This window comes from Calonectris borealis, chromosome 1, assembly GCF_964195595.1.
Source record: "Calonectris borealis chromosome 1, bCalBor7.hap1.2, whole genome shotgun sequence".
Taxonomy (NCBI): domain Eukaryota; kingdom Metazoa; phylum Chordata; class Aves; order Procellariiformes; family Procellariidae; genus Calonectris; species Calonectris borealis.
This window is the reverse complement of record NC_134312.1, coordinates 96624446-96746341: the sequence shown is the minus strand read 5'-3', so window position 1 is coordinate 96746341 and position 121896 is coordinate 96624446. Positions and strand designations below refer to the sequence as shown.

Below are 121896 nucleotides of genomic sequence, written 5' to 3'. Positions count from 1 at the left end.
AGATGTTCCCTGACAAAATTTATCTTAAAAAAAAATGCAACAAGTTTCCATTTATTCATTCTTTGTCTGTCTCTATGGGCTGGTACCAACATGGATAAAACTCATGTTAGTATCTCATAATGTTCAAGTAATAATCAATATAGAATTTACTTATTTGTGTATGTGTTTCAAACCATGACAGAATGAAAACTTTCTGTCCAGGAAAAGGTCTGCCTAAACCGTCTGTAGTGCTGGGTTGATGTTGGCAAGTCATGGCTAAGATACAGGTGCGGATCGCTTGTTTTACTGGCAAGCAGCCTGGTGAGCATTTACCACCAGCGAAGGCTCTGAGCAGCTGCCAGCCCCAGCAGCGCAGTAGCTGTAGGTGCGGTAAAGCCCTAGAATGGAGGCCGTTCTGTAGCGCTTGGAACCAGTACAAAATGTCCCTGATGTTTTGTTGTGTTGGCCCTAAGTACTTTTTTTTTTTTTTTTTTTTTCAGAAGGCCTCACCTTCTGGCCATACCATTATCACGTTTCTGTGCGAGTGTTTTAACAGCGGCTCATACCCGCTGCAGCACAGCTATGGTTTGGTATTACCGCTTCTGGGGACTTAGAGTTGTTTGGGAAGCCCATGGGGTATTTTTGCATGATGCTGCCTTTGCAGCATGCAATTCTGTTGGCTTGTTCCAAGCTCAGCGGCAGTTTCCTGTACGGCCATGAACAGACACCACAAACTGTCTTAATTTCCCAACCTTAAAACAAGAGGATCGGCTCTCCCCCACTCCTCCTTGTTGTGCTTTTAAACCATTTGTGAACAGGGATTTTTTTTTTTCTTCCCCTGTGTAGTAAACTGAAGCTGAACTCCGGAGCGGTGTACAAAATCAGATCTGAACAGGCCCCCCAGGATTCACTGCTAGGGTGTTTTTTTAGCCAGGACACAAGCAGCGACCTGCACGGGCTTTTCTCTGCGTGAGCGCTTGTGCTCTCTAGGTCCGGACCCTCCGGTCCGCAAGAAGGCCCGAACACCCACACCGAGCCCCCCGGGACTTCTCGTCCCCGCCAGGCTCTGCGGAGGCATACTTGCAGGGTTAGAGCCAGCAGCCGCGCCAGCTCCGGGCAAGGGCCCTCCCTCGTGGTCATACCTGTTCCTGTAAACTGAGATTTCAGACAAGCGAGTGAAGACATACTTCAGTTTTATTGTTGTTTAGGCATGGATAGAAACATTAATTCTTTTGCACTCTTGGTTCTTGAAACGCGCCTATAGTGCACTCGGAGCAGTGAAAAACCCAGCTCCTAGGACTGACGATTTAAAGTGCATAGGAGATCTAGCAGAATCCCAAAAGGCGAGGAGTTGGTTTTATTCCTTTTTCGTAGCTGTGGAAGTTGAAGGACTTTTTTTCTTCTCCTCTCCCCTGCGTTCCCCAGACAGTGGTACGAAAACTTTCAGCCCGTCCCTATGCTTTCCCTTCTGATCTTTGGAGGCTTATTCTCTGCATTTAAGAACTATCTATCTATCTATCTGTAGTGTTATAAACAAAGACAGGTGATGCCTGCACACTCCTTCATAGGACTCTGACGCAACTTTTCCTGTTTAGAGTCACGCCCACTGCGGGTTTTTTTAAAAAACTGTGTCGCTTGGCAGTGTTCTCGCACCAAAAGAAAAAGATATATTTGTATATAAAGTAACTTTTTTGTGTGTTCACGTTTTATTTTGGAAAAACAGGTGTTTAAAAATTTTAGAATTTTTTTAACAAAATTCTAAAAAGAAAAAAATCACAATATTTACAGAGATAACAGAATGGCTTAGCCACGCAAAACAAATTACTTTGGTTTTTCCCCCATTTTACTTTGGTTTAAATATTAACCAAGATTATAATTTTTTTCTTTTTGCCAAATAAAACAGTAACAAATCAAAGTTTAGAGGCATGTAACAGGATTTCCCTCTAATATTTTATACAGCATAGAGTTTATAGGACATCTGATGTATTTAATCCATGCCAATGCACTACAGGAAGCTTTTATTAAGACATCAGTCACTACTGCCCAGACATTTAACATTTTACAAATTTACAAGTAACAGTGTTTTCTTCCCTCTAAATAATGCAAAAGTGGCAAAATACATTTCCTCACGTCCATCTTTCTCTTTTTATTTATTTATTTATTTTTGCCTACCAGTCTATAAAAACTTACTTTTTCCCTGGATCTTTGTAAATGGAAACCTGATGTTCTGCTTACTCTACTGTTCCTCTCCATCAAAGCTGCCTGTTACTTTCTTCCAGAAACTAACCTTCCGCGTAAGATGAAACTTCTCTCCCTTGACTAGACCTTTCTATTGGCCATTTACCCTAAAATGTTTTCTTATCAGTACCATTCTAAAAGTTCCCTCAAGCATAAAACATGTTTATAAAGTTACAAACTTGAATGTAACTAAAGATACATAGACGTTTCATTGTTACAATTATATGTACTGTTTGATAAATTAGGTACCAGTTAAAACCACTAAAATTATCTCAAGGTGCATTCAATATCTGTAGCATAGTTAACAAAAACACACAAAAAATATATATATATTCTATTTTTGTGGGGAAAAAAATGCAGCTTTGATATGACCACTTTTTAAAAAAAGTTTCCAATTCGCACCGGTATCTTTTTGAAATGAAGAAAAGGTACAGTACTTTAAGGCAGCGGAAAACATAAAGGAATCAAAATTAATCCAGAATTCCAGTTCCTTATCCTAATTCTAACACGAAAGATGACTGATAACGTATCAATAAAATGTGTGTCTTGCTCTAGAAGAAAAGGATTATTAGCCACTGTCTGTACGTAGGCTAGGAATTTTTCATTGTGTTCCTTGCTCGATTCCCAGCCTTCTCCGTGGAAACTCTTTATTCCCTTTGCAGCTGTCTAGCTTTGCATGGTTTTTTAAATGTTCACTTTTATTAACAATTTAGTTTATTCTTGTCACAGCTGTCACCCTTCCTCTTTACCGTCATTTCAAAGAATGAAAAAGGAGCTTGACATTTTCCTTTAAGACAATCTTACACTCTAGGTACTTGCTACAAAGCAGAGGCTTCACTGATAACAATCAGAATTAGACATGTACCTGCTCAAAGGGTGTCATAAAAACAATTGAAATAAAACCATTACACTATACATCAGATTAACAGCAACTCCCAGAACAAAGCCTTACAGTGTATAAAAATAGCTACGTAAAAAATTTACATAAAGGCAAACAAAAAGAAATCTTCAGTGCAGACATTTACAAAAAAATATTTCAAACAGAACACAACATGGTGACCTATTATCATGGCTGTTGCCAAAATTAGTTTGTGGGGCTTTTTTCAGCTTGAGATAATTGTGTCTAAAATCCTTTGAAAACTTGGTAGTATGATCTGTTTAATACTTGAACCATGAATAGCTGTCACTTCTCTGTATATGTTTAAATACAATCCACGTTCATGCTTCAATTGGTCTATATGTATTCTCTGAAAATATGAAAGATAAAGCCAGTTAAACATTTTCAAATATGTCAACCAAAATAACTACTCAGTATCTAACCTTCAAACAAACAGCTACGTGAATAGTACTTTCTTCTGCCATTCAATGATGAGAACACTTTCTTTCATGATAAGAATAGCTGTTGCAATATTGTTCCCGGTAAATCCAGTTAAGTTTATCTGGTAAGTAATGGATTTACGGATAAGCTTTTCTTTATGTAGATCTACTGATCTGAAGAAATAAAATAACTGGAGTAAAAGATTGCACTGAAGGCACACGATGTTATATGAACTCCTATATTCAATAAATACCCTCAGCTAACTTCAGCTCCATCTAATCACTTCAATACTGCAATGTTGCGAAGGTACCAGGTCCAGAAAAAAAATACAAAGCAAGCCCTAACCAAGACGACTACAGAGTTTTCCCATAGAATTGCAGTAGAAATGCTGGGTATTTACACTGCAACTTTTTCAAGATCCAAATTTATCTTCCATTTTTAAATCATTCATAGGGCATAATTTTGGTATTCCCAATTCCCTCTTTCAAACTAGTAAAACAGTGATAGTGCTAGCAAAGTGCATACAGCAAGACTCCATCTCTTTATATACTATATAATCATTCTACCTAGTGAATTCTGAATATTTAGTGCAAAAATAGTGCCTTGTACTTTAAAATTTCAGACAATACTAACATATTGAAATTATTAATAAGGAGAGCTTATTAAAAATAAGCTTTAAATAAGAAACTTTTAAAATCATATAATCATTAAGGTTGGAAAAGACCTCTAAGACCATCGAGTCCGACCGTCAACCCAACACCACCATGCCCACTACACCATGTCCCTAAGCGCCTCATCTACACGTCTTTTAAATACTTCCAGGGATGGAGACTCAACCACTTCCCTGGGCAGCCTGTTCCAAGGCCTGACCACTCTTTCAGTGAAGAAATTTCTCCTAATGTCCAATCTAAACCTCCCTTGGCGCAACTTGAGGCCATTTCCTCTCGTCCTATCACTAGTTACTTGGGAGAAGAGACCAGCACCCACCTCGCTACAACCTTCTTCCAGCTCAGGGGGCTGAGTACCCTGAGGATAACTGCTCTGACTGTTAAAGACTGAGGCAAAGAAGGTGTTGAGTACCTCAGCCTTATCCTCATCCTTGGTGGCAACGTTCCCCCCCGCATCCAATAGAGGATGGAGATTCTCCTTGGCTCTCCTTTTGTCATTAATATACTTGTAAAAGCATTTTTTGTTGTCTCTCACGACAGTGGCCAAGTTGAGTTCTAGCCGGGCTTTTGCCTTTCTAATTTTCTCTCTGCACAACCTAACGAGATCCCTGTACTCTTCTTGAGTTGCCTGCCCCTTCTTCTACAAGCGATAAACTCCCCCTTTTTTCCTGAGTCCCAGCCAGAGCTGGGACTGAGCTGGACAATCTAAACATGAAATGCGGTAATTTCACTCACAACGCACCACCACTGAACACTTACTTCTCTCATTTTTAAGAACAGTAGATGACTAACTCAAGAAACCTCAATACTGTTAGCTGGTTTCCACACTGTTGTGCTACCACAGTGTTAATTTAAAATGGCCTTAGTTGGTCAGAAAAATGGTCTAAAACCCTCCTTTGGGTATTAAGGGGAGAGATGCAGCAGTGGCACATATATATGCAGCAGTGGTGTATATATATGTGAACACCGGGTGGTGCTGTTGGTGCTTTGGAATGCTCCTGTTGTTCCTAACAGAACTTCTGCATTTACCTAATTATTTGTATACAGTTTATTTCATATAGATCCCAGTTGGGGAAGCTTTCATACCTGTTGCATTGTTACTAACTTAATATACAATGTCTCTTTCCAGGACAAAACCGCTAACAGTATCAGTATGTGAAATCTTGAGTAAAAGAATGATTTTGTTCTAAGGAAAGTTTCATGCCTCTTGCAGTGATGATGAATAAAGCTGACTAAAGACTTAGAAACTGTTGCTTCCAGTAAGGGAAGAAGGTTCCTGTGAACATTTCAAGTCATAACGCAAAACCTTCTAAACTATACTTAAACATACTCGTCATATACATACATACACACACATACACACACACCCCACACCCCCCAGCGATATATTATACAAATTTGTATTTTCATTTCCCCAAGTTGTGGATTAAAATAAAGCCAAGTACGAAGTTATGTCTAAATGTCAGGCTGCTTTAATATGTGCGTATGCAGGTATGAATTCTTAACTGGCTGGGGGCTTGAGTCTGTCTGTCCTAATACTACACCACTCAAAATCACTCCACTGCCTAACCTCTGAAAGGTGAGCAACAGACTCCAAGCTACCACTGTGATCGGTAGACACAGATCCCTGGAGAGAAATGGAGAACAAAGAATGTTAAACGCTGCAATATGAAACACTTACCTGGAACGATGACTGACACATTTTGTCTCTTAAGTTTCAGATTTATGATTGTTTTCTTCTAGTTTTTTGTTTTCTTCTATATTTCCAAGATCTTTGTCTACATGTTTTGATGCTGTCCTATAATGAAAAATTAAGGTCATTTTTACGTGTCTACAACACTTTGTTCCACCCTCACGTTCATGACCCTGTCTCCTCCCCTCTCAGTAATACATAAAATTCTTATAGTTCTGGTCTGAGCAGAGCAATAGGCTTGCATATGTCTGTAAATAGACCAACAGCACCAGTTCCCCCACTGGAGTTAGTACCGCAGGAAGTATTGCAGTAGGGTTGTGTACATGTGTTTTACTTTTTGAGGAATTCAGAATTATTCAGAGCTAGCAGACATTTAGTAAGGTTAAATCAGTTGTGCAGATCCATGTTTCTTGACAAATTAATTGTGTAGCGTGTTTCAATAAACAAGAGTTTGCTTTAAGGCGTACTAAAACATTACAAGTGTGGCTAAGATATCTTGATCAACATAGCAATCTTTTGTGTACTTGTAGTAATTGACTTTCAGAGCCCGTGCCAAACGGAAGCTCTTTAACTGTAAAGAAATTAATGAAAATTCCGGCAACACTGAAAAAACCCACTCTGGCTTCCAGATCTGTGCTGGCTATGACTGACAAGCTTTGGGTAAAGAAGAGATTGTGTACATGTTGGGGGGGGGGGGGGGGGGAAAGAGGTATGCCTCATTTAAAACAGCAGGGCTTCCTTAAGGCAAGTAGTGGAGATGAATTAATGAGTTAAGTGCTTAGTTTAGCTTAGCACAGTAAAACCACTAAGCCATTCATTTAATGTGTGAGAAGCCTCACTGTCTGCCAAGGTGAGAGATTCCTGCAGTGCTGCGATAACATTTTGAAGGCCGCAATTTTTAAAATGTAAATGGGCAAATGTGTTTGAGTGGGACAAAGTGAATCCCTTGTGTCAAAGCAGATACTGTATACATATTTCCTCTGTGGATAATTTGTTTCCCCTACAGAAAAGTAACGTCTGTTGTGACAGATTCATGCATATGCTCACCCTTGCTTCAGGGTAAAGACCCGTAGTGATACTGACTTGCAAAATACAATGAAGACACAGGTTAGCAAGATAGTGTGACATGTCACGCTGACACCATGCAGGTATGTACCTCCCAAAACCGCTGATCTGAATATTTGCTAGTGGAGTGTTTCTGTGCACATCCTCCATCTGAGCAAAGGCCGCTAGCAGTGGCTCAGCACTATGCGTGCCCTGAGTTGACGTAGCCTTGAACAGTACTGCTAAGAGAGTACAGTCTAGTCCTCGTCTCAAAAGAGCTTCTGGTGGGGTGCAAGCACACCTAACCCTCCGTGCCTCTGGGAGCCCTGCTGAAATGCTGCTCTCTGGGCTGGGGAGCAGCGTGTGCGGTGGAGTGCCGGGGGGCTTGGAATTCTGGGCCCAAAATCCCACCGATTACACTGAATGGGACCATTCTAAAATCTTTTGGGTTTTAGAGTAGGTTATTTCCTGAGTACCTCTAAGTTTTAATGCTTCAACGCTGTATCTACCTTTTACTATTGGGTTGAGAGTGCCTCTGTTATGTCCGTGTGGCTGACAGCAAGGTGTCTGTGCTGAAAACCCACTTACTGCAAAGGTCCAAACTTGTGCTTATTGCAGGCAAATTTAATTTTTAAAATGCTGAGATTATATCACAGAGTAACTTGTTCTACAGGGGTAAATTTCTATTGTGCAGTTAACTTTCTTCTGATATTCAAAACCTGAAACACGTGATGTGCACAGCAGGACAGGATGTAGGATGCAACGAAGAAGAAAATTCAATGCTTTGGTAGAGATTGACCTTCTATGATCTTAATAACCTTTCACAAACCTCTTTAAGCCTAGTAAAAAAGAAACAAACCCTCAAACAAACACATCCCTTAAAAATTAAAAAACTTCTTTTTTTTCCAATTAAAAAAATGTTTGTTTTGGGTCGAGCACAGGATTTGGCTTGTCATGTGGCTAATAAGCCTTTTCCATAAATAAGTCTTACAAAATTGGAGACAGTAGGGAAAGAGATGAAAAGTTGAAAGAATCTGGACTCGGGCAACTACCTGAGCTGAAATGAGTTGGAGGCGAGAAAGCAGTATCACGCACATCCACCCTCGTGTAACCGCTTATGTCTGCTCTTGGAGACAAGAGAGTGGACTGGCTAGACTATCGGCATGGCTCAGTGTGGGCCTTTTTTTTTTTGGCTTCTTATCAAGAGTTTTACAGTGCCCAAAGCAGACTGGATTTCACAGGACCTGACACTTAACAGCAGAGAGAACTGTAACTAGCATTACTGGTCCTTGATGAGGTTAGAATTGTTCAGTGACTAAAGCTGGGAGGTTCTGCAATGCGATCAGGTTTTGATTTTTGAAGTGTTCTATTTTAGTTCTGCATTCAATGAAACGGTTGCCCTCACGAAATGTCACCTCTATTTTCCTAAAGCCAGAATGGGTGAAAATGGGAGATTTAAAAGGCAGGCAATCCAGAACTCTTTTGGAGGACGGTATATTCCACTTGCTTGAAATGAAAGCAGCAGCAGTTTTTCATGTCTGACAATCAGATGGATTTAGATTCTCAGTGCCCGAGACTGAAATACAGCAGTTTAATTCTGGTGCTTCGGTGATCTTGCTGACTTTTTTTTTTTTTTTTTTTTGTTCCCCAAATACTGATACCTAGCAGATTCACCACCTCAGCACAAGCAATACTGCTGCCTTTTTTACTGCTATCTAAATAGCGTTATTAAGAGACAGAAGAGTAACGTTGCACTGAGTTGCAGCAGTGTGATCCACTGGCAGTGCCCTGCCAACAGCAGAGGAACAGGCGACCCTGGCATGGCACAATCCTCAGGGCTTGACAGACGTGGCCGGGGTTTGTAACAGAGAAATGGCTCAAAACATGGTTTCCGTCACTTCCTGAGGTGACTTGAGGCACAGGACAAATGGTCCTTTGCCAGCTGAACATTCCACAACAGTTGTTCCTTACTATTTTTGTGCATTAACTACTGTCAGCTTGCTCCAGCAACTCAAGAGCGACTTCCTGATGCTGTCTGAGCAGCTGGGCCATGCGGTCCGGATGGATGGAAATATTCCAGAGGATTTGCTGAAAAGGGCAAGACAGCCCACTTGCCCAGGCCGTCTCACACACTTTCACATTGTCTACAGCTCCACAAACAAAGCCCACACCTTAGCATGCTCTAGCCATATTGTTCTGAAGAATGAGAAGTGGGTTGTATGAATACGAGTTTACTTATGTCTCTCAACGTTTCTTTTTTAAATTCATTTGTAAAACACGGATCATTCTGAGCTCTTGCTAAAATTATGACTCATATTTTACATTTATCTATGCTTGCTCTTCAGGAAAATAATTATCCTCAGGGAATCCTAATCAAAGTCTCTCTGTAAGTAGTACCAAAGTGAGGTTTTTCGTTTTCTTCAGAGGGTATGTGTGTGCTGAGGGGCCGTTAGTTTCATGGATTTTGTTCAGATACTGTTCATAGCATTGTTTTTAATATAAAGACCATTTTCCGTCTCAATTGTTTTGCCTGCTGTAGAGTAAATATAGACTGCATATAGAGTCATATAGACTGCATTTGAGTCACACAGATGGCTCAAAAATTGTTGTTGGATTTTAATTCCTGATTTCTTTTAATCTCACAAGTCTAGGCCTCACCCTCAATACTGCTTAAGGAAGAAAATCTGCAGTGCTCTTTGTCCTTGTTACCCAAGCTTGCGATAATGACAGGTAAGAGAATACTCGTAGGTGTAGTTCTGGGTGCTGAAGCAAGAGCCACGAATTTCATTAAAGCTTGCATTACTTTTGAAAGGCATGTTAGACACTCAACTGCACTGTTGCAAAAGATTTTCTAGGAACTAACGGTCTTATACATCCAAATCTGGATTATTTGCAACCTCTTTCTATTTACCCCAATCTTGACTTCCACTAATTATTTTCAAACATCCATCAGTAGGAAAAAAGGCAGAGATATTAGAAAAATATTCCAGTCATCAAGAAATGAGTGACCACTTTTTAATTTGTGCTACTTTTATGGACGTTTTGTGACATGAACTGACACTTTCAGAGATGTTTGTAACTTTGTTTTTTCTCTGGAAGGAAATTGCACGAAAAACAATAAAAATCCTGAGTCTTGTTCAAAACATACAGCAAGTTTCCTATGTATTTGGCTAGCCACATTTGGATTCATATGCTAGTTTCCTATAAAGTATCAGAAAAGCAGAATTGTTATGCTTCAAGTGTTCAGTTTCAGAGACACTAGTAACATTCTTGATTACTCTGACCTAAGAAGAATTTCAAGAGTTCGGTGTGCTCTGAGTATGAACAATCCTCAGACTGCTACTGTGCTTCCGTTTGCCCAGCTGAATTTTCCCTCACTGCATTTTATACCACTTTAACCTTCATCTAGCCTCATGTGAACTGAGATTTGTGCACCTCCAAACCCAAGGAGCAAAAATGGGACAAAGGTCCAACCCACACCCAAAACTTCCATGCCTAGACAACAGGGATACAGGGTGCTGGGTGCATTATTTTCTTTTTAAACCTTTAATTTGTGCTGTACTCTCGGGTGTTTCTAAAACGGTGAAAATTCCATATATGAAGGATTTACTGAAGATGGGTGTCCTAGAATCACTTGACTGAGATCTGACACAAAAATTTTAGAAAGATTCTGAAGTGCTAAGTTACATTCTGTTTGGTGCAAATTAGTTTAAAATATCCTTTTTGGAAAAAGGAAAAATCTGTAGAAAACAAGTCTTTGGCCTTCTGCTCAGATGAAGGAGAAACATAGCATGCTGGGGTAGGTAGCCTCAACTCTTTATTCAAGAGGGGGCTAGTTGCAGGATGTGGAATACAGATGAGTCCCTGATTTATGGGATAATATTCATAGTGAAAAGAATATGTGGCAATAATCAGCTTTTGCATCAAGTGGAGCTGAGGCAGTGAGTAACTATATAAGTGATTTATTGTGAATATATTCCAAGGCTACAAGTATAATTCCTACTTAGTGTGGATGACAAGACAATAGAAGATTATACAAACCACAACACCAATAATGAAAAAAAGTAATGTTTTTCTTGCCTCGGCAGACTTGGAAAGTTCTGTGCTGCTGCCTTCTCAGACTTTCCTTTGGCGTCACTTTGGGGATAGAGATTAGGTGAGTTACTGTTCAAGGGTGGGTTCAAAAAATAACTACTAACACTGTTGGCCTGTATGGAGATGGAGGGGTTGTGATTAGACACACATTGTGTCTAAAGGTGGAAGGTGCTTTTTGCAAGGTCTACTTTGATTTCTAGGCTATAATTCCTGCTGAAACCTTTGTCAGAATAGGCACTGACACTCTGCTTGCTCTTGCAAATATGGCGTGCAGAAAGCAGGGAGGATAACAACAGATCAACTTAAATATATGCTGAGAACAGGAGATTGTCAGTGATGATGCATCAATTAAGGGTTTCAGAGGCCAGCAACCATGTATCAAATATGAAGACTATTATTTAACGATAAAGGGATTTTCATTTTGTTCCCAGTGAACCTGTCTAATCAATTCTAGCTCTGATTTTTACTCGAAGCTTGTAGAAGAGAAGTTGAGCATGAGGAAAAGTAGTATTGTCCATTTAGAATACGCTGTATCCTATCTTCGAAGCTGAAAAAGTTATCTTAAGTCATAAACTCACCTCAGCAAAGGACATGCTATATTCTAAGATTCTTGTTAGCTCTCCCCACATACATAATGGTACAAGAAAAGATGCATCACCTTCTCTGCCCTCCTTATACCCAAAACACCTCTTCCAAAAAAAAACAAACCAGTGAATCAGAGTTTCATGATTCCACATTCTCACATTCAAAAGGAAACACAAAAGAAAATGATCTAGACATTATTAAGCTAGGAGCAAAGTGTGGGAGGAGGAGCTCAATGTTATTAGTACTTTTTCATTTCTACCAAAAGAAGCATAAGCTTTGCAAAAAATATTTTTTTTTCCTGTATAATATCTGAATGTGGTTCTGTGCTTGGGTAATTTATAGCAATTCTTTATTTGAAAAACTTCCAAAACCTGCTCAGTTATGGCTGGAGTAAAATCCTTGTGTATTATCCAAAAAAGAGTATTTGCAAGCAGATGGAGAATTCCTTCTTGTATTTTCACATCAATGAAAACACATTTATTCATAGTAAAATCCCACTGGTGTATTTTAGATCTCATTTGATCTAACTTTAATGAAAGGTCACAGAAGGAACAACTGAACTTTAAGATTGCTTCTATACCTGTACCCATTTGTGCATGTTATGCATAACTACCTTAATCTTTCCTGTTAAGAAGCAGCTGTAAGGAACCCTGCAGAGAGCAAGCCTGCCCTCAGTTTTCCCTGGAGACAAATGCGTGGGGATAAGACCAAATGGCATAGAGTCATGGCTATCTTTAAAAGGATGGAGAAACATGGTTACTTTTTGAGATCGTCCAGTTTATTTTCTAAAGTGAGCCTGTGTCGTAATAAAGAAACTTGAAAGCAAGCAGGACTCACTGGCAAATCCTGTTCTATGCCTAGGATGGCTAAAATGTATTGATTTGGACAACAGCTTCTAGTTTTTCAGCAACACAAGGTCTATCTTTACCAATTTTACTGCAGAAATCTCGAAGTATATATGAACAAATGAATTAAGGATCTCTCTTCTCCCTGAGATGGTTTAGACTTATTCTGTAATTTATTCCATTTTTAAAACAAACGAGCTACCCAACTTCTAAACGAAGACAGTTTCTAGTACCAGTAAAGCCACACAGAGGTAACATCCCACAATTAAGTAGCAGGTACTATATTTAAATGCAAGAATCAGCACAGACTTGGCTGTCAGGAAACAGAACCTCATTACAGGTGATGATCTGTGAAAAGTCTTGGAGTCCCACCTCCAGGAGATGTGTCTGTGAAGCACTAGCACAAGCTGATTGGACCTACCAGGTTTTCCCTTCTCTATTAAATGCACCTACTGTAACAACTTTTCCCCACTCAGACTACTGGAATGCTGCAGGAAGGAAAACAGATAAACACACATTTCCGCGTATGATTTTTTTTTTCAATTTAGTATCAAGTTTTCCGTAAATTCTTACTTTGATTTCTTCACATAGAGCCAGTAGACAACACCTGCAACGAGAGCAGCCAGCAGAAGACCGACTACAATCCCCACTATTAGCTTTGCCTGGTCATTAACCTTTTCGCTATTGTCATCTGAAGCAAAGAACAGAAGTTAATGAGGTGACCTATGATAAAGTAAAGCATTACACTATTTCTAAAGAATTTTCATCAGAAACAAGAAAAGGGGTCAGAACGTAAAAATTAAAAAAAAGTAGGCATTGTTCTTAAAAATACATTTAAAGCTTCAAGAAAGTCACATTCTTAGTCAATCATGGCACTAGTTATTTCAAATCAGGTCCAGCTTTGAAGGACTGTGGAAATTGTTCAGTGACACTACATAGGTCTTGAACTGAGACAATCAACAAAAAGGGTTATGGAGATAGAAAACCATACATACCATTTCTATCCTCTGGCTCATCGTATTCTGGAATACTTACTGAAACGAAAAAATGTTAAAATTAAATTAAAGACAAAATGTGTTACACCTGAACATCACCTTTAATTGCCTATTTACAGCAATGACAGAAACACTGAAACTTAATTCAGTGTTTGCCAAACAATAAGGTAATTAATCTTATCTTTAAGCAGAAGTCTTTCCTTTGTAACTATAATATCTCCAGTTGAAGAATCTTATTCAAAGCCTGTAATATTAATCTCAGAAATATTTCTGACTATTTCTGTGCTACCCTTCCACAAACTGTAGCTTCTCACCACCTTTCATCATTGAAAAGTGACATTTGATTAAAGCCCAGTATGGCTGATTTCTGTTCTGAATCAAGTCATACCAGAAATACTAAACTGGAATTTGGGGACTGAAAGATTATGTTAATTTAGTAATAAATAAAGACTTTCATCTTTGTAAATAATGTATTATTTTGCAATATTTTTGTACTCTTATGTTGTAATATTATTTTGTAATATTTTTTAAAAAAATAAATAATATTTTACATACATGAGATAGCTAGCCAAGAAAGTCAGGAAGACTAAGGGACTTCATCCAGAAAGCTATCAATAAATTTTACGTACTACTGATCCAGACTGGATGTAATATTGCTTGACTTAAGACAAAAAGGTTAAATGTCTTAGGATCAACATTACTATGCAGACCTACTCTTCATACGAGTGTGAAATGTGGGTACTTTATGTGAAACAACAACTTTAAGGAAAGGGTCTTCGGAAGACACTCACTAGCAGAGACGTTCAGGGAGGTCACAGTCCTTTCTAGCTGATTTTCTGCAATGCAAGTTAAAGTCACATTTTCCTCGGGAGCAATTACAATTTTACTGGAAAATTTTCCATTAACATATTTGGTCTCCTCTGTCTGAAAAGGTAAAAAATGAAGATTAGTATCCTTGAAAAACGCAAAGAACAATACATGCGTTACCTGTATTACACACTGAAAACATTCAGAGAGAAATAACTTTCAACTAACATTTCAGATTTCCAATAGAAATAATGCATTATTTTATTAAATGGTAATGTGAATATTTGCAAGAAAACACTTTGGCCAAAATATCCAGTTATATCTACATTTTGTATAGTGTACAAAGTGTAAGAGCACTGGTAAAGAGGCATTTTTGAGAAATTTCACCACATCCTGTATTTGCTTTTGTTTCTTTCAACAATCATAGAATCATTAAGGTTGGAAAAGACCTTTAAGATCATCGAGTCCAACCGTCAACCCAACACCACCATGCCCACTACACCATGTCCCTAAGGGCCTCATCTATACATCTTTTAAATACTTCCAGGGATGGTGACTCAACCACTTCCCTGGGCAGCCTGTTCCAAGGCCTGACCACTCTTTCAGTAAAGAAATTTCTCCTGATGTCCAATCTAAACCTCCCTTGGCGCAACTTGAGGCCATTTCCTCTCGTCCTATCGCTTGTTACTTGGGAGAAGAGACCAACACCACCTCCCTGCAACCTCCTTTCAGGTAGTTGTAGAGCCCGATGAGGTCTCCCCTCAGCCTCCTCTTCTCCAGACTAAACAACCCCAGTTCCCTCAGCCGCTCCTCATAAGCCTTGTGCTCCAGGCCCTTCACCAGCTTCGTTGCCCTCCTCTGGACACACTCCAGCACCTCCATGTCCTTCTTGTAGTGAGGGGCCCAAAACGGAACACAGTATTCGAGGTGCGGCCTCTCCAGTGCCGAGTACAGGGGCACGATCACCTCCCTGCTCCTGCTGGCCACACTATTTCTGACACAGGCCAGGATGCCTTTGGCCTTCTTGGCCACCTGGGCACACTGCCGGCTCATGTTCAGCCGGCTGTCAACCAGCACCCCCAGGTCCTTTTCCTCTGGGCAGCTTTCCAGCCACTCTTCCCCAAGCCTGTAGCATTGCATGGGGTTGTTGTGACCCAAGTGCAGGACCCGGCACTTGGCCTTGTTGAACCTCATACAGTTGGCCTCGGCCCATCGATCCAGCCTGTCCAGGTCCCTCTGCAGAGCCTTCCTAACCCCCAGCAGATCAACACTCCCGCCCAACTTGGGGTGGGACAAAATTTCCAAGTGACAAAATTCTTAAAGAAAACCCAAAACCAAACTTCTAAGTTCTCATTTCTTTCCATCTTGTCGTTTTTCATTTATGTCTTTATAAGGAAAATAATCACTGTAAGTTTTCCACTTCCTGGCATCCCAAGTTGTTTCCACAGTAAGCATTATTTTGCAAACTATTTAGTAGTACCTGCAGTATCTGTACTGTAATTTGTCCATTTACTTCAAGTAAATGGACAAATTTTGACAGCTATACATAATTTCTGTAGGATTAAAGCAAAACCTAATGGAGTAATGAAATCTACAGGAGCACTGTGCATTGTACTTCCAGTCTCTGACTGCTTGTATAGATGTCTCATTTATTTTCCCTGCCAAGGCAAAATGTGGCAATGCTTTGCATGTGATTTGGTAATCAATATGAAAATACTTCAGTTTGTTTATTTTCCAGGTATTCTTCCTGCTGCGTATGGGTACTCCTTACTTCTCCCCCAGGATGACTGCATTATGGTTCTGTTTCCAGTGACAAACAACAAGTACAACCATACAAAAACAACTATAAAAATTAGGATAAAAACTGCAAAGCCCATAAGGAACTATATTGACTGTATTTTCTGACCTGTACTTGCCACATTTCATTACATTTCACCCAGTTAATGCCTACATCAAGTACCCATTTGCTTTCTAAAGTAAGTTCTATAGTTCCATCATTATTTGTAAATTCTTTACGCAATGGCAAAATCACCACACTACCCAGATAAAATGACTAAGTACCCTCACTTAAAAATACATATTTCATTCGTAACCTTTTCTTTTTCCTTCCAGCTTTGCAGCCAGTGGATCTTCTGTGCCTTCACCTGCCCTATTCAAAAGACCTTTATCATCAGAAATCATCCATGTAAGGTACCATGTAGCTACAGCTACCACTTAACTTTCTCTTAGATAAATGAAATAGCCTTAGTTTCTTCAATCTCACTGCCTGGAAAATGTTCCTTGATTTTAAATTGCATCTCCTATGCACTATCTTTTGGTGCATAAAGTAATAAGAAAGATACTTGCTTTATTTATGATGCTTCCACTACCAGTAACTGTCCATTGCACTGCTGGTTTGGGGAAACCTTCCACATGGCAGACAATTGTTTTAGACATTTTATTTGTGTTGGTTTTCTTTGTCATTCTGATTTGAGGTTTTCCTACAAGAACAATATTACAGTTAACCATTTTGTTTGAAAAGGACAATTAATAATCATAGCTATCTGCTCCCTTACCTTCCACAATAAGTTTAAGTGTCTTTCTTTTCTTTAACCCTTCTACCTCCTGCAGAGTAGTTTCGCAGATGTAGTTTCCAGCATCTTGATACTGAAGACTTGAAAATGATGGACTTGTTTGCATTCTGGTATTGTCCTGATAAAGGAAGGAGTTAATCTCTGAATTCTAACTCAGAATACATTAACCTCTAAATTACAAATGTGACTACTATCAACAGAATTTTTCACATGCTTTGGTAGGTTAGAGCCTCATTCTTGAAGTGTTCCCCCATTAATAACTACATTTGAATAGCTGACAGCAACATAACAGCATGAAAAGTAGAAACTGCTGGAGGTTTATAAAAGCCACCTCCCTTCTTCTTGAACAACTTTGCTTTCAAATCAAGGTAATAGATGTGATCAATTGTTAGTTATGAGCTTTCCTAGTGGGTTAGACAAAAACACAAGTGGTACAAACTGTTTGAGACACAGACAACTCTCCTTTAGGAACCATGAGATCAACATATGCTACTAAACAACCATCAGGTATCATTATTTTTAGTTTCCAGCAGTATAGGTTTAATTTAAACCCACCATCTCTGACAGCTACCTTTTTCACCAGCCACTGAACACCAGCTGCTAACATTCAGTCTCTCAACCTGCCTTGCCCTTTTATTATGTTTACTGGAACCAAGACCAAGCTTGCCTCTGAGAAAATGATTAATGAATCCAAATTCCTCCAAACGGGCTTTCCTTCTTAGAGGGATCTGATTCTCAAAGGGCCTTGTATAGACCACTTCAAAAAAGTTACATTTGTTTTGCAGTAGGCATTACTCCTCTCCATTTGAAAACTGAGCCGATAATTACAGTAACTGATTTTCAGTCATCAACTTGGGTCAGTAGTTCTCATTTTAGCAGTATGTATAAGACTCATTTTAACAATATTCTTTAAAAAGCCCAATGAATGAATGAACGACTTCCTTCCAAAACACTGAAGTAGCAGCAGTAATATGAAGAGGTGAACGCTCAGACGAAGCATGAAATAGATGAATTACTGACCTTTATCCAAAACACAGTTGCATTTCTACTAGAAGAAATCGTGCATGACACAGGCAGGGCCTCTCCAATCTGTTTTGTGACTTCTCCACTAGGAGTAAGCTGCAAATCCAAATCTGGGATAGAAAGAACATTTGACAAAAGTTCATCTCAGAACGCCTGGCCCATTTCAAAGGCTTACCAAGGAAAGAAAATGTGACTAATTGCACTCATTAAATTCAAGATTTCAGTTCTTCAATAAAATCTAAATCAATTTTACAAGTAAGGGTGAAGAAAGAATTATTCTAAAATAGGCACTGCAGAACATTCACGTTTTTACTGTAATTACAGGCTAAAAGGAAAAGCAAAACCACACTAATCACTAGACAAATGGATACTTTTTTTTTACCTTGTACTGCTGAAAGAATGACAGAGGAGGTACAAGAAGCTGAAGGAGTACTTCACACGGCAGTATGTGCATCTTGAAAGGGGAAGCACAGACTGCTGTGAGGGTAGCTTGCTATGGGCCAGGTAGGAATGCATCTTCAGGGAAGGACTTGTGTAGGTGGGGACAGATTTACCTAAACAGTGAGTGCGCATAGGAGTGTAGAAGGATAAGGGGTAACTTTCTCAAATCTGATCAAACAAGATTTTTATCAGATCATAAATGATCTGAGACATGATACTGACTGAACGGGTGACGGGTCTGAATTATAGGGTTGGGGGGCCACATATGAGGCCCTTTGATTTATTTGTTTTCACTTGTAACTTAAAAAGCCATTTTTGTGTAACTGAGTCAAAGCTTTGCCTAACCTGTTTTGGCTCCAGAGAAATTGCAGAGTTGGTGATAGCTTCACACAAGGCGGGGTGAGAGCCAGTAACAGAAAGGTGAGGAAACACTGCTCTAGATTTTTCCTGGTGTATGGATTTGGCAGGCTAGTCATTTCTTTTTTCAAAAAAAAAAAAATATCCTACACTGAAAGAAAAGCAGAGTTTGCCAAGCGAAACCTCTATTTTGCTTCCCCTCTCACAGTGCCTTGCTTGCGAGCCAAGTTGCCTGGTTGAATGACTATTACAGATGCACACACACATACAGACAGACACAGGCTCAAATGGCAAGCCCACAACATTTCATCACAAATATAGTACTTGCTGGAAAAGGACTGCAAAACATCCTTTTGGATTTTAAGCAGAGTTTAAAAAAAGCTTAAAGCAAAATCACAGTTGGTAGGGGAAGGCAAAAATAGTGAGTTTTCCTTAACAAAACAGTGAACTTAGCTACTGACTTCATTCAGTGGTTGCCCTGGGAACACCATTATAATTAAAGGCAAAACTTCAGGGAACAACTAGGGTCCATCCTGTACTATTAGTCTGCATTATTATCTGTGTTACCAGTCTAATGCCCAGTCCGAGAGGTTGTAAGAACTGTACTTCCATCTGTGCATGAGTAAAGCAAAGATCTTACTGAAGAGATAAAATGGCATTTTGTTTCTGTATTCCTGTGGGGATTTCTCCCCCTGCCTCCCCAAACTAGTAAATGCAACCCAACTAACAAGGTACTCCAGATCTTACCATTGCTTCCACAAGGAAAAAAAACAGAAGGAAAAAAAATAAGACAAGACTCAGCCAGTGAGCATTTGTATATAGATTCTTCATGAGACGTGTTTCTTCTTGCTCTGTTACTCTTGAGCACATACTACTGAGGCAGAGGTGGTTGAAGAAAAAGGCTAAGATTTCTCCCGCCCGGCCCCCCGGGTGACTTTTCTTCAACATCTACTTAAACCTTCTGTTCTTTGAAGCAAGATAGCACCTCAAACCCAAGAGATGACCAAAGACCATACAGGAAGGATTCCTCTCACATACGCCACAGGAAGCAGAAACTCATTAAATTTTTGGCCTTCACCTCAAGCAATACTGACACTGAGCCCAGAGCAATCCTTCAACCCAGTCTTCCTCCAGGGTAGCATGCCTGCACCCCCCCGCCCCTCCCCTTTTTGTGGTATAACTGAGACCCCTCACACAGTGGTCTTGCTTGCTATAGAAGTTCAGGAAAATTTAGAGTGTGCAAGATGAACTGCATAGCTCAGAGCAGTATTTGTAAGGTGATTTATAAGGCAAGTACAGAATTAAGCTACTGTTTAACATAGGATCTCTTCTAGGAACTCTATATAGAGCAATTTGATTTGGATTAATATTCTGCCAGTCTATCTGTAGGGTCCACAAAGAATTGTGATGTAGATACTTTTACCTCTCAACTTATATGATCCATTAGTAAATAATCTCCTCTTGGTACAGAAATATAAGGAGAAAATATTTCTTGCATAGAGAACTAGAGAACACTGTCAAAATTCATTTTCCTTGCCATCGAAAGAAAAACTTTGTTGCAAGAATTTTCCATACATTTCCTATTTGGCTTTGAAATGTTCTTCATAAACAAATTTCTCATCAGGCACCATTTTCAATATATGCCAGCTCTTAATGTGGTCTCACTTGAAGTCTTGCATTGATTTCAGTGCTGTCTTTGCATGCCAAGTAGCACAGGGAAGAGGCAAAGAATGCCTGTATTCTGCCTGTTTTACCACATCATGTGAGAGAGGTAGGGAATTAACGTGGGGGAAGACTGGAGCAAACATTTCAGTTTTGAAACTCTATTGCACACATAGGACCGGCTCCCAGCATTTAAAAGAGGCTTCCAATGGAATACTGTGCTACCACTGGGAAAACTATGCACAGTGCTTGCTTGTAGTCTGAACTCCCCAAATACAGTCGCAGACAACCAGAAACTCCTCCTAGTATACTGAGAATAGATTTTTTCCATGCAACATTCAAAAGGTGATTTCCCCTGTATTTTCAGTGAGTCTGTAGCACAAGAAAAGACTATAAAAAATACCTACGGAGAAACACAAACACTAAATTTGTAAAACCTTTATTTTACTGAGACGTTTGCAAACCTATTTCCCCAGAAAACACATTTTAGCAGAAAGGAAAGCATCACTAAGAGGAAGTTCCAAAGCCCTACTCCATACCAGGTTGTACGTGCAGAAACAATTATAGCAAGAGATAAAGAAAAGGGACTGTGGGTTGCAACAGTCACCTGCTTCTTCATACCTGAGGGAAGGTACACCCGTCCTCTACTGCTAGGTGCTTTCCTTGCCTTGCACAGGGCGTGCTTCTAGAGCAGTTTAAGTGGTTGTAAACAGGTTTTGCCCCAGCCCCCTCCCTTTTCCTTCCTGGCCTCTGCCAGTTTTGCTCACCTGATCCTGGGCAAACTCACTCAAGGCACAGAGCTGGCAGAAAATTAACAACCTAGTGTAAAAAAATCAAACCTACAACAGAAATCCTGTTCTGTTGCTCCCTCTGTTGAAGGACAAATCACGCCAACCGCAAGCATTCAGTTCTGCCGGACATCAAACTGGGACCTTGCTACACAGATCCTGCACCTGCTCTGAGGGGCAAGAGCCCGGGTTGTCCAGTTTGTCCCTTATGTTCTGTGGATAAGGAAGGGACTCTTCCTCCCCCCCTCAATGTGCTTTATAAATAAAGTATTTCCCTGAACATTATGGGTAACTCAGATGCTTTAATGTCAATTTTCAGCTTTCTGTGAACCTCATAATTCACATTCGTCTTGGAAAAAAAGAGCTTGGTATTGAGCCAGAATATTTTGCTACAAAAATATTTAAGGGGTATAATGTGCTAATGTATTTTCATACCAGCAAGAAGCTTTCCCTACCTAGACACTGAAAGGAACCAGTGTAATTATGATGCTCTATAAAATCTGTTTGGGAAAAAGCACTACAGTTGAAATGTAACAAATTACTATAAATAGCTTCACAAATTTAAACTAAAATTATTACATTGCCCAGTTTTTGTTGTGGTGTGTTGTTTTTTTTTTTAAGTGAAAATAAAAAAATCTAAAGTGCTAAGAGGAAACGAAAAGTCCTGACTCAGAATGAAGGCTTTTTCAGTGCAACAGCATAGACAGGTTGTCCTGGTTTCGGCTGGGATAGAGTTAAATTTCTTCCTAGTGCTGTGTTTTGGATTTAGTATGAGAAGAATGTTGATAACACACTGATGTTTCTAGCTGTTGCTAAGTTCCCTGCTAGTCACCTTTCAGCTTCCCATATTCTGCCAGCCCAAGAGGCTGGGAGGGAGCACAGCTGGGACAGTTGGCCCAGCTGGCCAATTCCATACCATGTGACATCATGCTCAGTATATAAATAAGAGGCGTGGTCCAGGAAGTGGCGATTGCTACTTGGTTATCGGTCAGCAGGTGGTGAGCAATTGCATTGTGCATCACTCACTTTGTATATTCTATTATTATTATTATTCCTTCTTTTTCTGTTCTGTCAAACTGTCTTTATCTCAATCCACAAATTTTACTTTTTTTTTCCCCGATTCTCCCCCCATCCCACTGCAGGGGAGGGGAGTGAGCGAGCGGCTGTGTGGTGTTTGGCTGCCTGACGGGTTAAACCACAACACAGGTATATTCATTCATACGTGAAAAGGTAACCAATAAAGCAAAAGAGGAAGAAAAAGTTGGATTTGATAGGCATTAATAAGTATTATTTGGAGGAGAAAAAACATCATGAAGACATAAAAAAAATCTGAAGATCTAACACCAAAAATATATAAGTACAGTAGACTCAGAAAGCACTAAAAATTAGGGAGTTATGCTGGAAAATTAACATCAAGTAAGCAACTGAAAGATGGAGGAGACTATTACAAAGTATCTATGGATTTTATGACTTTTTCAGAGGAGTTCGCTCACAGGAAAACATGCTGCAGAAATGCTTTAGACCAGCATAAGACAAGACACCGAAGTAGCTTTAAGACAGATTGTCACACAGCTACAAAGGTCTGGGCATTCAGGAAATTACAGAACCACTCCGGGCCACTGTGCCTCACTAAGCAAAGGCTTTATTGCAGATAGAGGTGTTTAAGAAAAACAAAACAAAACGAACCCTAAGTGAAGCGAAGCAGTAGGGTACTAGGTTGTACCTATGAGTTCAGAGTAGCTGCACTAGCTGCCAACACTGGAAAGACTTCTGTCAGAAAATACATGCTTCTCTCGTGTAGTAAAGCTCTTCTGACATGCAAATAAAATAGCCGAGAAAGGAAAACTGGCTTGTTATAAATAACTTGGAGCTGAGGAAGCCATTCTTTAGAGTAACTATTTATGGAAGTACAAGTAGACATGCAATCCACTTGGAATAAAATAAAAGGGTCAGTTATACCACAGCAAACTACCAGCAAGCTACCTTTGATATTGGGCAGCTAGCGGCAGTAGTACAGAGCTCTCTTCAGATCTTACATACCCCGACTCTTGGCAAAGAGAAGGGGTGGGTAGGAAAACAGCAGATGACCTTATTAAATGCAAAATATTCATTAAATGGAATAATGTAATTATTCCACAAAAAACCAAACCAAAACAAAACCAAACCAAGTATACAAACATCAAGTTTCTTTTTACGTAGTATAACTACTCTGGAAGCCTTTAAACTTCATTATCCATCATGTCCCTCTGAACTTGTAAACTATTAAAGGTATTTATGCTACCAGGAAGGCTACAGACCATCAATGTTTGTAAGGGAAACCTAGTACCATTGGACTGGGTCTCATTTCACAGCCTGTGATAGTATAGCAAAGTTTGAGTTCCTGCTCTTGTTTGCTCACATAAAGAGATTAAAAGCAACCATTGAAAAGCAACCGTTGCTTCAATGGTTCAGCCAGTTCAATGGCTGCTTTTAAAGTGGTGCTGATAAAGTGTGAGTAAATACTGTAGTATTTATCCAGCTACAGAAACTTTACTGAGCTCTGTAGTTCTCATGGTTCTGGGAAAAGTGAAAAAACCAACTTGTCCTACGTGAATTCCTAAGTCTCTTCTCTAGACTCCTTACATGTTAACCTCATTGAGATAAGAATGAAAGGATATTAGACTAATGTGAATTTGGCTATGAAGAACGACCTTCAGTGATACCACTGTGGGCCAGTTTGTGTGTCTGAGTACATTCTAAGGCACAGCTGGAGCAGAGTAATTCTCCATATATATGTCCACATGAGTGAAACATAAAATACCAGAATTTTCACTGTATGTGACAGTGCAAGAATATCATATACTATACAAAGGTTATAAATTGAATCTGTATCTAAGCCAATGAATTGAGAAAGTTAAGGTTTTCAAACAGAAATACATAAGAAAAAGTAAAAAGAAATGACGTGACACTCCTTTAAACCAAATACATCATTCAGTTCTCCTGTAGGTTTACTTAGGTAGATTAGTCCAGTTAAGCAGAGAGACACCATCCCAGAAGGTGCAAGATTGGTTTGTATCCTAACTAGGAGCGCAAAATGCAATGACTTACAGTGCACAGTGATGGTGGTTGAGTCCATCATGCTTTTGTCAGTCAGAGAGCACTTGTATTCTCCTGTTGCATTTCGTCTCACATCTGTCATTATGTAAGTATCTGAGCTTCTTATACCTTCTGCTTCTCCCTGTGGATGGAAAACAAAACATTTATTGTATATGGGCAGGCTAAAAACATTCATTTCTGTTGAGTTTTATTGTTATTATAAGCATCCTGAAATACTCCAAAATACGTATAGACACAGCATCATTGAAGTGTAGTTGCCTACTAATAACGTTAAGGTTTATTTCCTGCATGACAGCATAGTTTTAGAAAACACCTACAATTAAAAGCTTACTCTTTAATGACTACTTATTTTAAGGGGACATTAAAATACAAAATCTGAAAGTTTAGCAGAAAGAAAATGGGAAGAAAGCAAAAGACTGAAACAGTCTACAAATAAGAGCGTTAGAGAAATCACAACAGCAAAACAAGTTGTGTTTCTAAATCTGTATTTGAAATGATATATTCAGTTTAGGAAAAATCATGAAATGAAGTGTGCTGCATTAGACATTTTTAAACAGTACAGGCAAACTTTGCTCTACCCGTATCACGGTATGAAGCCTGTAAGGGTATACACTGACTTAGATGCAATTACCTACAGAAACTGGTGTTTTGAATTAGCTAGAAGGTCTTGCTTTCTGGCTGTCCAGTTCCCCAGTTTCCACCTGATTACAACTGACTGACTTAGATCAGCTTTGAAACAAGCCCAGAATGAAACCCTAATTCGTATCTCTGAATCCAGAAAGAGATTTACCAGGGTTGCCACGACACTCCTAAGTCTTGCAAAGAAACCACCAATTCCAGCTCTCCTTGAGAGAAAGGACTAGTATTATCAGGTAGCAGGGAAACTGAAGACAAGACAAACTGGGGTGTTTAGCTCACTCACTGTGATCCTGGAGCAAGGAGAGATCTTCTCCCTGGCATATAGTGAGTTCCTAGGGTGACTCACTGAACCTAAATGGCTGTTCTGAGATAAGAGGACTTCAGTTCCTAGTTTCCCTTGCTGCTCTTCAGCAATTCAAACATGCCAGGAGTCCAAAGTAGATGAAGATTATGTTCAAAGGGTGACATGCAGTTTTAGAAATACCTGAAAGCAGGCCACTGCTTTTGGCCTCTCTCAAGATCAGCTCTGCTTACTACTGCAGCAGGAACAAAAAAAGGGATATAAAATAGGAGAGAGAGAAACAGAACTAGGAATCTCAGACTATAAAGCCACATCTGTCTGTGGATCTCACCAATACTAAGAAGATTAATGGAACCAAAGCCTTTATATTTTGCAATTTGCACCTTATACATTTGGCAGATTTGTCCTACACTTTCTCCTGTGCTGTCGCCCAGGTGTTGTGACGCCACCAAACAACTAATTAATTAAAAGACATTGCATGAAGATTCATCTGTGAAAGTCCAAAAAAAGCTGAATTAATTTCCTGTACTTTAATTGCTGGATCTTTGGCTGTTATGACAACAGGTGAGGTGATTTTATTCGAGGTGCTAAACCCCTTTTGTCAAAACTGCTTCTTATCAAAATATCTGATGTTGGGAAATGAAGCCTAACAATTTTTAGTAGCTCCAAACCCCAAAAGAACTTTGGGCGGGGTGGGGGGAAGGAGAGGTTCTTTCAAAATTTTTTGCCAACTCAGGTGAGGCATTTTCAGAGAGTCTGATGTAAGGGCCAATGTCTATCATCAGTTTTAGTCGCATGGAATTCCTTCCTTCATTTGTTATAAAATCACGTATACACTGACACATAGCAATGTCTGTAGAAAGGGATGATACAGAATATTTCACTATGCAGTGACAGCGAGACAGGACTTACTGGAATGTAAAACAGGAACTCCTGTGGAGGAGGGTTGCCATTTCCTGAGCACTTCAGAGTGATGTTATCGCCTTCTTTAATGGTACCACTACGTGACAGCACTTGAATAGTCACCTTCTCTGTTGGATCTGTGAAAATAATGTACACATTTAATAGCTTCTGCAAAAAACCAGACAGTGACATTATACCTACGATATTCATGGCCGAAGAGTATGCCATTTTATCATCAAGCAGGTATTTGCATGTGTAGATCTTTTTATAAAAGAGCTGAAGTTAATCACACTTTCTATATTTTTGCAAATGAAGTAAGTGCGAAGAAGCCATATGATACAAAATTCATTCTTCTTCACCAAAATACATGCAACTGAAACAGCAATGATTACAACCATATCGCATGCTTAAAAGAAAAAAACCCTGATCAGTATGAAGAGTTTCATGGTGTGATTTCATTATGAGGGATTAACTTGTCCTCTGTGAAGCTCGCTGTTTGGAGGACTGCAGCAATCAGAAAAACAACTGACGCTCTCAACGCCTTGCGTTAGTACTAGATAATAGCCTTCTTGCATTAAAAAGAAAGAAATATGAACCAAGCGACTCTGTTCAGCCTATTCTATATGCTGATCACTACAGGCTTTCAGAAAGATGAATTTGGTGAACATAATAGGACCCTTAACATAGTCAACAGAACTGTAAACGTAACATACTTCTGTCATGTTCAGTGAAGTTGAACTATAACTTACATTTTACTTTGGTAATTTTTTTAAGGCAAAGACTATTCTTTCTAAGCAGAAGCCTAAATATAATTTTTCAAAACCAAAGTAAAATGAACAAAATTAAAGGAAATAATATGGGCAGATAAGTCTCACTGTTTTAATTTCAATGAATAAATAAAATTCTACCAAAGATGCCAGTCTTGCATTAAGACAGTACAGTGCTCCTTATCAGACACTAAAAAATTCTACACAGCAGAGAAAGCCTTGCCTGACAGTTGATTTTTGGGTGTTTAGTGAAGTGTGTGCTCTACAGCCCTTCCGACCCTTAAGGCATTCATCATGTCTGTCTTCTGCTATGGGATTTCTCAATAACAGGAGCTGCATTCTGCTGTGGCCTCTCGATGACTGAGAGCCCTAACATGACTTCTCACTCCTCATAGGAGTGGTGGTACCGGGCTTCAACAAGCCACATCCTCCCTCCTTCAGATGCAATAGCCTCGGCTCCCTTCCACGTCCAAACAGCTTCCAGCTCAACACCTTCAGACCTGAAGTGCAACTTTGCCTGCTTAGGAAAGGGAAGTCCAGCATCTCTGCTGGTGTGGAATAGAACAGACGCGATGAAGTAGCCGGCCAGGAATCACATGCACGCCTCTTGGTGGCTGCTGGGCCAAAAAACCCAGTTTCAGGGGCTGTCTGGTGAGCTAGCCTGCTGCAGGAGCTTGTCTCTCCCTCCGTCAAGTTTATGTGAAGGTGAACAAATGTGAAAAAGTTTTCATGAAGGATGTCTAGATATACCCTGAAATTGTTCAGGCTTTTCTCAAGACTGAAAAGGGATGAATTATAATGAGAAAGACGTTAGGACTTTAATTTGGAAGTTCCCAAGTTTTCCCACACAGATGAGTTGAACTTGGTTAAAAATGGACACAATTAAACAAGAATGACACTCTTGCAAACCACCAGACTTTCCTGTAGGAATATCTTACCCTTCTATCTACTGCAATCAACCAGGAGAAAATTTTTAATTTCATTCTCTAAACTGGAAAAGAAAAATAGATCTACAGAAGTAAATAGCAAATGACTAATTAAATTGTTCTCTAAGCTGAACAGGTCACCATTCTCAGGAAGACACAACCTGATGACTGGAAGACACAGTGTTCAATGCAATGCTCAGTGCTGCTTAGCATGAGTAATGTGCTCCCCTGCTTTCACTAACAGACAGAAGTAGCCTGGTGAAGGTATATCTTGCCTCTCCGTGGCACATATCCCTGGCTTGGCCCATCTTACCTTGTGTTTTTGGAAACCTGAGACTTTGTATCTGCTTTCTGCAAGAGCAAAATTCTGGGAGCCAGCACCAAAAGGCAGTTATTTAGTAAATGAATGCTGCTATCCCAGACTCGCCACGGCCACAACTGACATAATTCTGTGTAATTTCAAGAAAAATACCAATCAGTGCTGGAAGCAGCATGAGTACAAGGTGTCTTTGAGTCTAATCTGTTATGTAAAGGAATTTATCCATAACAAGACAGACGCTTAGCAACAGGGCATGATTGGAAAGTTTTCCTGACAAACATTATCTTTTTTACACTGATTAATGCTGAGCAGAGCCCAACACAACTGGAGTCTAGATAATTTAGATATCTGAGATACTATCTAACCATCCAGCTCCAGGAGTTCTCTTGCATTACTCATGTTACTTTCGGTAGCTTGCTTGCTACAGCTGCAAACCAGAGCCCACAGGTAAGTACTGATAACTACTCCCAGCTGAGCTGAGTTATCCATTTCCAACCAGCACCCAGCTCGGCAGGAGCTAATTCACTCTTCTTCTTACACTACGTTACAGCAGCTGGCTGCTTCCAGGATGACAATTAGCTATTAAACACTTGAGAACTAGAAACTGCACTAACCCAGAGCTAAAAAAACCAGTAAAACATTTCTTAAATCCTGACTGAACAGGTCTTTAAAAAAATCTTGTGCAGGCATAGTTCTAAGCATGCTCTCCCCATTTCTTTATGATAAATGGGTAAGTCGCAAGGAATCTCACTAGATACCAGAATGAACAGCAGGTCTCCTTAATGATTTTTTTCTACTTGTTTCAGAGATGCAAAACATGATAGTTTTGACAGCCCATCTGAAAAAAAAAGGCTGAAAGAAAGACTTCCATTTCTTAGAGTTGGAGTCTGCCATTTTTTTAATCTGCATTACATTTGACTCATAAAAAAATCACATTTATTAGAAAGAAACTAATTAGGATCACTGAACCAAATTAAAAACCAAAAACAAATCAGAGATGTCATTATCATCAACTAACATCAGTCAAGAAGTCCATCTGTTGAAGCTTTGGACGTCTATTAATAGTTTCAAAAATTCATTTGGAGATGCATTTGAGCAGAGTAAGGAATTGAAGTTACAGAAAATGAAAATACTCAGAAAGGAAATTGGGTAACCCCATACTCTAAAGCCAAAGTTGATACTTGAGGCCTCTTCAGTACTGAAGGCGTACTGAAGGGTGTGCCTGCCTCCCACTGTTGGCTGATTAGCCATACAATGATACTGCCCATCTCTGGAGGAAGAACTACCTTAATTAAATTGTGTGTTACTAGACCAGGATTAAAAGAGCTAGTCTAGCAAACATTAAATCTTTAATACGGAGTGCACGTGATATCTGGTGCAGTGACTATTCTACAGTGCTGTGCAGCCTTCTTTTTCCTTCATGTTGGGTAGTTCTTAATTGCAAGTGCACGTAGTGTCACAGAAATCTGCAAGAGCCTCATCCTCAACAGGTGAAGTAGCCTAATGCATGAAAGTGGGGAAATGCGGACAGCAGAGCATCTTTTGGCAAGTAACAGCAACAAGTGCTTTCTGGTCGTTACACTTCTGTGACACTACTGTGAAATCTGCCATTCACAGTAGGAGTTATTCACGGTCATGGGGCTCCACAGATGACAGAAAAAAACCCCAGTGAAATTTGGTACCCAACTTTAAAGCAAAACCAAAAACTAAAAAAAACCCTCTTGCTTTAAAGTGAGGGGATAGGTGTCTGCAGGCTTGAGATCTCTATGTTATTTCCAAGGATAATGGTTACTGTCCCAGAGGTTTTCTCCTCCATTAGTTCTGCTGGTTGTCATTCTGGAGAAACAGCTGGTGAAAATAAGGCCTTAATTTACTCCAGCTTCTCTAGGTGAAAACAAGGAGCAACTGCTCTAAGGTTTGATTTGATTTGACCAAGGTCAAAACTGATCCCCTACTCTGCTGCTAAACAAACTTTACCTGTGAAGGAGAAGCAACTACTCATCTAGGTAGAACATACCCTGCCACTTCAAGCCTGTAGCTTTCGTTTTCAAGGCAATGGAGCACACCTGCTAGCTGGAGAAATCCAGTGCCTTATTAATTTTCTTCAGGGGGCACAGACAGTCACTCTAATCAACCACTCTAACTTCTGTTAAAGTTCTGAAAAGCCCATTTCACTGTAACTTTTTGTGGATACCACTTTCCTCTTGTCAATGCAATCTTGATATTCAATATTCTACTGTTAGAAAGAAAGAATTCTCAGGTAAATCTGAAGATAAGTAAAAATTACACAGACACTGTACTCGGACCTTCTTGCTACAAACAAACTTTGAAGAAACCGTCTCAACAGCCAAGCAGCAATGTCTCTGTAATTTTGTAAACTGTCTCTGATTTTGCTTTTTCCCCACGAGGTAGACTTTGTACAGCAATAGACGTTTTTTAATAACTTACAGTGAACATCGAAGACAACTGGTTCAGACTCTATTGTTTTCTGGCCAGATGGTCCATAATATGTCACAATACAAGAAAACTTGGCATTTGCATCTTCCTTTGTTGGCATGTACTGAAGAGATGATGTCATGGTGAAGAGTCCAGTTGATTTGTCCACAATCTTCTGCAAATTTATGACCACAACTGAAAAGGAAATACTGTTTCAGTGTCACACAGACAGGATTTGCAACCTTTTTCCTACATTTTGTTGCCTGCTCTGTATTTGTTATCAGGCTGCAAACACGCAAGCAACATGACAAATTACCCGAGAGAGAGTACAAACAGTTTTCCTTCAGTATTGCCACTGACATATACCAGGAACGTTTTATCAACAACAGACCCCTAACATACTGTACATTTAAAATCAAAACAAAACAAAAAACTAATTGCAAACTGGTCGGGTTTTTTAATATAAATATCAGCTTACTTTGTAAGCCAGAAACAAGGCCTCAAAAATGCTGGCAAAAACAATTTTTAGGATCACATTTATCACTTAATTTTGTAAGCATTCTCTATTTTCTGGAAGGTAAAATATTGTGGTCTGATCAGCCTGTCAAAATCAAAGTTGAAAGGGAGGGGGGGGAAAAAAAATGTTCTTCCTAAATATCCTGGAGAGTAAATACCTGTATAAGGAGACAGTGATCTACACGGTCTAAAACACAATATTGAACAGGTGAGAAATTGAGACAGTTAATACCTTATAAGAAGTTGGATATTAGATACAGGTTTCTACTAGCAACATAGGCTCAGAAAACTTTCCAATAGCATTAACAAAGACAACCCTCTGCCCCATGATATGGTTTTAAAACTGGAACTGAATGAGAGATATTATAAGGTGTAGCTTGGGTGTCCTTCCAGTTTCATCTTTCCATGTGAGTAGTCTTCCTCAAAGGAACAATACGTTAGACTAAAGCAGAGCAACTCTTACAAGCACAGCTCTTCACACATGCACCTCTCTGTGGACTCAGGGACATTGGCCATTATTGAAACGTACCTTCTTCCATGGGCTGCAAAACTCTCCCATTTTTGTACCACGTAACATTGCCTTCGGGATAACTATCTCGTGCGACGCACTCCCCAAGCTGCAAAACAGATAGGAATTATCCGCTGTTTTTCTCCACTATGCTTTAATATAATTCTATTTTCGCTTATGCTGCTTTGGGTAAAAATTTCTAGAAAGTTTAAAAATGCTTAAGCCCAACCATTTTTCTTAAATAGGACAAATCCCATCAGTGAGGCTTAGGTACAATTGGAAGAGGGTTTGGTGATGGGTCTAAGACCAGGATGGCCCTTGCTTGCAGAATCAGGCAGGGCTAATACAGTAGTGGCAAGCGAACGACTCTGTGCTCAGCCTGGCTATAGACCACGATCTCTCACAGGCAGGTGTGCACGTACAAACGCACGCACACGCACCCTCTCTGAGCCTCAGTCCATCACCTTTCTCCGTCTTGACCGTAAAGGGACTTCAGGCAGCCGTCAGGCACATAACTTTGAGGGAGAATGCTGCTCTTACCATTTGTAGCTTCTCTGTTTCCAAGAAGTCTGCTTGATGCAAGATTTCTGGTTGAGAGGGTTGTTCTAAAACACAAACAGGATAAAAGTACTAGTGAAGGGAGCACAAACAGCTGTTTGAAAAACAGAAAGTTACTAAAAGATACATGATCTTTGAGACTAAATAGAACAATCTGGCCTGGTATAGTCTTACCTACACTTTGCCATTAGAAGACGAAAAAGCGAGATACTTCTACCTCAATATTAGCAAATGGATTGAAAAGCAAAAAACATCACCTTAAAACGTGTCATACTTTCCATTATGAATTCCATGCATTCTGGCAATATATATTTTAGCCAGGCAGACTAGTTCAGCACCTGGGAGGAGAGAACCTGATCTGATCTATCTGATTTATATGATACACATGCTGGAGAAGGAACTAGTGGTACAGAAACTATAGCAACAGAAAAGCAGCTTTACTGTGGATATTACTGTAGCTGTCACGTTATAAAGGAACAAATTCAACTTAATCATTATTCTAATGTTTATTTTTCCTAACTGGAATTGTTATATTTAACAAATTTAGATGATAGAGATAGGTGTAATTACTTATAGGTGTAATAACTGATTCTGAGTTAGTTATGACTCTCTTAAAAAAAATAAACTTTTTCTTCAGTGCCAGTATGTCTTCTTATTTACTTTTATTATGGTAGATGGACCTCTTAGCTTGCCAAAGTGGAGGATCTATCAGTGTTCCCATCATAAAAAACTACTTTCTAGAGACTATATAACTTGTCTGTTAAAATAGTTTGGCCTGAAGCCCGGAATGCAAATTTTTATGTCCAAAAGAGACAGTTTTCCCCACAATTTTAAAAGAAGACGGGAAGAGTGAGGGGAAAAAAATAAATCAATGTTTATATAGTCGAAGAAAGCCTCTGCACCGTAGCTATACTGCTTAAATAAGACTACACATTATACACTTTTACAGACTGAAACATCCTTAACCATGGCAGCTTACAGAACCTTTTTCCCAAATCAAGCTCCTTCTGAAATAATGTATGTATGTCAGTAACCCCAGCCCAAAGTGAACTTCACACCATCTTGCCAAAATCTCAGCACACTGATGAAGTTACTAATGTGCAGGTGTATTGCTCCTGCTGTCGCAAAGATAGCGAGCCTACATGTTTCCACAATAATCCATTCGCTCTGTGTGCGTGTGCATGCATGTGTGTGCATGCGTTTGTGTGCACACAAATGCATAGATATTCTTCGCTTGGAAGACCACGCCAGGATGGAACAACAGCAGAAAAGGGAAATGAAAGGCAATAAAAGAAGCTATTCATTTGACGTTTTCAAACAACTTTGCTTGTGGCAAAAAACCAAAAAACAAACAAAACAGTCAGAGCTATACACCAAGACCATCAGAATTTCTGCAAAGGGTTAAGAAAGATTTTTTTTTTAAAAAATATATATACATGTTTATTTCTCTTTTGTTAGTTTTAAAGGAAAAAGGTTAACCTATTTTCTGTAAGAACGTGTCAAGGACAAAGCATTTTCATGTCAGTTCAAGCAAATCAGGTTTTACAAGACTATTAATAGGCCTTCTGGTTCAGATTTTCGGATCCCATAAACAGGCATAGTTGGCTGCCTGTCACAGTCACCATTTGATCAAACCACAAACCACACCACCTTCCCCCACCTCAGCTTTGCTTCCTTTCATTTCTCATTTCCCCCAGGAGCAGTTCGGGAAGACCTGCTCTGTGCTTTGGACTCCCCCCCGTCCCCCTGCAAGGCTCCTACCGAGGGAAGGGGAGGACCTCCTGCTCCGTGGCCCCTGAAGGGCTCTCCCTGCTTTGAGTGCTCTGGTGACCGAGCAGATGCTCCAGTTGAGAGGCCACCACCTGCTCTCTGAGCAGCCTCCGAAAGGAAATGCCTGCTGCCAGATCCCCACAGCCGCAGCACGTCCACCAAGGTAATTCACTATAAAAGACTTATTTGGCATTTACTAGCTCAGCATCTGAAGCGAGAAGAAATTTTAAACTTGGTAACAGCAGAGCCCACTTCGGTGGGTTTGCAACTTCAGCACACTGCTTATCTCTCGGCTTAAGAGCTTGCCAGAGTACTTTGCAACTCTATATAGGCCCTATAATAAGGGGGAAAAGAGCTCACTGCCTGCAAAAGCCAAGCATCGGTGTAGCAGGACAGCAGCTCCTGTCCGCTGGGCTGCTCTGCTTTGGAAACTGGCCATTTAATTCCAGAAAAAAGATGCTGACAGGATCCATCTGGAAAGCTGGTAGAGCTTGTTTGAGTAGTCCAGCAAGTGAGACTAGCAGGTGGTACCTGTGCAATGAGCCATTTCAGCTCGTTAGTTCTGAGTTAATCAGGTAGCACAGCTAAGGACGTGACAAGCTCCAGTGAAACCCAGCTTCAGTCACGACTTCTGGGATGCAGCTGAGTTTCAGGTACACAAGACTTTTGGTTTATGAGGGTTCACACTGCTGCAGCCTCGCTGTATACCTGTGAGCTAGAAACTCCACTGGTTAAATAAATGAAGCTTGCAGGCTACTCTTAACTCTTTCGTAATTAGAACAAGTGAGCAACCAAGCAACAACAAAAAATGAAACCCCAAAAACCAGACTCAAGGAAGTTAAGCGCAAAGAAATGTTAAGAGAACCCTAAATAAAGTTGTGAACTGAAAATGAAAAACTGCAAAGGTAATTTTTTCTTGCAGTGCTAAGTCGGCCATATTACATGCGTGGCATCCTCTATTCTTATCTTCCTTAGGAAATAGAAGCTTTCTCTATTAGTATTAATGCATACAACAAAACATACAAGCTGTGCTCCATGGCTGAGTTAGCATTGTGTTAATATTTAGTACAGAACACAGTAATTCAAGCAGTTAGCATTTCGTTTCACCATATACCACTGTCTCATCTACATATTTACTGCTGTGTGATAAGTAAACATGATAATTCTTTATCATTTCCTTGGAAGTGCTGTGTTTACTATGCATGCTCTGAGCACACTCTTCCCTGTTGTCACCAATTCGATTGTTCTTGCAGTCAAATTGAAAGTGAAACGAGGGAAAAGAATTACAGTTGACTCCTAATCTAGCTTCAAACTCATTTATGCCACTGACAAACTTCTGCCTGGACACCACTGACGACTCCCTGACACCTTCTCCCTGAGAGAAGAGCAAGGGTGCCCTTCCAAAACACGAATTCATGTTTTTCAAGCAGAAGTGTGATCCGTTTGAAACTGCCCATCCCTGCAAGCAACACGTTCCCACAACAGAGACTTACTTTGACTGTGTAAATCTGCATGTGAAGAGCAACAAAGACCACAAAAAGCCATATAAAAACATGAAGCTGAGGAAGATATCCACTGCATTTACAAACGCTAACCTTAGCCTCAGCAGACCTGCGCCCCTAAAAAGGAGTAACGGACGCCTCCGCAAGCTGAGTCAGGGCTTGAGGGATTACGTCTGCTCTGGATCAGCACCGGGAAGAGGCCAGGCTTGCCCACGCTCTTGCGCAAGCTCAGAGCAGGACTGCGCCTCAGAGCACTGGGGTTCGCACTGTGGATTCAGCCTTGCAATCGGTTTGTAGCAATATCAAACGCTAATAAACTTTGGTGTGCTCTAAAACAGAACTGCAGACCAGTCTTTCTCCTGATAGTTCAGCAGGGTACAAAATAAGCATTTGGGGCTAGCAACTCGTTTTCCAGCCTCTCGCTTGCTCACTCACAGTTCATGCCGTTGCATACTAGCTGCTCGGAGCTGGTTTAAACCTCTCCACTGATCTAATCCTGCAGACCGCACACAGTTAATGCTTCCCTCCTGCAGAAAAATTTGCTCGGAGAACAAATGGAAAATAATCAGTGCTAATTTTACATTTTTCATTTCCAAGGCCAAATGACATCACATAAGTGAGTCATTATCAAAGCCTAAAATTCTCTTTGAGCCAGCACTTATCATGAATAAACCGCAAGTGCAGGCAGTCCTGTTATATAAATGCCACCAGTAGATTACATTTTTGAAAGCTGCAGAAATTTGCTAGTCTTAGTAATTTACTCAGCCAAACTTACTTTCTTGGTTTTAATTTTTCCCTTAAACAAAAGTTTCCATAATTTACGATTCAGATGCTGATGAATGTTAACGGTAGTAACAACTAGATTTACTTACTGAAGACTTTGACTATCGTTGGCTCTTCGGAAACATCATCTTCTGTAACTAGCATACATACAAATCTCTTTTCATCACTGATTCTTGCATTCTTGATGGATAATGTATAGTTTTCTGAGAGACTCAACCTGTCTTTGTAGTCTGGTACATCATCATACTGTACATTTTTTTTTGTTGATGATCTGAAGGCAATAAATACTGGAGATCCATTTGGCATTTCCTATAATAAAAGGATAAACACCTCTATTTTGCATAAACACTCATTTAAAAGTGCCTGAAGATTTGCAATTGGTACAAGCCCATAATTTAAAAAAATCTGAAAACTACACCAGATGGCTTTTTTCCTGATTAATTTCTGCTGTATAAACAAGAAATTGTTCAAGTATAATACGAGAGGTAGTTTAAGACTGCTGTGGTACACATTGAGAATATAATCAGTAGAAATAATTTCAATCCTTTGGCTCAATCTCAGCATAGCATAGGACTTTCTCTGATGAAGGCTGGTGGTTCTGGCACCACCACCTGCCTCTGTGTGTATTAAAAAGTATTTGAAATAGAAGCATTCGTGAGCTAGGCTCAAAAGCTTCAGTTTCCCTTTTTTCATGGTTGTTTTACATATTCATATTGTTTGTCTGGGATATTCAGACTTCATTCCAAATGCAGGATTTAATCAGGCATAACTGCCTATTTTATTCTAAATTAGTTTTTAGTGTTTTTTTTTTTTTTCCTTTGTTTTTAAAGGACCCAAGAGCTTGTGGCATGGGAATATACATACAATCAAATATTGTTATTTATGCATCTCAGGCAAATCTGCAAAATACCATTTTCTAGACATCCTCCTTATACTAAGTATGCAATTGCCATCCTAAGAAGGAATACGAAGTTGACAGCTTTGCACAAACCTACCATATCAAGAATTTATTTTTATGAGAGACAAAGTTACAGGCTGAGTTCTGCAGGATTTCATTCCCCGCTCCCAAGCAGGGACAGACACTGTCTGCCTTTAAATAAAGTGAGGTAAAAGGTTGGCTCCATTACATTCAGTATTGTGCTGGGGGCTGGAGGAGGTTTTCATTCCCTTTTATCCCGTGCACCTTGCAGCACTGATGCGAGTAGTGTTTCCAGCACAATACCTCAGCTTGACTGCAGAGCCCACAAAAGCATGATGATGCTGTGACAAGAGACGAGTAGTGTCAGAGCCGGGCAGGGAGCAGGAGGCAACAGCTAATGTGAAGTTTAAATTCCCGTATAGTCTTTCTCCCCCTCCTGCTTTTAACTCTCGGATTACTCTAGACGTCTGTCACACAGGAAATAAAGCTTTGTCTTGACTCGATACACGCAAAGTTGCCTGTCAAGTGCAAACGAGCTCTTAACTCCATATGCTTACCCAGCACGTGAGCACGCACAGGTAGATGCTGAAGGGAGCAACACCTGCTCCTGCCACGGTGCAAGTCTCCCAGTGCCCCCGGGCTTCCCCCTGCTAAAAACAAGTGTCACCATGCTGGGAGCTGCCCTGGGAGAATGGGTGTCACTTTCACTTGGTTGTGTGGGCTGTGTCAACAATTTCATACAAGAGCAATTGGATGGGCTTTTCTGCACGTTAGGTTTCATGTCCCTTTCCATTTAGGAGAAGCTATAACGTCTCCATTTGCTGCTTGGTACTTGTCCGAGATGAGCAATCCAAAAGCACTGGAAAGAGATAATGCATTTCTTTTTCTCAAAATAGCCTTGCATCTTCAGATGGACTTCTTCCCAAGAGAAGTCAGCAGACTAAAAAGCACATTGCAAAATGTAGGCCCTGCATCTTCTGAATGCTTATATGAAACAATTTCACCGTCCCTTTTAGGGAAAGGTCCTCCACAGACTTCTGACTTAATTTCCCAAAACATGTTTGTGGAGCAGGAATTCTTGAGTGGATGAGGACTGCAAAAGCTGCAAACTTCCAGATCCAAGGGAAGGAGCCAGGGGGGGATTATGAAACACCCCCAGTGGCAGACCAGTCTGCTGTAAAATAGGGAGGTGGATGCCATTTAAAAAGAGAGAGAGAGAACTATGTAATTTTAAATCCACTGTCAGAGTAAACATCACCTGTTATTGCTGGTAGCATTTTGGTTTGAGCACGAGAGGAGATTTAGATGAACTTCACCACAGCAGGAAAAACAGTTGTCCTGATGTCAGTCTGAGAAGCAAAAGAGATTTGGTATCCTGGCGGTTTCTTCCACGTATGCTTCCAGGTTTCATCTGACTTTCATATGCTTATTCTCCTTTTGGCCCTGGATACCGATCGCATACAGGAGAAGCGCATCCTGCCGTGTTCCTACTGCAGGCTGAGCGAGACAACCAGGAGAGCACTGGCATTTTTGCCTCTGTTCTCCACGTGCCAGAAGTGGCAGAGTGAAACCACCAGCAACTCTGCTAAGGTCAGCTCAGCCCTCTTCTTCGCTGTGCATTAAACACACTGAAGCATGAAACAGTATTGAGTGACTGTCAGATCAACCAGAGCCGGGGACAGTGCTTTCCCGGGGATGAAGCACGCCCTGCTTCAGGCAGCCCGCTTCAAAAACATTCAAATGTACAACTATGGCTCTGTCAAGCGAGTGAGACGCCACTGGGTAACACGCCAGATCCCTAATACAGGTTGGCAGAGAACTCCCGAATAATTATTTCTCTTGAACAATGAGATTAATTCCTCAAACCTCTAATCTATGCTTGGCAGAAATTACGCAGATTGGAATCTTGCAGTCTTACAAACACAGGAATGAATGTCTTCGTATCGGAGGCAGAAATCCTATCAATTGGAGTCTTGTAGTCTCACACACAAAAAATACTCATCATCTTATACCAGCTCTAATGAATGTAAAAGTAAGCTATACTTACATATTTCCATTTTCCAAACATAAGACCATCTGGTACTTCTAGACGACAAGGCATAGTAATAGTATCTCCATATACTGCATTTACTGTGTACAATCCCAGAGCTAGAGGAAAAACAGAAAGAGAGGAAACAATTTTAAGCGTTTTCTTGAATTCCCATATGCTAGCTAATGTTTGGTTCACAGCTATCACAAAAGCAAAGCCACATCCTTTGGAAATGCGTATTTTCCAGCATGTAGGATTTATCCCCAAATCTCTGACAAAACAGGATTCCTGTCTCTAAATTTGTTTACTTAAACATTATGACATACTTAAACATTCAGACCCATGTTTTCTGCTGCAGTCAGTGGGAGCCAAGTGGATTTTCAAACAGGATTGCACCCGCTCAACTGGATGAACATGCACACTACCATCAGTTTCCACAGCTATCAAACTTAAAACTTGAAAAGGAAAATCCCTAAACCTTTATTTTCTTCATCTGAAAAACCAGCCACTTCTGCCTGGAGAGCTTATGTTGCAACGCAGCATTGTGAGAAGGCCAGCAGACAAGTGATATTCTGACTGCTGCACTACATAAAAGCTTAGAAAAGAAAGAAAGAGTGTGCTATTTAAGTGCTGGGTTCCCTTAAAACTGGGAAACAAACTAGCCTGCACATTTAGATTTTGGAAAAATGAAGTTAAATCCTTCTATGAATTATTTAAGAATAGCTTTTTTGAAAACCTCAGCACAATGTTATCGTGCTAATGCATACAAATTTACAGAACAAAACTGACCCACTTATTTTCATTGTCCAAAACACGTGAATTGAAAAAAACCAACAGACCCTAAAGTGACGTAATGTTAAAACGCAAAGAAGTTTGAAGGGGAAGATGTTACAACTTGGTGCATTTGCTATAATGCAACTTTGCTTTGCGCCTATTTTCCGTAGTTGCCCCTGCTCTCGGTGATGCCTGCTGCTCCTTACACTGGAGGGAGGTTTTGCCTCTGGTGCTTGCCCAGTGTCACTGAGCAAGTGCACTGGCTGCCTGCTCTCACCCACACGTCTGCGGCTTCTGTCAGGTTCTTCTGCCCAGAGACTCAGGATGTCCCCCTTTGCTCTCCCTTCATTTGCAACTGGAGCTACCAAATCAAAGGCTTGCTGCCAAAGAAACCTTATCCAAGAGAGAGCAGTAGGATGCTGGTGATATAGCCAGGGCCACAGAAACACCCAGGCTTCTAGAGACATTCGTTTTTCCAGAGATTCAGCCCTTCTTGCTAGAGCTGGAAAAAGCAAACCTGTTCCCATGCACCCCCAAAAGTCCGGAGCCGCAGGCCCCTTATCTTTTCCCAAGTTCTGAGACAGCCACTGGGACGACCTGACAATTCTCTTGCTTTCTGCTCGTGTGCACTCTATAGGGAGGTTTTGTTTCTTTAAACAAAATCATGCATTTTCAAAGAGCTAAACACTGAATTCCTCGCCTACAATTTAAATTAGAAAGACTCTAGAGCATTTTTCTCAGGTGAGGACTTCAGAGCTCACTGGTAGCACCAGCTCATATTTATCGTTTGTATCACAGTGACAATGAGGCTGTGATTTGTGCTGTGAGGTACTGCACAAAGAAACAGTATTCCAAAATCCTGCCTTAAGAGACGCTTACAACCCAGACAGCATCGCATGGTAAGGCAGCGAAGCAGGCGAGCAGGCTGGAGCTCAATGGACTGAAGGAACGCAGGAGATAACAGGCACCGCTACCCGCACGTATCTTAAACTTTCTTCCCTTCACACCGCTCCTTTTCAACTAAACAACTGCTAATCTTCTTCTGATTCTGTTATATACTTAGTCACAACCACACTTTAGGTACATCATTCACACTACAAGGACTGTACGCTCTAACTTGCTGTATGGTTTACGCAGACCAGCTGTTTTCTAAATGACAATAGCAGTCGGTCCACTAGATGGTGCTGAGTAAGTGCAAGCTCTGAAAATGAAACAAAATTTTCGTTGAAGAAATCGGCTAACTTCAATTTTATGGAAATAGGACCGATGTTTTATGAAATCGAACTATAAATGGAAGTAAAATTCAAAGCTGGAACAAATTTTTCCCTTGGCCCTCTCTTGCACTCATCCTCATTCTGATCTCCAGGAGGGGGACAGCACAACTTTGGCTTTGCAAGTTTGATCCCAGTTTTCATTTCTGCTAGAGCTAGAAAAAACAGTCGTTTTTGGTTCCTCTCTCCCACGGGCACAAAATGACAAGAGACTTGCAAATATATATTCAGTTAGTAATTCCAGACAAGCGTCATTCAGTAATTTAAATTCTGTAATGGTATTTTGCATCACACAGAAAAACAGAAACTGCTCCTCCTGCTAGGAGATATTCCTTCTCATTAGGGGAAAACAAAATGACCCTGTGGGATCTGTAATGTTGTTCTCTCCTAGACACCCGCTTAACACCTGCAAGTTGCTAAAGTAACAAGTATACGCTACCAAAGACTAGACACACAGCCTCAGGTGTGCGAATGAAACTGTTCCTGGAAAGGATTTACATTTAGCCTTCGGAGCAGGTAACTGATGAATGGCCTGATAAAGAGAAAGACTGGCCTCTGATTTTAGAAGAACTTTCATCTGAAAGGCATTCCTCAAGATGGACAACGCCCCCCAAATCATGTCTTGCCGTAAATTCTGCCTAAACTAAAATCATACAGTTTTCTAGGAATTTGTTAACACCGAACCAGAAGGACATAGGTTTTACTTTAAATACAAAGAAACGGTCCTTACAAGAACACAGGAGGTCATGCTGTAAAATTTTCTCCTTCCACTTCTGTAGCAACAAATCTAGGACATTTAAGGAGTGCAAACTAGTTGAATAACTGCAAACTTTCACTGCAGAAACTGCAGTAATCTCCGCAAAACAACTTTGCAAACCTATATATTTAAGAAAAAGCACCTCAACAAATTTGGAAATTCCTCTCTCTGTTGCTACTAGATATATTTGTAAAATGGTGGGATGAAAAAGAAAATAGAAGAAAATGATTGCTTAACTACATGACAGTTTAGGGCCCTCGTACCTCATTAACTGCAGGAGAGCACAAAAGCAACTGTAGGGAATAACACCGCAAGAAGTCATCAGACATCACGCCCTGCCTTGCTGTATTTCTGATGCACCCTTCTGGAGCTCCTTAAGAGGTCAGCCAGCTCCCCTGTATGATTTTCAGTTGTTGCCTTCTAAAACTGAGCCAGCGCTGTTAATTAACAACACTAATTCAGAGGCAGGATCTCATCCCATGCATGCCGGGAGAAGCTCTACTTGAACTAGCTATGAATTACACCTACATACCAGGTTAATCCAGCTCACTTTCCTTCCATGTCTTTACATACAGGTTTGAGCAGGCTGAGGTTTAGCTCAGTTCCCCCTCTTTGATCCAGTGCTGAAGAAACTCTGAACCAGATTAAACCTTTCCACATAGGCTCGATCATGGGAAGAAAGCAGCAGCATCAGGAGGTATTACGACTCAGAAAGATCCCAGCAGGACACTGCTAAATTGAGATGGCATTTACTGTTGATGCCGTTAATTACAGTACTTTCCACACCCCCATGGCAGTGTTAACTGGCACCCTTCTTCATCCCCCCTCTCTTTCCCTGTGTATCACAGGGAAAGAACCAAACCGTACCCACATCTTTGGGTGACAAAACAAAAAAACTGACTAACTGGCTTAAAGGCAGAGGAGGTGCCTGTTGTTATTTTAGATCCTCACCAAAAGTATATGATGCAGGTCATAATTTAAACTAATTATTCTTTTTGAATGAACAGAGTCATATAAGAGGAATGGATAGAAGGTGAATATCTAAAAATCAGGATGCTGATGTTTTTCCAAGGAAACAACAAAAGCTGTAGGAAGGGTGTGGAAAGTAGCCATGTTTTCCACCTCTACCTTCCATTTGAAATACTTTGAATATTTCAATATTTTTCTTGCACAAACACCTTTTCAAGTGCTTAAGAGCAATGTTTTTGTGACAAATGTAAAAGAGACCAAGGGCTGTTCAGACCCTTTAGATGCAAGATCCACTGGAGACTATGTATCTGAAAACTATGACCAGCAGAGGTACTGCCCAAAACTCATCTTCACCGGCTTGCTCGGCTGCCTCACAGCACAACTTACTTCCAGTTACTAAGGCAATGGAAAACCAGGCAGCTGAGCCTCCCTCAATACCCTGGAGTTCACCGATTTAAATTATGTTTTACATCTACAAAAATGTCCTATATTTTCCTTTTGCACCTATTGTTTTACTGATGATGCTCCTGCCCCAATAGGTTCCGCAACGATGCTTTCTATTACATTTTCTGGACCCAAAGAGCAAGGTCTCATTACCAGAGAACAGCAGGACACGTTGGCCACTATGGTTCTTTGCTGCAATCATCATCAGCAGCAGGCAGGGGAGGTCAATTAGCAGCTTCTGGAATGGAAGTGTCCAAACCCAAGAGCTATTATGTCTATTTAGCACCTACTTCGGAAACTGTAAGTTAGGTTTGGCACTCCAAATCTTTACTTGAGGCTTTGGCCCTTCCATCTTATCTTCAGGTAGCCCAGATTAGCATGTATGTAATAGGTTGTGGGAGGCTAAAAAGCTGTGTAATGAAAAAATATTTTATTAAGTTGCTTGTTACCAGCTCTGAAGTAGCAACAGAAGGATTTTTCTTTCTGCCCTCCCCACCACTTCCTAAAGGGATTTCAGCTATATAGGCGTACACACAGGTCCTCTTGAGCATCCATTTAGGTACCAGCCAGGAAACGTCAGCATTTCACAAAAACAATAGGCCCAGGTGCCATTTTTTCAACAAGCTCGTCCTTGTGATCCAGCTCGCTCTACTGAAAACAAGCCTCTCTACATGAGTTACAACAGGCACTCTCACGCACAGCTCACACAGACGTGCTCTTGGTCATTAATCTCCTGATACAGCACAGAAAACACAAGATACACTTCAGGATGTCAAAAGACTGATTAAAGCAAGCAAAAAAAAAGGCTTGTATTATCAAAATTCATGCATATGACAGCCCCCATTTCAGTTTGGTGGCTACGATCATTCCTTGTTTCATATGCTGGGCATCAAAATAGGGAAGCGGGGCAAACACTTCCAAGAAAATTCAAACATTGATTATCTTCATCGTACAAGTATGATTAAAAACAAGAGTGTGTGCTTGTGGATATGTTAGTTGATACAGGTTATATAAACAGTATATTGTTTCTTATCTCTACCTGTTTAAATAGTGAAACAAATCCACACATGGGTGACTAGGACTTCAAAAGGACTACTAGTTACAAGAGAATGATCAATATTATCCAAGAGGGAAACTAACTGCAGATAAACATATCCAACAGTATTTAATGTAACATACACTTGTAAAACAACATAACAGAACTTGCTGAAGGGTTTCTTACACTTTATCACAGTATTCCTTCAATGAGTTTTAAACCCTGAATAATATTAAAGCGCAGGCAATTTTAACACCAAAGGAAAAAAATTCTTTATCATCTTATAAGTACTGATGCAACGGACAGCAATTACCCTTTGGAATCATCACTGCTAACTTGAGCTTTTTGAAGATGAGAAGTAACTGAATGGGAATGCACATTCGGGGTTGGTGGTTTTTTTTTTTTGGTAAGACCCAACCCAAACCATGGTTGCGACTCTGGAAGATATTGAGTTCCTTTTAAAAAGCTGGTCAAAGAAACACCTACTTAACTCCAAAGACACAAGTAGCCAAACCCACACAACCAGGAGCACGTAGGTGCTTAACATTGATTTTGGCAAGTACTCAGGTAGATTAGGGAGATGGGGCTTGGCACCCAGCAACATCAAGGCATCAGGCAGTATGTATCAGGAAACAGGCAGGGTATTTAAAGCTAAAGAGATACTGAAAACACCAGAGAGCAGGCATTAAATGCCAGCAGAATTCAGCTATCACCACCCTACAAGAATTGTGCTTGTTTAAAACGCAGAGTTTTTCCTTATGAATGAGGAAAAAATCCTGAAACACGTCAGCACTTCAGAAATCCCCTCTCCTATGAACACTAACAACTAATATGCTCCTACTCCTAATTCCATATAAAACAAGTGTTTTCCTTATCAGTACAAAGCAATGAGCTATAATTAGAAACTAGCTGAGACGACCTGTCCCATCTGACCAAGGCTGCACAGGCTCTATCACTTTATCAATAAAGAAACCCTCAGCCCCCTCCTCCACCTCTGGTCTAGAGGATGGAGGTCAATGCATGCTTCTCACTGGCGTTTTGCTCTATAGATCAGCCAGTCGTGCACTGCATGGGATGCACAGTTTTGCTACACATGCATATAGCTTGGCTTTCTACATAACCCTAAGTGTGAACTCAATGCTGGGACCTCCATGAGTTTAAGTCCAAAATCCCACGGAGCACTTTAACCACAGTCTTCAAACTCCTACAACATGACCAAATAAAACTCTGGGTGCCGAATGCCTGTTCACAAACCAGACTACCCAACGGTGTTTATTTCACTGAAGGCTATTTCTCTTCTAAGATTTCAAGACATCCAGCTGTTTCAGTATTTTGGGGGCTATTTTCCCCCACAACATAGCTTTCGCATCTGTACGCTCCCTTCCTGTAAGCTTTGCTTGTAGCTTGATTTGGAACGATTTTAGCACAAGCTTTTGAAAAGGTTGAGAGAAATTTCAATCTGCAAGGCAGAGGTCTTAGAGCATCTAAGAGCAGATGGTTTTGTAGTAGATGCTACAGTGCGTAATTTACAGGGGTTATCATTACTGTAAGCTTTACCCTAGGGAGGTTCACACTGAGCACTTCTCTGAACATTTTCTATCATCATCACTGCTAAAGGAGTACACTGGAGAACATACAGAAGAAAAGTTTCTTCAGTCTGAATGTACCAAAACACGTAGATTGCATCTAAATAACGATGACTAATAACCTTTTGTCAGCTTAGGAACTTCAAATGTTATATATAGAGCAATAATCATGACAGTAATCATAGTCATCAAAATTTTCTAGGATTTTTGATAGGTATGCAAAAGAAACTTGAACAGTCATACTCCTTTAAAATTTGAATGTCCATCATTAAATGCATTATCGTTGTCACTTAAAGTAAAAGATATTGCTTTCCAAGTCAGCAAAGCTTTCAAACTACATAAAAAAGCTGTTCCTAGCATTAACTTCTGCAAAGCTTGAGACCAAATAAGCAGTTCAAAGCTCAGTAACTGATGCAAAATGCTACCGCAAAATGAATTACTGGTGTCAGCACATCAACCTTCCTACCTTCCCATCTCAGCCTCTGTTCCAACGCCCAGCTCCAAGAAGACAAAGGAAACTGCTAAGACCAATAGCTCTGAAATGGGACCAGCAAAGCTCTGGTTTGCTTGGCAGCAGTAAGCGCATCTCTGCTCTTAATCCGGTCCCTTTTAAATCAGGAAGGCTCCAAAATCTACTAAAGAACTGGAAGGAAAACCCATGAAAGCCACCAGTGCCTTTGTACTGCATGGGCTTTGTTATAGCAAAATTTTCCTTTCAAAGGGAAAGTCCTAAGCTTCTTTCCACAAACCACCACCCCAAAACATCACCTGTGATTTCAATGGCCTTCTAATCACACTGTTTTACGGAAACCCTAGCTTTTGGCTCCGAATTGCGTAACTCTATTTCTGGATTCGGTGCTAATCCTAAACCAGTCAGATTTGTTTTGCAGGTTGATTTGCAGGTTTAAATTTTCAAGTCCTTTGAGCAAATCTTACAGGTTTTAAGAAGTTACATATTTACTGATGTTGCTGTAAGGAGGAAAAAACACAAATATTTACAAATAGGACTTAGGGAAAAAACATCTTAAAACTGCGTGAATTAGTATAAGGCTAGCAGAGACCATGTTTCCACAAGATCTGGATGGAACCACGTCAAAAGGCATGTTCAACATTGGCAAGTTGTGGTCAGCATCAGAAAACCCAGTTGTGTTTTTTATGAGCACTGTACAGTGGGAAAAAAGCTATCTTTCCTACAGTTGATGCTGCAGCTGAAAGGCCACTGTTGGTCGTTTACTTTGATGCAAATTTTTACAAAACATTGCTTAGGATAGTTCTCATAATTCAGAGGAAGAGATAAGATGGCCAACATACCTACTTATAAATACTTCTGTTCAAGATGTAGCCGTGATTAAAGGAACTACGATTAATTTTTTTTTAAAACATACTGGAAAATTTAAAATAATTTATTAAAATAGTTACAAACATATGGTGTGACTTTTTACAAATGGTCCAGCACATCTGTCAGGGAAGCGAGTTGTAGCTTACTAAAGTTTGATGATACAAACTATCTGCCAAGAGATGAGCAGCAAATGTGGGAAAACAGTTTCTGAGTCAATACTGCAATGAGTTTCAACTTTAAAGGGTATACCTAATTAGGCAAAACGGGATCAACAAAGCCTTTGTAGCTTGGTGAAACCTCTCCCTCTTTCTGAGGGAGCAGTCTCTGGCTGCTCCTGCAGCATACTTCTGTTAGGCTTCTCAGTTGCCCTTCCAAAGCACTTTTCCGTTTGCTGAAACTACTCCAATTGTTTTTTGTCTTCTTGTTATGCTAGTCAGCAATGCTGCTGTGTATCCAATAGCTTAAAGGGACTTGAAAGTTTCTATTAAGTCAAATAAAACCTGTAACTCAAAAATAATTATCTAAAATCCCCTATTATATTTTCCTATGAATCCTTTTGTCCTTTTTTAAAAAAAGTCAATAGCATACTAAAAAAAGAGCTGGCCCTCTTGCTTTTTCATAATGGGATATTGGCAGTGTGGATCAATATACCCCACAGGCTAATAGTGAAAAAAACCCACATAATTTATACATAAATGCTGAATAAAAGGCTAAAGAGCATATGTTTTTCATATCAGAACTATAAGAGATTTTGTTTTGGTACTCTAAGCAAGAGTATATTGCCCTGCCATCCTAGATTTTAAGTCAATGGCAAGTTGGCAATGCATCAAGGGAGAAGACCTTCCGAAAAACGAGGCTGAACTTTTGCCATTTCCACCCTTCCCTTTGCGCGTGCTGCTGCTTCACTGCGGCGAGAGTGAAGCTGGGAAATGGGGCTGCAATCGTGGTGGCACTGGAGTAAAGATGGCAAAGGAGGCCCAAACCTGCTGGCTCCTTCCAGGGGTGCCTGGAAGCAAACAGGCTGTTTCTCACAGGGTGAGACACTTGGGCTCCCTTCCTACCACAGCCATTAACCTCTTCCCATCAGCCTGCGCAGGATTAAACCAACAAGAAGAAGCAACCACAAGATGACAAGGAGGTGGTCACTGCATCCTACCTGGTCAACTGCTGTTTCTGGGAAGGGGCAATCACAGCAACATGTTAAGACTTCACTGTGTTCACCATTCAACAAAAAACTGCACCTGAGTCCCTGACCCAGGGTGCTCCACTCCAACTATGGAAAACATAGGAGAGAGGGGGAGGAAAAAAAAAAAAAAAAAATCTTTTCTTTCACACACATTATGGTCCACATACGCTAGTAAAGTATATGTTAGCTTTTCTATATACAACTACCCCTTTAGATAGTAAGTAAGTACATCCCTTTAGATTTTGGTCTGTGAAGATCCACCTAAGCAGATAAAGAGGACAAAGAGCAGATGGACCTTCCATATACAGTTGTTCTGGAGTTAGGCACTATCTAAGAAACGCATGCCTTTTTGATCTATGCTCCAACTCTTGCATCAAAACAGAGGAAAAATAGTTCACGTAAGCCCCTAGCTTTGGAAAAGCAGCCAGTAAGCAGCATTTTCTTCCCCCTGGCATTGGCCAGATGCAAGGAAGCACACAAAGACTACAGCATCATAGGAAAGTCTGACCCTGAATCCACCTACTCCCAACCAAATACATGGAAGGGCTCCGTGGCCACACTGGCAGAGCCAACAGAAGCATTGAAGCTACTTGGTTTTCCTCACTTGCTTTCTGCACCTTTTCTACTTTCACTTAGTGAAAATTGCGTCGTTAACATACCTAAAGCTTGGCAGTGCAGTAACAGATAGGAATTATCGATACCTCCCACTACGAAGATAAACAAAAATACTGAATTTCTTGATAAGTGAAAACTTAGTAACATTTTATATTTTACAAAAAATGTACTTCCCAAAACATGTATATATTTCTTCAAGCATGAAGAAGTCTCAAGAGAAAAATTAAGGTATCAGAAAGCAAATTAGAGGATCATTTTGCAATGTATGAGGCAATGTATTAGGAATTAGGAAAAGCAAGGTAACACAAAAAATTAAAAAAAATAATGTAGTTAAATCAATGCCACCGCAGTCCCCCTATGCAAATGAATCTCAACAGCAGACACTGTTCTAACCACTTTCCTCTTGTGAGTTGTCTGCATTCTACCTGCAGTCCTCCTTATTGGAAGGGGCGCTTCCCTTCTGCCTGTCTAGGATCCTTCCAAGTTGAAAATTAGTGCCTGATAGTTTTCAATAATGTAATTTTTTTAACCATGCTTGTTGTTCCTCTACTTCAAATAATGATTTGCTCTGTCAAGTAATCCTAAAACAAAGAAAAAGGCAGTGTACCACCACACTTCCATACTGCAGTCACACTTACCAGATCTGCTGCTTGCTGGTTTTAGCAGTGTTTATTCCCAAAGAAACCAGCTAGATTTCACCAACAGAGCAAACCATAACCTGCAACTGTAATGTGTGCAGAATATTATTTTCAGTAAATGAGCTTCATTTACTTGTGGTAAAAACCATGAGCTAATCACTTAAAAAAAAAAAGCCTTACAGAAGTCACAACTTTAAAGGGCATAGATGAAGGACAGATTTATCCTTCCGTAACGCTGAGTGGGTGGAAAAAGCTGTACACGCTTTCAACAGAAAACGTCCAGCCCTTCCAAATTAGGGAAGTAGATTGGTAAATGGAAAGCGTCAGCGTTACGTGCCATCAGGTGGCTCTGGTTGGATGGACACCCCCCCAGCTGATGATAGGCTTTTGGCTGCTCCGTCTGTTTTCCAACTGCGTTCCCGACTGATAAGGGAAAGGACGAAGCGACACAGATGAGATGAATATAGCCTCCCTGAATCATCAACAGGTCTTTGTTACCTGGAGACAAGACCTATCATTTCACTGATGGCACAATAACATAGGTGTGAGGGGGGAAAAGCTCATTGAAAGTATAATGCTATAAATCCTTATGATTTATGCTAAAATAAGTGACTGACAGCTCCTCTGAGGCTCTCTTTAGATTTAATGGGCTCCTTACAGACATGGCTTTTTAAATTTTACAAATGCCTGTAGCCAGCCCTGGTCCTGGTACTGGCAACTGTCTCCTGCTGCAGGAGGATGAGCTGAAGCAGATGTGCACTTTCACCAACAGGAGAAATCAGCATCACCTTCGTTTCTGGAAGTTTCGTTTTTGCCTGCCTTTCTTAAGAAGCATGCTGAAAATTAACAGGTGTGTCAGCAGCATAAACTGCAAACTATATATAAAAAGAAAGAGTTAACATTACACAGACACATATTCAATGGTGAAACATAGACACACGGATATGGAAATATCTAAGGCTGGTGTGACTTCAGTGCCCATCATTTCTACTTGTGGATATTACTGACGTGCGATGGTATGAAACACTGCCAAATATCAGGGTCTGTTTCCACCTCACATGTATTTACGTACGTACGTGCATATATAAGCTAGCATCTGATGTGCTATTACTTTTCTTCTTTGCATGAATTCTCCTTTGTTTTTACAAAAAAACCCCATTGCTTAAAATAATGCTGCATACATAAAACAATGCTGGAAAGGAGCACACAACTGCAGCTCAAATCTGGTGGATAGGCTCACAGCTTGCAATGATTTTCCAATAAAATATAACATTAGAACATATAGGTACTGTCCAGTTATTGAAGAAATTGCTGCAAGTCTCAGCTGCCCTCTGGAGAAAACCAAGAAGGGTTAGAAAATGCAAAGTACGGTTCCCATTCATTTTTTAAATTAATATAGGAGTTACTTTCTAGAATTCTACACTGTAGGCATTGCTTTCTGCAAATACAGTGTTGGTATAAAGTTTAAAAGCAGCAGCATACGTTGTAAGGCCTATCTGTAGTCCCAAAAAGGGTACCAAAGAGTTACTCTAAGTGTGTGCAAACAGAAGCAATACAGAAGTTCACTCTTTCAAATATTTATGCACATATTTATCTTCAAGAACAAAGAGAGAACCAGGACACAAAACATCAGCATCACTACTAGAAAACAGTTATGCTGACTAGGCTTCCCCCCCTCATCATTATACATATTGTGGTAGCTTCCTGAAAGTCCAGGACCCCATTTATAAGACAATAAAGAGGCACAATCAACCGACTGCTCAGGGACCCAGCCCAGCTCAACCTTCAGTGGAGCACTTCAGGACCCCTGTGGAGCCACTGTTACTTCCAGAGCGTAACCCCTGCTCAGCGAGCCCCCCGACGCCAGGCATGCAGCACATGTCTCTGCCACAAATAAAACCTGGTACATGGTTTGCAGGAACAGAGAAACTTTGACTACACTGGCTTTAGGGAATGCGTTCACTACATGCCAATCGTTTCGACATAGTCCTGAACAGCAGTATCAGAAACAATAGCAGCTGCACAGACTTAGATGCTTGTAATTTTAGACTTCGATGTGAATGGTTGAGTAAACAGCAATTCCTTCAGAGTAGCCCACCTCAGTTAGATGCGTGGCTTCCAGCACAGAGCGGCCACACTTACACTGTCATTGAAATTCTCTGTAAACACATATCTCGTCGTGAAAGTTGGCCGCTTTCTCTGAATACCTGTCAGAAACTCTTTGTGGAGAAGGCAATCGTGTTTTAGTTAGCAATGCATTATGCCTTGTAAACTACATTAATGCCCAACTGCACTTTTAAGTACGGTTCAACATGCTGTTTTGACCTACATATTTGGGCCATAATTACCAATTTTCTTATCTAGGCGCTGCTGCCGCCCATATCACCACTTCTCCCTGTGCAGGAACACAGAAGACAGTTATTTTGATTTGTGACAGGAGCTTTTACCTGTGCACTGCTAGTTATCCATTTTTTGACACTAACCATGTACTCAGAGCATTACCATTTTGCAATAACCACCGAAGACAAGGTGTTTGTTACATAGGCCATACGTTGGCCAAGCACACAAGCTACTGCAGTGCCAGGCTGAAGCAGATCACCTACTGAAGGGCAGAGCCTTCGTGTGCATCTTTATACCGCAGCACTGCAAAGTAAACAAGAGGTACCTTACTTCTTTCCTAAGAGCCATCTTGCATTTTCTGCAGAAGAACAGCATTTGCACAGGGCCCGGCGAGGAACTGCTTCAGCTTTTGGTAAGTTAAAAGCATCCCTGAGGCAGTCAGTCACAAGTCGTCCTGCTGTGCTGTGGCTCTCCAAGCCATCATTCCCAAGGGGGCTCCTGGAGCACCCGCTACCTACAGCCCTTCCTAACCACTCCTCTGGGTCAAGAAGAGTGCGACCGTGCTGGATACTTGGCAGAAAACACTTCTGAAAGGCCAAAACAATCTCACAGCTACTTCCAGTCATCTCTTAGTCTCCGGAGGGGTGCTAGGATGGCTCGGGGGGGGGGCGGGGCAAAGGATCTGGCCCCCAAAGTCAAACACTTGTTCATTTTGTCTTTTGTGAGGAAGCAGAATGATTTTTAATAGTCTCCAGCTTCTGTAAAAACATGCACGTTTTTAATTAGCACACGTATTTAAAAAAATGCTCCTAATTATTCTGAAGAAATCCTGAAAACTAATTATTGTTCTGGTATCCTTTTTCCTTTTCGGAGCCAGATGGTGCCCTCCCTAAAATACCAAGGCTAGAGAATTATTTATGTGAGCTTTGACGATGTCTGAACAGCTCAGGGAATGATGTATGTTTTTAATGCCCTGATACTGACAACAAGCCTTTTTACTCTAAATTAATGGGAAACAAATGCCGCACGGTGAAGATAAAAGTGACTTTGCAAAGTTTTATTCTTTAGAAGTTGCCTTTTTTAAGAGACCAGGGTCCTTGCAGAAATGTCAGTATCGGCTTGCCTGACAGAAGGGAGGGATGCCACAGCACGTGCGTGTCCTCGTGACATGTGCGTAGTATGTGTGTGCATGGCGGGAAATCAATAGTATTTGGGATAATGTATCTAATGTTAGGTTGGTCTTAATTGGGTCTCGCCAAAAAAAAACAACCCACCCCAAAACCCCACAATACAAAACCAAACAACTAACCAGAATAACCCAAGCCACCCTCCAGCAAAGTAGCTACTGCCTTTAGTTTCTCATAGGTACAAATCACCTTTTTAGGCTGATCTGCTTTGTTTAGCTTTTTTATATGCTTTTTTTTTCCTTACATGCATTTGATAGGCAAATTTGGTCTGAAAGAGAGATGTTGACAGCCTAAACCAAATCCACAGAATTAAGTGACAGCAGCAAAGGGGCTGGGTTTTAAGACCCGGTGCAGGCGCCAGGTGTAGCCCCCCCTGGAGCAGGGCTTCAGCGCACTCCCTGCTCACCAGCCCCGGTCGTTCCTTCCTGCCAGAGCAGGATGGGGACCTTCGAACAGGAACCCACAGCTTCTGTGCACGAGGGCTGTGAACCTGGACCTTCAGAAACAGTGCTCAAAAGTATCTTTTTACAAGAAGTCAGTCAGAGCCTAAAAATCTCAAACTTCCCACTTACAGATTACTGTGTTCACCAATGGATCTGCACGCAGTTTCCCATGGACGTAACCGCTATCATACTTGTTTTAAGACAGCAAAGCAAAGGTCTGCAGACACGCAACGCCTTGCCCACTGTGGGTGAAGAGGGCTGCCAGCTGCGGCAGAGCCCGGACAGGTAGGAAGAAGCCACGGACAGTTGGCACAAAGAAGCTTTGAATCGGGTGACAGACCACCAGGCTGCGGAGTTGCAACAGGGGTTCTGCAGCACCATTCACGTTATACCCTTGGCATTAACGTAAGACACCGTTTACTAAGCATCATGCTTCTGCTTTGAGGCTGAAATACCAACAAGTCCCTAACAGTAGCTTCACGCCTGAACCTGCCTTCTGTGCAGCAACAGCTGCTCCAAGAATTATTTTTCCTCTCTAGACAGTCCATATAAGTATCTGAAATAGGCTGCTGCAGCATTGAAATGAGTCCAACATAAAATTAATATCCATCATAGCTACTTAAAAAAATCCCTCAATATATTAAGTACTCTACAATCAAAACAAGGCACCTTAAATCAACCTGAATGCATCTGAGTAGGTTTTCATTATCTAGATTTATCTTAGGTACATGTCATTTCTTTCTCATTAAATTGCAATATCAGTCATTTTGTACATATAAAATATTAGAACATATTTTCTTCTCAAAATGATCAAAATGTGATAAAAGCCCACACAATACTTCCCTTGCCTTGATGTTTTCAAGAGAGCACCATATGGCTTGTCTGAATCCCTCAACAAGAGGTTTCCTGAATTCAAAACTAATTTGATTTGGCAGCTCCGTCTTTAGAAAATGTAAATTCCCATAACATATTTTAAATTATATTCTAACAAAACATTGTTTTCTTTTCATCAGTATGAGCAAGCTTTTACACATTTTTCATTTTCATCATAAAGGAAAATTCTTCGGCTTTTAGAATTGGCAGTAGTACTGTTTTTTACTGTATCTCTGCACATTATTAATAAAGTAATATTCATAGGTGCCTCCATGCCTCCCCTATATCTCACTATATTAGGCACTCCGAAGATCTGGAGTGTGTGGTAATCTCTTTCTTAAACAGCCATGCAATCTAAGTAAGAAAGAAAAGCAAAGGAGGAGAAGAGCCTTATTGAAAACACTTTTCTTCTACAGGGAAGCTGTAGCTCAAAGCTCCCGTGACTGGCAAAGGCCAGGCAGGCAGTGTTTGGCAAGATGGTTATATTGGGTTGGGTTCTCCACAGTCCTGCTACAGAAGACCATCCTTCCTAGGACTTGTCTCACAGACCAACCAAAGTAAGAAAATCAACAACCAAAGGCTTTTCTGAAGAAATCAGCTTACGGGCCCAAATGAAATGCAGTAAAATATTCTGGTTTTGTCCTGGATTTCGCACCAGGCTGAAATCACTTCTTTATTTCTCAGGATAGATACAACAGCTACAACAGAAATTGCTGTTTAATTACACTTCAGAGAACAAAGCAGTTTGTCATCTGTACTCCTAAAAAATAACTAGAACACAGTACGATACACCTTCTCTAAAGCTGTGTTAGAGGCTTTTCTTTCCACCTAAGAAAAACGAAGCTCACGTGATTGTGCTGCTCATGGGTACCCATGCAGGAAGACAACGGGTAAAGAACTTGACAATTTCCGTTAAAGTTTCACAGGGAAATAGGACATACTTCATATCCAGAAGTGTCGTGAAGCCGGGGGGGATGGGGGTGTGGGGGGGTGGGAAATAGCGACCAGCTGAGAAAAAGGCTGCAAAACAAGCTTAAATTGACAGGCTACCAGAGCATCCACCCTACGGAGAAGTTTGCAAGGCTCCCAGGAGGAGACAAGCTTCCACAGGAACCTCCACCGGCTTCGTCTCCAGAGGACAGACCGATGGGCATGAAGCCATGGAAAAAATAGCCGTTATTAGCTCTACTGCCCCTCATTTACTTAGTTACCTCTCCGCACCTCTGTTTTCAGTCGTTTCTGTGGAGAAGGGCAACCTGGCACCAGCCGCCAGGCTGCACAGACGTAGCTCTCAGGGGGGCAGGCACCCGAGAATGTCACGCCCAGTGTAATGGACAGACGGCAGGAAGATACAAGGGAGCACCAACCCCCTCCCCGGTATCTGAAGAAGTCGTCCAGCTAAAATGATCCTTAACAGACAAGGTGAGCTACGATTGTAGACGTGTTTTTCTATCCCCAGCTATTAAGGGACAAGATAGTGGTATACTGTTCTAGCAGAAGAATCACTTCATTAAAGATATTATTTGAAAAGCAGGAAAATATAAGGAAAAAAGGTCTTCCACCCCAAAAATGACATTCAGGCAACTCAGAGGGTGCAGCAGATTTGCTGTATCAAGGCACAATCCTAACTAATCTTACAGAAGCAATTCTAATTAGGCAGGAAATGAAGAACGGTTCCTTTCAGGCTGGCTGAAAGAACGGTGGATTGATTTAAATCAAATCACTGATTTTAATCATGGATTTAAATCAACCAAGCAGGACACCTTGATTTAGCTCATCAACTTTAATCTTGTACTTTTTACTTTTTTCCTAATGAAAGCACATTCATTTTGTTAAGATAATGCGGGGAATTGTAAAAAACGCACACTTTATGTTAAAATGGATTAAAATTTTTATTCTCACTCAACATTGATGACTTGTGACTATAAAGCTTGAGCTAACTAATTTTTTAACAGAGTTAAAAAGCATCACTTTTAAAAATCATTGAAATTTGGAAGCTCATATGTGAAACACATTGAAAATTATTTTAGAGATTGTAATAAATTTAGGCCTTGATAAATATAAAGGATTTCTGCTTAGTTTTCTTCTAAAACTATTTAGATAAAACACCCCAAACTTGCAACATCATAGACTTTTATCTATTTGTGTCAAAAAACATTAGAGCCCAGTAAAAGGTAATGCATTACGTTATTTAGGGAAACCTATTGATAGTATGAAACCTGATATTACCTAGCATTCTCTTTAAAAAAAGAAAAAAAGTAAAGAGCTGTCAATATACTATTGCGGCCCCTGTTAATTAAAAAAAAAAAAAAAAAAAAGAAAGAGGAAAGTGTTGGTGCTGGGATCACAACGCTGAACTATTCAGAGTACTTGGAATATGAGATAGAAATCCCAATTAGATACTACCCAGGAAAAAAAAAGCTTCATAATGTGGGGAAAAATAATCCAAAGCAAGTGTCAGCAGAAAGGAAAAGAACACGTAAGGACAGCACTCGTGCTGGAAAAGACCCAGAGGTGACAGAAGAGCAGAGCAGATTTCATGTGTAGGTACTTGTAATACAATGTGGCAGCAGTGTAGGCAACAACAAAATGTATTAATAAGAATGAAAAAAGAGACATAAAAATGATTTAAGGGATGTTTCAGGAGGGTGGGCTGCAGACACGTTATATCTGGTACGCCCAAGCCATTACCAGTGTACAGCATTACTGTTTCATTCAATATTGTTTCCCTTTCTTCCTTTACTTAGAGTCTTGCCAGAGACAAAAGTTGCCAGAAAACACTCATTTTGTACCAACACCAAAACATACTTCTCCATACAAAACTCTGCAAACCATATACGAAGTTACATGAGCTAAATACGAGACAAAAGTGCACAAATCTTGTAGCCACGTAATATCTAATTTTAATTGTACGTACAATTCTGACTGTTTTTGTTAGGGAGAAGTCCCCGGCGAAAAATATCAACTCTTAATTCTTCTGAGTCACTATTTAAGTCTTCACCAGAGTGCTAAGGCTCTGCTAAAAATGAGCAATGAAAAAATGGTGACGCTTTATTCATTAGTCCTGCCCTCAGTAGGCATTCAAAGCTGCGGACTCAGAGCTGCTTATTTCCATGTCAATGTCTTAAGTGCCTTTCCCTACTCCCCTTAGCTCTGCAAGGCTTTCACAGAAAGATGGGGATGGAGCCCATTCTGAATCATTCGGAGCCAAAGCAAACCTAAACAAAACTTACAATCCCCCACAAAAGATTAAGGATGTTTGATTTGCTCAGCAATATTCTACCTCAGCAATCTCTGAGGATAATTTTTCCCCTTTTACTGACAATGTTTCTGAATAAGAAAAGATTTACATTTGAATTTGACATGTTAAGATAACTTTGCCATACTTTTCCTTACAAACTGCAGGAACCCGAAGCACACAAGTAATAAGAACAGTCAGTCCAGAATGAACATTCAGAAGAAAAATAAACAAGCTACGGTGGGTAAATGATGAAGATTTAACAAAAACTCCAGATTATTGGCCTTCGGTGTACACGTGTCAGATAAATTAAAGTACAGCTTAAATGGCAATGCAGAATTTCTTCTGCTTTACGATTAGGAGCTTTAGCTATTTAGCTTTGTGTATTTGCTTGGGAGATAATTTTCTAAGGGCCAAGCTACATAATCTATGTGCTAGCGGGACTCTAGATAATTGAAGTTACCTACTTGCAGCTCCAAGAGGTTAATAGAAGAACACAGCTGTGAGTTGATTTGTTGCGTACTACAGCCTTGGAGGGTTGAAGACTATGCAGACATGCAACAGAAAAGCTTTGCAACATCTTGAATAGGTCCACTTTTCACATAACAGCAGCATGTAACTGCGGCAAAAGAAACACTCTCCAAAATCATGGGTATGATGCCACCAAGTTAAGAGTGAAAGTGGTGGCACTAGGGACAAAATAAGCTGTATGAACTACAAACAGTGCTAGTATATTAGTCTGTAAGTGTCTTTTCCGCACTAACTCTTCTTCCCTGCATCCCTCTCCCCCAGTAGGATTAGACAGTGCAATTTATACCATGGACCAGACATTGAACGCTGGATTTGTTTATGTCACCCTCCAAAGTTATAAACCAAGCTCATGTAATTTGGTGTGGATGATTCAACCTTGATTTCCCCTTCCAGCAGAAGGGGGAGAGAGAGGACAGAAAAGCGCTCTCAATTTCAGCACTTCACTTTCTCCACTCAGTCTTCACACCTGCATCTTTTAAAATTATAGGTTTCAACTGAAAGTAAGTACTCAATACATTCAAAAATCTTGAAAAAAACCCATACTATCTATCCTAAAAGAGCTTCCATAAATCACACTATTAGAGCAGGACAATGAAACTGGTTCAAATGCTATTTCTCAGGGCACTGAAGACACCTCATGAGATACTGTATCATCTCATCTTACATATAAATTTATCATACAAACAGGGGGGAAAAAAAAAATCAGAATGCACACCTACACCCCGTATGAACCTCAGCCTGTACAAGCTCCTCTGACAGTAGGAAAACTGCACAGTCTTACAGCTGATGAATGCATCTTTTAATTCATGTGTTTATTTTTTGAAAATCATTAAGCTTGCTAAAATTATCTACTAAAGAGAAAAAACATCAAACCTTTTGGTAACCAATAAAACCCCAAAAGATAAAGAGCACCTATTTAGTAAAATAATAGCTATTCCAGCTGGTTTTGGCATACCTAGGTGGATACACCTATGCTAGCTACTGTAGTCAGTGTAAACCGAAGACTGACTTTTCCCATTTTCCATCACAGCCAGAACTGCTATGTGTAGTCACTTATCATACGAGAAACACATGCCTAGGAATAATTACTGAAAAACACCTTACTCTGTACTTTTCACCAGATATTACTTTGCAGATTAATGCAAAGCATAAAAGCTAATGATAAACTACGGATTTAGCTGTTTTCTCTCTGGAAGGACACTTGCTATGTGCTGACACACCTGTTTCCCTGCCTCTTCCTTACTTCTTCTATTCATCTATCAAAGAAACAAACCCACTCTTGTCTTCTGGATACAGCCACTGGAGAGGAGTGAAGTGTGTATTAACAAGCAGCCTTCTGGCTCTGTCATATTCAAAGGAGCAGCATGCTAAAGATAACACTCGTACGATCTTTTCTACGTAACTTCACGTTGTAATTTTAATGAAGAACACATTTAAACAGGTATCTTCAGTCCTACGGCATTTTAATCCTAGGTAAATGATTTTTTAAACGTCTACATATTTATGCATTAAAACCTGAATCTAACAAAAAAAAGTCTTCTGAATAATTCTTTCCTCAGAATTATGGTTCATTACCTTAACTTGTGGTTTGTCTTTCATCAAACACAGAATGCATCATTTCTTATCTTCATTCTTTACAAAGGATATGCCATCTTAAACAGAGTTTACATTCTTCCGTGATAACAGTTGCTTCTAAACAAGCAGATAAAATTTATTTCCATTTATAACTTGTTTTGCTGGTTAGAAAAAAAAAATTCCATATGAAAGAAGCTGCATAGATGTGAAATTATATTAAAGCACTCACTACTTCTGGCAGGAAAAACAAAAACAAAACAAAAAGAAAATTCAAGTAGAGCTTATTAGCATTACTCTGAATATTTTAGGCCAAATACTAGATCTTTGATAGTTGATTTTTGCCTAAAGAAAAATATTTTTAATTACAAAGTTTACACATTCAGTTTTAAAACAAACGCGTGTGTAATCTATTTCAGATATTGAAGTTCTAGCTATCATCTTTCTGGAGGGATAACTTCAAAATTTATATCCGATATGAGCTGGAGCAAACATATCTGATTTTAAAATAAAGTTACATTGCAAATAATAAGTTCAACCTTTCATGGATATATGAGATACATTCCCAGATTTTGAATGATTTAAATATACATGCCATTAAGCATACTCTTCCTTCCCTGGTTACAAAATTTTATAAGCTTACCATCCTGAAAAACAAAGTGTTGCAAAGACTTGAAAATTTAAGTTTTGGCATATTTCAGTACTTATGGGCTGGAAACCTAACAGCACTTATGTGTATTCTGCAAGTTGCTTTTGCTACTGTTGAAAAACCACATTTGTGACCAGGTTGTGACTTTTCGCCTCCTTGCCACCAGTCTAGAACAAGAGAAGGGATCCAATTCAGCTGTTCTGGGGCAACCAGTCTGGCAAATGGAAAGTATGATTTATGAAGATCTTAATGCAGTTCTGCAGAACCCTACATATAACTAAACAGAGGCCTATAAAGATGTCAAATCTTTGATCTATTAGGATTCATTATTCTTTCAGCTACAAATTCCTGTAAGATATCATGGAAGGGGGAATAAAATAATATGAAAGATTCAAACCAGCAGATGAACATGGGACTCATCAAAATATTAAGAAGCTGCTGTATGCACTCTACTGAAAAAACCCACAACATTTGAGATAGAGATTTTATATTTAGGGTTTCCGGAAAGAGAAAGGGGGTTACACGTAGGGTATTGTCGTGGTTTAACCTGGCAGGCAGCCAAATACCACGCAGCGGCTCACTCACTCCCCCTCCCCCCGCCCCCCAGCAGGACGGGGAGAGAATCGGAAGGGTAAGAGTGAGAAAAACTCGTGGGTTGAGATAAAGACAGTTTAATAGGACAGAAAAAGGGAAAATAATAATGATAATGATAAAATATACAAAATGAGTGATGTACAATGGAATTGCTCACCACTCGCGCTGACCGATAACCAAGTAGCGATCGGCACTTCCTGGATCACGCCTACCCTTCATATACTGAGCATGACGTCACATGGTATGGAATACCCCATTAGCCAGCTGGGCTGGCTGTCCTGATTATGTTCCCTCCCATCTCGTGTACCTAGCTCAGTCAGTAGGCACGGGAGCTGTCCTTAGACTAGGAGGGCACTTAGCAACAACTGAAAACATCAGTGTGTTATCAACATTCTCCTCATACTAAATCCAAAACACAGCACTAGGAAGAAATTTAACCCTATCCCAGCCGAAACCAGGACAGGTATGTATGTTTATGTACAATCACACTATAAATACAACTGATTTCACTGGAAAATCACCTTTTCTATCTCACACTCACATATTAGTGAAGCTCCAAATACAAGAAAAAACAGGTTAGTGAACTCATTACAATCTCTTGAGATTTCAGCCTTCAAGTTCCCCCTCTTTAAATGCATGAAGAGAAGATGAAATGCAATAGTTGTGGCTTGGGTTCTGATGTCAGCTGCAGCTGCATAAATCGCTGAAATTTAAGAGTTATTCCAGATCCATACTAGAGCAACTGGCTCTACGTTTTTAATGTTGTTCACATACATTTTTAAAATCATAGTGGAAAATTTTTTTATGGCCACCAAAACAAAACATTAAAAGCCAATTATTTCAAATCCGTATGTCTTTGCCTCCCTCCCTGCTCAAGCCAGTAAACCCACTGCAGCATTATCTTCCATGCTGCTTCTAAATTAATTGTCTTAAACGCACCAGTCAGGGAGAAAGACTTTATGTAACCCAAATACCTTAATTTGAAGGATCTACTGCTAAGACAATTATGTTCTATACTAGAATAACAAGCAGAGTATCAGCAGAAAGCTACCACCAATCTATGAATATTACAGAAAGGAAGGTCTTTTAGCTAAAGATCTGAACAAGGAACAAGGACACTCATATTCTTGTTCTGCCACCAAAAAATAAATCATTGTGCACGCGGCACTTGGGGCAAAATGCTTTCAAACATTTTTTTGTGTGTGATTAAATAATAATACATTCTATAAAAAAAAAATCATTATTCTGTTAGTACAATAAAATGATCTAACACTTGATTACTGGTATGCAGTTCAGGTTTTCATGAAATATCTAGTTTTAAACGCTGCTAGGTTAAACACTGAGGTTGCATACTTGATAAATGATGACACACTATTCTGGCATAAAGGCAAATACTTGTATTTCACTAATGTAAAACAATTACTGATTTTCCATATCATTAGAGTTTCAGTATGAAGGGCACGATAAAACCAACTCATAACAAACCATCCATAAAGTAGTCCCAAGTTAACATGCAGAAAACAACACAACCCCAAAATTAAAAGCTTAGCAGTAGAATGGTGACACCCACGATGTGCCACAAAAATGAAGGAGAAACAAAAAAACAGAAAGAAGTCTTGTGTGTGAGAAGTAATGTTTTAATAGGGTTAGGAAAATGGTGAAGCTCCTCAAAAGGGAATCTCTTCGCTACATTTAAGCAACTAACTTTTTAATTGCTATCCATGAAGAGTTTGGTACAGCTCAGTACATCTGCCTAATGTAGTCACCTGTGTCTTAGGTCTGTCTGCTTTTGACTGCACACACTTTTGATCCTGTGCATGTCATCTGACAAAGTTTCCAGTTAGGAGAACAGCTCTTCATACAGCCCTGTAGGCTCATAGAAGAGTAGCTCAATGGTTAAGATTCAAGATCTTCCTTCACAGCTCGCCCACTATGCTTACAGTTCTTCCTACCTACAGGGGTTTTAGTTATCCAAACAACATATGGAGTTAAAAGATTACTAAGCTATATAAGGAAAATTAAAAAAACCCCAAATCCTAAGTATTTTACAATAAGAAATTTAGGTGAACCAAGACACACAACCAATTCTTATTTACAGTGAGAGTCTTTCTAAAATACGGCTGAAATTCACAAAGATAACTCTGCCTTCATATGGCTATTTGTTTACTTTTTTTGAAGTATATTCACATCTAACCCAGGTGCCCAAGTTAGAAGACGGAAGTTGGGCAGCAGTTTTCTTGTCCAACATTCTCCTCAGACGTATATAGCGCACTTAGTTATATTTATTGGTTATTGAATGTTGGCTTTACCTATAGATCATGAAGCAGGGTGGACCTGTCCTGTAACATCCTTCAAGATCAAAATGAACTCTAAAACAAGCTGGTTTTAAAACATAATGTCTATCTAAACATATACAATAAATAACTTGCTAATGTCCACATGCTTTGGGAACAAAAGAAATCTTGACCAACAAATGCATTTTTGTGCAAAGTTTTCTCCTACCTTCAGCCTTCACCGAGCAACTCACATGACACTCTGTTCAGCCCCTTTCAGATTAATGAATTACTTGTTTCACAACAAACTAAAACAGATATAAGTGATTTTGTTGACCTTTGCCAAAACAGGCCAAGAGATTCAGGTTTAAGACGGAACAACGCAGGAAGCAATGTCAGAGGCCCAGGTCTACTGAGGGACGCCAGGTTTTACCCAACCCAACCCTTTGTTATTGGATTACGGCACACGTGCTCCTTCGGCTGATTTGTATTTCCATTCTAAGGATATATACTCCAGGAGTAGCTGCCTCTGAAGTAACCACGAAACATGCTATTTAATCCAGCTTCTAATGGGCATTGCAAAATAACCTCCTGCCAATGCACGGTTAATATAAAAATTCACCAATTTCCACAGAAAAATCTGAAATTGGTCTGATAGTGACAACTCCGCGAGACTTTTCTCGCAGAGAAATGCTAATGTCAGCATTACGTATCTGGGGAATAAATAAACCGAACAAACAGAATAATAATTTTTTGAGTGATTCTTTAAGTCATTCTAGATGTATTGTAAGTTGAAATATGAATTTATAAACGGCTTCTGAGATTCTAACCTCTAGCTTTAGTCGCAATCAGTAAAAAAAAAATTTGGCGCCCAACTGTGAAAACAAAAAGCCATTTTCTGTTTTGGAAAAACAAACCAGATTTTGCTTTCAGCTCATTCTTCAGGAAATGTGAGGTGGGAAGAAGCAGCTTTAAACTGCTGCTTGTAAGTGTCACTTGGAGGCACAGCTACTTAGAAAATTAAACCCATAATACATTATATTACAAATGCAATTGCAGGTCTCCTAGGTATTAACCTCATGTTCTAAACACAATTTAATTTGACTGGGCTGCCTGTCACAAAACTACTGAAAGCAAGATTTCATAACTTTTCCACTATGGCACATTGATCAGTTCTTCTAACAACTTATTGCTATTCCACATATACATAAAATCACTGTGTGCAAATATCAGAATTACTCCTCTTTAGTTGCTTTTATATTTTGTTCAAAAATTGTGACAGCAAAAAGCAGTCAACAGACTACGCATTAAAACATACAGATAATCTACTTGATTTTATAGAGATGTCAGCATATTTTTTGATCCATTATTACAGATTTGCAATCTTTCATATTACTCAGATAAAAGAGACTACAATTTCTCTCTGCATTTCAAATGTTGGCATTATTAGGACTTCTATTATAGAGGCACAAAGCAACCTGAAGGCTCAGCCTCCACCGTACCAGGCGCTACACATCTCTGGAGGCAGACTGCCACAAACACCTTGCAAAACAAGCAAATAGCAGAGGGAAAAGATGAACAAACAGTTCTTCTTCCATCTCTCCTCCCTACACCCTCCCCGCCCTTAAAGTAGCCATGGAAAGTAGGATCCGGTGAGCAGACACCAATCTGCTTTCAAAGTGTGGAGCTGTACTGCGGGGCTGGGACTGGCACGCCAGGCACCACTGCTACCAGGCTCCTTGGTTTGCCATGAGACCTTACATCATAGAATCATAGAATCATTAAGGTTGGAAAAGACCTCTAAGATCATCGTGTCCAACCGTCAACCCAACACACCATGCCCACTACACCATGTCCCTAAGGGCCTCATCTACACGTTGTTGCAGAACAGGTCACACCTGCTTCTCACAAGCAGTCTCACCTGCAGATAGGAAGCTGGAAACCTCACTCTTTAAGATGGTCTTCCTCAAGTCAAGGCATGAAATTGTGGAAAGGGGCAGACCCGCCTATTACAAGGGGCCAGAAACTGAAATCACTTTCTCCAACAAGATTAACCCAGGAATTAAATTCTAAATATGCCGTTTCTGTGGTACCTTTGTTGGTTGGTTTGTTTTAAGTTATGAAAAGGCATCTTGAGGGAAATGGCAGGGGGTAAGAGGCAAGGACAGCTTTCTGCCTACGGACAGCACATTTCACAGATTCAAGAGATCTTAAAACCCATTACGTTCAGGGCTTGCAGGCACAAGCTCTGCCACGGCGCAGAGGCTGGCTCTGGAGGACCCCAGTCAGACAAAACGGACACTAAGAGCAATAGCCATTTCATGCTTCTCTATGTCTGGCTTACAAAAATGACACCTCCCTGTAAGGTCTCCTGTTAGCAAATTCCCATGGATGCTACCACCAAAGGCTGCTGAAAAATGCAGCGTTAGGAAGGATGCACAATCTGCATCCTTTGATGCAGGATGATCAACCATAAGCAAGTGATTCAACAGAACACGCAGTGATGTACTCTTCTGCTCTACAGGTCTGAACACTTACCACAGGTATCTACATTATTTTTAGGCCACATTCGTCTCAACTTTATGCTTTCAATCTGAAAAGTGTGCAAAAAGGGAAGCACAGTTGGTAAAGTTGTTCCTAGACAATAACTTTATTCTTTTTTAATAGAGAGGAATAAGTAAAAGTAGCAGAAACTACAGAACAGTAAGCCTTAATAAGCCACAGATATATTTTAATTAAGTTAATTATGAACAAAGAACATTTATAAATCAGACTCCTTCTAAAAAACGTTAATACAATCAGAGATATATTTCTGTACGAGCATGACAGCACAGCCATTAACATAAATTTAGAGAGTCAGTATTGCTTTTTGGGTGATCAAAGTGACATATAATGGAGAAATCTTGAAGTTGCCCCTCAATCACACTCTGAGAAGATATCCAGCTCAGCATCTCAAGGTTAAGCACAACCAATTGCACAGCTACTTATGATTATTATGTCTCCACACAACAAAACATTCCCCAAAATTCTGCTGTCATGGGTAAGTGAAATTCTGCAATCTGGTGCAAACCCATAGAATACTCTATTAATTATATTAAAATTGCATTTAATGTAATTAGAGATAGAAAAAAACCCAAACCAAAATCCATCCCAAGTTCGCAAATTCAAAGCTGCAAGTTGTCAAAATAAATAATTTTTTCTTATTATCTGAAGATATCTCAGGTTCCTAGAATGACAGAAAACAAAACCCTTCTACACATTTAGAAATTACATTTTTTGAATCAAAACTTTTGAGCAAGGATTTGTAATAAGATATTTAAAATCTAGTTTAAACTTATCTTCAGCTTGCGCCAGGAATTTAGGCCCCTCATCTTCGAAAACAAGCCAAACGGAGCCTGCTGAAGAGCACAGGCCCTTTGGTGTATGTCAGACAGACACATGCTGTAAATTAAAAGCATCTTCCTCAGCTTTTGAAAGGTGTCATCAGGCATCTCCCCATCCACCGCAGGATCCACAAGTGTTGATAGCTACAATCCCTACACTTCCCTCACTGTTCTCTTTTTTCCTGTCCAGTTGCAGAAAATTGTAGAGCGCCAAGTGTTCCTCTCTGTGTACATAAAATAAAAGTTCAGGATATAACTCAGCCTGCATTTCTCCAGCTAAAAAATTACCCTGAATTGGACTCATCTCCATCTAGAAGGAACACGTGACAGGACATTACGAGGAAAAAGACTCACACAGGACTCATTATCGACCCAATCCATGTGCTTTTTCACTAATGTCAGTCTCCCCACATAATCTCACTGCACTCTAAAAATGGAGTGTTACAAAGATAAGCTGTATAAACGCATTTTTTTTTGCTGTTAAACACACCTAAAGTCCTCCATGTCATATTAAACAGTCTTATAGTCTAAGGTCCACCACACAATTTTTAAAAGGAACAAAGTTATAAATTATTTCTTTACTCCACTTAGCTGTATTTGTTGTCACGTCTGCCAGGAGCTCCATTAACACTCCCAGTGCTCCTTTGGTTTTCCACTTGTTGCTTGCAGGCCTAAAATGCTAACGGTAATGTGCTCTGAAAAGCTAGCTCTTGCCAAGTACAGAAGCAGCACTCCCGATTCTTCTGGTGTGCATCACTTATAGCTTTGTTTTATACTGAGGTTCTTGGAAAAGGTGGGAATACAAAGAAGCATGAGCAGAAAGTTAGACAAAAATACATCTTTAGGATTAGCCAGCTCTGGGTAGATACGTACCGACCCTGCACCTGTACACCCCACCCACATCACCAGTAAAGATGCACCTCCACAGGCTTGAGCAAAGCATCCTAGAGACCCTGTATTCCAGGTGCCATTTGGTGCAAAACCCAAGCCACTGCATTGTTTTCCAGTTGGAGACAGAAAGAAGCTGCTGAGCTGTTTTATAATTATTATGAGACAGTGGAGACGGTACTTGAATACCTCTCTTGTGTTAGACTTGAGTCTGTCTAAAGCTTGCTGACATCAATCAACTTCAATGAGTGGTGGATCAGATCCATACCTGAGAATTTAAGCAATTTAATAAAGGCTTTGTCAATCTCAAAGTTTGTTCAAGAAGCAGCTGGCCATTAACTGAAGAGGACAGGTTGTTCTTTTAAACTTGTAAGGCTCTCCAGAACAAACATTTTAGGTCCTTAATCTACAGTTAGGGTTAATCTGTTTTAGCAATTTCCTAATCAGCTAAGATGCGCCGGATATTGATGAGAATGGAAGCAGAACACAGCCTTGATTAACTGAAGGGCAAATTAACTTTTCATCTGAATCCTGGGACACTAGAAAAAGAACAGTTGGGAGAAGTAGGAAAATTTGTCTCCTGAAGAGTAAGGAAAGATGTGAAACAGTAACTCTCTGAGCAGAACAAATAACTACAGGAAAGGCACTTAGAAAGAGAAGAATAACAACCAATCAAGACTGGAGGGCTCAAAGGGTGGTTCCATTAAGAAACTCCACGTCAGATTAAGACCACAGGGAAGAAAGATCTTCTGAATGTCAGTTTTGTTAAAAGGAGTATTTTAAGAAAAAAAGAAGAGACAAGAAAGAAATGTGACTTCAAGTTGTGAAAGAAGGCTTTTTCCCCCAAAACTCTGCACCTGATTGCTAAAATAGGTGCTATTTGCACTTTAAGTAGCCACCTCTACCAATTTTATCAAAGACTTTCGGTGGGAAACCAGGATCTCCATCTACTTGTTAGGAAGAATTATGCCAGTACTGTAAGAGATGCCTGGACCGCCAGCCTCCAAAACACATGGGCAACAACTGGGAGAGTAGTTCATCTGTTGAGGTTGTGATTAACTATTCTGAACTTGATGCTGGGTAGCAAGAGAAATAGACTCTGCAGCCAAAAGATGAAGTCAAGAACTTAACAATTGATTGTGAAAGAAATAGTTCTCCAGCACATATGCAGACGCAATCTATACCATCAAGTGTGTATGAAGAAATGCCCCACTTCATAACCTATAACTAGCCATAGCATCTATTATGCTAAGAAGTAACATTTCTTGTAACATGATCTGCAACAAATCAAATGAAACACATCTCCAAAATAACTGGAGATGAAACACATGGAAATGAAACACATGTCCGAAAATGTTGATTTACTATTTAAGTAATGTCATTCTAGAGTAATCTGAAATTTGCTGTTCTTGTTACTCAAGGTTCCTCTCATAAATATCACTGAAAGAAGCAGATACAAACATAGCATCGGCAAGAAAAATATCAGTAAAAAAGGTGAGGAAGTAGAAGCAACTGAATAACAAGAGGTTAGATGGCAAAAAAACTTAACTGATGAATTTTTAACTGAATTGAATGTGATTCAATACCAAACACTGGCAAAATTAACAAGTCCCATGAAAAGCCGTTTCATGCTATAAAATAAAATTCCAAAGAACACTGAAAAAACTTAAGAACCCTAATTTCTTCTGACTCCATTAAATCACTGAATACTTTGAGGATCTTAAGCTTCCTAATCTGTAAATAGACTTGTGGGTACTATAAGACATTACAAAATTCTGTATTAAGTTTTTTTAGAAAATTATCAAGACTAGCATCTTTTCTATATCTGTCGAAACTGTGGTTTAGTAAGCTGGGTTTTGTGAATGTTGTTGTCTGGGTGTTTTAGCAATCTCAAAATCCTCTTTTTTTTTTAGCATACAAATGAATTCTGATTCATGAACTTCTTGAGCTGTACAAATAAATTGTTTCTACCAGTTTCTGAAGCATACAGAAAATCTACAACAAAAATGCAGCTGAACACACTACCACTCTTGCCTTTTCTATTCATGCTGTAAAATTGCCATTTCAGCTCCTCAACAATTGCTTTAAGCTCCACCCCCACTTTTATCACTTTAAAAGGTAAGTATTATCAGGGCTAAGTGTGCATTTCAAAAATTTCACTGATTTTTTGTACGCTGATGTAAAGCTTACCAACTGATTTTTTATTAAAACAGAGAGAGTCATGAACTCATAAACTCAGGGTATTTATCGCACTGTATTTTTGCAACCCCCAACAGAACCATCTACAGCCATTTTCTTACTCTAAGAAAATTAATAGAGCAGTAATCTCAGGTATGACTAATCTGACCTAACTGTAATTACCTTCAATATGGGCTTTTATATCACTCCAGCATCACCTTTATGCTCAGATGAGAGCAAAAGGCACTTCTAGGGAACCAATAATGAATAGTCTTCCTTACAGTGAATCATGCCCTCTTTACTGCGAACAAACACTGTTTAGACAGCTGGCTCAGATGTACATGTCCCCAAGCGGTCAGATAAATTCCTGTGACTACTGTACTCAAACTATTTGTAAAAAAAAAACAACAAAAAACCCCAAACAGACAGCAGCCATTATAAAAAAGTTCTCAACAGAAGCTGACAGTCAAATATACTGTGCATACACTTGCAACTGTTCCCAGTCCTGCCTCGGACACTACCATTTACACACCCGAAGCTACCAAGAGCCCTCCCTACAGAGCAGGGCTACCCAGTGAATCCACGCTCGCCACTGCTCCAGGTCTCCTCGTGCAGCGGACCTCCTCCCTTAGCAGTGCAATCAAGTGACTTTGGGTATCCGAGGAGGTCCACATACGCAAAACAACAACACAGTATTACGGAGCCTGAAAGACCGTTCACATATTTATCAAGTTTTGGTTCACATGCTTGCAAAAAAGCATCCTCATTTCTACCACGCTGGTACAAATACTCACGCTGATTTTGTAGAGTCACTTGTTTGCAAGCTGAAATGCTGAATACGCAGTTTCAGTATTTTACAATTTTTGCAGACAAAAAGTAAAGGTTTCTAGTAAAAATGCTGACATTAACTTGCTGCAAGTGATACCAATATCTTTAAAGTTATACAACTAGAAAAAGAAAAGACACATTTGCAAAATCATGTAATAGATCAGTGTTGAGAGTATTACTTTTCACAGATAACGTAAATGATGGATTTTTTTCCCCAAAGACCAGCAGATATTTCACAGACACTGAATACAGAAGAGAACACTACACAGGCATTTCATCTAGTCTGTGGTATTAAAACATTCAAAGTGTTTAGAAGATGTAACAATGACACCAATGTATAAAACTTTATGTCATTGAGACATCCATGTATAGCAATCTATATATAGATTCTCTAGATATGTCAGTTAAAAATCTACATAATTTTTGAAAGATATCATTATTACTGTAAGTCACCAAGATAAAAAAAATGTGCAATGGTTTATGTTACTTCTTCAAATTAATTTAATAGCTTCAATTAATAATAACTAGAATTAGTAACACAATTTTGCTGTTAGCAAATAGCAAATAAATTTCCTAGTGAACTTTTGTGACACTGCAGATTTGGCTCTTACAATAAGTAAATAAATGCTGTAAAGTAAATGAGGAAAAAATCTGTTTATAGTTTTAAGACTGCAACACTTAAGAACTTCTGAATAGCTGATTTTTCAAAGGAAAGTCTGTTCCTGTGAGAAAGATAGGATTAATGAAACAAGTCCTTTCTCCTATTCACTGCCCTCCAACACAGGAAAAAAGGTAGTATCTTTTTGTCTATAACTCACAGAAAGGACAGAGACAGATTCTGTTTCAAAGGAAGAATCCCAAATTTTTCTCACTTGTTTTCAAAGTTTATCTAGGAACATTTTGGTGAGACTAGCAATTTCAACAAAATAGTTTAATATTTTTATCTGTTTCTATCTACCATCCCAAGCAACGTAGTCATCCCTGTTTCTATCTACCGTCCCAAGCAACATAGTCATCCTCCACACGTTCTCCCTCAAGCATTGTAAGCTGCTACTCCTTATCTTTTACAGAGCTGTTGGCTCTTTGCGATTTCTTCATGATCTCCTCTTCCTGATCTAAACTCTCTTTCCAATACACGATTTTTCAAATTTCCTAGCATTTCTTCAAGAAAAGAACACCCTAACTGATTATGGCTGAAGACTATCTCCCAAAGTGGTGAAGAGCTGAGGGAACTTGCTTTGAGACACAGCCAAGAAACTTCTAGTTTCAATGCTTAAATGCACTGTCGTCTCTCTCAGACTGATGCCTGTTTGTAACAGATCCTTTTTTGCAGACTGCACTAACACAACACCTGAGCACGTTTGTTTTGCTAGTGAATCAGTATTACTTGACTCGGCATCCTTTGCCCTTTGGGGGGAAAAAAAAAAATAGGATCTGCATTATTTACTACTCAGCTATTTTGCCTCCTCAGAATATGGATGGATATCTATCCGCTCTACTGAACAGGGCAATTAGCTGAGACCTACGCTTACAGGAATTTCATTTTCTCACATATCTGCATGGACTGACTGACTATCATCACTGGTATCAGTAACTTGATGAACTTTATTAACCAATAACTGACCCTTCAAAGGAAGGATAAATGCTGCCATTCTTTTTCTTTGGTGAGATCACAAAAGTAACGTATAGAAATTATTGTCTTTCCCCCTCATACAAACAAGGATAACTTATGTAGTTATGCGTTGTCAACTCTGTTTAACCTGATGGTAGCGAATAACACTGCTGGATGAAAATGGATTTTTTACATGTCCTGACCTATGTCTGCATTTTCCTCCTACAACGAAAGAAGTAACAATTGAATAAGATTATTGAAGCATAAGCTATACTGCCATCCAAGAATCAAGGTTGGGAAAAATCAGAGTTGGTGCAGATTATATCAACATACTGTTAAGTTCGCTGGACATGTACTCTTTCCAGAGTTTATTTCCTTCTGCCCTATACCTCTGCAGTCATTTTGTAAGAACTGTGTGTAAGCCAAGAGCAAACAAATCCTTGTTACAACCACTGTATTTTACATCCCTTCTGCAGTATGAAAGCTGTCTCTGTAAGGTACGTGACGACTGTAAAGGTTTAGGAGTGTGACTTTACCCTGGCTGTCTCCCACAGCCTCATTCAGATCTGAAATTCAGTAGTTGATGTGCAGCATAAAAGCAGTTTCTCCCAGAACGGTTAGATGCACAGAAAGGAGTTGGATCTCTCTTCTGTGTTTTGGACAAATCTCTTGAGTGCACGACAGAAGATAATCACAAAGACTGACAGATTGGGGTACCGTGGGTTTGCATAGGCTTTGTTTTTTTTTTACTGGGTAGATAACTGTTTTGTAGTCAATTCTTTGTGGTCACTAAAATCAAACATTTTATTTCAAAATCAAGATACATGCTCTTGAACATGAAAGGAGAGCAAACAGACCAGAGGCTAACTCTGCCACTCCCCTGCCCTTCAATTCCAGTACCATGGGAAATGCTTAAGGAAGTCAGAGGAGAGAAGAGACAGTACTCTACGGAGACCTGGGACATGGTTGTCTTCCCTTATCATAAGAACTACGGACTATAAGAAGTCTAACTTTACGTGGCAATTTAAAAAAATACATTTTGATGAAATTTTAAGTGCATTGATTGCTCCCTGAAAGATGCCAAAAAGCAAATTAAGAAAAAACACTGCATACTTACTGGCTCACTAATATGTGATCTGGTCAGAATTAATTTTCTTATGCAATGGGACTACCTGAGTGATCAATTCTCCAAGAGACAGCTGTCCAACAGCCCTAAGGGTCTCCTGCTGGTAAACTTCAAAAGCATAACTAATCCTGGCTGTGTTTCTGGTCAGGAAGCACTTACCCTCCTTGCTCTATCTGGGAGGAGATAGAGGAAAAGCATTAGCTGGCCTGGTCACGGAAGCATCAAGGAGCTTCAGTGGGAAGTCCTTTCCTCCCAGTCTTGCTTTTCTACTCTTTATATCATATTGACCTACCTGCTATCTCTTCTCTTCATGGTCATGCTTCCTTGCCATAAAGTTTCCAAAACTAGAGTGGGAAAGGCAAGCAAAACCAGACAGCTCATCCGGCCGCATTCCCTCTTCCTCCTGCCCTTTGGTCTCCCCAAGCAACAAACTAGGCGCTCTGAACAAAATGAAAGCCAGTAAGTTTTCTGTAGATGTCTCTGTTCCGCCCACCAAAAGCGCATACACACTTTCAAAGCAGAGGACAAGGCCAGAAGTTTCACCTGATCTAGAAACTAGCTCTGGAGAGATTAGTCTTAATTAATTACATCCTGCTTTATAAATCCAGCAGACAACATGACACATGTGCTACACTGGTTTCGATGATGCTGGAGAAAACGAATTAGCTGACAAAGGGGAAAAAATTGCCTTTTCACCCTTTTTCCATTTGAAATTAATTGCAAAACGTGTACCAGTGTACTGTAAAAATGCTGAAGTCAATACAAAAATTGCACACGTAAGGACCCCCATGTATTTGATATATATTTCATACCATTTTATTTTTAAATAACAAAGATTTTTTGAATGCACCAGTTTACAGGCATTTTTGCTACATCTGTATAAGCTACCTAGAAAGAGCAGTATTACCACTTCCATTTTTCAGGCGCAGAAGCTGAACAAAGTAAAAGAGAAAAATCAACTGTTTAACAGAGGTTTGAGCTTAGAGAGTCTGGACTTCATATCCCACAGAGTAACAAGCTTGCAGCCAAGCACGGAACGTTAAAGGTCATATCAGACCACAGTTCAGGGTGTTTATGTACCGGGTCATAGCCTGCCAGACACACAAACATTTCTGCAAACATCTCAGGTCACCGGCCTGACATCAGTGGGACCAGCAAGCAGGGAAGGGAGGTGTGACTGAAGGACCTCAGAAGTGCCAGGCTACGCACCGCAGGGAGGCAGCATCTCTTGGCAGCCTGGGTAGCCCCAGCTCTTCCCCTTTCCAAAGTAGCTGGGAGAGGAACGCAAGTGGTGATTCTCTACGTTTGTAATTATCAAAAGCTAAGTATAAGGATGTTACTTAACAGACTGAAATTCGTAAGATGAAGGTAACGGGACCTGACTGCACTGCCTTAGTTCGGGCACCTATCAGGTCCTTTAACTTCACACTGTTTCAAATGGAGTAAGCCATTCATTGCTTTCTAAATAGGCACAATAGTTAGCCCACAGTGTGTGAAACTTCATTCCAAAATGGAGAAACAAAATGATAACCCAGAATATTTAGTTAACCTGTCCAGATCACATAACCCCGTGATTAAAGCCCAAGAATTTGAGAACACAGGCTTACATATTTATGATAAACTACAGATCTCTGAAAGCAAGGCTGGTATAAGACTCTCTGGACTATACATGTCCATGTGGCAATAAATCCATTTATGGTGCCAAATTAGTTTTCCAACTTACACTGCTGAGCCCTCAGGAAAATCTTGCTCCAGTCATTCAAAATTACCATGATTCAGTTTTGGCAGATGTTTAGCAATGAAGTACCACACTTGGTACCTCATTTTGATGTTGAGTCCAGATGAGAGTGGGATATAGCAACCGAAATACACAACTTCTTCAAAGTGATATCCCTGAACAATAAGGTAAAAATTACTGGCACCAGTTTACAGAACATTGAGTACTATTGTCTTTAGCGATGATATTTCTTATTGCCAACAACTTCTCAGGAAAATCCTGAAATAACAAAAGTTTCAGTAGTGGGAATCAAACAATTGAAAAATTACAAATTTGCAACCAAGACCTGTCAAGCTTTCTAGCATAGAGACGTTCAAACTCTACTCTCTAAACTATTTTTGCCCAAAGAAGAAAAGACCAAGAACAGAAGTCTCTCATGATGAACCCACAGAAAAAAATACACCAAAGAAACAGGCAATTCAGTGTACTTTTTTTGTCCTTAGAAGGACAAAGCACATGATACCTGCCAGCATAATGGCTTATTTCAATGAAACTACTTAAATGATCTATTTGTCAGTGAAAGTAACGGCTTTTAAAGACCCCTGCAGACTAAATACATCAAAAGGCATAAACGGTTTTCCTTATATTGATGTTTTCACACGATGTTGTTGGAGGGAGATACAAAGAAGTCATGGCTGGCTAGGAGAGACAACATTACGATTATACATTCATATGTAAAATAGAGGCCACACTGAAAAACGATCAACAATTTAGAGCATTCTGCTGACAAAACACAACGGTCTTACATAGTATATAGGTATACAGAGTATGCATGAGTTCTCCACCTTGTCTGCTTTAAACGATTCAAGTGACCTGGCCTAAGTCATTCCTTTTCTGAAAAATGCACAGCTGAGAAATGGTTCCTGATAAACAGGGGGGAAAAAAAAATGCCGAACATTAAGTTCTAGTGTTTTGCATTGTCATTCATACTAAACTGCCTTTTTATGAAAGTGGACTTGTCTATATTGAGAATTCAAGAGTCACATTACAGCTCTCTGCATAGAGCGTACCCTTGGAGGTTTGATTTCAAAAGCCAGATATCGTATTGTATATTCCCTGCTGACAAGAAGTCAGTCAGAGCCTATTACATCACTCTTCAAAGAGTGGTAAAGCAAATGTAGGAAAATCCCTGAAGCGATTTGATAAATGATTTTGTTAGTTACTTTGGCACCAGTGTGTCTGGTACCTAATACTTGAGATACACAGCCTACCAAGTACACCGTGTTAGATGCCTGCTATTTTGTGTCAACAAGAAACGTATGCTGTGACACATGCCTTTGTAGTAAAGTATGGGAGGAGAGAAAAGTCAGAAGGGAACACAGTACATTTCCCAAATACATAAGGAAATCACTGAATTGTGCTGGGATTGTATATTGCTAACAGGCTGCCATTCACAATTCAGACTACTAACTCCAAGCATATCACGTTGCACCAGCATTACCTAGTTTTCAAACGCAATTTACTATTGGACAAACCCCCCAAGTCAGAGTTTCAAAAGATATTTTTCTCCTCTTACAATACATTTCACATAATCTTCACGTATATGCAATATCAAGACGGCGAATAAAGAAGGGAAGCAAAGGAAGGACAACAATCCAGAGATTAACCTATTTCACGGAATCATCAGAGTAATTCAGGTTGGACAGGATCCCAGGAGATCTCCAGTCCAGCTCCCTGCTCAAAGCAGGGTCAGCCATAAGATCACATCAGGCTGCTCAAGGCTTTATTCAGGCAGATCTTTAAAACCTCCAAGGATGGAGCCTGCACAACCTCTCCAGGCAACCTGCTCCTTCCCAGTGAAACTTCCTTACCCTCCCAGTGAAAGTTCTTGTTTTCTTCGCAGTCCCGTTTCAATTTAAGACCACCATCTTCTATTTTCCCCCTCTGAACCTCAGTACTGAGCCTAGCTGTCTTTCCTGTAACCTCCTCATGGGAGGAGGCTGCTGTCAGGTGCCCCTAAAGCCACTTCTCCTCCAGGCTGTACAAGCCCCACTCCCTCAGCCCCTCCTCATACGGCAGGCCCCCTACCGCAATTGCTCCAGTTTATCTGTGTCTGTCTTGTACTGGCAGGCCCAAAAATCAGATGCAGTATTTCAGGTGTGGTCTAGTGAGTACCAAGTAAAGGGAATAACCACTTCACTTGAGCTGGTGCTATTCTCCTGTTAATGCAGCCCAGGATACTGCTTGCCCGCTGTTTCAAGGGCACACTGCTAGCTTGTGGTCAGCTTGTCTATCAAGACCTTTGAGAGACCCTGGTGAAAACTGAGGGAAAGAAGGCTCTGAGGACTTCTTATCTGTGTCCATTGTCACTGAATCACCTGTTCTGTTCAGCAACAGGTCCACATTTTCCTTGTTTATTTTTTTACTGCTCATGCAGTGGCAGAAGCTTGTCGTGTTGTCCCTGATGTCCCTTTCCACTTCCAGCTCCAGCTGAGCTTTGGCTTTCCTAACACAATCACTGTGTGCCTGTACAACATCTCTGAATTCCTCCTTTGTAGCCTGTCCCTGCTCCCACCTCCCCAATACTGCCCTTTCAAACTGAAGCTCAGTTGTGATCTATATACTTGTTTCCCTGAATAACAGGTAGAAACTTTTTCATGCTTGGGGGAGGGGGGGATGTCAGCCTTAAGGACTTGCCAGGTCACTTGAGATACCCTCAAGATCTTGAGCTCCATCATTTCATGGTTGCTACAGTCATTGATTACATCACCAACCAGTTTCTCCTTGTTCACGAGCCACAGATCAGGAAATGACTACCCCTAGCTGGTCCATTAGCATCCATGTTAAAAAAAAAAAAATTCTAAGTCTACTTCAATATCAATTTTATAATTCTAAGGTATTAAATCTTGTGTAAATGATGGATTTGTGAAAAATGCATTTAAGCTGCCTCTAGACTTTTAAGTCTCTTAGTATTTGAGTGATTTGTTTTAGCTACTTTGCTCAGTCATATACTTGGGGCCATAAGAATTCAGATACAGAGCTGCATTAGATAGCAGCGGTCACTGTATCCAGGCTTACGGCAGTAATGAGCCTTTCAACGTCTTGAGATTAGTCCACGTATTAGAAAAATAATGTAATATGAACTTCCAGGCTAAGCAATAGTTCGGTATTGAAGCTTACGGCAAAGTACAGAGAAATAAAGATTAAGCTGAAAAATACTATCATCAGTATTTCACCTCTTTTTACTTAGTTTATCTAAAGCAACCAGATGCATGCAATGAATAAAAAAGTCTACTTTGCAGCATCTCAGGGAGTATTAGAAAAATATACACTTGAGTACAAAAGTTAAATATTGGCAGAGGGAATCCCGCATTTGAATATATAGTAGTTTTGTAGGTCATGCTAAACCCAAAAGAACAAACACAAAACGTGCCCAATTCTTTTTATTAAATAGCACACTTTGGAATGAGGAAGGGTAAAGGAGATTATTTCCTTCACAGGTAAAGCACTCTATAACTAGTTTACTATTAGCAAAAGGCTTCCCCCACCTCCTCTAGACAGCATTGGGGTTTTGTGCGGGAGAGCGCAACCTTTCTACTCCAGCCCAACCTGTCAGGTACAAGGAGTAACACTGGTCTTTTTTAGCATACTAAAAAAAGTATACTTTGATACTTTTTTTGGATGAGGCTTCCATTTAACATATTCAGCTGTAGCTGATGTAGATGACTGTCTGCTAGGAAGAAGACAGATGACCCCTCTGTATTACCCTGTGAGGGAGCTGCATTGATTTTGCAGTACCACCTTCTCGGTGTTTCAGTTCATGGTCTGGCATTTTTGTCAGTACTGCCACTTATTTCTCATTCTCTTTCTGTGAAAAATTCACATCTATCATCCCACTGGATGAAAGCCACAATGAGTTTTGCTCACCTACAATAAACACGGTCATATACGGAGCCTAGTGTCCTATGGAAACAAAGTCTATGTAATCATACTGAGCTGTGTACCTCTCCATCGGTCCCTAATTACTTTGCCCTGAAAATATCTCAAAGTTGATACACAGCTACCAGTCTCAAGGATGTTAAGTGCTTACAATTTTCTCACTTAACAGGGAAGAGGACTATATTAAGCCCATATCCATTTTAATTTGTTCCCCTTTGCAGAAATGAAGTCATGTCTGACTGATTCTCCCTAGAAGTGGTTCAGGGTTATTATGGAAAGGACCTCAGGTTTTCAGCAGTTTGAGGAGGTAGAAGACAGGTGTGGGATAAACAACATGAAGCCATAGGAAAACAGGTTTCATTACTTCTTCTGTCTGCAGATGAACACATTGGATTGGGAATATGTGTTAACTAGTATATTCTAACCAACACGATCAAGATCCACAGTAGCATGTCCTGAGTTGTAACATCTGGGAAAGACTGTCCTTGACAAATATAATTGGAAAACTTCTGTAAGAGAACTCTATGGGAGATCAAATGGAAAGAGGAAGTGATATTTATTTACTGTATCTCTAAGTTGATTTTATCCTCTCCATTCTCTCACAAATTTCATTCACTCACGGTCTTGCAATTGCAAACTTGGAAGTACCAAGGCACATGTCTCCAAGTGGTCTGGTCAGGATTTCTTGCGTGCAACACAGATAATATGGGATGCTGCCTATAAAGTCCTTCTTATGTCACCAGCTGGGGCCAACATTTGCTACAGCACCATCCTTTGCTTCAAGATGTTGGTTACTTCAGACTCCATAAATCTTAGGAGGGGTTGTTGCTCATTGTTCATTTCTCCTTGTTTGTTTAAAATATATATTTGCTTTTCCCTCATGAGCTAACAGAAAAGGAAGAAAAAAAGTCAGAGAGGTGATATGCTGCAACTTCATTGTCATCGTCCTGTTGCCAGCAAAAGTCACTGAGTTCTGAGTAGTTATCTATGTTGTGGTCTTATCAGAATGCAAGTCCTCTGATCTGGACACGTTCTTCAATTTTACTACTAGAAATGGTGGGGCAGTATCCCCAAACTGTGTCTGTTGTTATCAAGACAGGCCATTCTTACAGTCCTCATCCTGCTCTTTCTTTTCACACTTTCACAGAAACACACACACGTACATGCAGCACTTCCACTTGTACTTCATTCATACAATCTTCATAAATTTAATCAAATGCAAAGTATTAAGACTGAAATGTGCGATTTTCCTTCCAAGTTCACGTAACTGTTATGAGGTAATCAAGACTTGTCACTTTTGAAACCACTATTTGTTGCATTCATGGTATTTTGAAGGTCTGAATAACATTGTAGGTGTGCAAGGCTTAACTTTGACAGATGGCTTCTTTGTAAAACCCCAGAACTTGCATCTTCACTCTCTCCTAGGTACCCGCGGAAGGACTTTAAAATCTCTTTTACACAGATCCAATACCCAAAATGCATCAATACCTGCATTTACAGTCATCACCTGCACTGCCAAGATGAAAACCCTCCATGCTTACTAGATCTGTAGGTAGCTTTTCTGTGTCTAGAAAACGTTAAAAAAAAAAAAAAAATCAATCCTCAGATTGTCAATGTTAAGGAAATAAACAACTATCATAACATAACTGATTTCACTTTGATCTTTACCTTGTACTGATACTTAATAAACGTGTGATGATCAGTAAACTTGAAAAGACTTATGATAATAGTTAAGGCATAAAACCTTTCCAGCATTTATATGACACATTGTTTCCATGTATTTTGTCTATTTTTTAGAACTGCCTCTAGAACTTTCACCTAGACCCTGAAAGGCTGATCAGTTCAATTAAGCTAATAAAGAGAAAAAATAAAGCATACCTCAACCTTCACTTGACATTAACAAAAGTGTTTACATGGCACAGTTCCTGGCTTTCCTAGCCAGCAGAGCCTCTGCAACACAACCGATTAATTAAACAGTGCTGAGAAGTTAACACTGAAGGTTACTGATTAATTGTATGTTAGAGCTGTCTAATCAAGTACTCAAGGCAATAAACAAATACAAAGATAAATTATACACTGATTAACACAATTATTTATAGCTTTATTTTTAACTGCTTGCTTGCCACACAGAAGACTTCAACCTGAATAAACAAAGGGGGGAGGGTGATCAGGATCACTTACTGTATTTCCCAGCTGGCTATTATGGCTGTTTTCCCTTGAAATGAAATATATTATTATAAATTCTACTTCGTGTATGGCCATCACATAGGCATATATGCTGAATGAGCAGCCATACAACATTCATTTATCATGTATTTTTGAGTACTACTGCTTGCTAATGCATGTCTCCAAGGGCTTAAATTCAGCACTGCAAGCAGCTGCTAGCCTTCGTTAAGGGAAAGCAAACAATCTACTCTAAACACTACAGCCTTATAAGAGGACAAGATTCAAACCCAGAGATGATCAACAGCTTTTTCCTCTAATTCACAAGCTCTTCTGCCTAACAGCATCTCTCTCATTTCAGGAATCTTCGCTTCCATGTTTGAATTTCTAATCCCAAAACTGCAACACTTCTCCATCTGGTAAGACTATTTTCATGGCTTCCTCTAAATCATCACCTAACTAATTTCTCTGTTTGACAATATCAGGAGATGAATACTAAAATGTGCCCTCACTCCATAGTTCCTGTGTTGTCCATATACATCACAAAATAAATCTTTTCCTTGTAAGCATTGGGGCAAGTTTATTTACCCTTATCATGGTTCAGATAGGTCTTTTGAAGAAAATGCTTCAGGAAAGGCTCTGAAAGAAGGAAACTCCAGAATCATTCTTATTTTCCCCCAAGTCACTGAAAACTGAAGTTTGCTTCCTGCACAAATGTCATCAGTTCTCCTCCCAGATCTGCCAACCCTGTCTGATTCATACCAAGAAGTCAATGAGAAGACTGCCCCTTTTGTGTCCACCGCCCATCTCTCTCCTCTGAAGAGAGAAAAAAAAAAAAATAAAAAAAATCTGTGCCTCGCAGAAGGCAACAACTACTGAGAAAGTCCAACGGCTTTTACCCATCTCCTGGTACTTTCCCCGGGATTTCCGCTGTGCCATAGAAAGATTCATTAGTCATTTTAATATAGTCAGCACAAGAGTCCAAGTACATATGTTTATTCTTGTCCTGTACTTCTCTTTTGTTATAAGCCATTGTATATCCAATATAACCACAATCAAATCTGCCATTAAACATTAAACAATGAGTGAGACAGTTCAAACCTTCCCTCTGTATCTAAAGAGACCCATTTCCCATCTATATTACGTTAGTTTTAAAGGACTCCCCGCCACAAGAGTGGTTTAAGACAAGAGGCTTAAGCACGTTGTGGCAGCTAACCCTGTGTCCTCTAATTACACATCTTCCACAGCTTCCAACAAGATCCACAGCAAGCCATGAATCTCCCTTTTTCTGTAGAGTTGGTGTGCGTGAGATCTGACAGCTCCAGCATGCTCATCTTCCCCCTCCCCTAAATAACTGCTATTTGAAGCTGCTCAGGGGGGCTGAAAATACAACAGCCTCAGGAAGAGTGGATCAGCATGAAGTAAAAGAGAAGGTCAAAGGCTGATTGATGTCACCACTGAATATTGTAATAAAATATTAAGATTTGGTCAATTTACATTGACAAAAGTCACAAATTTCATGCTAGTGCCATGGTCTATTCTTTTTTTCCATGTTAAAATTACCTTTAGAATTTTTCTTTGCCTTTTTTTTTTAAATCTGGTTGCAATTACAATCAATCAAGAACAAACAACCCCATCCCTTATCTCCTGAATTATGGATTCTGTGACATCAGTGTAAATTATACATTCAAAAAATCTGTCTTTCCTTGTTTCCAAAAGTGGTTAATTATATAACATTGGAGAACTGTCTTTTGGAAGACTAATTTTCATACGAATCTTTAAATTTGCAATAGCTTGTTTCCTTTAGAAAACAATTTTCACACAGCAGAAAAGAACAGTGGGAACATCCAAAGAATATTGAGCTTCATTCACGTATTTACCAACCCTGTAAAGATGGACCTCACGCTTATGTACCAACAACATTTCTCCAACCACAAACTCTCAAACCCACTGTTTGACCCATGTGAGCACAGCTGTCTTCGGCACCCTGGGTTTCCAAGTGTTACATGAGAGTGTGTCCCCTCTCATGAAATTTTAGATTAAATTGAACCTGGAACACCTGCTCTGCACATACTAACATGCAACATGCTAAAGCAGGCAGCCTACCTTCAATGACTGGTACCACTCACTAATACAAAATATATTTTATTAGCCAAAAGGCAGGCAAAAGCTACTTGTAAAAGATGTTGGGTGGCCGTCACTGTTACAACAGAACTGCCATTAAAAACAAAATTCTCACTGTATGTTTGCTTCAAGTCCAGATGCAAGGATTATATGTTTGGTTTTTTTTCTTCTTACTTTTTTTTCCCAGATTGATTTAGCATAGGCATTTAGTCTCTTACACTGTTAGTGTAGTGGCTATTGTTGTACTGCAAGTTCCTTAATTTTGACACAGAAAGGTAAGCTAATTTTATAGTAATCAAACCATTTGCTTCTTCCTTTAGTCATATAACAATTTTTATTCCAGGTCTTTAAAACTAAGGAAGAGAGAACATTGTCACTTATCATGCAGATTTTTGTGGCTAATAATAGTGTCTACCACCTTCTTCCATCTTTTCCATGATGCTGTGTTGCAACACCACAATCCTTCCATTTAACTTTCCACTTAATTTGTCACTCAGTATTTCCAAAAATTAAAAGTAAATGGGCTTCAGGTAATCATTCAAACTGTTCACACAACAAGGCACTTTTAAAAGCCTATACTGATATGCCCTACAGCTGATGAAAGTTCTCATAGCATACATGCCAAACCAACAGCACCATAAAACAGCCAGGGAAGAGTTCACAGTTTCAGCAAACGATACCCAGATACTGCAGAAGTGTACACCTTCAGTCAGGAAACTGAGTTTAGAGCAGAGCTCTTTCCTCTATCAGTACAATTGCTGGAAAATGTGTCAGATAATATGCTTCAGCTCATTTCTATTTCAAACGCCTAATGACACTCAGAGATTTCAAAGCACTTTTTAAGGGCTTCTTTCCTAGGGGGCATTGCACTCCTGGTGAAACAACTGAAGGAGTGCTTTTGATATGGGTAACTGCAAATCTCCACGTATTTTTCCATTCCAGGGACAGAATGACTCTGAGCTCTTGAGCTAACTTGTTCAACTGACTTGCCTTAGATTTCCCCAGCAAACCTGTCTGGACAAGCCCGTAACAAGAAACAAGTTGTGTATGCATTTTATGATGCATGAAGACAGAGCTGTGCAGAAAGCATTAAGCAGATGTACATTGCTTCTCGACTAAATATCCGAAAAGGTTATTATCCCTGTAGCGCATAATCAGAAAAAAAAACAAACATAGGTAAAATAATTCCCAGCTTAGGGGCTTTGTATTAAGTAGATGGCCTGGTATTTAAGAACCGACACAAGGCGTAAGTAATGTCAACAACCTTAACAGTACACAAAGACTCTTCACAATCCTCATTTAAGAGGCAGCAATGAAGTTGTCACTGTTCTTCAACAAAGCCATACCTTCTTAATAGTCTCCAATGGCAAAGCCCAAATACTAAATCCAAGAAACATTCACGATGACATTCACATGGATTAAAAGGCAAAATTTTGTGTAAGGCTGTTTATGCTAAAGCATTTAAGTTTTGGCGTTTCCACGCAGGAATTTCAAAAGAGCGTATCTGCGGGTGTTTTTTGATGGGTTATGTATCATAAAGAGCAAAGCATTGTTAAGAAAAAGCTACAGGTGAGCTCAAGATTTGTGTTTTTCATTAACCAAAAATGACCTGAAACTTAAAATTATTGAATTCAGTGTACTGTAACCTGGCACTACCCTCATAACCTTCCTCCTACAATAACAGATCTAATTACATGTCTTGCTATGAAATTTAGTTACTTTAAAATACCCTTTGAACACAAAATTAGCTTCATTGTTATCCTTATTGTATCATCACTAAATTGCACCTGTGCAAGTGCCTAAGTGCTCTAATTGTAGGTTTATAGGATGAATACATCAGAAAGTAACTATCTGAACTACATAGATGATAAGGGCAATTACTCTTGGGTAAAAACGTTTAACACAATGTCAAAACCATACAGCGTTTGCATATTTGTTAAGTATGCTGTTCCTGTTGTCACCTACAACTGTCTTCCATCCAAACAGTGAGGTTACCGTCAAGGAAAATAGAAAAGTCTTCTAGCTTCCCCCCCCCCCTTTTTTTTCCCCCTCCCCTTCTTCTAATGCTGGTACTAGACTCCCACTACAAGTTAGAAGGCATTTGCAATTTGCAAAATAACTTCTAAACAGGAGTTGTAGGAAAAACCAAAAAACGTGGCATCTCCTGTGATGGTGGGTAAAAATCATAACAAAAATCCTGCTATTCCCAATAGAATATGCTTCAGTTTGAACTTTGACCTAAGTATTTATGAGTGAGGAACTTCTGTTCATCAAGGAAACCTTTGCAAAGCTCTTAATGCCTTAGGTAAGAGGCATGTTTATGAGAAAATTGTGTTGTTTACATCTTTAGAAATACTTTAACTTTGTCTAGGATTTTCCTTTCCTTTTTTCTATTACCAGGACTGTATACTGATGGGTCTCTATGAACAAAAAGCAGCATTCTACAACGTCACTATTGCAAGCAAACACCAGAAAGCTCACATACTTCTATTTAGCGGTCACACTGAGAATTCAGAACCTCACCCTGTTTTTTAGCAAAAAGTTTTTCCTGAATAGCAGCTTACTGTTCAGGCGTGTGAGGTTAAATACTTGAATGGGGTCACAAGGCGATATCCAAACTAGATAGCCTAAAAACACTGGGTCTGCAAAGGTAAAATTAATTTCTAGTTAAATCTTTTGAACACTAAAAGTTTCTATTTCAGAACAGCTTAATGGAGAGACATCCTCCTCCATTTGCTCCCCAGATGTAACCCCCTAACAATAAATAAGGATGAGGTGGGGTAACATCACGCAGGCTACGTCTACACCAGCGAGCTAAGCAGAGGAGGGGCACAGGCTCCCCACGCCTACGGCTGTTCGGTGGTTTCGCACGTGCTCCAGCACAACATGGCCACGCCAAGGCACAATTCAGGCAAAACTGCTCCGGCCGGACTTCGCTCCCGGCAGGACGTTTGGCTCTTGGATGTACACCATGTTCTACCGCCTGCCCTTTTCACTGGCTAGTATGGATGCTGCAATAGGAGGGAGCGCGGGGAGACTACAGATGACTGCAACAACCCTAACGGGGGCCAGCGGGAAGAAGCAGAAAGGCAGACGGCAGAAACACTGTGACTCTAGGGAAAGGAGGAGAATAAGGAAGAAGGGGAAAGGAGGGGAACTGCCGGGTAAGAGAGCTCAAACATTTAGTCTTTGAGATTAAAGATCATTAACAGCCTCTCCCCCTTCCCCACATTAATGCTTTAATCCAGTTTCCAGGGGAAAAAAAAAAAAAAAAAAAAAAAAAAATCTTACAGACTTTTACTCATGGTCGTATGATCCATCCGGGTCTTTGAGTTTCAAAATGGAAAAAGAGGTGTTATCCAATTAGAGAACACTACCACAGCAACGCTCTATTTTCACGTGAATACGAAATGGCTTAGGTTCTGGTTAATTCAGACTTGGGATAGGAGGAGTTAAGAAAAAACAAAGCTGTGAAATTTAGATGCATTGAACCACACTTTTTATAATAAACCATAAACTAAACCTGCATATTTACTTTGCAATTTAAATAACTGCTTCGTAAGTACAACAGTGAGAACTTCTTAGCAGGACCACTTTATCCTTTGTGTATTCCCATAAGTAGGGCTTATCGAACTTCTAGACTTGGCATAAATTAATATAGAGAAGATTTACAAGCTTAAGAGATTTTTTTTTTTTCCAATTTTTACAGACTTGATAATAATTGTACTTCACTTTTTAGTACATGACATTTTTATTTATGCTTTTTTTTTTTTTTACAACACAATTAAAAAAATGGAAATACAAAATACTTTACCGGGCTGAGATTAAAAAATCAGAAGTATCAAAGGAGCTAAGTAACCCAAAAATTTAATCTGTGACCCCACATTTTCTAGATTTATACAAAATTGCCAGCACGTTCCAACACTCAGTTCACATATTACTACCTTTAAACATTTAACAATTCCAATTAAATGTTATATTGCTTGAGTGCTTCTCTTTGTAGCTCTACTAATTACTGTACACTTTTTAACAAGGGAATCACAGAAAACACATTCACAGTTTTATCAAACAGTAAGAACTCTCAGACCTACCTTAACTTGAATCATACGGGGGAAAAAACAAGTTTGTTTATTACCAACCTATATTTCTTAATAAACAAAGCACTTTCATATACTTGCAAGTAGCCAATTGCTATCACACACAGAATTACAGTGACTAAACCCAGACATCTGAAAATGCTAAACTAGGAAGGCTCCCTCCTCAGTGCTTGGACTAGCCCATGCCATTACGCAATAATTCTCATTTCAGGTATTATATAGAAAGGCACTCAGAATCTGTTCAGAGCAACAACATGAATATATATTTAAAAGTTTTACCATGCTAGTTTACATGAAGTCAATCATCAAGAAGCACACAAGAATTTATTCCAGAGCATGTTTTGCATCACAAAACATACTGCTAAATACAAATTTTACTTTTGCTCAAATCATAAGATTATGTTAAACAAATGGTTTAGCCATATAAAGTCCTCTGCCAGGTTTCTTCTGGAGTCAAGTAAAGTTGAATGGCATTTCACTATGGTTACCATCAAAAAGAACAGATCTATTGTTCAAATAGATGGTTATGCACACTATCACAGCTACACTATAAAATCACAGTTCCTTTTAAGAAAGTCAGCCCCAGTTTAAATGGTGGTTTTGCTTTTGTTTTTTATTTTGGTGGAGGGTTCTTAACGTGTGGCAGGATAGTTTAAATCCAAGATTTATTTACAGCTTGTAAATTTAACAAAAAAGCACTTGGGACAGAAAAGTTAGCGGGAGCAAGAGCAGCATTTTATTGTGTTGGAAGCCCAGCAACGGTGTCTGAGAGCTTGCTCCCCTCTGTGCTACAAGTGACATCCCTCACTATGCAAAGATTTTGCTCCAGTCCATCTGACTCTGGCCAATAGAGGACACAAAAGCTGTCACACTTTTGTACCAGAAAAGCTGCTTCTATGTAAAAGAAAGTGTTTCTCTGTTGGTTTCTGCCACAAAGTTCACCGGATTCTAGGTGCACTCATTTTCAGAGGAAAAAAATGTCCCCGTCTTTTACTGCTACCCTGCCCTTCAAAAGGGCTAATCACTTCTGCAGTCACCATCAGCCACATAGCCATATACTCTGCAAGGTAGGTAACAACGCTGACTACTAAATGAAGACTGATGAAATTCTGAGGGTAACATTTCCAAGAAGAATTTCACTAATCAAATTAGGCATTGCGCACATAGATGAGATTTTATTTTTAATCACTCTTACCCATTTGCATTCTAAAACTCAATTTTTTTGCACAGCCTTAGAGAAGTGAAGCCACCTGTAGTTACTGGGAACCCTAGAAGAATAGAGACATAAAATATGTTAAGTCACAGCTTCTCAAGTGTTCTGCAGGGTTGTCAGGAGCCACTATTCACGTTCTTGCTCTCTCTTTTTTTTTTAAAAGAAAACAAAACAGAATTTTTCTGGCTTTCAGCACATTCTGCCCAAGAAAGCCAGCAGGCTTTTTAAGTATTTGTCAATCTCAGCTTCTTTTTTTTATCTTGTGTATGTATGTGCTAAGAAAAATACTGGAACACCAATAATGGCAAAAATACCTAGAATCAGCCTGATTTATCACAGGTATGTAGCTAAAAAAACCCAAACAAACCCCTTAACTATAGCCAAAGTTGTGCATTTCTTAACATAAGGAGCTTAGGTGACACAAGCCAGAATTCCTTGTCTTTGTCCAAGGTCACAGCTCATCCCTAAGGAAACCCCCCTGCAAGAACACACAAAGACACATCCTCAGAAGGAAAACGCACAAGGAAATGCTGAGATACACAAATATCTCCTCGCTAGCCAGATGTTATGTGCCTTCTTTCATCTCTTGCTAATTCTAAAGTAATTTACCAGGTAGAACTGGCCAATGCAACCCCCATTCAGTCCGATATAGATGTTGAGGGATCAGACCACATGTCTTTCAGAAGGCTGCAAGTGTGCATCTGTAATCTTCTCCCCCCTCACAATTTTTCATTGACCTAACTTTTAAGGCTTCAAGTACTTTCATTCATAGCACACAGTATACTTGATATATTTGCATACCAGTGTCCATTTCCTCTATTCAAAAATTTATATTTTACTTTTATAATAAAAAAGGAGAAATTGTCTATTGAGAAAAAAATTACATTTCACTGCTTTGGTCATTGCTCAGAAAAGACCCATTCAGATTCAGTATCTTTCACCACACTAACATTTTAGACGGTACTAGAGAATTCAAAATGCATTTGTAACCTAAGCACACACCATTTTTAGAAAGCAATAAAACTTAACCTTTGCAGAATATGAATAGTGCTTCACAATAGCTTTTAAAATGGCTATTAAAACTTCACATTTCACATAAAAAACAGTCTAATGCTTTGGATCCTGACATTGCCTTTATACAAGGGATTTCTTCCTGCTACTCAACTGTGTGAAAAAAAAACCAAACAAAACAAAACACCTATATTCTAAAGATTACATCTTTGGATTTTCAAAAAGTAATGTGAGCAACTCCTGAATTTGAAGTCTGCCAAAAAAAAAAAAAAAAAAAAAATCCCCAGTAAGAAAATAACTTTATCTAATTCCTGCCTTCTCTGCTCACTAGTAGAGATGGATGTCAATTAAGACTTTAGTGGTGCTTTTAATTTTACGAAAAGCTTTTTCTGCATCTTTCAGATGGCAGAGAAGGAAATATCCTCCCATTCCTTCATCGGTTTGGAACAACATCCAAAAATTAGTCTTTGCCTACCCACTGAGAAGAGATTAGAAAAAATTAAGTGAACAGGGATTTCTTCTGATACAGGTGTGGGCTAGACTTCCAAAAGTCTTTCTGTTTATAAAGCACAGCCTAGACAATTAACTGACACTGAATCAATAGATCAGAAAACCACAGCAATCTGTTAATCTAATACTGGGTACAATAAATGTTCATTTTTTAGGTCAGATGACGTTTCCATATGGGAACATACAGGGTCCTTGGGCTCTCCTAGGGGCAAAAAAGCCTCTGTATTGTATTGTCAGTGTAGTGAACAAGGGATCATGCTTTTCTCTTCATACAGAAAAGCAATCAAAACAAAAAAAAAATAAAAAAAAAAAAAACCAAGGCATAGGGCTCATGCCTCCAAGGATCTTGCCTTCCAGCGGAAATCTCTTTACTCACGTCAGATTCATGCAAGCATGCTGGACACCACAGCCATAATCCACAATTTAGAAACAAGAACACACAGAAGGTTTGAAAGGTGTTGGCACACACAGAAGATTTGAAAGAGAGGAGCTATGGCCAGGCAGTAACTGTTTCATGCTTTGATAATTCTTTAAGCAGAAGCCAATTCTATTTACACCCCCCAATCAAATTTGCTGGTTTTGCTAAATGAAAGAAAAAAAGACCCCAAAACCACCCCAAACCCCCCCACTACCCACCAATTTTTTACAGGCCCATTACAAAGAATATCAACCACAAAATAGGTAAAAGCATGCACTTTTATTTCTCCCTCAACTCTTGGGGATGTTTCAGATGCTCAGGTTCAGTTTCTTTGGCCGGCTGGAGCAACGCTAGCACATCACAGTAGCAAGCCCAGCTGTGAGACCAGAAAGCCACAAGAAGCCATGACCCTCTCATTCTCTCTCGTTGACATGCTGTTTCTGTAAGAAAATTACTTCTCTGGGGGTTGAGATGCTTTCGTAGGAGTTGACACATGTAGGCTCCACTTCTGCTGCAGCAAACACGAATATACATGGCATAGCTGTTCAGATACCCATCCCTACCCCGCAGGTCGGGTACTGGCCAAGGGGACTCAAGACTCACCTCTCCAGTTCCTCAGAATATTAAATCAGGTCTCCATGCCAAACAGCAATTGCCCTAATTGCCGAGCTGAGTGTCTTTAGCTGCTTTGCGAAGTCATTTATTTTGGTTTTCCTCACATTACTAAATGTTTCATTTCTAGTACATCAGGTTTTATTTTCATGAAAGATTCTAAATTTTTTTTTAGTTTCTGGGTTAGACGGCTGAAGTCCAAAGTCTTCATCTGCGCAGATATATTCCTTTTAGCAGACAGATCTCTAATCCGATTGCGTTACGTATGCTTTCTGCCAGCTTTATTTGATCACTTTATCTGTCCTTTCCTTCCATGTCCCTCCCACATAAGGTGGGAGTGGGAAAAAGGCAGCAAGACATGCTATTTATTCTTGTAACAGTCTCTTCCCACACAACCATAACAACACAATTTATAATGTCAATATTTGAGCAAGACTTCTCCAAAAATTCTTGCAATCATGTTAAACATGAGAGATATGTCCAGTTTCAGCCCTTCAGGTTATTAAGCTCTATTTGAACACAATTTTGGAATCTAATTACATTAACATTACACTTATTTTACAGCTACATGTCATTTCAGTATAAACCCCATCTTTCCTTCTTCTCTTGAAGATTTATTTCAGCATAAGGAAAAAGCCAGAACCGAATTTTTCAGCTAGCCCCAAAAACTGAAAAGTCATATTACGCAGCTCATGTTATAACTCAATGTCTGAATGTAAAATATAGAGATTTAAGGATTTTTTTTTTTCTTGATAGCCTATCCTTCTGACTTTTTTCCTTAAACTGTTAGTGGGAAAAACAAAACCATCCCCCACACTGTATAGTTTTTACTCATGAAGAATGGTATTTACCACTTCCCAGGAAAGTCATTGCAGCAATTTTCAAAATACTTCTACACTTCTTCAGGGTTATCTTTATTATTTAAAAAAAAAACACCACACCAAGCCAATACAAAGCTAAACTGAATAAACAAGTTAAAATAAACCAGTTTAGCACTTCAGGACTGCACATTATCTGCTTTATAAGAGAAATACTACATGCATAGGCTATCACTGCTTGCTATTGCAGGAAAATGCCTTTCACAACCAAGGAGGCTGAAATTTCAGCAGGACCAGCCATCATCGGTTGCCTTATATTTTATCACCTCACCACCAATTTCCTTTTGCTGGGGAGAAATGAATACAAAAGCAAGACATTCTACTTATCTTGTTTTATCTTCTGTATTGCTTTGTCTTATGAAAAAACAAGAGTTTTGAGTGCTAACTCCAAAGTCAAACATCAAACTCCAAAGCCTTACAACACTGTTACAGTATTGTTTGGGGTTTGTTGGGTTTTGTTTTGGTTTCTTTTTTTGTTTGTTTGGTTGGTTTTTTTGTTGTTGTGGTGGTGGGTTGTTTTGTTTGTTTGTTTGTTTGTTTGTTTTTTTAGAAATCCAGAAGAAGAAATTATTTCCTCTGCAATTTATTGTATCACTAAAACAGCCAGGGTCAACTAATGTTCAGTACAAATAATATATGATAACAAATATTTTGCAATAAACTATAGACAGGCAAACCTAAAGCTAGCATGAGTCTCATTACAATGCCATTTTTGAAAGTTAAGTCTAGCTGCGTGTCACTCCAAAGAATTATGCATATTCCCTATTTAAATCAATTAGCTGACAGGATTTTTTTTTCTCCCCCTCCTTTTTCATTTTATCACTGCATTTACACTAACTGTGTGGGTAGTGCCAAGAAACGACACATGTTAAGAAAAGGAAATCCATTAGTCCTAATTTTGTAATTACAAGGGAGTAGATCCTGCCTGTTTGGAATCGGTTCTTCATGTTGGTTCACAAGTGCATAGAATGAGCAACGTTTCTTCCAACTAAGTGAGAAATAGCAGGGCATTGCTTTACTGGCACTCAGAAAAACAACTGCTTATTTTCAGTAACACTGAGGACAAAATATACAGAGCATCAGAGGAAATACATTCAGGATCATTCTGCTCATAAGATGCTGGATGGGAATCAATATTCTTCCAGAGTCTTTTAGTGTTGTTACTTTCTCGAACATTCTCTCTCCTTAAAAGATAAGCAGGTGTTACAGATACTTGTATCCCGACGTTTGTGAAAAAAAGGAGTAGGCAGACTCTCAGGAAACTGGGCATCCTTCAGTCCAGCCTCCTTGCGGTGAATCATGCAGCCACCCTATCTCACATCTACTTCATTGCTTGGCTCCCTCAAGGTCTAGTTACTCAGCAGCAAAAGGAACAATTAATTTTTTTTTTAAAACGTGTGGGCAGGGAAAGCTGGATGTGTACCAAAAAAAAAAAAAAAAAATAAAGCAAGCATGTCTTCTCACAGAACCGTTACTGAGACACTGGAAAGATCCAATTTTGGTTTCTTCACTCAAATCAGAAGTTCACACTAACTCAGAGTCTCCAGACTGCTTAGATGTCTTCTCCTGCCCTACAAAAATGCTGTATGTATGACTTTGAAATCAGCAGATCTGACATTGACAAGAGAATATAGGAAACCACATCATACTAACTTTTTCTGTGGTATTTTTCACCATACTCACATACTTTCTTTTCTCATTTACCTCCTATCTCTCTCACTACATTACTTTTTCTACTGAGTTTACACGCCATAAAACATTCATGCGTTAATTTTACCCCTTAATAAAACTGATATTTTAAAATATAAAAAATTTGTTTTAATTATATAGTCAGACCAATGAAATTATTTCCTACTTTGAAATGCTGTAAAAAGTGATGACACATTTACCTTCAAAATTCCTTTATGTTCTTTGCCTGAAAAAAACTTCCCCAAACTTTGTACCTCCAAGTATTCGCATTCTCCTATTTTCAATGAACAGGAAAGGGCGGGGGGAAGGTCACCTTGGACATTGTAACAGCAAGGACAGTGAGCTGAATCATGTCCTAAGGTGTCAGGTATTGATTCTGAGGATCTAAGACATCCTAGATCTCAGGATGTCTTCGGGTAGGAAGAAGAACACCCCTTCCTCCTACCCAAAGCCAGCTGTACATTTATAGGTTCCTTTCAATCAGCTGCAGTAAGCATATATTCTTGCATGCATGCAAACTAACAGAAAAAATTTACTGATGACGAACAGAAGGGAAAGAATATACCCAGTAACATCTGAACTAGGTTCAGTTCTGCAGAGCTGTAAGAAAAATCACGCATAAGCAGATATGACTAAGTCTTTAGAACAGAAGTCCAGCACTTTCACATGCCTTAACAAATACCCATCAAGCTTCCTATCCACATCCATCTTGCTATATCCATGACATTTTCACAGATCAGCCTTTTTTCCCCTCTAATAAAATGTTTTGTCCCCAAACAACACTGTATTTGGACTTACGCTAGAGAGTGTCTGATACTAGAAGAATGAACTAACCTTCTAAAGTTAAGCATGCTTCAGGAGTTAAGACATGAAGAAAACGCTGTATCAACTACCACAGCTTTAGTCAAGGCAATAGCACTATACAGCTCATAACCAGTCAATGGCTCTACTACTCCTGTCACTATGTTCATTCTCAAAGCAAGTTTTGACAAGGATGAATATTAAGTTAACCACATAGGAAGTGAAGCCTAACCACAAATGGGAGGTTATCAGTGGACTTCTCGAAATGCTTGTCTTGACACCAAAATGCTTTATTACAATTCTCACCAATGCTCTTCGCAGTGTGCTAATGAGATCCGCAGGCTGAGCAGAGTGGAGAGACGTTGTCATCAGAAAAAAGGAGAACACCACATGGAAAGATCTGGGATTGCCTTAGGAGGGAGTAATAGAAACAGGATGAAAGTTACAGAAATGCAAGGTCTCCAGAGCGTCTCACTTGGAAGCACTGTACAAGGAGACAAACCTAGGCAGGACAGATAATGGCACAGCAATGACAGGCTGACAGCTCAATGGAAACAGAAATAGGAACCGAAATTATACCTGGGGACTTAGAGTACAATGACCATGGTGAAGCCTCATCTCAACAACATATTTCTGTTCATGTATTTTCAAGAAGCCCCGATTTAACTTGAATGAGTAAAAAAGATTGTTTACTTGCAGGAAGGGAGAGTCTACCATATGAAAGAAGACTTTGTCTGTTCTCTAAACGTATCGGGGACAGATAAGGACTCTTTAAGCTACAGTTCAATACTGCCATAAAACTTTAATGTATTATCACTGCATTCTGACATGCCAAAGTTTTCTAGCCTTCTGAAGGGAAGAAGCAATGGTAGAAAACTTCATCATTTTTAAAAGGATTCAAATCAATTAATAAATGGAATTTATATTATTGTCTGCGGCTATGTGGGCATGGGCTTAGTGATCCAAGATGCCCCTTCCAGTCTTAAGCGTGCACCTCTTTCTTGCTAACGTCACTATAAATCTTCCCAAAGGAAATTCCAACATGGGTATAAACCACTTGCTCCACCTGAACACATGGTGCCCTCTGGCCTGAAATTAGCAGTAAACGCTTGAACTGGAAACATAAGACTCCTCTGAGCCTACTTCCATTTTCCAGTCTGCTGGATTTTTAAACAAGTTCCCCTATGAGGAACTTCTTGCTGCCTAGCCCCATACATGTTTAATATAGATCTACCAAAAATTCGTTTCTGTATTTACCTGCTTTCCCATGCCTTCACTGTTTCATTGCTTAAAATACCTATTTGTCCCCTTTGAATTTATTGGACCTGTAACGACATACTCTAGCCTAGTGCTTCAAGCGGAAGCTTTAGAGGCTGTCAGGAGCACGTCACATGCCTGGTACCCTAGCACTTCTCCATGCAGCACTGGGGATGCACCGCCAGCCTGAGAAGGTGTGGATTCATTTTTGGTCACGCTTCACACTCTGCCTTCTCTTCCCCCTTTCCTGTTCTTCATTCTTTATCTTGAAATGATAAAGTTTTCTGAAGTGATGTTTTAGAAGTGACATGCAGTTGCTTTTTTAGCATTTAATAAGCCAGTTTAACAGCACGTATTTGTTTGCCTGCATCTTCCACCTGCGATTTGTTAGTGATGATGCTGGTGCTGCCAAGCTGTAAGGTTTCTCCCAGAAAAAATGGTATTAAACTCACTTCCAAATTACATACTTAATTTTATATATCTTCTCCTACATGTTCTAAAAATATACAGAAAAATTTCTTTTGCTCAGTTGGAGCAAATTTAATCTAATTTTATTCTGTGGATTGGGGCTCATCAGTGCATCATCTCTCCTTAACTCGCATGTCTCATATACCAGATATTACTGTTTTTCAAGACCACTAACAAGGAAAATACCAAACCTGTTACTCTCCACATCAATGCAAAGAGAAAAAAACCCAACAGTTCTGAAACAAAGTCCTAATTCAAGTCTGGAAATTCTAGATTTGAGATTGGTAGAGAAAAAAACCAAACCCCAACAGCACTTTTAAAATATAAACCTAAATTTTGAACAAGAAACCTAGAACTTGGCCTTATACAGAAAAATTGCGTGTCCCTGGAGGCTGCAGTATGGAAGAAGGTACCTGCATACCATTTTCTAATTGAGTATCCGATTCAAAGTTTCTACTTGTGCATTCAAATGCAAATAAAACTAGCTAAAGCACAAATGCCCAGTCTGAGACACAAATTCAATTATAACAAGGCAGTTGCTGAATTCTTAATATGGACGCTTTTCTATACTTATGTATTTACATTTTAATCTAGACAGAAAAAACAACCCTGACGAGGCATATGCAAATGAGACTTCCTAGTCCTTGATGTATATGATAAATTAAAATAAGCAACAAAAAGAGCAGACAAATAGGAGCTCTGGGACTTCCTGGTATGACCACAGGTAGCTGAAATGATAGAAGAGGTCCCTAATCTGAACTACTGCAGCTTTTGCTCTACTTCCAAATTATTTCATGCTCTTAGCTTCTGTAAACACCTTTCAATTTCAAGTAATTAAGAGCTGAAGTTCTTCAGACGATCACTCCTGCAGACACCCAAGTCAAAGGGTATTGGGAAGCTTGTTCCCTGCACAGAACCGAGCAGCCTCTGCAGCAGTTTGACACACTGAGCCAACCCAGCAGTTAAACACCATATTCAAGGGCCCCAAACATACAGAAGTGCAACCCATACCTCCATTTCTAGCAGATGCCCACAGTTCAACAGCGAGCAGATCCTTCCCACAGGTTATGTGGCTGGTCCACAGAAAGCCAGCCCTCTCCAGGGGAAAATTTCTCGCCCTACTTAAACCAGCATTTCACAGGCGTGTGCATCGGCTCTACCGATCCGACCTGCCGGTAGCCCACTTCAGTGACAGGCAGCAGAGCTCTCACAACACAGTATTGTGTGCTTTGGCAGTACTTGGACAGTAACACGCCTGGTTAACGCAGTAGCTTAAATAATCCATTATTGCCCTCTCTCATAGAAATCTGTGAATCTTGTTCGATGTTGTGTGCTCACAGGTCAATACATTTCACCAGGTCCCCAAAGAGATGCTCTGATCTTGTGTTGGAAGCATACACGTCATGTCATTTTGGGTCAGAAAGGGCACCTAAATCAAAAGCAAAATACATACGTCTCTTCTCTTCGCGCACACATACTCATTTTACTCCTGCTTACAGTGTTATCCGAAGACTGAATTTAAAGGACTTTGAATACAGTGGTCTCAGCTGCCCCGTAGTCAGGGAAGACTAATGTTACAGTTTGGCAGATTTTCAAAGATCAAGGGTTAAAACTAAAACAGAAAAGCAAGGAAGAAATTCCATACAGCATTTGAATGGATGGCATTTGACCCTCCACCATGAGCCTAAATTTAGCTTTACATCATCTAAAATCTATCAATAGACCTGGGTAAAGATTAAACAGGTAAATGCACCCTTCCATTTAGCCAAACACCTTCACAAGCCAAACTCAACCCCATACTGAACACAAGCTTTTAGCAAATTATACTCTGATGGAAGAGAGTTTTATCTGGTCCAGATTTCCCCTTGAACAGTTAGATATACTTTGTCCTATAAATTTTGATTTATATAAGTAGCAGTTTCATGAATGTACTTTATTTTGAGATATTTTCTTCTGCTTTCCATACTTTATGTATTTGCACCAATCCCCCCCCACACACACACCTCATTTCTGTCCTTTTATCCTTTCGTCCTTTTATCACAAATCTTCCTGTATGACAATCTGCATTTTTTCCATAGCTCCATGATCTGCTCACACCTTTTTGGCATTAAAAAAACAGCAGGAAGACTTGAGATGCTGTGATATAGGTAACTCAAAGTGGAGGAGAGAAAGCGATTCACTGAAATTTGTTGCATTGTATCTTTCACTTGGGTTCTTTCTAGAGAATTAAAGTGTGCATTAAGCTAAGCATAACACTTTTGAAAGCATGCAATTATTTATAAAGATCTCTTGTGCTTAGCTTTATTTTTTTTTCCTAACAATATTTAGCACAACTTGCAAACATCAATAAAGAACACAGCACCTATGAATATCTAACATGCCCACTTAAGGTACTATATTGTCACTTACAAACTAGCCTAGTAAAACTTCTGAAGGGCAAAACTAAAACAAATGCTCACAAGAACACAAGAGCAAGAGCAAAGTATAGCAATCAATCTTACACAAACATACCAAGCTTTCATAGTCACCATGACATTTTCTCGAATGTATTAGAGCAGGCTATTCAGCTCCGAGCACTGAAAAACCTAAAGGAGAACTTTCATGCCAGACTGGAAGAGACAGAAACAATTGTACTAATTTATAATTTAGAGTCGTTTTGCATGTACAATATACCAGTACAGAACTTCTCTATTAAAACAAAACATTAAACTAGTGAAGTTACACACACACACAAAGCAGATATTGGGCCACAGTGATCTCAGTGGCAGAGCTGTTACGGAACAAAGTTAGTTTGCCAGCATTAGAGTTCTGTTATAACGGGACAGAATTAGTTTGCCAGCATTAGAAATTCTCAGGGACTTCCCCCCACTATTTGCAATGGTGAAACCTGACTAACATGTTTGCATGAGTTATTCCACCGTGAGGATTCACACTGCTACAAAAATTAAATACTTTCTAAGACCAGCGAAAGAAATTAGGACAAAGATAAGCTCTTACTGGGACTGAAACCAAAGCAAGCAGGCAAAACCTCAGCAGGCAAGGTGATTTGATTTCAGCTGACAGAAGCTACACATCACCTAACTTCCACTAAGGACACCACTGCCTACAATAAACAAGCCCTGCAATTTGACATCAAAGTAGTTTTGAAAGAACAGTACATTACATGAGGAAACCACTATTTTTCTTCACTTTCTGAAACTACTATTTTTCTTCACTTTCTGAAGTTTTACAATGACTACCAAAGGGACATGAGAGACTTTAGTCTAAGTCAAATAAAAATCTGTTAAAAAAAAAAAAAATCCTGTTTTACTGATGTAGTCAATTTAATTGGAAGAGCTGCTAAAGTGACCTTCCAACTGATGAGGTGTAATTAGGATGCCCCACTTTCGCAGCATGTAAATGAATTAAAGCAAGAGAAGGTACTGGACAGCTTCCTTAGTGCTTAACACACCCAAAGGTGTTTTTGAAACCGGCTGTGAAGGTACATATCGTCCATCTCGGAAAAAATTCTCTTAAGAGGACAATTCAAGAGCACACAATTAGCTGGAAACGGTGCATCCTGAGAGCAGCCTGATGTGCCTCTTCATTACCTTGCCTGATGAGGCAAGGCTATAAGAGAGCTGTACTGAAACAGGGGAATAAGACGGCAAGATTGTCAGGGACTGGAAGGGGAGAAAGAGAAGGGAGGAGAGGAAAAGGAAAAAACAGTCAGGCATCAGTTTCCTCGAACTCTGGAAAAGGGCAAAAAGTCTGAAGCACAGGTATACTTTTAAGGACAAGTGTCTTCAAAGCAGCAGGTCCAACTCTGGCAACAAGTCACTCGGTAGGAGGAAAAAAGGCTCAGGATGTCGAGGGACAGACCATGCCGGTGCAGAAACCATTGCTATGCAGTGGTATGCTCTGCTTCATCAAGTTCCAATTCAAAACATCATCTATCTTGTATTCTCAATATAAAAATGCAGATAGCAACAGTAAACTATAAGTAGTATCAGGCATACAGGAAGTCAGTCACACAGTGTATGAAAATACAGTGATCAGGAGTCCACTCATACCACTACTTTTTACCCCTTCTTAAAATGTTTCTACCGTACGGTAACAGACACAGGATAGTTTCATTAATATGGCAACAACACGTCGACTTCGTCAAAGGCTGTGGAGGTACTAGATGAAGAACACAATAAAAGAGGACAGTTTCTTTGCACGCATGTCTTGCTATCAGCATACAAAAAACCTAGCTCAAACATATTCTTATCCCATTGGACAACAGCAGGTAACAGCGAAATTAATGAATTTTTGTAATGGCCCTGCCTCCCTCTCCAGGTATTTAGGTACATGACTCTTAGAAAAAACCTCTAAATGAAAGTAAATTTCCTCTCCTCCAGTCATTTTCTTGCAATAGATCGCTATTACACATCTAGAGGTAGCTGACACTATTTCTATACAGATAAATAAAAAAAAAAATCATCCACAACTGGCTTTTGATTTGATCAAAAGTAGGTTTTGACTCTCTGATACCTTTTAAGTGAAAACAGAGGTGCAACATCTAAAACTCCGAAGAAAGTTACCCTTTGTTACTAACCCCCTTATCTGTAAATTCTAACCGACAATGTGGATAAACTAACTGCGCAGGCATGCAAACCTCCTTTAAACTCACAAAGCTGAAAGTAAAGTAATCTATGCTTAGAAGTAGAAAAAAAAAGAAAAGCGTTTGACTAATGAGAAAGTATATGCCATCATCTTTGCCGTGGGATGAATGCAAATCGTGCTTAGAAATTGAAGGGCTTGATCCTCATCTTTCACAAGCCACTTTAAAAGACTTCAGGGAAGAGAAACATTTCTCCCTCATCTCCTTAAAACACAGTGTGTAGAAATACACTGAGATAATGTGTAGGCAGTTACCGAAAATTATTACAGCTTCTAACCTTTGCTAACAAGTTCCAGGGCTAGGTAATTGATTATAAAAATGAAACTGCATTTACCATTTGCTAACTTCTGATAAGCAGCAGCTGTATAATTGATTCTCACTTTCAGAATGCATCCAATTGCACTGATATGAAAGTCTGTATGTGAAACATTGATATTTTATCTAACAGTTCATCTGTTTCACTGCCTACTCTCCCTCTATGAATGAAGACTGAACTAAAATCGCCACAAAAAATGATGCTGACTACTTCAGTGTATTTGGTGTTATTACTGGGTAAATGACCCAAGACAAAATGAGATGCAAGGTTATCAGAAGTTACTACTTTTCTGGGAGGGAATCTAGAAGTCAGGAGCAATCATTAGTCATTGTCCCACAAGTCTCCCAGGCAGATCTGTGTCACAGAAACCTGGCAAATCTCGTAATCCTGTGTTTCTCCTGGCACCACCACTGGAGAGAGCACTCAGAGCTCTGGCAGGTTCAAAAGAGAATGGGCATGCTACTTCTACAGCTCTGAAGATACAGATAGATGTCCACCTCCCCACCACCTTTCAATGACTTTCTCTCAGAAGACACACAAAAAACACTCCAGCCTTTATTTCTTCCACTTATTCTCTTAAAAGTTTTCTGCTTTCCCTTCTCATTTCTTCTTGTTTCAACTTCTGTTCTCATTTTTCCCCATGTGCTTATGGAAAAATAAAAGCCACAACTCCTTTAACATATTTCCTCTATTAAACATCAGCAACAGTGAGACTCCACCCATTCTGTTTTCTCCTTCAACACCTGCAAAAGAACTATCATCTCTGAGGTATAGTTTGGTAGACAAATTCTGATTAATTAGCTGTATCAAAATAGTCTGCTCATATAAACACAGCTCACATCAGCATGTGTATTCCTGCCAGTGTAACAAACAATTCTCCCTCCTTCTTCCTCTCCCTTGCTTTGCTTTTGACAGTGCAGTCTGCTCACGTTAAGTGCATCCATGCTAGCACCTGGGCTAGTATAGAAGCATCAGGGAAACATACACTATATTCCTGAGCGATGTGATCCTCTAATAAAATACTCCCTTTAAAGCCTGTATGATAATTAACCCTGATTGTTCTACCCAATACTTTATCTCATGTGCTTCCTCTCTAGACCTCTACAAAAAAAAAACACCAAACAAAACAAAGCTTGTGTTTAATGACCCACAGGGAGAAAAGAGCAGCATCCTTCTCTCCTTTACATAATCTCCTGCTGGCCTAGAGCACAAGTCTCTCCACATGGTCACTCACACAAATAGGTCAAGGCAAAGTACTTTGAATCCTCATCACATTCACTTCTGATGGACTCTGTCTTCCTTCACAATTTACAGCTGATCACTTTCCTCCATGCCTTAATTATTCCTAGACTGGGAAATTCAGTCTAGGAATCAAACAACTCTGAGGTGTTGTTTGAGATGGCAGATGAGTCTGTGATTAAGATTCATGTTGTCATGCTATTATAGGCATGGTTAGAGCAAGGCAGAAAAATATTTGTTTAACCCCGTTCAGATCTTCACTCCAATTCTTTCTTTAGCCTGAGCACAAGTTCAAGAAGAAACCACCATGCCTAAAAATCAATATTCCACTGACGTGCCTGTATGCTGCAAAGAGAACAGGGCACACACTGGTGTTTATTAACTCCCACTTTCCCCCAGTAAACTTTCTATAGGTCTTGCTTCCTATCACAATTTTATGCACTGCAAGGCAACATTTTACAGGTTTCCACTTACGTCAAGACATTTTTTTAATGATTTAAGTCTCTTGTAACTAGTTGTGGTGATCCTTCTTTCACTTACATTTTACAGTCTTCCAGTCTGATGAAAATGGATTTCCAGGAATTGGAACAACCTAGATGGTCATTATTCACAATAATCTAACAAAATATGCTTCACTGAAAGTTAATATTGAAAAAAATACAAGCTCAAATTAAAACTATTCTGGGAGTTTATTTTAAATAGCAATAACAGTAAAGCACTACAACATCTCGTTGAAAAGTGGGATACAAACAACACATGAGTAGGACCATAACTGAATTAGTCTGCACTGCAAAATAAACAAGTAATCATCATAGGATTTGATAGCCATGCATTTAAACATATCCTAATCTCAAAACTAATAAGAAGGCATAACTATAAAAATAGATCTCTCATGTTAAGTCTCATAAAAGCCTCAGAACTGCAAATCTGCTCTAAAGGATTTCCTCACATTTTAATTAACAATCATAAAAATATTGTGATGAGATAATCCCAGTTTATATAGAAGCATTTTCTCCATTTAAAATTATACTCAAGAAAGCTTAGTAAGCTGCATATTCCCTGCTGAAAGGCATACACACACACACAAAAAAAAAAAAAAAAATCCTTTCTCATATATTATATTTTATATATGGAAAAAATATGTGTCTGCAATTTAAAAATGGAGGCTTAAAAAGTCAGCTGAAGAGGTGAACTTGCACCATACTCGGGAAGACTGAACTAGATCAACTCCCTACCTAAACCGTTTCTCTGTGAGCCGTGCTAGCCAGACATCCTCTGCAGGGAGAAGAAAGATACTACGACTCACAGACAGTATCCAGCACCCTAACAGCCTCTATGCCATCACTTATGGCTCACTGTGTCCTCCTTGGCCCCCTCCTGGGTCCCTCTTAAGGACCTGCTAAATATTAGGTCCTTAAGAATATATTTAAATACTTGAATAATTTCGAATGTTCAAACACATACTGGATCATGGCCCAAAACCATTGTGTTAGCTTAATTTCTGGATTTTGTGACTTAGTACAATTGCTATTATAGGTTTACAGTGTCTGTCAACTACCACAGTCTGATGCTCCCCACCTCAGTCATAGATGCAGCGTGAAAAGGCTCAGACTAGAAAAATGGCTGACAAGTTGCAATTTCAGCAGCAGTGGGTCATACAACTATGTTTATTACAGTGTTCATATTAAACAACTAATGTTACATTTCTTCGGAATTGGTAAAAACGCATTGTAAGAATATGGGCTGCTTCGTTCCAGACATGAGAGTTTCGTGACCATCTTGAATGACCATAGCGTAAGATGCACATTACTCTAGAGAACATCTGATGGCTCAACATGACAGAGCCGGACATTTAGGTCACCCGGTGATTATGCTCAGCATACGACACCCTTTCCCTGACACATTACCTCATACACGAAGCCTCTTACAAGGACTAGAAGAAAACATTCAGGGTTTCCCCCCCCAAAAAAAAGACTGTTAACACGAACAGCTTTTCAGGTTATCTATACTGACCCAAGAACGGAGAGGGGAGGTTGTCCAGAAAGGGTGCATTAGTCCAGGCGGTCGCCCTACGAACACAGGCCATGTAAGCCCAGGGTAGGAGAACTGAGCTTTGAGAAATCCCTGTGGGGAAGCAGATGTCCTACCGAGGCAGGAAACAACACTGAATTGTATGGCTGACAAGGGGGGAACATAAAGAGCTGAATATGATGGCGTGGCAGAACACGGCCTTGGCCAAGGAGGACGGCCTGCTAATTACAGCAGGTGAAAGGAAAGGCAGGAGGCAGAGTAACTGCCAAACCCAGGAGAGCGTGTGGCGATACAGACAGGGAAAAGCAGGCACTGCGTATCTTGAAATTGGGTTTTCCCCTGCTCTCTTGGATCTCTTCTACCTGCTGCGGCTCCTCTCCCCCAACATACCCTTAATTAAGGGTTCTCCTTAACCCTGCCACTTTCCAGAAAGCTTTCTGTCCTCCCTCCACAACTTGTTTCACTTGCAAGCAAAAACCCAGCTGCCCTTTCTGTACAGATGACTTAAACCTTCTCCATCCAGATTTCTGCCTCCACAGGCCTCCTGGCCACACAAGAGAAAGAGGTGGCACACGCTGGCTCTGCACAGCTGTGGCCGGGGCCCTGGGCCTCCTTCCTCCTGCCGCCACCCGCCCACTCTCTAACCCCCAAGCTCTCTACCGCAAAATGCCACTTCCCACTACCTCTTCAGTGGCAGTGGATGTGACGAGCCAGTTCCCCCCAGGTTCAGCTGACTGTTCTCTGGAAACTGACGCCCACAAGATGTGCAAGTCTCACACATGCCAGCTACAACTCCTCCTGGCCATCAAAATGGCTGCTACTCCTGTCCAGGCAGCATCCTTCTACAGGCCTTCCCAATGACGTTTCATCCTTCCCGGTCTCTGTTGCAAAGACCCCCTTTCCATGATTTGGCCATATTATTTCCTTTCACAGGCTTTAGGGATATACCTGGTTTAACATGCTGGAAGTAAACTATTTGCCTTTTGTTTGTGTGTGCCTCTCCCTGCAGAGATGCTGATCTGTGTCTTTGGCCCGATCATCAGTTACTGACAGCAAACTCTGCTTTCGGCTAGTTCATGTGTGCTCTAGTCAGAAACATTTGCTTACAGAGCAGTGGGAGGAAACTGAACTTTTAAGTATAAAACCAATCCATCTTCCTTTTCACATTAATACATCCTGTCAAAGATTCAAAGTGCTGCTCTTGCATTTCTAAATCTCTAGCTTTCCTTAATTGTTCTCACCTCTAAAGCCTTCGCCCTCTGAAACCTACATAGAGACATATACTACTCAATGACAGTGAAGTTTAGCAAACAATATGGTAGCAAAAAATATTTTCTATTTCTCAGCCTCAAATGTTCCTAAGTATCTCTTGATGTTCAAGTGCAGTTTATAAATCAAAACCACCTCTATTATGTTATTTTGTTTTCTTTCAACCAAACATCTTACACTTTTTTTCCTTAAACATCAGACACTAAAGGAATAAAAATCAGCAGGTAAGAATTTCAGTATTCCATTTTTGTATCTTTCTCCCTTTCCTATGATCTTGGAAAGGCAAGTTCAGACTCCCCTCCTAATAAAAGGGCAGAAAAGCAGCAGCTTTTTCAGTGTGAATCTGCATTCCAACTCACTTCACAAAATTTTAAACCTCCACTCGCATGTGTCATCAGTAGAAGAGATCACACCTGGTGATATACAAAATACAGCACCTAGAAGGCATAGTTAAAGCCCACACAGGGGCTCAGTCCCAGGGCTAAATCCTGCAGCCACTGATGCTCCTCAGCTGCAGCAGTAGCAGCTGGTGCTGGCTGACATGGCCAGGCTGCCTTGAGAGTTGCTGAACACTCAGCCTAGTCCTTTCCTGCAACAGAGGGAAGAAATACCATCTCAGAGGAATCACTCCTGCTCCAAGTCCTGGCAGGAATTGGACCTCCCTGAGCTTTCTGACCTGGACATGTGCTGTTCAGATTTAGATCACAGGGCAATTCCCAACCTCCGAGCCTTGCAGGGAAAAGTCTGGCTACCCCTGACACAGGGAGAGCTCTTGAACATACAATTCATCTGGTACATCTGCAAATATAATTTGCACAAGGTTAAGCACTGTGGACTCACAAACAGCATGTTGGCAATACCAATTACCAAGGATGTGCACCCATTGCAGGAGTAGCCCATATAAAATTTTCTAGCCTTGCAGTTGCAACTGAAGTATTACCAAGCAGCCAAAGGCCACATAGTGTTCACTATGTTTGAAATGTAGCTCAACCAAATGCCACAATGCCACAAGAAACACAAAACTCAAACAATTTTTTCCACCATTAGACTACCAGAGTTTAGGTTAGACCACTTAAATCCTCTTAAATAAAACGCATGCAGTGGTACTTCCACCCTGGCGACTGTCAGTCCCAATTCACAACAGGTTCCTTCTGCTACAAACATCACTGTTTGAAAAGCCTGGCATACAGTGCCACTTACTCTAGAGACCATTGATCACTTTCCTCTTTCATTAAATGATATTTAAAAAAAAAAACAACACCCACACCCAAAAAACCCACCAAAAACCAACCCTCAACCCATATCCAGTCCTCAGTCTTCCCTGAGCAGAGGGAATCAAAGAAACTTTGTAGGTTTTTTTTTCCTTTAAAGCTGCCATTGAGGAAGATAATGGGAAACTGCAGATGGAAGATTTAGGTCTTAACCTCATGCCTGGAATTAATGCAAGCCTGGATAAAACTTTTGTTTTTCTAGTACCTATCCTTCCCTCCTTTGCTAAAGGTAGAGTAATGATCCACCTTAAAAGAAAGAAAAGAAAAAAAACCAAAACAACAAAAAAACACCAAAAACCCCATCCAGACTTTACAAAAAGTTTTAGCAAGATAATAAAGATTTTCATGGCGATACTCCCCTTAAAGCTTCTACTACCACTTTCAGTTAACAGAGTGCCTCAAGTTTTATGTAGAGTTCACCGCACTCTGTCACAGAACTTGCAGGCTATGAGCTACCAACCTCCTTCTGTGGTTATGAAAAAAGTCTGTACTGTACAGTATGTCCAAAAAAGTAACAAATATTTATCTATTGCACAAAAAGAGCCTCCTCACAAAGAGTCACAGTCCCCGGCATGCTCAGCACTCTGCTCTTTCACATTTACATGAAAAGCTTCTCAGAACAATCATTGCTGTTTACAGATGACCACACCTCGAAGGAAGACTAGCAACCAGTCAAAAAGCAAGAGAAAACAAGCTATTTATGAGGCTTTTGTGAATTAGAATCCACACCTAAGACAAGGCTCCCTACCACACCAAGAGGGCTAGGTTTTTATACATACTTACGCAAAACTTCCAAACGTGAAACTTGTACGTGGCCTTCAGCAGTAACCATATATAAAACTGTAACAATAATGCACTTCAAGAAACAGTTTAAAAGCACTACTTCTTCCCAGAAAAATTAACAAGCTTTTGGGCTGAACCATCAACTTCAGTCTTCAAAACTACTCTCACATCTAATAAAACTGGACCTTGAACTCCAGCTAAAACTGATTCATAGAATCATAGAATCATAGAATCATACAGGTTGGAAAAGACCTCTAAGATCATCGTGTCCAACCGTCAACCCAACACCACCATGCCCACTACACCATGTCCCTAAGGGCCTCATCTACACGTCTTTTAAATACCTCCAGGGATGGTGACTCCACCACTTCCCTGGGCAGCCTGTTCCAAGGCCTGACCACTCTTTCAGTAAAGAAATTTTTCCTAATGTTCAATCTAAACCTCCCTTGGCACAACTTGAGGCCATTTCCTCTTGTCCTATCGCTAGTTACTTGGGAGAAGAGACCAACACCCACCTCGCTACAACCTCCTTTCAGGTAGTTGTAGAGCGCGATGAGGTCTCCCCTCAGCCTCCTCTTCTCCAGGCTAAACAACCCCAGTTCCCTCAGCCGCTCCTCATAAGACTTGTGCTCCAGGCCCTTCACCAGCTTCGTTGCCCTCCTCTGGACGCGCTCCAGCACCTCCATGTCCTTCTTGTAGTGAGGGGCCCAAAACTGAACACAGTATTCGAGGTGCGGCCTCACCAGTGCCGAGTACAGGGGCACGATCACCTCCCTATTCCTGCTGGCCACACTATTTCTGATACAGGCCAGGATGCCGTTGGCCTTCTTGGCCACCTGAGCACACTGCCGGCTCATGTTCAGCCGGCTGTCAACCAGTACCCCCAGGTCCTTTTCCTCTGGGCAGCTTTCCAGCCACTCTTCCCCAAGCCTGTAGCGTTGCCTGGGGTTGTTGTGGCATTCACCTGCTTCTCCTCCCCCGTTGGCGGATATCACCCCTCACAACACCCTGCTTCTTTCTGGATAAAGCTTCTGGCAACTCACACTCACCCATTCAGCATTCATTAAAGAAACACACTGCGTTATTCATTCTTCTGTGCCGCTGATGCAATGGAAAGAGAGCCAAAGATTGCAAGCACACCGAGTATGCTGAAGCCCATCCTTCCTTATCACTGCTGTACTCGCAGATGGACTTAATGATTAAAAAGTGACCCCCCCAGAGCACTTTGAACACCATTCAGAGCAGGAGAAAAAACTGACACCCCTAAAGTAAGCAGATACGTCTCTGCAGCAGTTCAGAGGGTAAGCACGCTCCCAGCAAAAGTAGGGAATTTCTCATGCTTGGGAGGAATACAGACCCTTCCCTTCCCCTCTTATGCACTGGAAAGGAAGCTGCCACCATGGACACTACAGGTGACTACCATTACAGAGGGTTTCTGACCTCTGGCTCTTGAGCTGCATGCTGTTCAAAAGTAACTCCAAAGCTGCCCTCACCAAGCGGTGCTGCCATGGTGGCTGCAGCAGTGCTCCGAGTCCCCGTCTGTGGGATGATGACAGCGAGCAGGCTCTGCAGAGCCTAACGTGCCAGCATGCCCCGACACCCAGCTATGGCCCCACTCCCATGACAAGACCTCTGAAAAAAATACAACTCTCATTCCCCCTGTTGACTCTCAGGCAGACACGATACATCTCTTATGGCCCTCTGATATACCAAGATTTTGATACATAGGCCAGAAAATTTGCTTTCCCTGGTCCTATAGCAGCTTCCTTATGTCTGCAGACACCAAGGGCTTACTGCTCTTTTGAGATACGGAACAAACTTTCTTTCTAACAAAGCAGACATACACTATGTTAAGACACATAGAAGACGCCAAATAGATTCGGTGAATCTAAACTAAGAAATGATTAACCTACTTCTTCTACATCCATGCTTATCACCTTTGCAACATGCCACTTATTTTCCACTATCTCAAAAGCTTTAGACTCCTCCTCCTGCCGTCCCCAGAAGCTGTGCAGAAGTTTTGGATTTAGCACTGCAGGGTAGTTAAGAAAATGATAAGCAATGACAAGAAGTGACCTGCAGACACAACTGAGTCTGGATGAAATACCAGAACCTGACCCTTACCAAACCTGCAGGTGAACTTTCAGAAGCCCCACTCTGACATCAGAGAGTCACGTAGACAGTTAGGAATTTGCTGCTGTGGGGCACCACCTATTAACTGGGGTTAAACCTTTAGGATAAAGCTTATACTAAGGACTTAAACTTCAAAGCTAAGACAGAACCTGTTGCATCATTCAACAGTAGTGTGATGAGCAAGGTCAAAATAAACTGTGGAACAGTTACCCCTCCAAAAGGCAAAGCCCTGTTACAGAAGCCACATCAAGAGCTAAACTACTAGAGCAAAACATTTTCGGGAATTTTTAAATATTTAACAAAAAGAACGCACTTATATTGGCAACAAAGATGCAAAATGTAAACTTATGCAACGTGAAGTCACTGTCATTTATTTGCTTATATATTGGTGACTGTTTCAAACCATAGAACTGTTTGCACAACAAGCTCTGCATTACTAAGAGTTCTTGTCTGTGCAGAAACACAATAATAAGAAACATAATTCACTCATATAAACTGGAAACTGGTGGGACATTCACAATACTGACTTCCTTATTGCTTCTGTGTGTAGGTAGGGTTCAAGATTAGCAGTAAGTTGTCCAGTATTTTGAGAACTGAGGGGTAATGTTAAACAAACTTGACAAAAATCTCAGTCATGAATTAAAGCTGGAAAAATTATCCCCTTGCTAACCTTTCAAGCTGTCAAGTGTAAGATGCAAATGTTTTCTTGATTTACGTCACCAGTTGTCAGCACACTACTTTGTTGGCAGTGTCAGAAACTTTCAACTTCCCCAAATTGAGAACACAAATCCCATAATGCTGTGTCAATGAGTGAATTTTAAGATAATACTTACCTATCATCGTCTCTACATGCAAGCACTTGTTATACAACCTGATGTGCAGTATCAAGAATGAAGGAATTGATTCAGAATCCTTCTCTCTTCTGAAGTTACACGGCTACACTGAAGTTCCCCAAATCCTGTCTAAATATTCCATCCTTTATCCTTCTTTTTCTGTTCCATATATGGCTTTGTAGGTAAAGGCCATTAAGACATCTCTGCTGTCCAACACAACTAGAATAAGCCAACAAACATGATTTTATCTGGATGAGTCACGGAACTCACTTTGCTAAATGCATGCCGGTTTCTACATTTCATGTAACAAGATTCCATGCCAAAATGCAGTAATACCTAGGCTAATACCCTGGATAATCAACAGCATAATAATTCAGAAACTGCAATTAAAGGACCGCATCTCACAAATAACATTAAAACCTCACACTTGCATTGAACTCTCCATTTTTAAGCCCAGTGCAAACCAGGTATTCTCTGTAAGCTACCCAGTTACAGAGCCTTATGTGAACATTTACTACTTCACCCCACAGATAAACTGCATCAACCCTCTCTTGTCTTTCCAAAATATGAGCCTTAGCAATTCTTCCTGGCCTCACTCAACTCAGCAAGTTCTTGAAAAATAAGTTGTTCCACTTTCTAAAGAAAACCCCAAAAATCTCACATCAAAAAAACCCCCAAAACAACAAAACAACAAAAACGTGAAACATGTCAGTCAGTCGTATAAAATGCCACATTCACCTCTAGCTGTATACAAGCTACATCTATTTTGTTATCCAGTATCTATGATTATTTTCTCTAGTTAAATTGAAAAATTAGGAAACAAATATGCAACTTCTGCAGCAAGTCAAATGATAAATGGCATGTGTGCAGGATTCATCTGATTGAAGAATAATGCTGAGTTCATTACAAGTTTACTTGAAGGCGACTCGATTTAAAGGGTTGGTTTTTTTTTTTTTTTTAGAAGGGGCTGGTCCTTAATGGGGCTTCATAATTAGTATCAAAATAGTCCGATGAGAAATAATATTTTTAAAAGTAAAGGATCCAAGAAAAATACAAAGTCCTAGGTTTGCAGAACAGTTAACAGCTTTCTGTATGTACCTGTTTCTGTATTAAAGACATGGAATGGGTTAAAAGCAAACCAGCACATACTTAAGCTGGCTTTCTTTTACACTAGCCTAGAATCCAGATTCCATTTACAGAACAGCATACATATTCCAGTTTTCCTTTATGATTCTAGAAGAACTTACTGAAAGAATCGCTTCTATTCAATAAAGGTCCTACTTAATACATCTTATTGGAAGCATTCTACCTTCCTCGTGCCACAACAGTCTATCTAGTGCAATCATTCCCTTATCCTGTTTGTACTCTATTTCATGCAACACCATTCTTGGCCCATTTCATCCCTGGAAAGTACCCTCTTTTTATTCTACTTCTTTTTGAGTTTCTACATGAAGCCCCCCCCAGACAAGGAAAGGTCATTTAAAAACCCGATTCTGTAACATATCCATTTAGAACACACAATGCCTTGCTGCAAAACAGAAGTATCTCTGAGTCATCTTTTTTGGGTTTGCCTATTATGTGATTCAGGTTTGTCCTTCCTTCTCCTTCAGGCAACAGGAAGCCTGTGATGAAAAGTAAGATGCTTTCAGAAACAAAGCCTGGCACCACAGAACACTGCGAAGAAACAAAGACTTTTAACATAACTTTCAAGCTGAAGCCAGAGGTCTGGGAAAAGCAGAGATGTGCTGCTTCTAACAGTAAGGTAGCGGAGCTCCCTCTATTGAATTAGCTGCCAATATCTCTTCAAGTTTAAAAGATGCCAACTATGGTCAGAATCAATGTTCTGTTAAAAAAAACAAAACTTTCCAGCCTAGACTGCTGGAATGTACGCTGTATGAGAGAGCTAGCCAAGGGAAAGGGACAGCCACTGCACAGACCTTCTGACACATGCCAAAATGTCACCAACCTGCCAGGCCTTCAGCCCTGGGGACTTCTGCTGTCCATGAGACCCGAGGAGATGTTTAAAATTTGACTGCTGTTTGAGCGCTTTCCCTCAGGAGCAAAATTGCTGTGACCAATACCCATGTTTAACGATGCCAGGAGCTCTACAAGTGGGGCTACCACAGCACAAAACGCAACACATTAATGTGGTTCAAGCATTTGAAGTTTTTCTTCACAATAAGGGGTTAACTACGAAGAGTACAACCTAATTGAAAACAGATTATATGGATATATAGACTGCTGAAACACTCATTAAATCACCAAATGCACTTTTTGCTTGTTATCAAGGGAACAGCTTAGTATTTCCATTGCTATTGAAAGCACTTCAAATGCTTTCTAACCAAATGTTTCAGAACTGTTCTAACCCCGATAACCTCTAAAAATCATACCCTAAAGCTGCAGGCGCTCTCTCTCGCTCTCTCCACTGTTTTATCACTTTCTCCCTTTTTTTTCCTCCCAAAAGAGGCATATTTCTTATCAACAACAAAAATACCAGTTCAGTAGAAGCAGCAGTTGTTTTAATAAGCAAATATTTATTTGGCTTTCTGGAGACCTATATGCATGATAAGAAAAGCAATTTAATCTTAAGCTAGGCAGATATTCCTCAAAAGAGCCACCGCTTTGGAGCAGTAGATTAACATCCGCTGGTGTAGGACCAACTGCGATTCAAGTCACCCTCAATAAAGCCCACTGGGGAAGAAGAAAAACAACAACAAAAAAAACACAGAGAAGAAAAAAATGGAAAAAAGTCGATCCAATCACTGCCAGTAGCAGATTGTCAGCATAGTAGTTGTACTGCAGTCTCCTCTCTAAAAGATGAGATTCATTTTCAAGCACATTAAAGACAGGAATGTATAGCCTCCTTTAATATTCATCCTGTTCTTATTAAAGAAAAGATACAAAGATAAAGAACATATAGGTCAAAGCCTTGTCTTCAGGGAAAATAACACTCAACAATTTCAAATCAAGAGGAGTTGTTAATGTTCAGTTTTTCCTGGAAAAATCACGTTCTGCTCAAGTCAATTCTAATTATCACCCGGCAGCATTTACAGTTCTTGAAGATTCTCTCATTCGAGCATCGGTGCATGCAAGCGTAACGATTTTTCTTGAAAGCGGAGGAACTCGAGAGAAATCAGCACGTTGCAACAGGTCCTCAGTTCTCTTACAAGTGTGGCCTTGCAGTTTACATACATTTTCTAATACAAAAAATGATTGTATTACCAGAGGAAAAAGCTATACACTAGCCAACCCAAAGGAACCTTGAGGAGCACTAAAGTGCAAGCCTGAAGATTATGGTTTTTAGATACGGTAGTATCTCTCAAAAAACAGAACGTAAAGTCCGGCCCTGTATCAGAGTTTGCAGAACTGAACAAGACCATACTAAAAAACCATTCTATTAGTGCTGTGAAAAAAAGAGTTTCCACAATCAGCATGCTACTACTAAAAAAGCCCTCCCATGCGTGAAACAGCAGTGGAACAAGCACTGCAGACCAGACCTTGAGCCAGCTTATCTGTGACCATCATGCTTATGGTCATGTAATGCAGGTCACAAAAAGGGGAAACTGAATATTGATCATCTAGTGTCAGGAGATCCAATTACAAATTATAGCTCCTACAAAGTCAGCAAATTCAGCCCCTCAACTGTTACTAGGCTCAAAGTACATACAGGTAGGCCTGGCTCCCCCTAGCCAGTTTACTTTTCTGCAGTCTGCTTTTGTTTCACTCAACCAGTCCAAAACCACTTTGACAAAAAATACTCTCCAGAAAGTCCCTGTGGTAGGAACCTAAGAAAAGCCCATGGTGGTGTGATGTAGTATGACCAGCAGACACATTAAAGCTATTGCCACTACAGTAATGTTTGTTTTTATATGATGTCTTTCTGCACCATATGTAATCAGATACGACATTATGGAAATCTGCAGCGAGCACTCATAGCTTAAGACTATACACCATACTAGAGAAGTAGAATATTTGTAAGAAAACAGGGAAGACAGGTTTATCCTGATCATGCGGGTGTAATTTGCATTATGTAAAATACTTAATGCTATTTTCTTTATTTTCCCCTTCACATGTCATCTCGCATAAATATTTAGAGATTCTGTTCCCCCAAAAATTTCTGCTGGAAATAAGCCAAAAAATAGCTTAACTTCTACTACAAAGACAGCTGAAACTATTTACCCTGGGATTACACATTAGCATTCTAGGTTACTTTCAGGAAGAAGAATGGGTGGTACTGTAAGGAAGGGTATTACTCTTACACATGTTGGAAAGTGGAAATAAGATATCTTGGAATTAAGTATGACTTACGACAGGGATATTTATTTCATGAACATAACAACATATATTCTCCCCAGTAAAAATCAATGGGCTGAAATTTCAGAGATTTACAGACCCGGATGATTTCTGTTGTTGCCCTCTGCTTTATGAGAAGTGCTAAAAACCCAACAGAAGAATGGAGAGCACAAGAGGAAAAATGATTTATGTTGTGAGACTTTTCTAGCATATTCTCACAAAAAGAAAAAAAAAAAAAAGAATTTTCAAACATATCAAACATTTCCCAAAGCAAATGATTTAACAACTTATAACTCACTTAAGAATGAGACTGGCTTTGCTACCTGTGCATTGGACCACAGATACATAGCATATCAAAACATGTAGACATGATGCAGACATTTCCTGACTTCAGTCTCAGAAAAAACATGTGAACTTCAGTTCCTCAAACAGAAAACCAGTTTCCCTAGATCAATGTCACACCAGATACACTAGGAAAAAAAACGTAGTCAGGAGCGAGAACACAGCAAGTGTCATGTGAATGAGAAGACTACATATTACAGCCTCACTACCCTTACGCAATATAACAATATGTGGCAAGTCTTTAGTAAGTAATATAGTAATAGTAATAATAAAGTAATAAAGTCTTTAGTAATAAAACAGAGTATGAGAGACTCTGAGCTTCTTGGTTATAATTCACCAGAAAGTGGGGGGAGGGAGAAGCTTTACTGTAACGAGGATTAGCGCCTGATTAAAAGTTGACTTCCTTTTCACATACAGTCATTTCCTCTAGAAAAGTATGAGATTTTAATTGGTATTCTCATTTATTCTAACCTAGAGTTAGTCTCCTAGTACCAAATGCAGACTGGGACCCCCTCTTTTTTTTTTTTTTTTTTTTTTTTTTTAAATTGATATCTTCCTAGGCAGTTTATTCTGTGAAGAAAGAAACTCAAAATTTCTCATAGGGACCCCCAATCAGCTTGAATATTGCTGGAGAGATCTACGCCTGAAGCACATCAACTTTTAATATGCTTTTAATAGCTTATCTATTGCTTTCTATATGCAAACCTGAAATGGAACTCCCAAAAGCCAAGCACCACGATAGAGTAATATATCCAAAATTTGTTGTAGATGATAGCAAATTATTTATCATCTAAAATAGCTGAGATAGCAAGGAGAAAGAAATGTGAAGTGCAGAGTAATATCAAGACCTTTTTATAGATATTTTTATAGTTAAGTATCTTTTATATGCTGCAGAATAAACTGAGAACTAGAGGCTTAAATCTCATATTAGGCGTTCCAGGCATTTTCAGTACTGGAGGGAAAGTTTCTAAGGTGAGGTGGAGCTGGTTTCTCCTGCCATGTATTTGCCTGCACTCTGAACAGTTAGCCTCAGCTTCTCCTTGAGAGGGCAAGGAAGAAATGAAGAGCAGAAAAAACTGGTAAACGGTTTTACCTCCAACCTATTTAGATCATAGGTGGTCAAGTACGAACTTTTTATAGACCTCCATCAACACAACCCTTGAGATAAAGTATTTTATGATTTCAGGTTTCCTTCGATGGGAAAATTGTAGACAGTCACACAATCAGCAAGATCACTTCGTATTTACTAGGATAAATCTCTCCACAGGGGCCAAGTCTTGCTTCTTAGAAGCTGATGTGCTTATATCTCTGGATACTCCACATGCCTTTAAGGTTTCATAAAACGAACAATCTTTCCTGAAGACTTTCTCTACATCACAGAAACCAGCATTCTTTGTAAACTGCCGCTGAGTCTGATATTTTTTACATCTTACAGTGGTTACACACTCTATTTGCCAAAGCAAAAGCTAGCAGAACAGCCTGACATATTGCTTATGGTTCCGATACTGCTTTTGGTTCTGTGGAGCTTTTTTACTATTCTAGCTGAAATTAAAGCTTCGGCAGCCTTACTTTATTGGTGTAGCTCGTTTTCTACTTAACTAAAGCTTGCACAAAATAAACATAAATATATCGCTATTGAAAAAGATCTGTTCTTATCTTCCGTTCCGATGAGAACACACTGCCTGTAAATGGTTAACCGGAGAGCACGTCATGACAAGGCAGAGGCCAGGAATGAAAAACCACCAACTCCAACACTTCTGCAAACCCTCCGCCGTTGCACAGGCAGGCACATAAAGGCAAAGCCATTTCTTAAAGCAATGCAAAATGCTACCACAGGCTGACGCTCTTTCTACAAAAATAACGAGACGGTCTCCGCGCTGAATGCGGAACTCCTCACTTCACAGCTCTTCCCTCAGACTTCACTTTCACGCTCAATATTTACAAAATAAAGCCTACAAACACCTCATGGCCAAAATATTCCCAGAACAATTAGGGTACTTAGCACCCCCTGCGCCCTCCCACTTCCCTAACGCCTCAGAGTGCTCTTACGGAGGGGGGGCGGGAAGCGAAGTTACCCACGCGAACCCGATCCGCCGGAGCAGCGTCATCCCACGCAGGGCTGCCACCACTCGCGGGACTCGAGCTGCCCCAGCCGCCTGCCCGCGCAGGGGAGACGACGGCGGGGCTGCTCCCCGCCCGGCTGGCTGCCGGACGGCACCACGCCGACGGCGTTCCCCGGGCACCCACCAGCCCGCGGCCAGCGCCAGTCCCCCGGCAGCAGGACAAACGCGGGCAGCCGTCGGCTCTGCGGGCAGCCGGGCACCGCCACGGGCGGCGCTGAAGACGGGGAGGGGAGAAGCGGCTGAACCGCCGAAGTTGGCGGCGGCTCTCTGTGGAGACGTGCCGCTCAGCCTGGAAGGGAAACGCGCGCCGCGCCGAGCCCCGGCTCTCCCGCCCCGGGGGCAGCGCCCGCCGCCCCTGCCCGTCCGCTGCCCGGCGGCCGGTGACAACGCCCCGGAGGGACCCCACCGCCGCTTCCAAAGGGGAAAGGCGGGACCGCCACCTCTCAGCCCCCCTCACCGCTGGGGCAGCTCATGCCTCTCCCTCAGGAGAGGCGGCATCAGCCCGCCCCGCCGGCCGCCCTCCGCCGCCTTCCCCGGGGGCCGGCGGCGGGGGCAGGAGAGGACCAACCCCCGCCCGCTCCTTGCCGAGGCGAAACGGGATGCGGAGGGCACCAACGGCCGGGAGCGACCCCCGCCTCACCGTCATGCAGAGACCCCGCGGTAGGTGTCGGGGCGCTCCGGTGAAAGGCGGGCGGGCGGGCGGGCGGCCCCGCCGGCGGCAGCGAGCCGCGGGGGGGCACCGCCACCTGCGGCCCCGGCCTCCCCTCCGCCAAGTTACGCGCGGTCGGGACGGCTCGGTGGCGGTCGCCCCTTCCCGCGGGCGGGCGCTCACCTGGCGGCAGGCAGAGGGCTGCGAGCAGGAGGCAGAGCAGCGGCGGCGGCAGCGGGCGGCGGCGGCAGGAGGCGCAGGCGGCGGCGGCGGCGGGGGGCTCCATCATCCCGCCTGCCCGCGGCGGGACCGGGAGGCAGCGGCGGAGCGGAGCGACGCGCCCGCGGGGGCTCTTCCCTCTCGCAGCGGAGCGGGGCGGCGACTTCTCCCCTCCGAGGCCGGGAGGCGGCGGCGGCAGCTATCCCCCAGCGGCGGGAGGAGCGGTAACTTCCCGGGCGCGGGCGGCGGGGCGGCCGCTCTCCCTCTCGGCGGGCAGCGAGGAGCGACTCCGCACCGGAGCAGGTGGCGGCTTCCCTCTGGCAGCCGAGCGGCGCTCCAGGACTGAGAGCTGCGGCGGCAGAGGCGGAGCCGGGCGGCGGCGGCAGTGGCGGCGCTGGCCCGGCCCCCCCATACGCCCGCCCCCGCCGTCCCGCCACACGGCGCGCAGGCAGCGGGGCGGGGGGAAGCCCCGCGGGCAGCCCCAGCCGCCGCCCCGCCAGGCTGCAGCCGCCCCTGCCGCCGGGGATGCAGCCCCGGCCGGGGACCCGCTGAGCGACGGGCGGCGCCGTGAAAGCGAGGGGCCGCGGAGAGGGGGCCTGGGCGGCGGGGCTGGCGGGCGTGCCGGGCAAGGAGACCCCCCCTTCACCCACCCCTCCGTTGCATCTGCTCGGTGCGCGGGCTCCGTTTCTGGTTCTGTGCTCAGGGTGCATGTTGGATGCCGGTATTTCAGATCAAAAGCTAAAAAAAAATTAACAATGCCGTAGAAATGTGATGGGTCCTGTGTTATCCTCTCCCTAGTCAAAATGAAAAAAATGAATCAATAACAATCAGATTATCTGATTTAAGGAATTTAGCAGAGGATTGGGTACAGGGAAGGGAAAGGAGCTCACAACACTCTTCGTTGCGTGAAGAAATGCGCTGAAGGGCAAAGGAGGGATCATTCGGCACTTCTGAAGTCAGCTGCCCTAAAAGTTAAAAAGATTCCTCGTCAAAGTAATGTAATCCAGAAACAGTGCTTTCATGCACAGTGCTTTATTCTCCTCCTGTGTCGGTCTGAGTAATCAGTGCTGTTCCACAGAGAGGGAAGTGAGCACCCTGAAGTCACACAGCAAGTTTCTCGGCTAACAGTACAGTGTGATCAACATGTAGCCCACGCTGTCATATGAAGTAAGCCTGGTGCCCAAAATCTGAAAATCTGAATAATGCACATCATGTGGACTCTCCAGAGGGACTTTCTAGTAGTGAAATCCAAAGTGTCAAGTGCCTTATTTCACCATGTGATGATGTGAATTCTTAAATGGGAACTTCCCCAAAACTCCTGGAAATCAAAGACAAACTTAACCAGTCGGTTCTGCAAATATATTTGCTATTCTCAAAACAATTTTCATGATGACTGACAACTAAGAACAATTAAACTTTGCCATGATACAGCGTAGGTTTAGAATAACACAGCCTGTGTATTTTTTTGCTCATGTACTGCGCTTGTTTTCTGTAAAGTAGGGTAAGGATATTTCATTTTTAGAACCTTAAGTCTAAAGCATTGTCTTCAATTCAAAACATCCTTCAGTTCTTCCACATTATTGTCATTATTATTGTCTTTCTTACATTGTCTGTCTTTATGCAATCAATTTTAAAAATATTTTACTTTCTAAGCTACTGCTCAGCAGAGCTTTGTTGTCCTTTGTTTTCTGAGCAGATTCCAAAAAAATATTGCTTTTAGGATCAATAATCTTTTTGTCTTCATGTTGAGGCCAATTAATATTTTCCATTCAGTGTTTTTGTTCTTGCATGTTTAAAAGCAGTGGAGTACTCATTAGGGATATTTAGCATTTTTATTGCTGTAGAGCCTGGAGACCCTCTCAAAATCTTGAGAATTGCATTGAGATGACCACCTAATCCAGTTCAAAGTTGTATTCCTACTACGTTTTTTAACTTCTAGTGCTTTTAATAGTATGTGCTGGTTTTGCAACACCTTGGGCTCCATTACCAATTAAGGGCTAATTCTGCCTTCTTTATTAATATGGGCAAGCCTGTTGAAGCTAGTAGGATTGTGGCTGGGAGAAAAGACAGAAAAGTCAAAATCTAAAAATTATCTGAATGCAAACAAACATAGAAGAGGAAAGGGCATATAGGCCAGAATTCACTGGTGCTTTTACTATATGTTTTGTTTTGAACATGACAATGGCGAGATCAATTTGTATAAATACAAATACATGGTTTGCTGGTTTAGGGAATTAAATAAGGCCGGGGACCTTGTTTTTAAAGCAGATGATTAACTGTTCCCTCATTTGCATCAAAATAATGAATAGTATATCTTTTCTGTCAGTGGGAGCGGGGATGAGGAAGTCTTTGTGAATGTTGCAAATAATTTCTGATGGCATGGTGTAGAGCCTAGAAGGCGAGCTATAGAGCTATACATTTCAAACAGGCAAAATATACAGAGTCATTTTACAATTTATGCTTAAGGTAGTATTCAGAAAAATTGTTTTATGACTATTTTGCTCTCAGATCAATACTGAATGTGTTGTTTAAAGTCTGTGAGAAATATGAGAAATGTGGAAGATTACATTAAGGACATAATACCTAAATCAGAAGTATGATTTGTTTAGGGTTTCCCTCACTCCTTTGTCATCTCTCTTCAAAGCTGTTTCTACCTTTCACTTGAAAGGAGCTCTTTGAATTCTGAGTAAATAGAAAACATCTCAAGCTCAGATTACTCAAATGTTTTGATAACTTTACAGGAATTTAAATGTGATTAGAAATTGTCAAGATAATTATTAAAGATATCTTTATATGCTATGTCATTTCAACTGTCCTCAATTCTGAGATTTGTAATTAATTCCTTTAATGGCTATTGGGTTGACAGAATATAGATTTGGTTTTTTACAGGTTATTTTCTTGGGCCATGCTCCTCTTCCCATTGAAGTTAATGGGAGTATGAGTGAGTCACTGATCTGTTGGGAAAGCAGCAACTGCCTGGCTTTAATGTCCAAAACAAACATTTATTTTGAAGAAGTTAAAACACTTACTACTACAAAAACAAATTCTGTAGAAAATAACTCTGTGTTTGAAAAGCACTAATAATAAAAAAGAATCTTTGATAAATGCTTAATCCTATCAAACCATAGATTTTCTATTTATGTGACAAAGTGGATTAAAAGTGTAATCCATTAATAACGGTTGTGCATCATAACAAAGAGTTTTTGTTAAACTGAAATATCAGTTCCCATTTACCACAGATGCATAAAGTAGTTACTGTGGAAGCAAATTTCTAGCAAGAATAGTAGAGAATACTGTTGAATAGAGTGCTGCTCAACACTCCTAGTAATTTAATCCATTGTTAATAGTAAGTGAATAAGCTTTAGTCTTGGATGATAGGTAATATTACGTCAATGAAACCGTGCATGCTGTTTTGGCTCAGCATTCAGAAGTACAGAATG

General features: G+C 40.3%; 1 protein-coding gene across 1 annotated transcript; it reads right to left on the bottom strand.

The window, feature by feature from the left end:
• Nucleotides 1–1155: 1155 nt before the first annotated feature.
• Nucleotides 1156–118775, bottom strand: ALCAM (activated leukocyte cell adhesion molecule). The gene is made up of 16 exons (XM_075168511.1): nucleotides 118421–118775; nucleotides 39102–39202; nucleotides 36225–36444; nucleotides 32063–32127; nucleotides 31544–31631; nucleotides 30511–30693; nucleotides 26060–26187; nucleotides 24199–24328; nucleotides 17861–17973; nucleotides 16823–16958; nucleotides 16614–16747; nucleotides 14252–14384; nucleotides 13461–13499; nucleotides 13039–13156; nucleotides 5885–6001; nucleotides 1156–3464 (listed from the first exon to the last, which is right to left on the bottom strand). The coding sequence occupies exons 1-15, from the start codon at nucleotides 118524–118526 to the stop codon at nucleotides 5914–5916; spliced, it is 1782 nt and encodes a 593-aa protein (XP_075024612.1). The 5' UTR covers nucleotides 118527–118775; the 3' UTR covers nucleotides 1156–3464; nucleotides 5885–5913.
• Between the last annotated feature and the right edge of the window lie 3121 nt (nucleotides 118776–121896).

What these genes read in the sequence shown, in the direction of transcription:
- ALCAM (XM_075168511.1), bottom strand. Translation starts at nt 118,526, where the DNA reads ATGATGGAGCCCCCCGCCGCCGCCGCCGCCTGCGCCTCCTGCCGCCGC. An exon ending in CAACTGTGTTTTGGATAAAG is followed by an intron (nt 16,959 to 17,860) that starts GTCAGTAATTCA and finishes TTCCTTTATCAG; the next exon opens with GACAATACCAGAATGCAAAC. An exon ending in ACTTAAACTTATTGTGGAAG is followed by an intron (nt 16,748 to 16,822) that starts GTAAGGGAGCAG and finishes TTGTTCTTGTAG; the next exon opens with GAAAACCTCAAATCAGAATG.